Genomic DNA, 144179 nt, shown 5'->3' on the forward strand with positions numbered 1-144179 from the left:
TCTGCATCATTTGGCCATTTCTGAGTCGTTTTATTCAACATAAAATCTTTGCCGGAAGGCGACAGACTGAATGGCCCCTTTCTCTGCTGTGCATTTCAATCATTCTGGGAGCACGGAACGCACTTGTCTCTGTCAGCTCTCCGAATCCAAACCTGAAGCTCATCCCTACAAATCTGGGATCATTCCCACCAATCCAGAGCTCCACTTCCCGTTGACTCCAGAACCGATTCCTTCTGGGAAATGAGAACCTCGCGTGAAGTCTGCTGTGAGGATATGCACTTGAGGGAACAATAACCCAGTGTCGTCCATTCTCAGAGAAGCATGCTGGTGGAAATATGGAATATCTCGACGAATTCTGAAATATGATCCGTCCCAATCGCTTGCCCTATATATGTCATGCTGCTCTTACAAATCTGGGCCACATCTATCGAGATTCTTTGCGCTCGATCTAGCTGGCAACTTGTTGTTATAAGATTGCTTTTGTACTTGTGATTATCGTGTTTGGTCGTGTTCTTTGCGCTTATTGGGCTGCACCGTATCCAGATTCGGATTTATTCTGTTCCGAAGAATGGCAATAAACCACTTTGAATCTTGCAATTTTTCCGGAGCTGGAAAGAATTTAATGAGACTCCTGGATTCTGAGGCATCTTTCCCAGAAGTTGGAGCCCAGCACTCATTAATCATCAACCCTGTGTGTCATTTAACCAAAGACGGGACCTTGACTCCTGTTATCAGGATCTACCCTGCCCGATTGCTACAATTGTTTTGAGAAGACAAAGTTTGTTTGAGGCTGTGATAAACGTGGAACGTGAAAGGACGATCTCACTCCCATGCAAACCCCAGAGAGAGTCACTTGGTCCCAATTATCAGCGGCAGCGACATACTTGGATCCAAACTCCTTGGAAAAGCCTCACACTGGTTAAAACAAAGCCCACTTCCTGAAAAGAATGAATTCTGAGCTGCAGTGTATCTGGGGCACAGAGCATCGAACGCTAGAGCACAGAAACATGAAGCATGTGCCGACTATGATGCCAATTTAAACAGCACGTCTGCCTGGATGTGGTCTATATCTCTTAGTTCCCTGCCTGATCACGTGTCTTATCTAAATGTCGGCTTCCCCTCTTCCCCAGGCAGTGTGTTCCAAATTACTACTACTTCAAAAGGCACTGCCTCAAAAAGAAGGTATGTATCATTAAGGACCCCACCAACCAGGACATGCCCACTTCTCATTACAAACAGGATGAAGACGCTCCCTCAGTTCCCCTCGACCACCAGATTTCTGAAACACTGCCTCACCATTGTTGTTCCCCTTTCACACTAATCACATTTTTTAAGATATTTCTTATTCTAATTTATAGCATGTTTTAAGTATGGCACAGTACTGACACAAAACAACATGTTTCACGCCAGTCTGTACGGTATGTCAGTGGTACTAAACCTGATTCTGTGTAAAAGAAACTGCAATAAAAATTTCCCCTTCATGCCTTAAAGCTATTCCCTCTGATATTTGATATTTCCACCCTGGGAAGGAGAATCTGACCACTTACCCTATTTGTGCTCTTATAATCTCAATAAAATTTAACTTTTCACCCTCTGCTGTTCCTGAGAAAAAAGATCTAAGTTCGTCCAACCTCTCTGCCTAGCTGCTTCTCTCTAAACCAGGCAGCATCTTGATGAAACTCATCTGCACCCTCTCCAAAGCCTCCACATCCTTCTTGTAATGTGGTGGTCAGTTGGAGTCCGGGAGTTATGGAATATTGAACATAGAACTGAACAGCATGGGCGCTTTGGCTCTTGATGCTGTGCCAACCTTTCAAACGACTCCATGATTAATCTAACCCTTCCCTCCTACACAGCTCATAACCCTCCATTTTTCTTTCAGCCGGGTGATCTCCCAAGTATCTCTAATGTAGCTGCATCTACTACCACCCTGGCAATGTGCTCCAGGCACCTGCTCCTCTCAATCATCCACCTATACTTTCCTCTATCCACCTTAAAGAAGAGGTAGAGTATGGAAGTAGGCCATCCAGCTCTCCATGCTGACTATTAATTCTACACCAACCATATATTGTATTCTCCCCACATTCCTATCATCCCCTCCCATACTCTACCATTAACTCAACACTCTGCATCAGCCAGTTAAATTAGCCCTGCCATGGACAGTCCCAAGCTGACTGTGAATGGAGGAGGGTTGCGCATGGGGCTAGCAACCCCACCCTGTAAAAACCCAGAGCTACAGAAATGCCAATAGAAGTGCCAAAGATCTCACCCGGAGAAAGATATTTGAAGATGGGCTACACCTGGAGGCAACGTGAAAGACGGACAGATGATTCTGGTGAGCTTCTGCTGGCAACCTTGGGGACCAAAGGAGGTAATAGGCTTAAGTAAGGTAAATTCCCAGCAGGATGTCTTTGGAGTGTAGGAGGAAGCCAATGTGGTCACAGGTAGAACATGCATACTCTGGACAGTCAGCACCCAAGGTCAGTATTGAACCTGGGTCTTTAGTGCTGTGAGGTGGCATGTCTACTAGCTGAGCCACCATGTCTCAGATGTTGTATCCCATCGGGCAATGAAATGATACCAGATTCCCGTGATTCTCTAATTTGGCTTCTAGAGGAAGGGCAGGTTAAAAGAAAATACTGAAAATAATCAACAGGGCAGGCAGCACCAATGTAGGGAAAAATAGAAGGAACAATTCAGTGCAGTTACGTAATGGTAACAGGCCTCTTTGGTCCAATGAGCCCATACTACCTAATTACACCCATGAGGAACTAATCTACTGACCAGTGCATTTTTGGATTGTGGAAGGAAACGAGAACAGCCAGAGGAAACCTACATGATTACAGGGAGAATATACAAGCTCCTTAAAGACAGTGGTGGAAATTGAACCCGTGCTGGCACTGTAATAGTGTTGTGCAGACCACCACGCTACCATGCCACCCTATGCTTGAACACAATACCTGAGGAACTAGCTTAATTGGGAGGAACTCCGTGGATCAGGCAGCATCAATGGAGGGAAATGGGCAGTGATGCTTTGGGTGGAGACCCTTCATTTGGACGCAGAATGCTTCTCTATTTTCCTCTACACTGATTTTGCCAATCCAGCAGAATATTTCCATCTTTAGAACAGAGATGAGGAGGAATGTCTTTAGCCAGAGGGTGGGGAATCTGTGGAATTCATTGTTACAGATGGCTGTGGAGGCCAAGTCATTGGGTATATTTAAAATGGAGGTTGATAGGTTCTTGGTTGGTCAGGGTGTCAAAGGGAGAAGATGGGAGAAATGGATTATCAATCATGATGGGATATCAGAGCAGACCTGATAGACCAAATGACCTTATTCTGCTCCTATGTCTTACAGTCCTATTTTCCGCTTTTATTTCAGAATTTCTGCATCCGTAGTTAAAACGTCACCAATTAATAATTGCCTGGGAATTTTATTTTATACAAGGGCTTTCTATGAATTTTGTTTAGTGCTTTTTTTAAAGCAAAACTACTCCAGCAACCTCAGTTGTTTTTAAATCAACAAATTAGGATTGAGGTTAGGCGATGACTCTTTGAGTAGGGTTGCGAACCTGGAAATGAGTGTTAAGTCATCGCTGTACAGCCTTTTGGGAAGCGTCCTGACCTCTGTTTACACAGGTTAATTTTCATGCCTCGCACTAAAACAGTGTTATATTTAATTTGAGGGCGAGCCTACAAGACCACTGTCTCCATTATTAATACTGGCAATCTTATTTGTCTGCGGTTGCCTGTAGGGACTGTTGCATTTGGTAGCTTGGTTCAACTTTCCACATGTAAATATTACAGAATCCAGAGCAGTTAAGTGGTGCGCAATGCAAACTAAAGCTGTCATTATGCTCCATATAGTTAGCGCCAACTTGTCAGGGCAACTTGAATATTTAAAATACGTATGAAATCCCTTCAATCATCAGCGTCTAGTTAATTATAGCAACTACTTCAGAAGGAAACTAAGAGACAGCTTTCTTAGGAAGCCAACTCTTCGCCTGCATGCGAGGTTTGGAAAAGACCACTAGTTTTAATCTGACTTTGCGAGATATTGATACCGCTTCAATCAGCGCATCCTATCGCGAAAATGCAAACAGTTACTGCTCTCATCCGAGAATGTATCGTGTACCCGAGAACCATCCATCAAGCGCGCGGGCAATTAAAGGGACAGCGGGGGTTGGTGCTCAAAGGGCGTGTGGGTTGCTCGTTGATTTGCACCTCCAGCGGTGGATGCAGAACCCCTCTTTGAAACGAAGTTGAAGGCATTTGTAAGGCCGGGGGGGGGGGGGCGGGATTGGTGTTTTGCTAGTCTGCACAGTGGGCCAAATGGCCTCCTGGGTGATCTAGTGATAACCATCGAGTCTGCTCCAACATTCCACAACGGTTCATTTATTATCCCTCGCAAACCCATTCTCTTGCTTTCTGCCCTGTAACATTTGACGCCCTGGCTAACCCAGAACCTGTTTAAAACTCCGTTTTAAATCTACCCAGTGACTTGGCCTCCACAACCATCTGTTGCAATGAATGCAGCTGGCCCGATACTCTTCAGTTTAGGTTTCCATTGGGAGAGGGGGTTTAAACTCACGGCATGCTTTGTGTTTGGAAGGAAACGTGCACGTACAAAATGCTGGAGGAACTCATCAAGACAGGCAGCATCTTGGAGGGGAATGGCCGAGACCCTTCAAAAGGACTCATGTTCAAGGTCTCATGAAGGATCTCGGCCCGAAACACCGTCTGTGTATACCACTCCACAGATTCTGCCTGACGTGCTGAGTTCCTCCAACATTGTGTGAGTCTTGCCCAAGCTCTCCAGCATCGGTCATACATATATTGGGGATTTTTATTTTCGCAGCGCAGACACTTCTCTCCGACATAGTACAGCTGTGGTTAGACTTCAGAGAAATTTTATTTAAAAAAAATTATGAAAAGCAGCATTGAGGTGGGAAATTGCTGTTGATCGTAAGCGACCAAATAATAGCTACAAACAATACGTCCGTTTCTTACATTTTGTTTTATAAGTTGCAGAATGAATGATTCAAATATAATGTAAAACACGGCTGGTCGTTTGGACCCTGCCGTTGAAAATACATCCATTCCGACTCCAGTATGTTGTGGCGTAAACGATTGACCCTAAAACATAAACATCTCTTTTCACTTTGCAAAATATTTTAAAGTATCTATACACAACGCCTTTCTTGACCTCTCGATTATCAAAAGTCGCGTGTAATTGAAATGCTGTATATTTTAATAATATTCAGACAGAGTATTTGGCACATTTCTATATTATAAAACTACTGTATTAAACTATTACAAAATATGCAAATAATACGGTTTAGTAAATTTACAGCTTTTTTGTCGAATTTTAATTCGTATGCAAAAAAACTTTGTACAAACTACTACTTTCATTAGAATATGATTATTAATCATCAAGGTTCGTCATTTTTAAAAAATAATTTCTTCCAATAAAATTCAGTCCCAGATGGAGATGTCAAGGGTGTCTCTATTGATGAAGGGACGGATGTTTGTCGAGCATGCGCACTTTCCCTGTAGCTCACCTGGTTTACAAAATGGCAGGTTCAACGTCAAAACATCGTCAATGGGATGGTCAAAACGTTATATTTTTTTCGCACCTAGACTTTAAATTAAAATAATATATTCTCGTATTTTACACTATTTCAAATAACGAAATGTGATTCAGTTAAGTAATCCAAAAATCTAATTTACAATTCTGTGTATAAAAATATAATTTATGGACCCCCCAAATGTAGTGTAGCTTTGTTCAAAAGTCTAGAGAAATTAAAAAAAAACAACACAGGGCGAGAGCGGGAACAAGAGATTACAAATACATCGACAATAGGATTCGTCGCAAACGTTTGTAGAATGATTCACGGGACAAAAAACAGATAGAAAAATATATTTTGTTCTCCTTGGCTGACCACACAAAATAGTTTCTGTTCTGGTGGGGTCACCTGGGAATAAATTATCAAAGGAGTTTTAAGGCTCTCAAAGTTCCAGTTTCTTTTCCGTTAAACAAGAAGACGTTATAAACAAAGGACAGGAGAAACGGGCAATTAAAAACAATGCAAAACAAAATAAATATCCCCACGAGAAGAAAACTTCCTGGGGTCTTCTTGTCGAAACTCTGCTTTGTGTATGAGTAGTTCTGCTGTAAAAGCCTGTCTGTAATCGCTGTAAATGGTTTCAGCTAGAGTCCAACGTCATTCCCGAAGGGTGAATAGATGCGTCATCCAAAACCCATCTGCCTATCTGATACAAGGCACTGCAGTACCAGTGGACACCAGCTTCTTGGGCAGTACTGTTGACCGTTAATGGGTCGCTGGGCAGAAGCAAAGATGTGACTGCATGCCTCATCCGCACAGGGGCAAAAGCCCAGTGGGCCAAAGTGTGTTCCTCTATAACGGCATAGCACGAGGCCAGGACCTGGTTAATCACGAGGGTGCCCTGGACAGTCAGTGGAGCGTAAGCACCTGTCATCTCCTCCAGGTAAACCTTGTCGACCATGGCAGGCTGGAGCTGCTGACTGTCCCCATCAGTGATGTACACCAGCTGGCCCGACCTCACGTCGCTGGCGAACGTTGCCTTGAATTCGATCTGCCCCTCGCTCGAACTGTGCCCGACAAAAAGCAAATGCGCCGCGGTGAGGGCGAGCTTCCGGCGAGGCTCTCGAGTCTCGATCACGTAGAAAACCTTCTCGACTTCCTCGGCTCTGTCCAGGAACATGATGAAATCGCTGTAGAGAAGGTTGCCCAGCTCGTCTGCAGCCAGCACCCGGTCTCCCGGCTTCAGGTCCTTGAGTTGCTTGCTATCACCGTTCTCCAGGCTGACTTGAGCTGAGGCGGGGAAACAACCTCCTGACTTCGCAGCTACCGAGTTTTCTGTTGGAAAGAGCAACAGGACCTCATTGGTGATGGAATGAACAGACACAGTATGAATTGTAGCACAGAATACTAAACAGTATAGCATCAGAACAGACACTTCGGCAAACACAATGTCAAATTAAACTGATCCATTAAATCTGCAGGTCTGTGTCTTTCCAGGTGTTTATCCGAAAGCCTCTAAGATATTAATTTACTTCCCCCACTATCCCTGTCACCGAGCCCTCCTTGTGTAAAGAGCCCTCCCTGCACACATTTAAACTTTCCCTCAATCAATTCAAATGTAGGTCCTCTCCTACTTTGATCTACTTTTAATAGATTCAGACTGTCTACCCTACCTATGCCTCAATTTTATAAATTTCTATCAGCCTCTACCACTCCAGAGAAAACAACCTACATTTGTCCAACCTTTCCTTATGGCTCATATCTTAATCCAAAGTTCAAAAATGGTGAGCTCTGTTATGTTACCACTTTTTGTCAGTTTGCAGGCAGTGGTAAGTGGGTACCCAGTTTAAAGTAATGTTGCAGGAGAATATTAGAAGTAGCATGGGAGGCTATTCGGCCACTCGCTTTTGCTGCCCCATTCAATAAGATCATGGCCGACACCTCTTACCACTGTGCCAATTCTCTTGCACTAACTCAGTGTTGCTCGATTCCCTTGAGGTCAAGGAATATACCATCTATCCAGCTTTGGCTGTAGTGCCATTAGCCACTTGCCATCAAACCATATGGGAACTAATCAGATTCTGGAGCACATCTACAAAGATTCCTCCTTTCTAAAAGGAATAATTGCAACACATTTTCTTACTTACTAAAAAGAGAGCTACTCTTTATAAGTATTGATGTGAGTGAAGTTATCCATGCTGATACACCAGTAGGGCTCCTGAACCAACATGGATAACTTCTCTCACTAAACTGACCCTATGACCAACAGACTCCTTTTCAAGCACTCTGCAACTCTTTATTATCTATTTACTTTTTTATTATTTGCAGAATTTGTTTCATTTTGTACATTGTTTGTTAATCTTTGTTATTTATAGTTTTCCTAAATTATAGTACATTTCTTTATTTTACTGTGAATGCCTGCAGGAAAACAAACCTCAGGGTTGTACATGGTGATATATACATACTTTGATAATAAATTTACTTTGAACTTTACTTGAAACACCTGCTCTTAGAAAGAAGTAGGATTCAAAGTTTCAAAGGAACCCTTGCACATATCTGTAAATTTTGTCAGTGGCTGGACTTTACCATATGTAGTTGAGAGGATAACACTGATCTTCCACCAATGAATCTGGTACGAGGCTTTTTAGAAGTTAATTGAAGTCTACCAAGTACCTTCAGCATTGTTTCAGATGGCAGAAACAAAGTAGACTTCTTGGATGTGTAGATAAAGACAACATGAAGTTTTCATATCCAATCAAAAGTTTCAGGCATGGAGCATGGCCCATGCCAATATTATCTTGCTTTGTTCTTAACTGGATCCATTCTGCTGCATAAACCCAATGGATTCTGCAGATACTGGAAATCCAGAATAATGCACACAAAATACTGGAGGAGCTCAGCAGGCCAGGCAGCATATATAGGAAGGAATAGGCAGTTGATGCTTTGGGCAGAGACCTGTCAGAATGACTGGAAAGGAGAAAAAGCCAGAATAAGGTGGTGAGGGTGGGGAAGGAGTACAAGCTAGAAGGTGATAGCTGAAGCCAGGTGGGTATGGGAAGGGGGATGAAGTGAGAAGCTGGGAAATGATAGTTGGAAAAAAAATAAAGGACTGAAGAAAGAATCTGATAGGAGAGGAGAACATACCATGGGAGAAAGGGAAGTAAAAGGAACACCGGGGAGGTAATGGGCTGATAAGGAGAAGAGGTGAGTCGGAGGAGGGAATGGAATGAGAGGGGAAGAAAACACCAAAAGTTAGAGAAATCGATATTCACGCCAATATGGTTGAGGCTACCCAGACAGAATAGGAGTTGTTGCTCCTCCAACCTGACACTGGCCTGATCACAGCAGCAGAGGAGGCCACGGACCAACATTTCAGAATGGGAGAGGGGATTGAAATTAAAATGGTTGACCACGGGAAATTCTATAATTGCCCTTTTAGTCTTTGCATCCAGGGATAATTTTATTCGTTCGTTGGTGAAGAATGGCTTTGGCATGTTGACCCTCAATAGGGTACTGAGTATAGGAGTTTGGACGTTATGTTGCATTCGTGCAAGACATTGCTGAGACCACGTTTGGAAAAATATGTTCAGTTTTGGTCATCCTGCTATGGGAAAGATGCCATTAGGCTATGAAGTGTGCAGAGAATATTTGCAAGCATATCAGCTACAGTTGAGAGACTAAATTATGGTGAGCGGTTGGGCAGGTAGGTAATTTTCATTATACAGGAGAATGAGGAATGATCTTGTACAGGTGTATAAAATTACAGGGTCATAGAAAGGGTGAATGCATTCATTTTGTTTCCCAGGGATGGAGAACCACGAGCCAGAAGGCATAGATTTAGGGTGAGGGGGAAAGATTTACTCAGAATTGAGAGACAACTTTTTCCACCTAGAGCGTGGTCAGGATATGGAATGAGGTATCAGAAGAAATGGTTGATACAGGTACATTAAAAAACAGTTAAAAGTACCTGAACAAGTACATGGATTTAGGTTTAGAGGAATATGGGCCAATGAGTGTAGCTTAGATGGGAATCTTGGTCAGCATGGACCAGCTGAGATGAAGGTCCTGTTTCAATCCGTAAACAGTACCCTTGGAACTGTTGATATTTCTTCCACAGACCCAAAAATCAGACTCTATTTCAAAGACAATTGCCATCATGGATATTGTCCTCTCATGCACATCTGTTTTCCTTATCCATGCACCCCACTCACCCCTCCTGTCCCAAAACATTGGTTTTTGTCTCACCATCTGCATTGGCTATCTGAGAGATTCAAAGTTCAAATTACATTCATGATCAAAGTACTAATTAGATACTGACAGAAAATTCATTTTCTTGCAGTCATCTGCAGTAGAATGACAAAATACAATAGAACCAATGAAAACCTACACATAAGTGTAGACTGACAAGCAGACAATGTGCAAAAAACAAACTGTGCTAATACACAAACAATAATGATAGGTAAATAATGAAATAAGTAACACTGAGAACCAGAAGTGTAGAGTCCTCAAGTTGTGCTCAGTGATCAGTTCCGTGTTGAGGTGAGTGAAGTTATCCATGATGGTTCAGGGGCCTGATGGTCGAAGGGTAATAACTGTTTGTGAACTTGGTGGAGTGGAACCTTAGGCTCCTGTGCCACCTCCTTGGTGGCAGCAGGGAGAAGAGAGCTTGGATCGGCTGCTCAGTCCCCTAAGGCAGTTTTCATTTGTACCTGAACACGAATCACCAGTCTTTATTCTAAAATCTCTATTATATTAGCTTTAAAAACTGTGTCTGTTAGTTTTGACATTCTTGTTTCAACAATGGAAATACCAGTGAATCTATAGACTTTTCATGTGATGAAGTTCTGTCTGACATCTGGACTGCAGTGTATGAGTTATAAAGGGAGGTTGGACAGACTTATTCATTATGTTCTCTGGAGCACCAGAGGCTGAGGGGTGACCTGATAGAAGGGCATAGTATTGTATAATAGGGTATGTAATGAAATTCTTTTTATAGGGTGTAAATATCAAATAGAAGATGACATAGGTTTAATACAAGAGGGGGAAAGTTTAACGAAGATGTACATGTCGTTTTTTAAAAAAATGCGTTGTTGTAGGTGCCTGGGGCTTACTGATGACAGTTGGTGGTGCAGCAGCAATGTTTGAGAGGAATTTAGACAGGAACATGAACAGGCAGGGATGTAGGGACATAGACCATATGCAGGCAGTTGTGATTAGTTTACTCTAGCCTCATGATTGGCACAAATATATTGGACTGCAAGGCTTTTTCCCATGCTGTACTGTTTTTATGTGATGTGCTCTATCAACCCTAAACGTGCAGCTCTAATTTTAAAGTTTTGTACCCACAACTCCCATTCCTGAACTTCCCCACCAGAGGTAGTGGCTTCTTATTGGTTACCATATCAATTTAATTTATTTAGTGATACAGCGTAGAATATGCTTTTCCAGCTCTTTGAGCCATGCCATTCCAGCAACCCCACAATCCAACTAACCCTAACCTAATCACAGGATTATGTACAATGACCTACCCAGTTCTTCTTTGGACTGTGGGATGATACTGGAGCACCCAGGAAAACCCACACACTGGGTGGCATGGTAGCGTAGTGGTTAGCACAACGCTTTACAGTCCCAGCGACCCGGGTTCACTTCCCGCCACCTCCTGTAAGGAGTTTGTACATTCTCCCTGCGATCACATGGGTTTCCTCCAGATGCTTCAGTTTCCTCCCACAACCCAAAGATGCACTGTTTCTTAGGTTAATTGCTCATTTTAAATTGTCCCATGATTAGGCTAACATTAAATCAGGATTTAGTGTGATACAACTATTTCAAAAACAAAAAAAAGGAAGGTAGAAATATTGGTAACTGTAAAGTGCACCACCATATCTTTCCCGAGTAGGCTGCCCAAGAGTTGAATGCTATTCTTCACATAGGTTCTGAATTAACAGAGCAACCATTCCGTTTCCTTGTATCCCAGATTGTTTGGCATGAAAACTAACATGCCATTTGCCTTTTATTATTTACTTTAGACCTTATTAATTCCAGTACTTGGGCTTAACAGTCTCACCCATTGCATAGCTTTGTAAGGGTTGTCCTTTGTTAAGGAGTGGTATAAATGAGTTTATTTCAACTCTAAAGAGCAAGACATAAAAAGGAGCATGTGATTCTGATTATAAGATATTGGGCAAGACTGAGCAGAGTCAGGCAAAGGGCAAGATATTTTAAAGTAACTGCAGACACAGTCAAAGTACAGGGACAAATTATACACTGAATTTGATGATAGTAGCTAATTCAAGTACAACATTTTTATTTTGTCCATACTTTGTTCTGTAGACTGCTATGATTCACGGTGCAAGGTCAGCCAGGGATGCAAAGTGCAGGAGCAATTGAATTGACATCAGATGTACTATTCCATGGACATATGGAAGGTCAAAGGCCACTTAACCCAACCAGACCATAACATTAATACACAATCTGCACTTCCCTCCATCTTTTCTCATCTAAACCTATCAGAATAATCCTCTAATCCCTTGCCCCTCTCATCCAGTTCCACTAACATAAATTTCAAATATCAATTTGACCCACTCCCTGTGGTTGTAGGATTTACATCCTCAAAGATCTTCCTGCTGAATTTATTTATTCATTGAGATATGGCACAGAATAGGCCCTACTGGCTCTTCTGGACATGCCACCTAGAAATCAGCTGATTTAATACTGGCCCAATCACTGGATAATTTATAATGACCAATTAACCTACCAGCTGTCACATCTCCAGAACGTGGGAGGAAACCAGAGCACCTGGAGGAAATGTACAAACCCCTTGCAGGTAATGGTGGGAATTGAACCTGAGTTGCCTGCACTGTGAAGTGTCTCACTAACCATTACCTCTAATGGGAATTAGGCCAAAAAATAAAATGTTAGCAAAGGCTATTGACAATTTTATGTGCATTTTTGGTCTATTCATCACACATCACTAATACTACATGTCCAAATAATATAGAAAGATAAATACATAAAATATATATGTATTTGAGGGAAGATGGTTGGATTATAGACATAGGAACAGAATTAGGCCAATCAGCCCATTGGGTCTCCTCCACCATTCCATTATGGCTGATTTATTATCCTTCTCAATCCCATTCTCGTGCCTTGTCCTCATAACTATTGATGTCCTTACGAGTCAAGAACCTATAAATCACTGCTTTAAATATGCCAAATGACGTAGCCTTCTTAGCCATCTGTGGCATTCAATTCCACAAATTCCCCACCCTCTTGCTAAAGCAATTCTAATTGCAGAGACATACACTTAGTGACCACTTTATCAGGTACACTGTGCAACTTCTGTTAATGATATTTCCTGTTAATGCAAATATCTAATCAGCCAATCACATGGCAGCAACATAATGCATAAAAGCATGCAGACATGGTCGAAAGGTCCTGTTGTTGTTCAGACCAAACTTCAGAATGGGGAACAAATGTGAACTGTGTTACTTTGACCGTGGAATGATTGTTGGTGCCAGATGGGGTGGTTTGAGTATCTCAGAAACTGCTGATTTCCTCGGATTTTCATGCACAACAGTCTCTAGAGTTTTCAGGGAATGTTGAAAAGAACAGAAAACATCCAGTTGGTGATAGTTTTGTGGGGGGGGGGAAGAGAGATAAAAAAACAGCTTGTTAACGCGACTAGTCAGAAGAGTTCAAGCTGACAGGAAGGCGTCAGTAACTCAAATAACCACGTGTTACAACAGTGTTGTGCAGAAGAGCATCTCTGAATGAAAAACATGTCGCACCTTGAGGTGGATGGGCTACAGAGGCAGAAGCAAGGAGCATCCGAGATCACCAGGAAGAGATCATATGGACAGATAGATATGTTAAAAAAATATAGGATTGACAGCTATAGGATTCGGCACAGCGATAGACAAGTTAATGGGGTAGATACAGAAACAGTCAAAGAAATTCATATGATACCAGCAATGAAGAAAGTTGGTTAATAGAGCTTCCCAGTTCAAAACAATTCTTCTTAACTTGTTCCACTTCACCAACTGCAGTTTATTTCTGGACTTAACACATTTAACTTGTTTTCTGCTTTCCATTTGAAATGCAGAATTCCTCTGGCTCCAGGCAGGAAATGGATTATTTCAGCAGGGACGGAGTCGGATGGTCGCCGGGATTTATTTTGAGCGCTCACACCGCCCAGGTGCGGAGCTGCCTGTTAGCACCAGCGGGGAATGTATGCCTTGATTAAAGTGGTCAAAAATAAGGATTACAACCTTAAAGGTCAGGAGTTTCTTTAAAGTACACCTTCTCTTCCCTTAACACGATTAAAAACAAGTCGTGTCTATTTCTTGGAAATTGCTTTTTAATTGGCGAAAAAGAGCCGCAAATTACGTTTTATTGGTTTGTTAACGACTTTCTCGCCTTTGTTTAATGGAACCGAACGGGATTCAGTTTAATGAGCTGGTCACAGCAAGCAAACACTCGGGGAGTAGAGGAGTGCCGATGCCCTCTGCTTCATACCGGAAAAGCTTCACCTCTAACTTAAAGTTTGTGCGGGCGCTGGTCTAAAGTTAATTCCGCCTGGGACATGCCCGGCTACGGTGCTGCAAAAACGCCGCAGAAGCTCCAAAGACCTCATCCCTGACAGAGGAAGAAACTTCGATGAGCTGTACCTGGGGATAACTTGAAAGCATGGCCCGGGACAGAGGGCTCTGCCGAGCTGCTGTCGGTGGCGGTGATCTAAAGTCGCCTCCGAGGCCGACGAGTGCGGTACACGGCCTGAGAGGACTCGCTCCGTGTCGTCTAATTAAAAACCAATAAAGGCGCTGCATTGTCATTCTGATCCCGCTAATGGATGAGACACTCGAACTAGAGGACACTTCCACTTTCTTTTCCCAGCTCCTCTGACTGTTTGCTCAGGTGCGGGAACCTCTGTGTGTCAGTTCACACATACACTACACACCAGAATGCAAGGCTCTTGCAAACAGTATTTACACAGCAGAAACACTGTTCGTTTTGCTGGACACTCGAGAAGTGTATTTGAATTTTAAATGACCGAACCCGGCTTTAGAGGCTGACTATAGCCCGCCATCAATGGCCCCTTCTCCTCTGTTAGGCTGACAATGACTCGAGGCTTGAGACAACCCCGGCTTTGCATTCCTCTCCCCGGGATCATTCTTTCTACAAATAGAGACGTAGAAAACGAATCTTCCTCGCTGGAATTTTTTCTCCTCTGCAGACAGCATTTAATCTTCTCATATGATTCACAGGCATGAAATAGTGGCGGAACAAACGGATCGGAGACTGGACTAACAGTCCCCTCTAATAGTTCGGCAGATCTCTGTGGTACAATCACACGACCCATATGACATGGACTCAGATGAGTCTGAGTAGCCCAGTGTGTTTGGAATTTTAAATTTTAGATTTGCCCTTCTCCTATTTAGAGCTCTATAACAGGAGGGCGAGATTATATTCGACATTAGACGAGTCTTCTAAGAGTTTTTACCTACAATTCTTTATCTGGCCCGCACAGCGTGGTTCATTCTTCATTAAGACAGTGAGTGGCGTTGCGAGAACGATGATTGTGGACCTGCGCCTCGTTATTAAACAACTCGGGTCGGCGTTCTGGCGCTGCAGCTTGAAAACAGCATCCCAGTGATTGCGATGTTGGCGGTTTCCTGCGAAAATCTCACAGTTCGTTTGCGGAATCACTTCAATGACTATTCTTACGAATTCTTGGAGTTTGTCATTTCACAGCTGCGCGTAGAAGGGAGCAAATTTATGGGCATTGGGAGAGGGAGACAGTGTGTGTGTGAGAGAGGCAGAGAGAGAGAGATCGACAAATGGACTATGGAAAAATAATAATGGGTTTATTTGATTATAATACGATCCGTTATCCTAATGGAAATAAAAAACGTGTGGCAATGTTGCAGAAACGTGGTGAATGATTCAACAAAAGCTAATGACATGTCTGAACCAAATCCAGGCCACAGTGAAATACACTGGAAAAGGGGACGGGGAAAACAGGGCGGCGGGGAGGGGGGAGAGTGGGAAAATTGCTATTCAAAATATTATTACTCAGGTAAAGTCTGCGGAGCAAAATAGAAATGTACTAATTATACGTCCGGCCACGTGTAATCTCAAACACACATTTAACACGCTGAAATTTAATGTTTACCAAGAAGTCAGAAGTACTCGTTTCTGTGAAAGTATGGGTTTCGTAAGGAGAAGAGCGATTTATATCCAGGACCGCTAATTATAATTAGATCACCGAGCAGTACAAAGAGCAAGTTATCCGCACAATATTGAACAGCAAAAACATCCCATCCAAGCTTTGTTATAGAGTCCCAGGTCTATATTTAGTCAGCACCCACTGCACGCTTTTCTACTTAAGGTCTATAAAGTCTTTTCATTAGAAATATATCTGTGGTCTGGGACAGGTTAAGTGTTCGCCGCCTGCGCTGCGGTTTCTTTATGTGTCCTTGGAGACTGAGTGATGAATAAAGGCATATGTGACCGATTCTTGATTTCGTTGCAGCTGCAGACTTTGAATTTCGAGATTAAATGAGAAAACTTATCAAGCAGTCTCCACACCTCCCAGTGGCATGTGGAATACTATATCCACTCCCTGCAACGATTTATATCATGGCAAGGGGTAAATTAACGAATTATATCTTGAAATAAATGAGGCACAGTGTAGCCTAGAAGCCGAGACGTTTTGAGATATAGATAGTCCGTACTTTTGCTCTTTCTCCATACGCGGTAACGCAAGAGCCCCAATTAACCGCCCACAGACCAGTCAGCAAACATTCTTAGGCGAAACTCTAAAGGGGTTGTCCCATCAGCAACATTCGCCAACTCTAAGCTGTCATTTTTTTTTTACCCAAAGCCAATCAAAAACCCCGTTACTTCGGGATGATGCTGGTCCTTGACCAATCAGTATTGCAGGAATATATCCGCTAGTGCAGAGTGGCCCCTTCCTTCCCTAGGACCCAGGTTGCTACCCGGTGTCTTGCACAGAGGGAATAGTCTGAGTATAACAATTAGGCGGGAGGTTTATCAGTGGGTCATGTCTGTAAACGGTGACATTTCTTATGCACAGAGAGCAATTGTGCTTTCTACATTTTGCTTAAGTTACTGCAGTCTTTGAGCTTTTGGGGTGTGCTCCCGAGATTGCCCGCTGACCAGATGCTCTGGTTCAGGCCTCGATAGAATGGACGTGGTGAGGATGTTTCCTACAGTGGGGGATGGGGGAGGAGAACATTCAGGCCATTTGACCCATCGAGTCTGACTCACCATTCCATCATGACTGATTTATTATCCCTCTCATCCCATACCTTCTTTCCGTAACCTTCGTCAACCTTACCAATCAAGAACCAATATGTCCAATGTCTTGGCTTTCACAGCCATCTATGCAAATGAATTAATTCGCACTCTGGTTAAATAAATTCCTCCTAACCTCCTTTCTAAAGGGACGTCCTTGTATACGGAGGCTGTGCCGTCTGGTCTTAGACTCCTCCGCTACAGGAACGTCCACTCTATATAGGCCATTAGGTACACCGCCCGACACAACAGGGAGATGCATCCGAAAGACCGCTCCTCGGATAGGGCGACTACACTGATCGCCGGTCGCGATTAGTTCGCACTCCCTCTCAGGAGTGCGCCTTGAACTCACAGCCAAATGACGCAGAAGACGGGACTGCTCCCAACTGAGGCCCAGCTGACACCTTCGGGAAAGTGTCCCGCTTCATTGCATCTCGCATGTACACTCCCCCTCACTTACTGTGAACTGATGACCATATTATTTATGACAAGATCAGTAAAAAGCCCTGTAATTCTTCGGAGACCCACCTTACAGGAGTGGCAGGAAGCTTTGACTGGCGCCTGGGGTGTTTTCAGATTAGAAGTGTGTAATACTGATATGAAATGTGATCACGCTAATCATAGCAGATGAAAAAAAAGGACAATACATTCCCTTAAAAGTGCTGTCTCACCTGCTTTGACCGAGCAGTGAATGTGAGCTTTGGATTCGTAGTTGACCCAATCGAAACCGGCTTCGACGGCGAGCCTGGCCAGCATACCGTACTTGCTCCTGTCTCGGTCCGAGGTGGTAATGTCTACGGCTCTGCCCTCGTAGTGCAGTGACTCTTCGGAGTGATGGCCGTCTTCGTCCCAGCCCTCCGTCACCCTTAGCTTCACCCCGGGCCATTGGTTCATTACCGAGATCGCGAGGGAATTCAGTTTATCTTTACACCTCTGCCAAACAGGGAGAAAGGGAGGAAGAAACAAGAACTCAATTAAGAATCCCGCCAACGTGAATTGGCTCGCTCAGAGACAATTAGGCATTTCATTATGACGGTAGCTGGTGCCTCCCATTTATTTATAGGTTGGCCAATGATGAGCATAGACAGGGCAATATCATTGAGACAAGCTTGATGTCTAAATCCAAGCATCACAAATGAACCACTCAGCCAGGGCCCGCCTGCCTTTCCAATTCTCCCATGTATCTTAGTGGAAACAAATGGAAACGAACAAAATATAAACTGCTTTGGGGAGATATATCTCGCGTATTGTCTGTCCAGGATTATTCGGTAGCCTGCTCGTGTCTTGTGGGAGCAGACGGGAGTAAGGCCTGAAATGTTTGGAAGACTCTTTAACATTGTAAGGTGACACGGGATGATGAGGCGTTTCATTGACAGATAGCGCAGTTTAGGCTGGCCGAATCTTCCCACGGGCGGCATTCCCGGCGCATAGGGGAATGGGAAGTGGCGGGGCGTCTCAGCCACACGACTTGGTCTCTAACTGATCCGTCTTTCTGCCCCGGACAACTCTCCAGATCACAACACTGCAGCGAGCCACAAAGGCTCCTTCAGAAGGGGATGTGGGGTGGGGGTGGGGGTGGGGGGGGTGTTCGAGGCAGAGAAACTGACATTACTCCTCTTGTTGTCATTTGTACTTCCGTGGAGCGTGACAACATCGCGCGAGCTGCGACCAGTTGTTCCGCAATGAAACAGCGGCGTCCTGCAAAAGGCAGCCTCCGGCTGTTGTTATCAGCGAGTCTAGCTAAGGTATGGGGAGCCGATTTTGTCTTAACGCTCAATTAGTCAATAAATAAAGCGTACTATCGACTCTGTCAGCGGGCAGGAGAGGGAGTGATTTCCTCGTTTTCAGCTGCACTCTGGATTAAGGCATTATGCATATGAACAGGGCTAGTCAAACCCACGCTCTATGCGCGCAGATAGGGCAAAATCCGAGCACATTCCTGCACCTTCCTCGGTTATTGAGGCCTGGGTTTTGAGCAAGTTTTCTCTGCTAATTGCCCGACTGGCTGTGAAACCATTCTCACCCTGGTCTGCCGCACCAGCTCGCTAGTGCGCACACGCCGTTTCTGTACTGGCGACGGACCGCACCCCACGGACCCCACCGCCCCTCTCATTAGTAGCTCGAACAACCTCCGAGCGGGTAGGACTAACGCTTCAAGGACGAGCTGCGCTGCTCTGGGAGCCTCCTTTCGAGCGGCAGAGGCTGAGTACGGAGACGGTGAAAGTGCAGAGAGCGGCGAGCGACCCGCAGCGACAGTGCCAAAACAAACCCTATTTATTAATTCATTGGGTCGTGTGCCGTGAATGAAACCCAGATCTGACCAGCCATCAGTCAAACTCAGCGTGATACCTTCGCTCGCCCTCGGCGAGGTAACATTGCGCTTGACGAATCGCCGCTTGTGCTCACGTCCTATTCTATTTACGCTGGGCTGTGATATGAATTGACATAATATGAAAGAACGCGAAGATAGCCGTCAATGCAAGCGGCTCACCGCGCCTCTCGATCTCACCCTCGTGTGTGTAGGGAGGTAGGTGGGTAGGCATTTCAATCTGCTCCCTATTCCCCCCCCCCCCACACACACACACTAAGTTCCACACAGATCGATCGCCAATCGATTATTCCCGGGGCCCGCTGAGGTGCCTCACAAACGCAGGCAGATTGTGCATGGGTAAACTGGGTGGGCGGAGGGTTGTTGAACTTGAGATCCGGACGTTTTTTGCATTGATATCTTTCTGTAAGGAATATTTAATAAAACGCACATGGAAGGCGCGACTTTATGCTGCCCCTGCTTTCATATTTGGGGGAATTGACTGAAGGTCAGAAGTGCAAACACTGGTCGCTAATGCGGAATCCGTGTTGAGAGATTGTCTATTCCCAGAGACGCGTCCTTCCCACTCAGTGCATTGTGTACGCGGGGCGTGGAGAGCGGCTGCTGCAGCAGCCCAGCCTTTTCTGAAGTGGCCGAAGGAATCTTAAAAGAGCGGCGCAATTTTTTTTATCTTGTGGCTTTTAAAATTTTTACGTGTATTTCCTTTATGCATGACCATCTCCCCATAAGCGCCACAGCTCCTATAAATCGCTTTTACCTGTGGGGGGGGGGGGAGAGAGAGAGAGAGAGAGAGAGAGAAAGGGATAACGAGAGAGGGAGATGAAATGTGCAATTTCAGTCAGCCGCGATCAATACTAGAAGAGGAAGTGAAACTCAAATGCGAGACGCACACGTGTGTGTGTGTCTGTGTATATGTGTGTGTGTGTGTGTGCAGGGGGGTGGGGAGGTACCTGGAGGTCTCTCTCGGTGTTACCGTGTCTCGCTGTCGCGGCAACTGTCGGAGAACCGGGACTTGTCTTAACCTTGTTGTGTGCACAGTGTCACACTGAACAACCCTGCCATAGGCCTTCATGTTATTTAAGAGCGATACAGGGTGACCACATGAAGCATCGAGGAACGACACGCGCTGCTTGTAAACATTCGGTGATTTTAATTGCTTAAAGGGTAATATCATTGTTCGGGGAAAAAATGCACCATCTGCCTTTCCCTTCGGTTATGTTTCATCATACATGTTCATTAAACGCGAGATAGAGATTTTTAAATGTGCATTAAATCTTAATGACTTTTAGGCGGTCCCACCAAATGGCACTCGCGCATATGGGCACGTTGTGCCCCGCTAAGGAGCAACTTCCAATGACCTTAGTTGTGACTGTTATTTCTAGGGTTTGCAATAAAACTTTCAAGTAAGCGAACGGTTGTGATCTTCTTTATATATTTTTTTGCGGTTCTGGCACTGTAATTTGCCCTTAAAGAAATGACAATAAATTAACGCTTCGGTAAACGCTGAGATAGAAGATAGAGTTTCGATGTGAACGGCGTCAATTGAGCAGATTGCAAAGACAAGGCATGGGAGGGAAAGACGGGTCGATTTCGCCCCCGGTCCATCTCTCTCTATTTCTCCTATATTTAGACAAGTCAGCCTCATTAAGTCATCTCCGCTCAGAACTGTGAGATTTAGAAGATACTTTAACAGGAGGGAGGTGTGGTGGGGGGGGGGGGGGAGAGAGAGAGAGAGAGAGAGAGAGAGAGAGAGAGAGAGAGAGAGAGAGAGAGAGAGAGAGAGAGAGAGAGAGAGAGAGAGAGAGAGAGAGATGAAGTAAACGACCGCAGGTTAGCTGTAAACGCGCAGGACTGCAGGTTAGCAAATGGGCCGGTAGTAGGCATACACATGGGAGCCCCTTCTTCACAGTGTACACTCCGATTGATCAAAGTACAAACTCAGGGGATTACTGCACACACATTTACACAGCGAGTCGCAAGAAGCGTTGCACACACCCCTAACAAACAGAAGAAAAAGAAAGGCTCAGAAAAGGGTAGAAAAATGAAGATTCACCAGAATCCCCAAACTTTCCTCCAACAGATATTACCCACCTTCGACATGTTGGTTTGATCAGTCACCGGCAGCGACCCTAGTCCACCTAAACTGAAGGGGAATGGGGAAAATACAATTGGAGATTTGACCCGTACCTGTGTCATCAGCCTGTCCGCTCCCGTGTTCTCTTCGTCCTTAAAAATAATGTCTGGGTTGTAATTGGGAGTCAGTTCTTTAAATCTCTCCGAGTTCCTGGTAATCTTTCCCTCGTACCTGCCACTTGCCCCCAGAGTCTTTTCTGCCACGTTCGGAATGAATTGTTTGTAGGCCAGTGGGGTTAATTTTCTAGGATGCTTCCTTCTCCCATAACCCCGGCCCGGCCCACAAGCCTTCACAGACGAGACGAGAGAACAGCAGATCAGTCCCACTAACACAATTCTTGTCAGCATCATGTTCACTCGGGGGCTTCTGTGCCGTTCTCGCTATCTCGCTGGTCTTCTTTTCTTCCAATGTCCCCACAGTCAGATCCCCGACAACCGTGGCACATCAGGGGCTGGGCGCTGTGTCAGGGGTTTTGTATTTTTGGGAAAAGGGACAAATGGTGATATAAGGACACGAAGTCTGGAGACGCGCAAGAAAGACTGGCTGCACAGCAATGTAATATAGCCTCAAAAGGCACAACGGTGAGATCTGATTGGCCAGCGAGCAGCTATTGGCTTCTGATGTGTTCACTAAAACCAACAGTTTCTGAAAATTCACCTGAAGTCTGGCGTATCAGGAGCGGGAGGGAGGACTCACTCTCCTTGTTATGAAAACATCAATTACAACTTATTTTCATTGCCCAGTTTCCCCCCCCCCCCTCACCTCTCCTTCCCACCCCATCCCGGGCAGCCCTAATCAATCACCGGACTGACTGACTCTACCGTAACATATTCTGGTTCCATATACGAACCCGTGGCGCGGTTGAAATTAAACAGCCGATTTAATTTCTTAAACTATTTATTTTGACGCCTGCCATTAGGCGAGCCGATGTTCCGGCGGATTGGCAAATGCATAGCAGCACCGTTTAAACCAATATTTCTTAAACACCGCTTTGATATTTTTCGATGGACTTTCACCTCTCTCACCTTCCTCAAATACAGGAGGTCAGATCTTCCCTCAAAAGTTTGCAAAGTTAATAACTACAGGTATATGTTTCGAAGGTTTAATTTAACGATTGATTAATTTTCTTACATTTTAAATAAACAAAGTCGCTAAGTTATGTTCCAATAGGGTATTGAACTATGTACTCCTTAAGTTAACATGCACGCTTCCATTAGAACACAATAATGACACTTTGGGAATAAAATGGTGAGAGGAATTGCGGACTTTAAAAGTAATTCATTATTTATTTGAACAGCGCGCGTCTGACAAGTGTTTCTAATTAAATAATCCAAGCAGAATACGTATCAAATAAAATATAAATAATTCAGTGTGCAATCATAAGAAGTACCAATTACTCAGGCCGGAAATATTTTCTGCAAACACATTGATATGTTGGGCACCGCAGTCAAGGCAGGAGATGCCCACGTTTGCTGATAACCGGTTGTGAAATAATATCTTCTCTTAAATCACAACTGCTGCCAGGCACTTTTCAGGATGGGGATGGAAAGCGTAGAATCAGGAAATCTGATCTAGCAAAGATGGTCCGCAATATGAGTTTAATGCCAAACCTGTTGTTGAAATGATACATCAAGCAAAATGATGCCCAATATGGGGACAGGTAGGCATATAGAGGTTTCTAGGGACACAAAGCCGAGTGTCCAGCAGCTAACTTAATGAACAGAAACTCTTAGCACGGATTCAGTTGCTCACTCACACTGTTCTATGACTGTTTTAAATATTTCAGCGATCTGCGTTCCTGGTTAAGTGACAAATACTATGAATTCATCAGTAGCGATATTTTTAAAGTTTTTACATCGCTCTCAGATCGCAGCCACTTGAAGTTGCAAAGGGATTCAATGGCAAAAGAGGTGAACAAATCAATCAGTCTGATGAGGCGACCCGCTAACTCGCCTGCCTACAACCGCCGTTCACTCTGGGGTTAAGTTGTTTTCTTGAATATGTTTATGGCATTAACTCAAACAGTTCACATACCTAAGAATGAGAAAGGGGGGTGGGAGGGAGAGAGAGAGGGGTGGGGGTGGGGGTGGGGGTGGGGTGGGAGACGATGGAGGACGTGTGAGCTCCGGTTGCGCGAGATATATGTTGATACATTTTCAATATATTTAAATATCCCAATATTTTGTTTTAAATAACTTTATTTATTAGCACAAAAGCCGAAGGCAATAGTCACAGGGATGCAGTTATAAGTAATAACAGACAAGGGTTAATTACCAATTAATCTAATATTCACCCTCGAACCAATTAGCTTTGTGTTTGCGCATCTTGCCGAGTTCGTTTCTGGTTAACGCATTCTGTCTCTTCTTTTGTCTTAGTGAATTAGTGCCTCCCAGACGAAACCCAAAAGTGTGTCGATCACCGAGAAAGTTCGTTTTGGCACCTCGACAGGGCTCATTGGCACTCAATAGCTGATTGATTTTGTATCTTTTGTACCATTTTTGACCGAGCACATTTTCTTTCTGTTTTGTTTCCATACAGTGGCAGTCACTGTGTATAGAATTTTGTTTGAAGAACTTTGATGTGTTCAGTGAAAAAGACAATCACCTGTCGATGTTCCCGATTAAAACTGGGCGAGGAACCGCATTTCAGATAGCGTGGAGTTTCAGCCCCCCCTCCCCTTTCACTAAACAACACACACGCACATAAAGCCCCATTTTGCTTTCATCTTGGCAAGCCTCTTTCAAAAAAAAATCACTGGACAATATCAAAGTAACTTTCGCAGACAACACGCGGGGCGGGGTGACTCGAGAAGTTATTATAAGTTTTCACATAACTCCTACCGTGGTCTTGTTGCCCACTCCATATAGGCTGCTCGTGAAAACGATCACATAGTGGAGATGCTTGTTTTGTTTTACAACAATAATGACAACAACGGCTATTTTATATTAGCCACTACTTCTGTTGCCTAATTTAACTTTGGGGAACTTTCCCTATAAAAGGATATTTTAATAGTGAACTTCAGCATTGCCACTGGAATGAAACGTAAAGTCTCCCTTCGCCTCCATGACAAACCCAAGCAACGCTGTTAAAAATATTTGTTGTTTGTTAACACAGAGGACACCCCAATAGTCAACATATCGTTGCTAAGGGACTCTTATTGGTTTGTTTTGTCTCGAGGCACGTTCTATACAGGCAAAATAGAACTGAACACTCTCTTCCCCACGTTGAGTTTTATTAGATTACTTCGCACATGGTGTTCATCAAGTAAGATAACTTTTTCAATGTGATTGTGTTCATCCACGAACCCCCCCCCCATCGGACCCGCGAGCTGTGGGTTTTGATGACTTATTGTTAACATCCCGATGTTAACTTATTGTTAACACCCCAATTTTCCAAACAGAAACTTTTCAATTGAAACACAACGGCCATTTTACACCACTGAAAGATCGATAAGACACATGTAAAATTATAAGGGGCAACCGCGATTATTGCCATTCGAGGATGCTTACAAAATAACTTAATTTTAACCCTATGAGTGCACAGTAACAAGAGGATCCGTGCGAGGTCTCTCGCTTTTATGCAGAGATTTCAGAAGAGTTAAAACTGTAAATGCACCGCATGATTAAATCCATCCATCTACGGGCAAAAATCACCCTCCCAGAACAATTAATATCAAATAATGAAGTGTTTTTGTGACGTTCCAACGATGGAAAAGGTGATTTTTTTTGTTGTTGTCTATCTTTAGTTCTACACAACAAAACATACTACATACCGTAATGAAACAAGCCTCACAACTCAGCGAGTTCATTTAAGGTTACCCTTACAATCGACACATAGATAATATCAACTTCCGCGAAAATGAGCAGTTATAATCTGATAACCACTAACATTTCACACCGAAAATTTAGGTGGGTGAGTATCTGTAGATGAAATGTGCGTATATAATATGGAGATTGATAGAGGGACGCCAACAAAGTGATGTTGCCATGGCCGGACAACGATAGGCTGATAGAATTGGTGGAGAGACAGATAATGTTAGAATAATGTACTTTTCCGATTGAATTTTATAGTTAGAAAACTATAACCTGCAAAAATAACGACAGACCTCCTGAAACAGCCGGATAACTTCGCTCAGCTCAGCACTGGACTGATTCCACAAACCAGGGACTCACTTTCAAGGGCTCTACAACTCAAGTTCTCAAAAATATTTATTTATTTATTATTAGTTTTTTTGGGGGGGATTTGCACTGTTTTTCTTTTGCACGCTAGTTGTTTGCCAGTCTTGTCTGTAGTTTTTTTTTCATGGATTCTATTGTGAATGCCTGCAAGAAAATGAACCTCGGGGTGGTATATACGTACTTTGATGATAAATTTACTTAGAATTTTGAACTTTTGGTGTCTGGGACCACCTAACGTAGCCGAGAGTTGTTTGGAAATTGTAAAGCGCCCGCGGTTTCCATTAAAAGGTAAAATTGGAAAGGTCTGGGCATCACAAGACCATATTATTAAATAAAGTAAGATAGGGTAGTCCACTGGAGTTTGAAACCTATTGACCAAGAATCCAGGCAACCGCTTTGTACGGGCGTGTGAACAATCTCCTCCAGCACGTACTGTTTAGAGTTAAGTAAGAGTACATCCATCGTAGCTCACTAACGATCTGGCAGTCTCCTGAAGGGGGATGTCAAGAGAGACTCAAAGGCATGATGCTTAAGTGAAGGAAACCTGTGCTCTCTGGCCCAGGAAGGAGGGGCCTGGTTTGCCCAAAGTACACAGACTTGCGGCCGAGAGCTGGGACTCTGTGTTTGGGTAAAGCTTGAAGACAATGCCTGGCCCCCAAAGTCCACCTCGAAGCCAGCCCTAGCCATGGTAACCACTGTATTCATTAGTCCATGGTAGCGCTGGAGGTATGTGCATAATTGCACTAGCTCTTTCTCTCGCATTGGCAGACTATTTTCAAACAGCATAGATGTTGCTTTTTTTTGCTCTCGTGTGACATATTTACACCCAAGATTTTTATTTGTCCCACTTGTTTATGGCCGCCCAGCTCAATCCGGGTCGGGGATGCCTCCATCTTCTAAATACACATAGTTAGACCGCGACCCAAATCAATTTCAGCACCTCCTACTTTACAAACACAAAGAAACAAAAAGCGCACATCTTAAGCAATATGACGAAACATTCGCTTAAAGGAGAGCTGGTAACGAAAAATGTTGTTTTTGTTTAGTTTGACGGACATTCGTTTCACTCAGCTTTCAGACAAAATGCATACATTGTTCAACAGGTGGTAAACGAAATTACATAGTTCTTTTTATTTCGAAAAATAACTTTTTTAAAAAAAACAATGTAAGCTTTTTTTTGCCCTTAAATTAACGAAGCGGCGATTTCACACTTTAAAAATGTTTTACGGGACAAATGCGTTAGAGTTCAAAATTCTGTTAAATATCTGGACATCAAATTGAGGGAGGATAAAGCTAAAATATTGCGCGAGTTATGAAAGCATCTGTTAAATCTTGTAATTCCAGTGTTAAACTAACTTAAATCACATTTTAATGCTGTTTACGTTGTAGCTACATGTTGGTATGTATCTATTTATGCGCATTTTCTTCCATATCTATACTTCGAACTTTCTTTTCGTGTAATTCTCTGCTCTGCATAATCGTTGAATGTTGCCAACACGCCTCATCAATTTCCCAGTACATGTAAAAGTATATGGCAAATAAGGTTGATCCTTGAAAAGCGAAGAGCAAGAATTATGTGACAATACCGTTGGAAGGTTTCCTGTTTCTCGTTGGATGGGGATTTTGCTATTAGAAATCGCACTTAGTTTTAAACAGAGCCTTTGGGTATAGTATACTTAACATTCCAGTTTCCTGCTCAAGTCGCCCCATTTCTGAGAAAAATAGCGAGGGCTTTAAAAGGGAACGTGTCCTTATTTCTTAAGCTAGTATTTGGACAGCGGTCAATGAAACCGTAGCCACAAAGTTTTCCAGAACTTTAAGCTATCCATAGAATGTTAGGTTTATGAATTTAAGTTAATCTATTGAAGACGTATCTCACTGATTTGATTTCAGCGCAATAGCCTAAACCAAATCATTATTTTTTGGACTTGATGATTATGTGAAACTTTTAACAGATCATAACATAGTTCAACACAGAAGATGACTATTCTGTTTTTTTTTTATCTTCTACAGGTTTCAGCAACCTAAATGGAATTACCGACGTTGATTTTTCTGTCCTTTTACAAATACTTATCCAAGATCATTTGGCAGAATGCTTGTGATAGAACAGTCCTCTGTGGAAATGTTACATCCACATTCATTGTTTCAGAGATAAGATTAAGACTGCATCTCTTTGTCACCGAGTCATTAGCCTGTGAATCCCATCATTCACTATTTCCTCTCCCATAAGAACATAGAATTTAGATCATTACAGCACAAGTACAGGTCCTTTAGCTCACAATGTTTGTGCTGACCACAACACCAATTTAAATGAATCCTACTTGCCTGTGTATAATCCATATCCCCTCATTCCCTGCCAGTCCATGTACATGTCTACATGCCTCTTAAACACTGTGTGGTGCCTGCTTCTATCAGTTGCTGTGGGAGTGCATTGTGGGCACCTACCACTTTCTGTGTAAAAAAAACTTCGCCTTGCAAATCTTACCCCATTTCACCTTAAAACTATGCCTTCTAATGTTTGACATTTTTGCTCTAGGAAAAAAAGACTGACTGTCTATGTTATCTATGTCTCTCATAACTTTATGCTTCTATCAGGTTACCCCTCGGTCTCCAGTGAAAATTATCCAAGTTTGTCCAGCCTCTGGATGTAGCTAATGCTCCACAATCCAGGCAATATCTTGGTGAGCCTCATCTGCACCCTTTCCAAAGCCTCCACATTCCTCCTGTAGCAACAAACGTTGTGCTGGAGGAACTCAAGAGGATCAAGCAGCAGCTGTAGGGGGAATCCTGTATCAGGACCTTATGCAATGTGGCAACCAGAACTATAAGCAACATTCCAAATGTGGCTGAATCAAAGCTTTGTGCAGGTGCAACATGACTTGCTAACTCATAAGCAACGACCCAACCAATGGAAGCAAGTATGTAAACACTTTCTATACTGCCCTAACTATTTGGCCTGACACATTTTGAGAGAAATTTTAATAAATTTGAAATATCTGTTAGCTTTCCCCTTGCCCGTAACCTTTATTCCAATGAAAAATCCCTATATTTTAATGTATCTTTTATGAATGTTGTCTGACCTTGATGCCACTTTCTAAACAACAAACATATGTAGCTCTAATGTCCTTTTTTTCACTCAATACCTTTCTTCTCAATATTGTGCTACATGGCATCTAGAATGCTATTTAATTTTGAAATAACCTTCGGTACCTGAACCACTCTTTAAAAATCTAAGCAGGTCTATCCCTTAATATTTTCCCCTTCTTCTATAGAATATGATCATTAATGTACAATATTATTTGTCCTGATGAAGGGTCTTGGACTGAAGCATTGATTGTTTACTCTCCTTCATAGATGCTGCCTGACTCGTTGAGTTCCTCCAGTATTTTGTGTGCATTACTCAAAATTCTAGCATATGCTGAAATTCTTTTGTTTACAGTATTATTTTCTCCTATTTTGTTTTTGAAAAAAATTATTCCCTCACCATTCCTGTTGTATGATTTTGCTATTGTCCAAAGATATCATTGCAATTTCTTATGTTCTTCTCTAGACATTTGACATGTCCATGTTTGTTATTGGATGAATATTATTCCAGTTTCCCTGAGAACTGAATTATGCATACAGGCAGAATACAAATTAAGATCCCATCACCTGCCAAAACCTTTAATGAAAAATATCACAAACAAGTGAAAAATGATGAGAAGATAATAAGAGAGAAAAAGAAGATAAGTAGATATAAAAAAATAAAAAGCTAAGAATCTATTTCTCATCTTTTCTTCTCCAGTCCTGCTGAAGGGTCTCGGCTCAAAACGTGGAGCCGTGGTCTCTACTCCAAAGATTGCTGCCTGGCCTGCTGAGTTCCTCCAGCATTTTGATTATGAAAAATATTCTCTTATACGCTTTCTCCTTGCACTGTTTCTTTATTGAGACATTATCTGTAAAATCATGCACCCTTGTTAGTAACAAGCCTCTTTAATAAATAACTTCTGCAAGTACTTATAACCAGCATCCATTTCCTTTCTTTTAAAATATTTTCTACATTTCATTTAGCAAAGCATGACCTATCCCTCTTTTTAATATTTTGGTAATAATGCCAAAATATTATCAAAAATTTTGACCATGCCCGACACCTGGAGTTTACTTTGAAGCCTCACCGTGTGCCATTTTGGAACTTTACTTGGTAACTTTCCTATGGCAATATAGACCCTAAAAGTGCATTTATATGGTCTGTTTGAAAATTATTATTTCTGTGATACTGTTTACATAATATCTTATTGGAAAGGGAGAAATTGATATTTAATATTCTTCTTAAGTGTGTGCAAAAGGTGCAAAGGTAATTATTTACTTTTACATACTGTTTGCTGTCAAAGAGATGCAATGCAATATATAATATTTTCAATGATATTTTTGTAATTGTGGCAAGGAATAGAACGGAATGTTTTTCTGTTAGACATTTGGTATTTTTAATGTTCAGATATAGATAAAAGCTCTGTGATAACTGCTTCAAAAGTCTCAATTAGATAGGACTATCTTTTGCAACCTGAAATCTACTGCAAAGTTTTCCTGAAATTGGTTTTCAAATGAATATTTAATCAGAGAGAGATTTGGACAGTTGTATATATGAGCACTGGTACTAAGACTGCCCAGCTTGTTTCAGATGAGATCATTCCTTCCCTTTGCTTAGTTTGGTCTCAAAAAGAAGCAGCATAATATTTTAGCAAGTATGCTACAAAAATTCCTACAAATCCAAAGGGGTTAAAAACCTTACTTCAAGTGTTAAAATGGGGCAAAATCTTTCTATGACATTAAATGAATATTGTTCAATTAAGCAGGATGCCAAAAAAATCTGGTTCAGTATGGTTATTATGTTTCAGTGAGATTATTAGAGAGTTAAAATACTGATAGAAATGATCAAAATACCTTGGAAACCAGTAGTTGTTTTGCAACATGGAGGAGAAATACCTTTCATTCCACCTGGGTAACCTCCAACTTGAAGGCATGAATAATGATTTTTCCTTCCAGTAAGAAAATTCCCCTCCCCACTTCTATTATTATTATTATTATTATTATTATTATTATTATTATTCTATTCTTCTATTCACTTATTCCACTCTGACCTCTTACCTCTTCTCACCTGCCTATCACCTTCCTCTGGGTCCCCTCCTCTTTCCACTTCTGCTATGGTCCATTCTCCTCTCCTTTCAGATTCCTTCCTCTCCAGCCCTATACTTTCCCCACCCACCCAGCTTCACCTATAACCTTCTTGCTACCCTCTTTGCCCTCCCTCCACTTTTTTATTCTGGCATCTTCGCCCTTCCTTTCCAGTCCCGATGAAGGGTCACAGGTCAGCTGTTTGTTCATTTCCATGGATGCTGCCTGACCTGCTGAGTTCCTCCTGTAAGTCTGTTTGGCCACAGAAGAAGCAAAGAGCATGGCAGCATAATGATTAGTGCCCCCCATTAAAGCACTAGCATGGGTTTCCTTTGGGTGCTCCAGTTTTCTTCTGTATCCCAAAGTCAGGATTAGGGTCAGTGAGTTGTGGGTAGGCTATGTTGGCGTCAGAAGTGTGGTGACACTTGCAGGCTATGCCGCACAATCCTTGCTGATTTGATATGACGCAAGTGACGCATTTCCCTGTGTGCTTGACAAAACTAATCTCTTAAATGAAAATGCCACGTAGCACCAAGGATGGATAAAGTGATGTTACTGATTTTGACATGAAGGGATGACCAAATGAGAAATAATGAGGGAAGAGAAAATCTTTAATAACATTATCAAAGACCAGGGAGGTTCTGTCTGTGACTTTTCAAAATGGAGAAGGAGTACTTAGGATGCTTAGGAGTACTTAGGAACTTGATGTCTCCTGGTTGGGAGGCCACAGAAACCTATCAAAGTTGTTGGAAGGGGAGAGCTACCTTGCTTGTTGAGCACCTCAGCCAGAGTCTGTGGATCCCACTTTGGCCTCGAACCCACAGAAATGGAGCAGATGCATTTCGCTGTTAATCCTTGGGGTTTGTTAAGAGCCACAGCGCTCCAGAGATGAGCCCTGCAAAGCTTTAAAACGTTGTGAGTGTAGATATTCTCCCCAATTATTCCTGAATGAGTCTGCCCGTTTCCAGTAATAATATACTTATATTACAGGAAGGGGAGCTTCTTCTATCAGGGGGTGGTAGGAATGTGGAGCAAGCTGCCAGCAGAAGTGCTGGATGAGGGTTCAATCTTCACATTGAAGAGAAATTTGGATAAGTACATAGATGGGGGGGGGGAGGTTATGGAGTACTATGATCAGGTGGCTTGATGGAACTTGGCAGATTAACAGTTCAACATGGACTAGTTGGGCTGAAGGGCCTGTTTCTGTGCCATGGTGCTCTATGACTCTAGGAAGTGGGCATTGGTTGCCTCTCACTGACTGCCCTTAAGAAAGTGATGGTGAACTGCCTTCTTGAACCATTGCAGTCCTTCTGATGAGGGTTGTCCTGTAATGTCATTGGTAGGAAGCTTCAAGGTGTAGATACAATGAGGAAGAAGGGTGAATAAGTTACCCCCAAATGTCGAACACCCCAGTGGGCAAGCATTTTAATTTTAATTCCATTCCCATTCTGACATGTCAGTCCATGGTCTCCTCTTGTGCCAAGATGAAACCACCCTCAGCGTGGAGGAGTAACAGCTTATATTCTATCTGGGTAGCCTCTAAACTGATGGCATAAATATTTCTTTCTCCTTCCAGTAAAATAATTCCTCCCCTTTTTCCTCTATTCCCCACACTGACCTTTTACCTCTTCTCACTGCCTATCACTTCCCCTGGGTCCCCTCCTTCTTTCCTTTCTCCCCTGACCGCGCACCCTCCTCTCCTTCTTCTCCAGCCCTTGTCCTTTGCTACCCACCTGGATTCACCTATCATTTTCTGGCTACCTTTCTTCCCCTTACCCCTGCTTTTTACTCTGTTGTCTTCCCCCTTCCTTCCAAGTCCTGAAGGAGAGTCTTAGCCTGAAACGTCGACAGGCAGCATCATTTCCAAAGATGCTGCCTGACCTGTTGAGTTCTTCCTGCATTTTGCGTGTGTTTCTTTGGATTTCTAGTATCTGTAAACTTTCTTGTGTTTAAGGTTACCCCCATTACTGTCTGACCTTACCCCCAGTTCAACATATTGACTCTAGACGTTTGTCTCTGATACACTGGTGGGGAGTCCCTCCATGTAGTTGAACAGCAGTGTAATCCATACTTCAGCCTTCCATTCCCAACTACCCTGCTCTCATCCACTTTGCTCCAAAAGCATTGCAATGTTGTCCTAAATCTGATGAGTTTCATTGTCAAATTATGCATCATCAGTTTTGGAGATCATTTCGTTGTTTTCCCAAACCAAGCTGGACATAAAGGTACAAGAAAACTGGCAAATATATCATTTAGAGAATGCATCATTTAGTTCAAGATTCAAGATTGATTAATGTCATTTCCAGTACACAAGTTGAAGGAGAATGAAATAATTGTTACTTCAGATCCAATAAAGAACACAATAATAAAAACGCAAAAATATTATAGCTTATATACTTAGATTAATTTTATTATACATACAGTAGATGATTGCATAATTGTCCATAAAGTGATGCTATGCACAGTCATGTCTGACAAGAAATGATAAACTTGTGGTGGTGAGCTTGTGGAAGGCTGGGCTAATGGGTTGTGATGAACTACATATACCTGTCTGGACACGCCCCCCCGCTGACTGCTCCTGTGGCTCCTCCCACGGACCGTGCCTCCTCCCACGGACCCTGGTATAAAGGCGATTGGAGGCATAGCCCCGGCCTCAGTCTCCAGGATGCAGTGTGGTGGTCAATTGCTGCTTGTTCTTTCTTCCAGCCAGTAAAAGCCGATATCTCACCTCACGTCTCAGAGAGTTAATGATGGTGCATCATGGGTGGAGGTGTTAATCAGTCTTACTGCTTGGGGAAAGTAACTGATTTTGAATCTGAAAGTCCTGGCGTGGATGTTACATCATCTCCTCTCTGATGGGAGTCTATGAGCAGAGTGTGCAGTATCCTTAATGGTATTACGGGCCTTTCTCCAGTACAGTTCTGTATGTATGGCTTTGTTGGGGGGTAGGCTTGTGCTGGCGACGCACTGGGCAGTTTTGACTACCTGTCTGTTTACCACAGTGCATTTTCTGTACCATGCAGTGATGCGGCATGTTAGGATGCGCTCTATTGCACATTTGTCGAAGGACATTAGTATTGAAGTGTATAATCCAGCTTCTTCAGAAAGTAGAGGCATTTGTGAGCTTCCTTGATTGTGTAAGATGTGTTCTTGTACCATGAAAGTTTGTGCAAGATGTGAATTCACAGGAGTTTGAAACTGCTTGTAGTTTCCACTACTGTGCTACTGTTGTAAAGAGGGGTGGTAGTTATTGGCTAGAATATTTACTTTCTTTATCATGTATAGTATTATATATATTAATAGTATAATATATAGTTCTTAAAGCATTTCTATACACTTTTCTATTCTGTACGGAACTTAACTAATACAACTATGTTTTAAGTATTTCCGTAAGTATTAATTATAGGGTTGGTACAGCACAAGAGGCCATTCATCCCATTAATTTCATGCTGTCTACTTCAGAATCTGAAACAGAATCAAGTTTACTATTACTGACATATTGTAAGTCATGAAATTTGGTCATTTTGTGGTGCCAGTACAGAGCAAGACATAAAATATTCTATAAGTTGCAAATATAAACAAATAATGCAAATGAACAATAAGGTAATGTTCATGAGTGATTAGAATGATCAGAAATCTGATGGCAGATGGAAAGAGACTGTTCTTAAAACATTGAGTGTGGTCCTCAGGCTTTTGTAATCCCCTCCCCGATAGTGGTACAACAAAGGGGGCATCTCCCAGATGGTGAGGGTCTTCAATGATGCATGCTGCCTTCTTGAAGTACTGCCTCTTGAAAATCTCCTCGATTGAGGAGAGGGCTGTACCTGTGGTGCGACTGCCAGAGTTTGTGGGCCTCCACAACCTCTGGTGATCCTATGCGTTGGAGCCTCCATTCCAGGCTGTGATGCATCCTGTCAGAATGCTCTCCACTGTACACCCGTAGAAATTTGCAGGCACCATTGGTGACATAGCAAATCTCATCAAACTCCTAATGAAGTAGAACCACTGGTAGGCTTTTTTTTGTGATTGCATCAATGTGTAGGTTCCAAGATAGATCTTCTGGGAGGGTGACAAAGCTGCCCACCCTCTCCACCACAGACCCATTAATGATGACTACTTTGTGTTTTCCTGACTTCCACTTCCTGAAGTCCACAATCAATTCCTTTATCTTGCTGATACTGAATGCAAGATAGCTGTTGTGACACCACTCAACTGGCCAATCTATCTCATTGCAGTGCAATCTCTTTAGTCTCATTCCCCTTTTCCACATAAACCTGGAAGTTATTTTCCTTCAAGTTACTATCTAAATCTGTTATGTAAGTCCTAATCAGCTTAATTTTTAATAGCTCACCCAGGCAATGAATTCCAGATGATCACCACTCACTTTTTAATACAAAATTGAGAGAAGGTGCAGTGTTTTGGTTTGTGGAGGTATGAGGCCAATATTCAAAGTTCAAAGTTCAAAGTAAAATTTATTATCAGAGCACATACATGTTACCACACACAACCCTGAGATTCTTTTTCTGCAGGCATACTTATCTATAGAACAGTAACTATAAACTGTAAGCAAGCTATGCAAATGGAGATAATAAATAAATAGCAATAAATAATGAGCATGAAATAACAATATAACAGAATCCTTAAATGAGTCCCATTCGTTCATGAGCCTAGCGGTTGAGGGATAGTAACTGTTCTTGAACCTGGGGGTGCGAATTCTGAGGCACTTACACCTTCTATCTGATGGCAACAGCGAGAAAACGGCATGGCCTGGACGGTGAGGATCTTTGATTATTGATGTAGATGTGATCAATGATTTTACCCGTGATGTACTGGGCCAAATCCATTACCTTTTATAGGATTTTCCACTCAAAGGTGTTGGTGCTCCTTGCCAGTCACCACACATCTATGACAACATGCCAAATCTCTGCAGACTCCTGAGGAAGTGGAGGTGCCGTTGTGCTTTCTTCACAGTAACATGTATATGATGGGTCCAGGGCAGGTCCTTTGAAATAGTGACACCCGGGAATTTAGAGTTGCTGACCCTCTCCACCTCCGATCCTATGGTGATTACTGGCTCATGGACCTCTGGTTTCCCTCTCCTGAAGTCTACAGTCAGTTCTTTGGTCTTATTGACATTGAGTGAGAGGTTGTTGTTATTACACCACTCAGCCAAGCTTTCAGTCTCCCTCCTGTAAGCTGATTCATCACCTCCTTTGATATAGCCCACAGCTGTGGTGTCATCAGCAAACTTGTATATGGTGTTGGAGCTGTACTTAGCCACACAGTCACAGGTGTAAAGCGAGTAGAGCAGGGGACTAAGTACACATACCTGTGGTGCTCCTGTGCTGATAGAGATTGTGGAGGAGGTCCAAATTTGGATAAATTGATTGGGGTCTGCAAGTGAGGAAATTCGGGATCCAATTGCACAAGGGAGTATTGAGGCCCAGATCTTGGAGTTTACTGATTAGTTTTGAGTGAATGATGGTGTTAAATGCTGAGCTGTAATCGATAAAGAGCATCCTAATATTTGCATCTTTGCTGTCCAGATGTTCCAGAGTTGTGTGAAGAGCCAACGATTTAGCATTTGCTGTAGACCTGTTGCTTCGGTAGGGGAAATTGGAGTGGATCCAAGCCACCATTCAGACAGGAGCTGATATGCTTCAACACCAGCCTCTCAAAGCACTTCATCACTGTGGATGTAAGTGCCACTGGGCGATACTCATTTATACGGGTTACCGCACTCTTCTTGGGCACAATTGAAGCCTGTTTGAAAAAAGTGGGTACCACACACTGCAGGAGTGAGAGGTTGAAGATATCCATGAATCCACCAGTCAATTGGCCAGAACAGGCCTCCAGCACTCAGCAAGGTCCTCCATCTGGATTGAATGCCACCTTGGATTCACTGCCTTGAAAGCAGCCTGCCCGTCAAATTTAGACTGAAACCAAAGAATCATCGGGAGACATGGGGATGCGCGATGGTTCCTCCCTATTCAAGATGAGCGTAGAAGGCATTGGGTTCATCTGGAAGTGAAGCTCTGCTGTCCCTGTATCATGAAATTTAGCTTTGTTGGTGGTAATGGCATTCAATCCCTAACACAGCTGTCGAGTATCCCTCCTTGATTCCAGTCTAGTCTTGGATCGCCACTTCCCCTGAGAGATGTCTTTCTGGAGATCATACCTGCACCTCTTGTAGCATTCTTGATCTCCAGACTTGAATGCCTCTGACCAGGCTCTTAGCAGGTTCCAGGTCTCATTATTCATCCGGGGCTTCTGATTGGGGAAAATCCCAAACGATTTTGTAGGAACACACTCATCTACAGCTATTTTAACAAAGTCTGCAACCACCCTGGTTTATTCATTCAGGTCCTCATATGAGTTCTTGAGCATTGTTGCCAGAATGATAGCTGGCATCTGGCAATGCCACCACGATGGTACCCTCTTTGCTGCAGGTACCACCATTAACCGACCTACAGATGAACCATGTGAAGTTTAACATGAATGGCCCCAATCTGTTTAAGATTATACAGAAATAATTTCTTATAGAGACCGCTGGCAATCTCCAGCCTGATGTCAGCATTGTGCCAGAGTCTGGCCAATCTCTATTTTATTTACTGTACTTAGGATTAACACTTGTCGGAGTTTACAAAGGAAGGGTGAGATACTTGGCATTTCAATGCAGCACATTGCTTGTTTTTGATGATTGTATCAGTCAAATTGAAGTCTTATCTTTCTCTCATTTCCAAATATACAGAAGATTGAGATTTCCGCTGGGCAAATGTTTTCATTTGCCTGAACTCTGATAATGACTGAGTCCAGTATTTACTTGCATTAGGTGAATGCAAGAGGCCACTAGACTACAACACTCACACTGTTTATATACCATGTTGAATGACAGAAAAAAATCAAAAGGACACTGGAGGGTGAGGAAAGACACTGAACCACAAGGAGGAAAAAGGGCAGAGTCCATAAAGTAGTTATATTAAAGGAAGGAGAGGCAGAGTAACGAGTAATTTTACATTTGCACTTCAAAGGGTAACATGCTTAAATACGAACCATCCCGAACCCAGATGGATAACTTCACTTAACTCAACACCGAATTGATTCCGCAACCTCTGGATTCACTTTCAAAGACTCTGCAGCTCATGTTCTGAGCACTATTTACTTGTTATTATTATTATTTTTTGTATTTGTGGAGTTTGGCTTCTTTTGCATACTTGTCAGTGTCTGTGTATAGTTCTTCATTAATTTTATTGTATTACTCTGTCCTATTGTGAATGAATATGCACGAAAATGAATCTCAGGATAGTACTTGATGACATATGCAGTACTTACTTTGCTAATAAGTTTACTTGGAACTTTGACCTTTGAAATATCACAGTATTAACTGCAGGGTTACACCCCAAATAGTAGCTTTTCTTTCTCCTTCAGGTATTGTTCAGCTTCCTGAATGCTCAGCCTAGCAACATCTGAACCTGGATGAAACATCCAATGTTATATCATGCTTCCAGCCAGCTGAGTTCCTAGTTAGATGCTCTAGACTGTGTTTATGTTCATCGGGGAGATGAAGTGAATTATGAAATAGTGGTTAATAGGTCCATCGCTCCATATGAATCCTCTTGCTCTTATTCTTGGCAATCATCCTGAACTTTGATCCCACCTTGAGCAAGGATAAGACTATATCCAAATACTTCTTTAATCCTTAGCTCCATCTCCTTGTCTTTCCTATCCCTCCACCAGCAGCAGAAGACACACAGTGGCCACTTTATTAGGTGGTATACAGCAATGTGTCCACTAAGTGTAAATGCATCTGTGCTCAGATATACTTGGTCAACTTGGAAGAAAATAATGAAGCTGGACCTCCCCGACCACCACGGGGATTGACTCTTCTGTCTTATACATATACAAAACAGATAACATTCAGCCCACCTGGTCCACTCTAGTTTCAGCACAATTCCATTAGTCTTCTTCTTCACCTCCTTATTTTTCTGGGATGTGGGAGGTAACTTGGGCACCATAAGGAAACCCACTGGCTCACGGAGAGAAAATAGACTCCATGAGCCAGCGCTGGAGGTCAGGATCCAACCCAGGTCTCTGGAAATGTGAGGCAACAGCACTAAGCTGCTCTGCCACTCTGCTGCCCTCTGTCAATATCACTCACAATTCAATAGTCATCTCAGAGAGCAAAGATAAGCCCAGGTTTTCTTTCTCTTCCACCATGGTAGCAGTTTAACTGCTCTCTAGTAGCTATGGGTTTGCACCCTTGGCCCCAAGACATGAATTCAAATCCCAGAGATCAGCTGGGAATTTAACTTAAAGTAGCAAAATACCATTGATAATAGTAACCACTATACTTTTGATAATATCGTCGAACGTGGCAATGATAATGAGCGGCATGGTAACGTGGCAGTTCGCACAGTCACTTTACAGAGCAGCGATCACCGATCAGGTTTCAATCCTGCCGCTGTCTGTAAGGAGTCTGCACGTTCTCCTTGTGACCACGTAGGTTTCCTCCTGGAGCTCTGGTTTCCTCTCACATTCCAAAGACGTTCAGTCAGTGTTAGCGAGTTGCAGGTGTGCTACGTTGGTGCTGGAGGCATGGTGACACTTGCTGGCTCCCCCCAGGTCAGTCCTCGGACTGTGTTGGTTATTGATGTAAACAATGCACTTCACTGTGTTTTTTGACGTTTCGATGGACATGTGACAAATAACGTTAATATTTATCTCTCTTTATCTATATAACTATAAAGGTATTGGATTGTAAAACTCATCTGCTTCACTAATGCCCTTTGGGGAAGTACATCTCCCATTCTAAACCTCTTGCCTGTATATGTCTCCAGACACACTAGAATGATCAAGTCTTAATAGCAAGGAAACACTGCAAGTTTCTGAAATGTGAAAACAAGACTGTAAAGGAACAGCTGGCCAGCTGTGCCTTGGACCGGCGAAAGACACAAATTTTGGTTTGAAGATCCCTCATTAAGACTGGGAAACTGAGATTAAAGGTAGATTTAATTTACAGAGAAAAGGGATGGAGATAGAGTGAAGGTGCAGCTAGTCGAGCTGCTGCCTCACACTCCTGCAATTTGAGTTAATTCTTGACCTCCGGCTCTATCTATGTGGAGTCAGCATGTGCTTTCCGAGACCATGGCGGTTTCCTCAGGTGATCCTAAAGATGTGAGACTAGGTCAGCAAGTTGTCCCTTTGTGTAGGTGAGAGTTAGAGTGGGAGAGGCGATGAGAATAGGGGGAGAATCAGTGTAAGTACAGTACACAACTTATAGACTCACATTCAAGAACTCAATGACTCATGATCTCAGTATTACTTATTTACTTCTGAAGGATTACTTGCACGATCTCTCTTCTTTTGCACATTGGATGTTTGTTAGTCTTTGTTATATTGTATGGTGAAAGGCCTTGGTAGAGTGGATGTGGGAAGGAAGTTTCCTCTGGTGGGAGAGTCTAAAACCAGAGGTTACAGCCTCTGAATAGAGGGCTGTCCTTTTAGAACAAAGATGAGGAGGAATTTCTTTAGCGTGACAGTGGTGAATCTGTGGAAATTTGGTCAGGGCTTGAAAGGTTAAAGGGAGAAGGCAGGAGATCAGCCATGAGGAAATGGCAGAGGAGACTTGATGGGCCAAATGGCCTAGTTCTGCTCCTATATTTTATGGTCTTATGGTTATGTATAGCTTTTTATAACTCTTGTTGCATTTCTTTATTTTCCTGTGAGTGCCTTAAAAATGAACTTCAAGGTCATAAATGGTAACATTTATGTACGTGGATCATAAATTTATGTTGAATTTTAAGTCTTACATTTACTTTGAAATGGGTGCATATACTCAGTGAGGTGAAGACGCTGCTTGTGTATTGGTGTGATTCTGTGACAGTAGGGAAGAACTGTGAAAAGGCAGAGAGCTAGAAAAATTGATTGGAGCCAATTTAATGTGTGTAAAGACTACCGTAGTTCATAATGGTGATCATGTCTTGAAGAGGTGCAAATAGGAAAAAAATTAAAATAATCTGAAATTACCAGAGAAAGAAGTAGGATATCTGTCGGAAATGTACAGATCAGGTGTAGAATGGCTGATAAATCTATAATAAAAAGTAATCTGCAGCATTGGATGATTTACTGGATATTTCACTTTAAGTCTTCCATTTATGTTCTGATTATAAGATCATAAGATACAGGAGCAGAATTAGGCCATTTGGCCCATCAAGTCTGTTCTGCCATTTCATCATGTCTGATCCAATTTTCCCCTCAGCCCCAATCACTTGCCTTCTCTTGTATCCTTTCGTGCCCTGACCAATCAAGAACCTATCATCCTCTGTCTTAAATATACATGAAGACCTGGCCTCCTTAGCCCCCTGTAACAATGAATTCCACAGATTCACTACTCTCTGGCTAAAGATATTCCTCCTCATCTCCGATTTTAAAGGACTCCCTTTATTCGAGGCTGTGTACAATGGCCTTAGACACCCCAGCATAGGAAACATCCTCTCCACATCCACTCTACCAAAGCCTTTCACTATTCCACCCCTCATCCTTCTGAATTCTAGTGCATACAGGTCCAGAGCCATCAAACATTCTTCATATGACAAGCCATTCAATCGAGCAATCAAGTCAAGTCACTTTTTATTGTCATTTCGACCATAACTGTTGGTACAGTACACAGTAAAAACGAGACAACGTTTTTCAGGACCATGGTGTACATGAAACAGTACAACAACTACACTGAACTACGTAATAACAACACAGAAAAAAACTGCACTAGACTACAGACCTACCCAGGACTTCATAAAGTGCACAAAACAGTTCAGGTATTACAATAAATAATAAACAAGACAATAGGCACAGTAGAGGGCAGTAAGTTGGTGTCAGTCCAGGCTCTGGGTATTGAGGATCCTGATAGCTTGGGTGAAGAAACTGTTACATAGACTGGTTGTGACAGCCCGAATGCTTCAGTGCCTTTTCCCAGATGGCAGGAGGGAAAAGAGTTTGTATGAGGGGTGTGTGGGGTCCTTCATAATGCTGTTTGCTTTGTGGATGCAGCATGTAATGTAAATGTCCATGATGGCAGGAAGAGAGACCCCAATGATCTTCTCAGCTGACCTCACTATCCGCTGCAGGTTCTTGTGATCCAAGATGGTGCAATTTCCGAACCAGGCAGTGATGCAGCTGCTCAGGATACTCTCAATACAACCCCTGTAGAATGTGTTGAGGATGGGGGGGTGGGAGATGGACTTTCCTCAGCCTTCGCAGAAAGTAGAGACACTGCTGGGCTTTCTTTGCTATGGAGCTGGTGTTGAGGGGCCAGGTGAGATTCTCTGCCAGGTGAACACCAAGAAATTTGGTGCTCTTAATGATCTCTACCGAGGAGCCATCAATGTCCAGTGGAGAGTGGTCGCTCCGTGCCCTCCTGAAGTCAACAACCATCTCTTTTGTTTTGTTCACATTCAGAGACAGGCTGTTGGCTCTGCACCAGTCCGTTAGCTGCTGCACCTTCTCTCTGTTGGCTGACTCATTATTCTTGCTGATGAAACCCACCACGGTCGTGTCATCGGTGAACTTGATGATGTGGTTCGAGCTGTGTGTTGCAGAGCGAACGGCAGTGGACTGAGCACGCAACCCTGGGGCCTCTTTCCAGTGTCAGCAAATCCTTTTTAAGGTAAGGGTCCCAAAACTGCTTACAGTACTCCAAATGAGCCCTCATCAGTGCTTTATAAAGCCTCAACACCCGAAACGTTGACTGTACTTTTTTCCACAGATGCTGCCTGGCCTGCTGAGTTCCTCCAGCATTTTGTGTGTGTTGCTCAGATTCCTAGCATCTGCAGATTCTCTCTTGTTTGTGATTTGATTACATCATTATGTTCTGGTCTCTGCTGACATAAATCAATTTGGTGATCTGTCTGATTGACTAATGCCAGTGGCCAAGAGTACATGCCACATCATAGCATGAGGTGACTTTGTCTTCTTTCTTTACTGTCTCACCCAGTTCCCCACAGTCTTGCAATGGTGAAGTAAATTAACCTTAAAGAGCTGAAAGTAGAAAGTCATTGTGATAGTGAGACTATAACAGTAGCTACATAACCCTTAACCATTTTCTAAAATGGCAGCGGAAATTTAGAAGGGTAAATAATCATGATCTTGCCTGGCGTGTCCCAGTCCTGGGATTGAAAAGGGCAACGACTACTCCCTTGCCCTTACAGTGACTGCAACTCAGCCAGCTTAGATTTCTTTTATGATCAAGATTGTGACCATCCACATCTTGTGACCTTTGCCCACCAAGACAAGCTTTTCCACCGATAGCTTCTCTTCACTGTTATGTCTAGAGTTCCATTAAAAAATCTTTAATTGGTCATTTACTTAGGCCGCACCAACATTACCTTCATGTTCAACACTAAGCTGAGTTTCTGACTCTACATCCTGAGCACCAAGCATCATCTCTGTAGATTGCCTTGCTCCATTTCCGATTTAGACCATCCACCCCTCCATGCTTTTATCACCTTTAAGCCTCATTGTTCTAATGTTGTCTTGGTAGACCTCCTCTCACTCATGCTCGGTTCCATTAAGACTTCTGTTCATCCAAAATTTTGCATCTATACTTCAATCTCTTTAAAGCTCACCTAATTAAACTAACTTTTGGTTGCCCCTGCCAAATGTGATGGGTCTTGTAAAGTGTTTTCTAGGCTAAAGATTCTGTACCATTCCAAGTTGTAGAAATATTTTCACTCTGCCATTGGTGGCAGTACTTTTTGCTGCCTTGATCTGGAATTACTCTTAACCTCTCCGCCTCACTTCCTATCTCTCCACCTTTAAACCTATCTGTTTGACCACAATTCTTTCATCTGTTCTTTTTTTCTTGGCTCAGTGTCTAAAGTTTAAGTTTATTTGTCTTGGGACAGCATTAAAGGAAGTATTTCAACCGTAAATTTGAGCAGGTGGCCAATCTCATTGTCATACGAAGGACAGCAACTTGAAAAGAATGTGCATTTAAATATAACCTCATGATTGTAGTAATTTTCTCAGCTAAGTTAAAGCTGCACTGCAAATACGTGCACAAAGTTTAGACTTGATTGTAGAATTGCGGTCTTCACATTCTCAGTCTTGTTGAAATTTGGAAATGAGTTTGGTCAGTTTGCCACCGGGCCACAAGATGGAGTACCTCACCATTGCAGCACGATGGTGAAATGAGGCAGGGAGAAGAAGGAGGACCAACTAAGTCAGCTCACACTATGGTCTAACACCTACTCTTGGCCGCTGGCACTAGTCAATAAAATTCATTTACACCAGGTGAACATAAAGCAAGACCTCGGAGTGAAATATCCAATGGACCATCCAATGCTGCGGACTCCTTTTCTACGCTCAAGGTGAATGTCATACGTCTAACAAAAGTTTTTCATATATATGTAAAACAATGGTGACAGCTGATTGTTAATACCCAGCATATTTTGAACCATTTTTTGCGATTTTTATTAACATTCTTTATTAGAGTGTGTATTGTAGAGATGAATTTTTGGTATTTCAGATGATACATGAGGTTTCTGAGCCAGGATACATTGATTATAATATACAGTATAATAAACATCTCTATTTATGTAGAATATACTGTAAACATAACAGATTTAGAGAATGATTTTGATGACTAACTGGTAGCAGCATTTGTGATACGATATTTGTAAACTGGATCTTAAACCTTGTAAATGTTATGGAGCATGGAACATTACAGTACGGTACAGGCTGTTCAGTTTGTGAAGTTGTGCCAGTCTTTTAACCTTCTCTAAGATCAAGCTAATCCTTTCGTTGTTCATAACCCTTCATTTTTCTACCACCCATGTGCCTATCTAAGAATTCCTTAACTGCCCCTAATGCATCAGCCTCTACCACTACCTCTGGTCGGGCATTCCAGGCACTCAGCACTACTCTGTGTAAAAAAACACCCTGACATTCCCCCGCCACCCCCAAAACGTACCTTCAATCATCTTAAAATTATGTCCTTAAAACCACCTTAAAATTATATTGTGGTCTTGACATTTACAGGTACTTGGATGTACATTTCATCAAGGCATCTTAAGGGTTTCTTCATGTAGGTCTGGAAATTACAATGAAATAATGCATCTGTATAAGGCTTCCTAACTGCTGCTTTAAGGGGGCATTAAACCACTTAAAGCAAGCAGGCTGCCAAATTACAAAATAAAGATGGACATTCGGATGTTTTATTGGACTGCATTGTGCTATGATTATCTGCAATAACTCTACCCAAGATAATTCTTACGGGTTCATTTTGATTCTAACATTAAACTTGATATTCCTTTGATTAGTTGCCTTAAGCATTTTACTTTTTCCCCATCAATTAGATATTTTGAAAAGCGAGATCTGCTGCATCAAGGAATTACAATTTGAAGCTTTCAGAAGGACACCATTGCAATACGTCAGCTCTTAAATAGATTACTGTCACTTGAAAAACCATATTAAGTATGCTAAAGTATTTTATTATCTCTGCTTTTGGAATTCATGGATGCTACACTTTTGAAACTATTGTTCAAAACACTTGAATCTGAAATATGCATATTTGCTTTGATATCTTGTAAGACCGTCTCAATCCAAAACATTATCTGTTTATTCCTTTCCATCGATGCGCCTGACCTGCCGAGTTCTTCCAGCAATTCTTTGTGTGTTACTCTATGTTTGGTCTCTGCTCTTCTGGTCAATTTATAATAACAAGAGGTTGAGTTGTTTACTTTCAAGAAATACATGCAAGTTTCATTTGTTTGCTATATTCTGCTGCCAAAACACATACAAGGCACATTGCATTTTGCAAGTTTGCAACTTGGTTGTTATTTGAGTTTTTGTTTGGAGTTTTTCACTGATTCTATTGTAATTACTTGTCCTGCTGTGAATCCTAGGGGAATATATGCTGTCATAAGTTCAGTGGCACCTTTATTAGATACCTCCAGTATCTAATTATGTGGCCACAGTGTGCTTGTTCATGGTCTTCTGCTGATGTAGCCCATCAACTTCAAGTTTTGACATGTTGTACATTTGGAGATGTTCTTCTGCACACTGCTCCTGTAATTCATGGTTACTTGAGGTAGTCTTGCGTCCTGTCAACTTGAACCAGTCTGACCATTCTCCTCTGACTTCTCTCATTAACAAGGCAGTTTTTGCCTACAGAACTGCTGCTCATTGGAAGTTTTTTTTGTTCTTGCAACATTCTCTATAAAATCTTGAGACTGTTTGGTGTGAAAATCCCAGGAGGTCAGCAGTTTCTGAGATACTCAAATTACCCCATCTGGCACCAAGAATCATTCCACAGTCAAAAATCACTTAAATCACATTTCTTCCTCATTCTGTTGTTTGCTCCAAATAACAGCTGAACCTCTTGGCCATATCTGCATGCTTTTATGCATTGGGTCGCTGCCACATGTGCACACATACTTTGATAATAAATTTACTTGAAACTTTGAAGGAGAAAGGCTCTTGGGATTGAGTGCTAGGAAACAGCCTATTTGATAAACCAAGTTGAGAAACTGGCATCAATAACATGACCAGTAGGTAATATAGAATATTAATTGGCCAACAGACAGTGGTTATCTTTCTCTTGAAACAATTTTGTTTTTGCACTGTTGTATCTCCTTTGGTGATGTTACCATTAGGCCAAAAGACATAGGTGGAGAATTAGGCCATTTGGCCCAACGAGTCTGCTCCACCATTCTATCATTCATCATCATTATTCTGTGCTGTGTCATGTGACATAGGAGATCATGGCCTTTGACTGGGATTGCTCTTAAAAAGTTTTTCTACGGAAGTGGTTTGCTATTGCCTTCTTTCTGGGCAGTGTCTTTATGAGACTGGTGATCACAGCTACTATCAATACACTTCAGAGATTGTCTGTCTGGTGTTAGTGGTTGCATAACCAGGATTTGTGATATACACCAGATGCCCATATGACCAACCACCACCTCCTCCAATGTCGTCAGGTGACCCTGATCACGGGGGGGAAGGGGGCACAGTGCGGAGATCTGAGCAGGTGCTACGCTTTGCCCAAAGCTTACCTGCAGGCTGATGGAGGGAGAAGGAGCAACTTACTTTTCTTTCGGTAGAGACGTATTTCCACTCCCCACCCTCCATTCCATCATTGTTGATTATTCTCCCTCTCAACCCCCATTTTCCACCTTCTCCCCATAAGCTTTGATGCCCTTAGCAATCAAGAACCTATCAACCTCTGAGTTAAAAATACCCATCGTCTTAGCCTCCACAGCTGTTTGTGGTAATGAACCATTCAGACACCACCCTCTAGTGAAAAAAATTCCTCCTCATCTTTGCTCTAAAAGGATGTCCTTCTATATGGAAGGAAAGAGACGTTGTTACTCATGGAAGTGACCATGAACTGCTATAAAACCCCACCCTGGTTCACCTTAAGGAAGGAATCCTCCTATCCTTAGCCATTCTGTCCTACATGTGACTTCCATGCGAAAGGTACATAATTATTTCTTTTTTTGGGGGCAGTTAGGAATGAACATGCTGCGGTGGTGGATGGTCGTATGAGCAGCTGGTACATATCCCAAGTCCTGATTATGTGACCACTGACACCAGGCAAACAACCTCTGAAGAGTACTGATAATCGCTGGGGTCACCCATCTTGTAAAGACATGGCCCAGAAGAGGGCAATGGCAAACCACTTCTGTAAAAGAATTTGCCAAGAACAGTAATGACCATGGACAGATGGAAGACCATGATGACCCACGTCATACAGCATGGCACATAATGTGATGATGATTAACTGTTGGCTTTACCCATATTCCACACTGAATAGTTAAAAAGAAACTTCATGGATGTTGACCCAGTGAAAAATGTGAGTTTGTCTTCATGACAAGTAAAGAACTGGAAATGGTAAAGAGGAGTGGAAAAGACAAATGGAAGCTTTGTGATTCACATTCAGTTTTATTTATTTGTCACAAGCACCTCGAAGCAGACAGTGAACTGCATTGTTTGTATTAACCACCAACACAACCTAAGGACATTCTGGGTTCAGCCTGTAAGTGCTGCCATTCTGTTGCCAACATAACATGTCCATAATGTAGAACAGAACACCACAAACAATGATAACAACAACCACAATACCATAACACCAATGCAAGCCCCTTTCCCATCCACTTACTCACACATTCAGACAAGACATAACTTGGAAGGGAGTTGGACATGATAGTGCTCCCATGCATTTAGGCTGATTGAGGTTTCAAGTAGCATCTGCCTAACGTCCAAGAGATGTTGGCAAAGTTGGGGAGGACAATGGTTTGGAAATGAATTGATGAGAGCAGTCCTCAAACATCAGAGAGCTTTGTTGCAAAGATTTTAGAAGGGATGAAAGAAATATATTGCAAGACCATTGGAGAAGGTGCAAATATTTGAAAGTATGCAGCCAGGAATGAGAGGTATACAAATCAGTATACGAAGATCAGACTGTATCTCGTACATCTTGACTAATAAAGACCAGAGAGTGACTTAAAAGATGTTGTTAAAATTCTGAATAGATTTGAAAGTATGGAAGCAGAGGGAAAATTTCTTCTTGAGTTAATTACATAACCAGGGAGCATCAATATAAGACAGTCACCCAGAAACCTAACAAGGGTTTCAGAAAAAAACATCTTTACCCAGAAAGGAGAATGTGGAAATTGCTGACACAGGAATCTTTGAAGGCAATGGATGAGATACATTTAAATAGAGATCTGACAAGCATAGAGCAAGTAGGGTAATAGAGTTATGCTGGTATATTTAGATGAGGAAATATGGGTGGAGGTTCAAATGGAACAAATGCTCGCATGGACTAGTTGGCCTGAATGGTCTGTTTCTGTGTAGTATATCCTACTTAGAGCAGTGTAATCCTATATCATCCCCTTCTTAACTTTTCTAATCAACTAGCTTTGTATTGTTAGTAATATATTACTTTTTGTATGCTCATCTAAATGATTGATATAGGTTGTAAATAGCTGAGTCCTCAGCAATAATTGAGGAATTCCACTAGTTACACCCTGCCACTCTGAAAAATTAGCCATTTACCCTTAGTTTGTTTCCTGTTCATTAACTGTTCCAAAATCCATCTAAACATTATCCCTAATTTCATAGATCCTAATCTTGTACCAAGCTTTTGTGTAGCACTTTATCAAATACCTTTTGAATACCCAAATACAGCACCAAAGCTGTTAGTTAGCATCAACACTGCCAGAGATATCTGGGAGGAAAATGAATCCCCTTTCATAAACACTGGTGGCTGTTTTTAATATTGCTATTTTTAATGTGTCCTGCTACTATGTTTTAATAAATATTCCCTATTACTGATGTCAAGTTCATTTTGTTTAAATTTTTCTAAGCTGATCAACATCTGTTAAGTTTCAGTCCAGGTAGAATATATTCAGGAACCAAATACCTACATTGATGGCAGAAACATACCTGCAGACAAAGCAAAAGGAGAATTTGAATCAAGACTTGGGTTCAGAGACCAGTATTACTTTGTAGCTGACACACACAAAATGCCGGTGGAACACAACAGGCCAGGCAGCATCTATAGGGAGAAGCACTGTCAACGTTTCATTACCTTCATCAGGATGCTGTCTCGGCCTTGGCCCGAAACGTCGACAGTGCTTCTTCCTATAGATGCTGCCTGGCCTGTTGTGTTCCACCAGCATTTTGTGTGTGTTGTCTGAATTTCCAGCAACTGCAGATTTCTTTGTGTTTACTTTGTAGGTAGAAACATAGAAACATAGGAAATAGGTGCAGGAGTAGGCCATTCGGCCCTTTGAGCCTGCACTGCCATTCAGTATGATCATGGCTGATCATCCAACTCAGAACCCTGTACCTGCTTTCTCTCCATACCCCCTGATCCCCTTAGCCACAAGGGCCATAGCTAACTTCCTCTTAAATATAGCCAATGAACCGGCCTCAACTGTTTCCTGTGGCAGAGAATTCCACAGATTCACCACTCTCTGTGTGAAGAAGTTTTTCCTCATCTAGGTGTCATAAAGGTGTCCCACATTTTAGAAATAAAAAATGCACAATGGTAATTCGTAATACTGATGATGACTACAGTTGTCCTGAGAATGAATGAATGATTTTCTCTCTGCACTATACCTCACAGTAGATTACTACTCTAACCAGAGGGACAATAATCCAGTTTTATTGGCTAAAAATGGCAGTCAGCATTTTAAATAATATGCTTGAGATAGGATTTATTTTTTATATATTTATTTGTGTGTATTTTATAATATAGAGTGCCGTTTAATGTAATGCCAAGGCCTTATAAGGCATTGGTCAGACTGCATTTGGAATATTGTGAGCAATTTTGGGCCATTTATCTAAGAAATGAAGTGAAAGGGTTTACATATGAGGAGCGTTTGTTGGCTTTGAGCCTGTACTCGCTCGAGTTTAGAAGGATGGGGGGGGGGAATGGTATCTCATAGAAAATTGAACACAGAACGTAGAAAACCTACAGCACAATACAGGCCCTTTGGCCCACAAAGCTGTGCCGAGCATATCCTTCCTTACCTTAGAAATTATCTAGGGTTACCCATAGCCCTCTATTTTTCTATGCACCATGTTCCTATCCAAGAGTCTCTTAAAAGGCCCTATCATATCCGCCTCCACCACCGTCGCCAGCAGCCCATTCCACGCACTCACCACTCTGTGTAAAAAAAAAACTTACCCCTGACATCTCCTCTGTACCTACTTCCAAGCACCTTAAACCTGTGCCCTCCCATTCCAGCCCTGGGAAAAAGCATCTGAAAATGCCTCCACATGACCAATATTGAAAGGCCTAGATAGAATGGATGCGGAGAGGATGTTACTTTCTTATAGTGGGCAAGTCTAGGACCAAAGGGCACAGACTCCGAATTAGAAGGACATCCCTTTAGAACAGAGATAAAGAGGGATTTCTTCAGCTGGAGTGTGGAGGTCAGGTCAATGGGTAAACTTAAAGTGGAGATTGATAGGTTATTGATTTGTAAGGGTGTGAAAGATTATGGGGAGAGGTCAGGAGATTGGGGTTGAGAGGGACAATAAAACAACCATCATTGAATGGTGGAGCAGACTCAAGGGACCGAATGGCCTAATTCTGCTCCTACGTCTTATGGTGTTGTGGTCTTATTTCCACTTCGTTGGTTATGGACAATAAATGCTGAAGGCTCCATCTCCTATTTTCTTGAGATATTCAGCAAGGAAAATTAAAATCTTTAAACAAAAATCACCATGTAAAATCATTAAGCAGTTCTGACAAAGGCTCTTTGATTGAACATGTTAACTCTGTTACCCTCCCAACAAATGCTGCCTGACCTGTTGAGTTTTCATGATTTCATGATTGTTTTCTATGTGAAGGGAGCTCTTGTATTTGTATAATGGATACACATCTCAAAGGGTAGAAATATTTGAATGGATTTTCTATTTCCTCCTCTTCTACACCCACTCAAAATCAAACAAATAAAAATAATCAAATTCAACGTTGATCCAATGGTATGAAAGGATACAGAGACTGGTTTCGAGTCTGATGGGATAAATGCTGATGTGGGCATAGAGAAAACCTGTCAATGTAGCTGCCTGAGAAGATTTGGCTTTTCCATAAGGATTCTCTCAACATCTATTGATGCTCTGATAGATTGCATTTCAGTTTGGTATGGTAATTGTTCTACTCCAGATCAACAGAGCCTACAGTGAATAGTAAACACTGCCCAATCCTTCACGGGCTCATCACTTTAATCTTCACAGTACTTTGTACATTCAAGGATGGACATTCCCTTTTCCCTCTTCGAGGAGAAGATATAGGAGTGTGAAGGCCCAAGCAGCAAGACTCAAGAACATCTTCTTCCCCACTGCTATCTGACTCTTGAACTAATCACTAATTTCACATCCAGTGATGTTGCCATGTTCTTAGAATACAGAGCCTAGAACACTACAGCGCAATACAGGTCCTTTGGCCTACAATGTTGGCCCGACTTTTTAACCTACTGTAAAATCAATCTAACCCTTCTCTTCCACATAGCTGTTCAATTTTCTATCATCCATGTGCCTGTCTTAAATGCTTCTAATGCATCTGCCTTCACAACAATCCTCGGCAGAGTGTTCCATGCAACCAACACCCTCTGTGTAAGTAATTTCCTCTGACATCCCCCTATACTCTCCTCCAATTACCTTAAATTATGTCCCCTTGCACTAGCCATTTCCACCCTGGAAAAAAGTCTCCGCCTAACAACTCAATTTAGACCTCTTGTCATCTTGCACACCTCTATCAAGTCACTTCTCACCCTCCTTCGCTCCAAAGAGAACAGTCCTGTCTCGCTCGACCTATCCTCATAAATCATGATCTCTAATCCAGGTAGCATCCTGGTCAACACGAGGAAATCTGCAGATGCTGGAAATTCAAGCAACCACACAACAATGCTGGTGGAACGCAGCAGGCCAGGCAGCATCTACAGGGAGAAGCGCTGTCGACGTTTCGGGCCGAGACCCTTCGTCAGGGCTCCGAATTAGAAGGGTCCTGACGAAGGGTCTCGGCCCAAAACGTTGACAGCGCTTCTCCCTATAGATGCTGCCTGGCCTGCTTTGTTGCACCAGCATTTTGTGTGTGTTGCTTGAGCATCCTGGTTATTCTCCTCTGCATCCACTCTAAAGCTTCCACATCCATCCTATATAGAGGCGACTATAAAAGAACACAATATTCTAAGTATGCTCTAACCAGGGTTTTATAGAGCTACAACATTATGTTGTGGCTCTTGAATTTTACCCCTTGACTAATGCTACCTCTTAATTCCCAATAAATTCTACCTCTTCAGTTATTGTTATTTTAACATTTTTTTTGCACTGCCTCAGTCTGCACTACTTTACTTTGCACCCTTCCTTGCTTTGGCCACATTGGTGTATTTATTCTTGTGTTTATTATTACCCTATGTACTGTTTTGGGTGATGGGATGCAGATACGTTATTAGCAAAGGAGGTGTGAGGAGCTCCTTCCCTCTGCTAGACTGCAAGTCACCCTTGGGAAAAGTGTAGCACCTACTTAGACCCACTGTTCAGGGTCACGTGAAGCCCTGGGAGCAGGTGGTGGATGGTCGTATGAGTTATTGGTGCATATCACAAGTCCTGGTTATGCAACCATTGCGGCCAGCCAGAACAGTCTCTGAAGAGTATTGATAATGGCTGAGGCCACCTATTTTGTAAAGGCACCCCCCGGAAGAAGGCAATGGCAAACAAGAGAAAATCTGCTGAAGCTGGGAATCCAAGCAACACACACAAAATACTGGAGGAACTCAGCAGGCCAGGCAGCTCCTATGGAAAAGTGTAAACAGTCGATGTTTTGGACTGAGACCCTTCATTAGGAAGGCAATGGCAAACCGCTTCTGCAGAAAAATTTGCTGAGAACAATGATGGCCGTGGGACCTTGACCGCCTGTGTCATACAGCATGGTACATTATGATGGTGATGATGATACTGCCTACTCTGTGAACTTCGACCAAACAATTAATTCATTGTACACTGGTGTATATGACAATAACCTAATCAGAAACTAATATGAATGACACTTCATGAATCCTGTCAGGATGACTGGTTTTAACTATGTGACAGAATTGTTTCTTTGGGTTCCATGCTGACACAATGTATGATGGGTTCCACCATATTTACAGCTGTTGGATGTCAACCACAAAGCTCAGAGCTGGAGCCTCCATTCATTATATTTGCTCATTTTAGAGCTCAAACCCTTCACCGGGAGACTCAGTGGCTGGAACCTGCTCCAGGGTAGCAGCAAGATGTGTTTGATCAGATTTTTAATGTGAGGAAATTCCCCTTCCCAGTAGGTGCTGATTCACCCCAGAACACATGGATAGATATTAACACAGGTGATGTACATCTCAATGAATGGGTTGATATTAAGGATATTAAAGGCTGAGGTAGAGAGGGAATAACAGATCTTAGGGTTAGGTGTCTGATTGTACAGCTACATTAAAACAAATTCAAATCCAGAAATTTCCTGTGGTGGTGAAAGAGTTAACAAAATGAGAATTGCAGCTTTTATATCCAGTTAGCACAATACTTCATACCAAATCAATGGAAGATTACAAGTGTGCTCCACTTTGCATGAGGCATGAATAGGTAATGCATGATGAATTATTTTATTGTTTGTGTGTACAATACGTAAATTAAAGGCTCGATTTCCTCACATCCTGTCATTTATGACTTTTAAATGTGCACTTAATTTTCCTTCACTTTTAAATGTGCAGTGATAATTCTGCCAATATAAAGGTCTTCACAGTTTTTTGAACTCAGCAACACACAATGATTGTACACAATCTTTAATGCTCAGACAGCAGTAGAAAAAGTTAAAAGTGAGCTCCTTTAAAGTCTTGCTCAGATTATCTGAAAAACTTTGCTGTCTTTATTTCCATTCCCTTCTACTGCCTTTTTTAAAAAAACAAAAAATTCCCAGATTCCTTTAATTACCTAGAACATAAGAATACAAGACAGTATGTGCAGGAGTAAGTCACCTGGCTCCTCAAGTCTTACCTTCCACTTTATTTGATCATGGCTGATCTACCTCAAGCTTTATCTTCTCCGCTGTGCCAATTACCTGCTGTCCTCAGTTCCCTGATCTTTCAAAACATTAAGGGTGAATCCCTTTAATGGAAAATGCCCATGCATGTCTTTGTTTAAGATGTGGAGGCTGATGCATGGTCCTTGACAGATTGGGGGTCAGAATCTAATGGCATGGAACACAAGATGACTGGGGACCCTTCACTGCTTAGCCTTCCTGCTGTTGTGATGTGTCATCGGTTTCTGACAGCTTCAGGTTGAAGTCTTAGATGGATCGCTCTTTGTCTGGAACCTTCCCCTTGATCTTACCACCATGGTGGCCTACCAGGAGCTAAACAACAGATGGATAAACGCCAGGCAGTCTCCCTCTCAGGATTGCAGGAATTCACAAACAAGGTGATGGACCTCGGAGAAGATCAAAACTTTATAGAGCCGTAGTCATACAGCATGGAAACACATTATTGGTCCCAACATGTCCATGCCAACCATTCTCACATTTGCCGGAAGGTGGGCCACAGCCTTCGATGCCTTGGTGATGAAAGTGCTCATCAAAATGCTTCTGAACTGTTGTAACAGCACTTAACCTCCAGCCAGCAAAAATGAAAGTTCATCAGCCTGAAACATTAAGTCAAAGTCAAAGTAAAATTTATCATCAAAGTACATATCCACTTAATGGGCACCTTATTAGGTACCTCCTGTACCTAATAAAGTGGCTGCTGAGCATATGTTTGTGGTCTTCTGCTGCTATGGCCCACCCTCTTTAAGGTTCAATGTGTTGTGCCTTCAGAGTTGCTCTTTTTCACACCACTGCATGGTAACTTGAGCTATTGTCACTTCCAGCCTATTTGAACCATCTGGCCATTCTCCTCTGACGTCTCTCAAAAGCAAGCAGTTTTTGCCCAAAGGATTGCTGCTCACAGGATATTTTTGTTTTTTTTTACACGATTCACTGTAAACTTTGGAGATTGTTTGTGTGAAGATCCCAGGAGATCAGCAGCTTCTGAGATACTCAAACCACCCCATCTGGCACCAAAAATCAATCCATGGTCAAAGTCACTTAGATCACATTTCTTCCCAATTCCGATGTTTGGTTTGAACAACAACTGAATCTTTAGATTGCGTCTGCATGCTTTGATGCATTGAGTTGCTGCCACATGATTGACTCATTAGATCATTGCAGGTGTACAGGTATACTTAATAAAGTGACCATTTAGTGTATATGCTCCGTTTCCTGTCAGGTCTTTCATTCTAACTTACTGGGTCTGACACATAGTTTCCAATAGAGGAAGCTGTAACTAAATTCTTGTCTTTGTATTGAGTTGCTAACAAATGATTGGCTGATCAGATATTTATATTAATGAGAAGGTGTACAGGTGTATCTAATAAATTGGTCACTGAGTGTGTGTATATACTACCTTGAGATTAATTTTCAGGCATTTACAGGAAAATAAAAAAATACAACAGTCCTTTCAAAAATACAATATATAGCAAAGACTGACAAACAACCAACATGCAAAAGAACGCAACCGTTCTGTAATTTAAAAATATATTGAATACATGAGTGCTTAAACGTGAGCCTGTAGGTCAGAGAATGAGTTCAGAGTTGAGAGTGAGTGAAGTTTTTCTCTCTGGTTCAGGAGCCTGATGGTTCTAGGGAAGTAACTGTTTCTGAACCTGCTGGTGTGAGATCTAAGGCTTCTTTACCTCCTGCTTGATGGTAGCAGTAAGGAGGGAGAATTACTTGGATGGTGGGAGTATTTAATGATGGATACTGCTTTCTTGTGACAGCGCACCATGTTAATGTACTCAGGGGTGGGGAGGGGTGTGCCTGTGATGACTGGGCTCTATCTACCATTTTCTGTAGACATTTCCATTCCTGTTTCCACACCAGGTAACCAGTTAAGATACTCTCCACTATACATCTATAGAATGCTACAAGTGAATCATGGTTAGTACCAGTTTAGTAATTAATTAATTTATCCTCAGTTTCTTTTGAAGACAACCTATCGAACGGTTTTCTAGCATTGAAGGGTTTAGTGGGATGGACTAAGATGACAAAAGCAAATCTCACTATCGATGATTTATGAAGATGCTGACACCCCAATGTGAAGACTAACTACAGATGGGCAATTGATGCTGGCTTTGTCTGTGACACCCACATCCGTAAGTGAATAAGTTATAAAAAACCTCTCCATAAGATAAATTGAATTTTGCAAACACAGAGCCTCAGATTGTAAGTTTTAGAGAGTTTCACTCTCGACTCTGTTGAATTAGTGATCTAATAGACAGAAAACCCCAGGATGGAAACAAAGATACTAATTTTGTATACTCTTCCTAATCCTTTGCAGTACTATTGTATTTTAAATCAGTGCTATCTGCTCAAGAAAAACCTTTAAGTTCACCACTTCATGATTGAGGTCAACTTCATTTTGATCTATTTGTCTGTGCTGTATTTATTTCATCTTTCAATTTCCCTCCCATTTGTGTACCTATGCCCGACAATATCAAATTATTTGTCAGATCCATGCCACCGGAGTGTCAGGCAGAACAGGAAGCCAGCAGGGATCCAAATCATATTGCTTCTAATAGTCTGGTTCCAATCCATCTGATTCACAGTTCTAAATCCAACCCAGGAAGTGAGTGTGCTGCAACACTGGAGTAAATTAGCCTTCACTGTCTACACAGAGACCTCTGATTTGAAACAGGTGAAGTGCAGAACCAGTCCATGTTTACAGCAGAGGAGCAAACGAGGTTAAGTTGTGTGATATGATTGGTGGATGTCTGGATGAACATCTTTAGTGAGCAATCCTAACCTCAAGAGGAGTGCATCCTATCAACTTGGAGACTGAGTTTACGTTTTATGGTTTCCAGTAGAGGGCAGAGAACAGAGCAGAGAACACCAGGGTATGGCCTCAGATCTAGTCAGCCTCTCTACGTATTGCACCAGGAATCCTTCATGGACACACCTGACAAATTCAGCACCATCTAAGCATTTTGCACTATGGAGATGCCAATCAATATTAGGGGAGTTAAAGTCTCCTATGACAACAATCCTGTTATCTTTGCAACTTTCCAAAATCTGCCTCCTGATCTGTTCTCCGGCATCTCGGCTGCTACGGGGCTGCAGTGCGGTCTACAGAATATTCCTAATATTGCTCCTGATTCTGACTTCCACCTGCACTGACTAGGTAGACAGCCCTTCCATGATATCCTCCCTTTCTGATTAGCAATGTCACTCTCCCACCTTTGTTACCTCCCCTCCCCGTTCCTTTTGAAACATCTGGAACTTTGTGAGATCGTTGAGTGCGCCATGAGCCTTAAGAACATGGTGGTGCAACATTGCAGTCTTGACAAAAGAGCTCCTGCAGCTAATGGGAAATGGCAGAGATGAACGCTTCTATTTTAGTTATGTATGGCACAAGAATTGTCCTACTTGTCTTCTTTACACCTTTATAATCCAAAGTCAATAGACAACACTTGAGCTTACCGCGTTCCATCCAAATTTGAGTAATGGGTTCTCTCTGTGTGTGCTGCCAGTTCATTTTAAAGATTAAAGATTAGCTTTATTTGTCACATAGACATTAAAGAATTCAGTGAAATTTGTTGCTTTGCGTCAATGACTGAAGTTCAAAGTTCAAAGTAAATTTATTATCAAACTGCATATATGTCACCGTATCAACCCAAAGCATCCAGTTCTATAGACAAAAATGCCTCTCAAATGAAAGAGATAAGAGGAGAGTGGGCAGGCTGGTTCAAGCTGACAGTAACACAAATATCCACACAATACGACAGCGGTTTGAAGAAGAGCATCCCTGAATGCACAACTCGTTAAACCTTGAGGTGGATGGGCTACAGCTGCAGAAGACCATGAACATACACACAGTGGCCACTTTATCAGGTGGAGGAGGTACCTAATAAAATGGCCACTGAGTGCATATTGCTCATCAGACTACTGGGAAAGACTGCTGGGATTAGCCATCTGCGGCTGAATAGGAAACTGTGTGTGTTTAGTAAATGGAAAACAATCATCAATGGAAGCAAATCAGGGTTTAAAAGTGATTATCAAGGGCAGCTTCATACAAAGGGTGTGTGCATTTGGAATGAGCTCTCAGAAATAGTCAGAGGTGGGCACATTAACAATGTTTAAAAGCCATCTAGATCAGTACATGGATAGAGAATGTTCAGAGGGTTATGGACTAAATGCAGCCAGATTGAACTAGCTCGCTGGGCAACACAGTCAGCATGGATGAGTTGGACTGAAAGGCCTGTTTCTATGCTGTGTGACTCTATGACTCAATGACATGGCTATTTACTTGCAGTTATAATTCTTCCTCAGTGAAACAGTTTGACCCACTAATGACAGACCCATTTTTTCATTCAGATGGCATAACAGCGCACATGAGTTTTTTGGGATGGCATAACCAGAGTGTAAGTTGGAGAATTAAAGATAAAACCTTTTTATCTATGAACCAATGACCCAATTATCCACAAACACAGTGGCTTGTTCTGGCCACTTTAAAGTGGGTTTAGACTTACCCGCGTGTCAGATTGGGCAAGGGCAGCACAGTGGCCTAATGGTACAGTGCCAGCTGTGAGATCAGGGTTCGGTTCCCACCGCTCTGTGTAAAGAGTTTGCATGTTCTCCCTGTGACCGCGTGGGTTTCTGCTGTGAAACTTGCTGCTATGCGACAGAAGTACATTGCAATACATAATAATATAAATGGTAAATTACAGTAAGAAGTATATATATATATATATTAAAAAGGTTAAATGAAATAAGTAAGTGAAAAAAGAGAAAAAGAGGTAATGAGGTAGTGTTCATCGACCATTCAGAGATCTGATGGCAGAGGCGGAGAACTATTCCTGAATATTTGAGTCTGTGCTTTCAGGCTTCAGTACCTCCTCCCTGATGGTAGAAATGAGATGATGGCATGTCCTGGGTGATTGGGGTCCATCCACTCCCCCCTCCACCCTTATTCTAGCTTCTTCCCCCTTGGCCTGAAATGTCAGTTCTTTCTTCCTCTGCATTGATGCTGCCTGACCTGCTGAGTTCCAGCAGCAAAAGGCACCTCTCATCCCCTTCTCATCCACCCTCAAACACCTACAGTCCTCCAACCCCAGGACAGGTCAGGCCTTCGGGCCTCCAGTCTCCAGGATCAGGCTTTCGGCTATAGAGCATCAGCTTCTGGAGTTCCAGATAACCTTTGGTATCGATTTACCAAATTAATATTTATACCTTACATAAAGATACATTACCTAATTTTATAACTTTACTTCCTGCTGTCAAAACTGTTGAATGATGTTATTATGAAGGCATGCCTGGCCCAGCTTTTGAGGTTAACATTTATTTTTGGAATGGGCTGTCACAGTTTCGGACTCTGTCCAGAAGCTGGCATTGTGACTGTTCCACTGTGCCCCACCCATCAAAATGGGATAACACATAGTTGCCCATCAAGCTCCTCCATTTTTCTTTGCCCTTCTCTTTGAAATTTGTGTAAATTTCCAATTTTTGAGGTCTTCCTCATACTAAGGAGAACATCACAATGTGTACTAATACTTTGAATGAAAGCAGAAGGCACCAGAAATACTGAGTGGCCAGGAAATCTCCCTGGAGAGGAGACTTAGGTTCCAGGGCTGTGACATTTTGACCCCCATCAACCTTATGTGAGGAAGATAATTTGAGATTTGTTGGTTATGTTTAATATTCAGCAGTGACTATCATATCAGGTTTTAGCTCTGTTTTCCACTTAAGATTCAGTGGTACTGTTTTGAAGAGTAGTTTTCCTATATTTTCACCATTATTTATCATCCAGCTAATCTCACTATCCAACTAATCTCTTGTTCTGAGATCCCTACTCTTCATGATTTTTATAAATGACCTTGATGAGGGAGTGGAGGGATGGGTTAGTAAATTTGCTGATGACACAAAGATTGGGGATGTCGTGGATAGTGTGGAGGGCTGTCAGAGATTACAGTGGGACATTGATAGGATGCAAAACTGGGCTGAGAAGTGGCAGATAGAGTTCAACCCAAATAAGTGTGAGGTGGTTCATTTTGGTAGGTCAAATATGATGGCAGAATATAGTATTAATGGTAAGACTCTTGGCAGAGTGGAGGAACAGAGGGATCTTGGGGTCCAAGTCCACAGGACACTTAAAGCTGCTATGCAGGTTGACTCTGTGGTTAAGAAGGTATACAGAGCATTGGCCTTCATCAATCATGGAATTGAGTTTAAGAGTTGAGAGGTAATGTTGCAGCTATATAGGACCCTGGTCAGACCATACTTGGAGTACTGTGCTCAATTCTGGTCGCCTTACTACAGGAAGGACATGGAAACCATAGAAATGGTGTAGAGGAGATTTACAAGGATGTTACCTGGATTGGGGAGCATGCCTTATGAGAAAAGGTTGAGCGAACTCGGCCTTTTCTCCTTGGAGTGACGGAGGATGAGAGGTGATAGAGGTGTACAAAATAATGAGAGGCATTGATTGTGTAGATAGTCAGAGGCTTTTTCCCAGGGCTGAAATGGCTAGCATGAGAGGGCATAGTTTTAAGGTGTTTGAAAGTAGGTACAGAGGAGATGTCAGGGGTAAGTTTTTTACTCAGGGAGTGGTGAGTGTGTGGAATGGGGGGCTGGCGGCGGTGGTGGAGGTGGAAACGATAGGGTCTTTTAGGAGACTCCAGGATGGGTACTTGGAACTTAGAAAAATAGAGGGCTATGGGTAAGCCTAGGTAGTTCTAAGGTAAGGACATGTTCAGCACAGATATGTGTGCTGAAGGACCTGTATTGTGCTGTAGATTTTCTGTGTTTCTATGTTTCCATTATACGATCACATGTTTTTTGTGTAAAATTAGTCTGTTACTTACCTTCATTTTTTTTACCATATGGGAGGAAGCTATTTGTCCAATCTAATTTATGCAGACACACAGAGCAATTCCTATTCTTATTTCCCAGAAACATATTCTTCCCCAGATGCCCACTGGCTCCTCCCTGTTCTCCTGCCACCAATTCACTCTCGGCATCCAGCTGTCCATTAACCTACCAACCAGCAGGTTTAGCTTCTGTTCAGTTCCAGGGACCTGTGTTTGATCCTGATTTCTGGAATTAGCATGTCCTTCCTGTTTCTCTTGGCTTTCTTCTGGTGCATTGGTCGCCTCAAAAATCCTGGGATGCCACTGCAAATTAACTCCAACTTTGGTGGCTTGCAGGGGAATTGGAGAGAAGTGATGGACACAGGAGAAAGAATAAGTTACGGGGAAATAGGTAGGACTGGTACTAGACAGTTACCACACATGGCTTGATGGACCGGCTATGATCACTACCCACTACAGTAACACTATGACCACTTGCACTACAATGGGTGCTCTTGTTCTAATCGTGTCTGTTCCTGCTAAAGTTCTGTATAGCTTATATTTATGATTTTTTTCTTGTGAATGCTGCTTATCTGATTTCATGGCGATTGGAGGAAAGTAAAGAGTAAGTCAGAAGTAAGTTTTTTTAATGCAGATTGTGGTGCGGTTGTGGAATGCCCTACAAGAGGTGAAGGAGGCAGACACATTATTGTTTTTTTCAGAAACTCTTAGACAGGCACGTGGATGAATGAAAAATGGAGGGCTATGTAGGAGGGAAAGGTTAGATTAATCTTGGGGTAGGTTAAGAGGTCAGCACAATATCATGGGCAGAAGAGCCTGCACTGTGCTGTAAAATTCTACGTTGTTCTATAATCTTCAGCCCTCTATGTCTAGGTTGACCAAACAACACATATCCACACTAATCCCATTTACCACGCAGGGGTGGAAACCACCATCGGCTTGTTCAAGACCATTGAAACGGGGGCATATTTACAATCATTCTCCAGCTTTGTGATAAACATTGCTAAAATATTAAACTCCAGAGAGGATCCAGAGCAGGTTCACGAGAATGATTTTGGGAATGAAAGGGTTAACGTATGGCGCAAACACGAGGAAATCTGCAGATGCTGGAAATTCAAACAACACACCCAAAATGCTGGTGGAACACAGCAGGCCAGGCAGCATCTATAAGGAGAAGTACTATTTATGTTTTGGGCCAAGACCTTTTGTTAGGACTACTCCTGACTAGTCCTGACCAGTCCTGACGAAGGGTCTCGGCCCAAAATGCCGACAGTGCTTCTCCTTATAGATGCTGCCTGGCCTGCTGTGTTCCACCAGTATCTTGTGTGTGTTGTGTGGGTTAATGTATGGGGAGTGTTTGATGGCTCTGGGTCTGTACTCGCTGGAGTTTAGAAGAATGAAAAGGGACCTCATTGAAACCTATTGAATATTGAGAAGTCTGGATAGAGTGGCTGTGGGGAGGATGTTTCCTATAGTGGGTAAGTCAATGATCAAAGTGCACGGTGAGGGATGTCCAGTTAGAAGAGAGATGAGGAGGAATTTCTTGAACCAGAGGGTGGTGAATCTGTGGAATTTATCAGCACTGTGGAGATCAAGTCATTGATTATGTTTAAAGCAGAAGTTCATAGGTTCTTAGTGTTGATGGTCACATGGAGAAGGCAGGAGAATGGGGTTAAGAGGGACAATAAATCAGTCATGATGGAATGGTGGAGCAGACTCAATGGGCTGAATGGCCCAATTCTGCTCCTACATCTTATGGTCTTATTGTCTAAAACTTGTGACCGAGAATGGAGGCGTAAGTTTGCTCTCCTTAACAAGCCCGCGATAATCACTGCCAGTAAAACACAGCAGATGAACCATGATAACAGCATGCAGTTATTTAGCAAGTCAATGCACCAAAGTATCTCAGTGCACTTAACAAGAATATTGTTGATAGAAAAGATGGAGGGTTATGTAGGAGGGAACAGTAAGATTCATCATACCATAGGTTTAAAAGTTGGCACATCATGGGCTGTAACCTTCAATGATGTCTATGAGTTATGATAGTATTCTATTATTTTTGAAAACAAGCCATTGATAGAGATAGTGGGAGATGGTTAAATACTTATTCACAGAGGTGGCTTAACCCTACCATGGAAAGAAATACCGATACTGAGAGATGTCGCGGGGAATGTCTAGAACCTAAGTAAGCCCTTGTCCCCTGATGCCAAAGGTGGAGAAATAAAAACTCAGGATATATTTTTATACACTCAGTGGTCACTATTTTAGGTACACCTGCACACTTTCTCAGTAATATAGATATGGAATTAGGCAATCATGTGGCAGCAACTCAATGCATAAAAGCATGCAGATATGGTCAAGAGGTTCAGTTGTTGTTCAGACTAAACATCAGAATGGGGAACAAATGTGAACTAAGTGACTTTAACTGTGGAATGATCATTGGTGCCAGGTTGGTTTGAGTATCTCAGAAACTGCTGACCTCCTGGGATCTTCATGCACAGAAGTCTCCGGAGTTTACAGAGAACTATGCAAAAAACAAAACAAGCATCCAGTGAGTGGCAGTTCTATGGGTGATAACACCTTGTTAATGAGAGAGGTGAGACGAGAACAGTTCAAGCTGACAGGAAGGTGACAGTAACTCAAATACTGTAACTACGTATTACAACAGTATGCTGTTGGATGCTGTTCATCGACTATAGCTCAGCATTTAATACCATCATTCCCACAATCCTGATTGAGAAGTTGCAGAACCCGGACCTCTGTACCTCCATCTGCAATTGGATGCTCAACTTCCTATCCAGAAGACCACAGTCTGTGTGGATTGGTGATAACATGTCCTCCTTGCTGATGATCAACACTGACGCACCTCGGGGTGTGTGCTTAGCCCACTGCTCTACTCTCTAAATACACATGACCGTGTGGCTAGGCACAGCTCAAGTACCATCTATAAATTTGCTGACATTGTTGGTAGAATCTCAGGTGGTGATGAGAGGGTGTACAGGAGTGAGATATGCCAACTAGTGGAGTGGTGCTACAGCAACAACCTGGCACTTAACATCAGTAAGACGAAAGAACTGATTGTGGACTTCAGGAAGCGTAAGATGAAGGAACACATACCAATCCTCATAGAGGGATCAGAAGTGGAGAGAGTGTCAATATCTATGATATATCAATTCCTGGGTGTCAATATCTATGAGGATCTAACGTGGTCCCAACATACCAAAGTAGTTATAAAAAAGGCAAGACAGCAGCTTTACCTTATTAGGAGTTTGAAGAGATTTGGCATGACAACAAATACACTCAAAAACTTATATAGTTGTACCATGGAGAGCATTCTGACAGGCTACATCACTGTCTGGTATGGAGGGGCTACTGCACAGTACTGAAAGAAGCTGCAGAAGATTGTAAATCTAGTCAGCTCCATCTTGGGTACTAGCCTACAAAGTATCCAGGCCATCTTCAGGGAGCAGTGTCTCAGAAAGGCAGCGTCCATTATTAAGGACCTCCGGCACCCAGGACATGCCCTTTTCTCACTGTTACCATCAGGTAGGAGGTACAGAAGCCTGAAGACACACACTCAGTGATTCAGGAACAGCTTCTTCCCCTCTGCCATTCAATTCCTAAATGGACATTGAACCTTTGGACACTACCTCACATTTTTAAAAATATACAACATTTCTGTTTTTGCATGTTTTAAAAAACCTATTCAATATACGTAATTGATTTATTATTATTATTTTTATTTTATTTATTATGATTGTTTTTTTCTCTGCTAGATTATGTATTGCATTGAACTGCTGCTGCTAAGTTAACAAATTTCACATCACATGCTGGTGATAATAAACCTGATTCTCAGTTGTGTGCAGAAGAACAACTGTGAATGCACAGCACATTACACCTTGGAGCAAGAAGATCACAATGATGCACTCAGTGGCCACTCATAATTAGGTGCAGGAGAACCCTAACTGTACCACGGTAACGTAACAGCACAACACTATTACAGCTTGATGTATCTGAGTTCAGAGGTCCTGGCATCCCCTGTAAGGAGTTTGTACATCCACGCTATGGAATACATAGGTTTTTTCCAGGTGCTCTGGTTTTCTCCCATCATCAATTGACGTACTGGTTGGTAGGTGAATTGGTCGTTGTAAATTGCCCCAGGATTAGGCTGGGGTTAAATCAAGGGTTGCTGGGTGGTACAGCATGAAGGGCCTGTTCTGTGCTGCATCGCTAAATAAATAAATAATGAAGTGGCCGCTGAGTATAGGGTCTGTAGGAGAAAGTTGCGGAGAATGGGAAGGTTGAGATCAAGAGGTGGGGTTGAAAAGGAGACTGAGGATTTTACAACTGAGACGTTTTTCTAGCTGTGGCTGGTGTGGGCGGGGTTGACAGACAATCAGGACTTACTGCTACTGAGCAGCAGGCAGTAGAGCAGTGGGCAAGATGGAAGATAGGAGGATGAAAAGAGATGTTTGGATGAACAATTTCTCCAGGTAACAAAACTATGGATTAGTGCTTGATCAGCAGACAGACTGAGGCAATAGTAGAGTTGAGTGATGTCACAGAGATGGTGAACAGCCTTGGGCCTGGTGCAGGGCGTGGTCAGAAGCTGAGCACCACATGGTATTTATGTAATGGTGCGCCTCACCTACCAGGGATGGAAGTGAAGACCATGGAATCTCACTTTTGACGGCTCAGTCTTTCCAATATTTAGTTGGAATAAGAATTCTGCTCATCTTGTACGATTGCAATGCGATGTACCATATTTTAGGATGAAGTGCAGTTGTTGGTGTCATCGTCAGAGTGTGTGCAGAACCTGACATGTTTTCAGCCGGTATTGCTGAGGGGCTGCTGTTAGCTGAGACAAAATCCTGGAGGAACTCAGCAGGCCAGGCAGCACCTATGGAAAAAAGTACAGTTGCTGTTTCGGGCCGAAACCCTTCGGCAGGCCTGGAGAAAAACAGCTGAGGAAGATTTGAAAGTGGGGGGAGGGGGGAGAGAAACACAAGGTGATAAGTGAAACTTGGTGGGGGAGCGATGAAGCAAAGAGCTAGGAAGTTGATTGGTGAAAGGGACAGAAGGCCATGGAAAAAAAGGAGAAGTGGGGGGGGGGGGTGGAGGAGCACCAGAGAAACGCCTCCAGTCCTGCCAAAGGATTTTGGCCCAAAACGTTGACTGTATTTTTTTCCATACATGCTGCCTGGCCTTCTGAGTTCTTCCAGCATTTAATGCATGTTGCTCGGATTTCCAACATCTGCAGACTTCCTCTTGTTTGTGAAGTCCCTCTCTCATGTTATCTCCTTGCCTGCCCATCGCCTCCCTCTGGTGCTCTTTCTTCTTTCTTCCATGGCCTTCTGTCTCTTTCACCAATCAACTTCCTAGCTGTTTGCTTCATCGCTCTTCCTCCAAGTTTCACCTATTGCCTGGCGTTTCTCTCTCCCCTCCCCCCACCTTTCAAATCTTCCTCAGCATTTTTTTCTCCAGTCCTGCTGAAGCATTTTGGCCCAAAACGTTGACTGTACTTTTTTCTGTAGATGCTGCCTGGGCTGCTGAGTTCCTCCAGCATTTTGTGTGTGTCGCTTGGGTTTCCGGCATCTACAGACTTTCTCTTGTTTGCTGTTATCTGAGAATTCAGTCTGGGTATTGGCGCAAAGCTGGAGGTCTGTGCTTCATGTGATGGTGTGGGAGTGAAGAGAAGGCACTACAGGTAGCTCTAGCTATCACTCAAATGGTAAAAAGGTAAAGATGAAAGATCTTAAAGATTAACTTTATTTGTTTCATGTGTCTCAAAACATCAGAACATACAATGAAATTGCATCAAGGATTAACACAGTCTGAGGACTGTGCAGGGGGGCAAGTGTCACTACCCTTCCAACATAGCATGGCCACAACTCTCTAACCATAGCCTTAATTATATATCTTTGGAATATGAGAGGAAACCGGAGCACCCAGAGGACACCCACGTGGTTATGGGGAGAATATACAGCCAGTGGCCGGAATTGAACACCAACCAGTGATCACTAGCACCGTAAGGCTTTGCTATGAAATGGCTATGTTACTGTGCTGCCCAACTGGAGCCCATAAGGCAGTTCCAGTCAGCCTGAAGGCTGAGGAGAGGCACTGTGGGGATGCCCTGGCCTTCCATGCTGAAATGTGGATAAGTGAAGGAGGAGGAAGAGTTTACCAGTGCGGTTTTAATACAACACAAAACGCAATTTGTTGCCTTGCTGAGGGCCGTTAGGTGGTGCAGAACCTGACTGGGGAGATTCAAGCATGACATTGTGGAATACTACAGTGATTTGGAAATGAAAGGGAAATCGGAGAAGAATCTTGGAAGATTCAAGTTCAAAGCCGGATCAATTGATTGGATAGATGATGAGGGCCTGTTTCGAGGAGGGAGTTGTCATAGTTTTTGAAGAAAATGAACCACTAACAAACCAACTAACATGAGCCTCCAGGGAAGTTCCCTGGTCAATGTTGATTCAAGGGAGCAGGAAATGGACTGTACACACACGAAGACAAAGGAATCTTTCAGCCCCTCCCGGCTGCCTGCATTCAAATCCATTTCAACATTCTGCCCTTTGCATTCCCTGCCTTTTCAGTTCAGGGGATTGTCTTGAGTTTCAAGATTATATCTCATCGGCACAAAAATATATTCCAGTGAGGTCCATAACCATCATCGTTCCCAAATCTCTATTTCAGTTTCCACTCATTTTAAAATTGGATGACTGTTTTGCAAAAAGCTTTTATTTAGCTTGCAGATGTGGCTTTCCCTTTTAATTCTCCCCTCTGATCTAGCTGTTTATTTCTTCCTGTACGGTGCCACCAAGGGCCTGCTGAGAACATCAACTTTTCTTCCAACATCAGGTAACTTGTTCTTTCTGTACAGTCGACGTTTCAGGCTGAGACCCTTCATGAGGAGTCCGATTCAGAAAGTGGGGGGAGGGGAGGAAGAATCACAAGGTGAACTTTGCTGTTCGAGAGGCCGTGTACTGGCAGGGAGAGACTTACACATTCAACTTCCCTTTCCGCAAGACTGCTAGCCAGAGGTGGAAGCTGAAAATGACAACAACAAGCACTACCCACTACACTACCACACTGGACGCATCACAACTATTTGATTTCAATACATTATAAATACAGAAAAAAACTTAGTTACTATAATTATATATATGTATATTAAATATTTACGTTAAGATACCCCTCCATTTTTCTATTATCTATGTGCCTGCAATTTTTAAAAAATGCCCTTAATGCTTCTGCTTCTATCAGCACCCTTGGCAGGGTGTAAAGAACTTATCTCTGACATCACCCCTATTTTTTCCTTAAATCACTTTAAAATTAGCCATTTCTATCCTGGGAAAAAGGTCACTGGCTATCCCCTTGATCTATGCCTCTTATTATCTTGTACACCTCTGTCAAGTCACCTCTCAACCTCTTTTATTCCAGTGAGAGAAGCCCTGAATGGCTCAACCTATCCTGAGCCAGCTTTCTGGTCCATGAGACATACTTTCAGCATCCTGGTAAATCACTCCTGTCCCCTCTCTAAAGCTTCCACATCCTTCTTATGATGAAGCGACCAGAAATGAACAGGATTTTCCAAGCGTCAGTGAACCAGGGTTCATAGAGCTTTAGAGATGGTGGCTAGATTCATAGAATTGGAGACTAGTAACAGCACAGAAGGAGGGCTTTAGGTTCGTCATCCCCCTGACTGGCTCTCAAGCAAAACAATTCGCCAGTTTCATTCTTCACTCTTTTTCCACAGTGAGAAATAAACTACTGGAGGAATCAATGCGTCAAACAGATCTGTGAAGGTGAAATCAATGTATCAGGCCGAAACTCTGCATCAGAGCTGAGGGCAAAGGGGACAGATCATCAGAGTATTCCAGCATCTGCAGTCTCCTGCCACTGCACATTCTCCCTATAGTGTGCAGACTCTGAAGAAGTTCTTCTCTCTGTGACATGGATTGTGTGACTCTACCTCTCACAGTCCTCCTACTGTTCCGCCCCCCCCCCCCGTCTGATTGTACCTGTCACCTTTCAGCCTCTGGCCCCACCCTCAAGCTGCTAGGTACTGGCAATCTTTCCTCTTCTCTCTCAGCTTGGTGTAGGGTCTTGACCTGAACCGTTGACAATCCCTTTCCACCGAAGATGCCGCCTGACCCCTGGCATTCCTCTGGTGTTTTATTTTTTGTTCCAGATTACAGCACTTTGGTCTCTTACTTCAATCCTTCTTTCCACAGCCTTCCAGTTTTTTCCTCACCATACATTAATCCAGCTACCTCTTGAAAGCATCACTGGTTGGCTCCATCCTATCTACAGGCAGCACATTCCCGATTCCAAGCACACATAACATAATAAAAATTTCCTTCCAACACTACTACTATTACTCATTTTATTTTGTACCATGCAGTGGAGAGTTCATTGACTGGCTGCATCAGAGCCTGGCATGAAAACTTTGAATGGAAGATCCTACAAAAGGTAGTGGACATGGCTCAGTCCATCATGGGTAAGGTCCTCCCCACCATTGAGCACATCTACACCAAACATTGTTGCAGGAAATGTTCTCATTTCCACCCAGGACATGCTCTCACCTGAAGGTGGTACAGGAGCCTCAGGAACCACACCACCATGCTCAGGAACAGTTATTGCCCCTCAAACATCAGGCTTTTGAACCAAAGGGGATAACTTCACTCAATTTCACTTGCTCCATCAGTAAACTGTTCCCACTACCTATGGACTCATTTTACAGGACTCTTCATCCCAAGTTCTTGATATTTATTATTATTATTATTATTTCTTTCTTTTCATATTTTCATTGGATTGCACTACCTGTATGTATAATCTATATTTTCATTTATATTTATCATTATTATTGTTATGAGCAGAGAGACAACATCTGCCGGAAGTAAATTGCTTGTATGTGTACAGGTACTTGGCGATTAAAGTCTGATTCTGATTCTGATTCTGATATTTGTACAGTTTGTTGTCTTTTGCACGTTGGTTGAACACTCAAGTTGGTATGGTCTTTCATTGATTCCATTATGGTTATTATTCTATTATGGATTTGTAGTGAATGCCCACAAGAAAATGAATCTGGGGGTTGTATATGGGTGACATATATGTACTTTTGTAATAAATTTACTTTGAACTTTGAAAATTTACTTTTGAAAATTTCCTTTACTGAAGGGAAAAGCCACTAACCAGATACTATCTCCAGTCCTACCATTTTATATACTATTACATCTCTTGTGAGTCAAAGAAAAAGAAAGCAGTCCTTGCTTTTCCCTCATCTCAGGAACCATGCTCATAAATCTTATCTGGACCATTTCTAATGCCTTCCAATCCTTTTCGATACATTGATGTTAAAAAGGGTATTTGATGGAGGAGTCTGCAGGCCAATAAAGTAGTGAGGCTGGTGAGGTGGCAAGGTGATCACACAACTAGCCAACATGTGTATGATGGGCCAGCCGGCCTCCTCTTGTCTGACACAATTGTGTGTTTCTGTGAGCAGTAGTTGAAGTAACACAAAGGAAAATGTTGTCATAAAGTTTCATTACAATTGTAGGACTGAAACGTGAACTCAAGATTAGCAAGCACTGCACTGCAAACCAGGAGAGACAGAACATAGAACACAGAATCGGAAAAAGCCCTTCAGCCCACAATGTCTGTGCTGATTGTGATGCTAAACCAAACTAAACTAAACTGAACTAAACCTATCTGCCTGCACACAAATTCATTTTTTCCCATTCCTGAGCCTATTGAAAAGCCTCTTAAATACATTGTCATAAGTGCTTCCACCTCCAACACAAGTGGTGTAGAAATTTCTGTATAAAAACCCTGATCCTCACATTTCCTTTAAGATTTCCCCCTCTCACTAATTGCATGTCCTGTAGTATTTAACAGATCTGCACTGGGAAAAACATTCTGGCCATCTATCTATGTCTTTCATAATTTTATAAACTGCTATTTGGTCTTCTTTCAGCCTCTTGCTCCAGGAAAAACAGTCCAAGTTTGTCCAGCCTCTCCCTGCCGCAAATACTCTCTAATTCAGGCAGAATCCGGGTGAACTCCTCCTGCACCTTCTCCAAAGCCTCCGCATCTTCATTCCTGTAACTGGGGCAACCATGATCTTTATAATTTAGTGGCTATGTTGAATCAACTGTTGGACTGGACTTCATTTCGCCAAGCTCAATAAATGACCCAGATAAGAGATGTGAATAGCAAAGATCCTGCTCATTTCTATGAGAATATGTGGCTACATTCAGATTAATAAGGGCATCTGTCTGAGTTTTGGAACCAATCCTTAAAGTGGCTATGTGGTGGCAATTGTTATTAATGAATCTCTTAAACACAATGCGCTGCTTAGTTTAGGAAAATTCATAACCTTTCTTATGATTGTGGTGTGTCAAATAAATGGAATGTGCAAGCAAATGGAAAGTGTGACATTAAGCTTATCAAAGGTTTGTATTGAAGTTAAGGGAGAAAAGAAAAATTACTTCACTCACACCCTGGGCTTTCACAGCATAACTGGCAGTGTTATGATCCAAAACAATTGGCTAGCCCTTCTTGGTATACCACAAAATGAAGATTATGTCCCTCTAATGTACTTATTCCATCTATGTAGGTGATAAAATCCATATTTGACTGATATTTATAGTATCTGCATTATTTACCACATAGTTTACAGGAAGGAAAGAGTTTGATAAAGTAATTAAAACATGAGTTGATTTTAATGTTGTCTGCACGAGAATAAGTATACACAGGAGCAAGCAAAAATGTACTTGCAACAGCGTTACAGGCACATAGCATCACATAAGCAGCATTCACAAGAAAAGTATAAACTGAACTTACATTATGCACATTTTTTATGAGAAAAAAAATTTTAGAACAAAAAATGTCAGTTTCAGAGCAAAGTGGTTACAGCATTGTTAAACTCTTTCAGTGATTACAGATTTGTCAATTGGTTCAGGAATCAAACGACTGAAGGGAATGATCTATCTTTCACCTGGCTTCAGTCTTCAGGCTTCTGTATTCCTTCCCGATGGTGGATGCAAAATGTCATGGCCCAGATGGTGGGGACGGTTGATGCTGAATGTTGCCTTCTTGATGCAGCACCTCCTGTAGATACACCAGTGGTGGGAAGGGATGTTCATGTGATGTACTGGACAGAGTCTCCTACTCTTTGCAGCCATACCAGACCATGATGCAATCTGTCAGAATACTTTCAACAGTAGATCTGTAGAAAGGAGAGTGTTTAGTGACAAGCTAAACCTTCTGAATCTCCTAAGAAAGTAAAGACGTTAGCATGATTTCCTTATGATTTATTTATATCTGGATTACGAAAAATATAATAGGTGCGTGATACCTCGTACATATTTATATGCAACATTCTTGTCCTCTCTTAAATATCCATTCATTTAAAAAATTCTAGTTAAATTTACATTACTGTGTAGGTGAACGCCTGCACCCAAATTCAAAGTATAAATAAGCATCTTGTGAAAGTAATACATGTGGGCAATTGTGCAAAATGAATAGTGTTGCATTGGCAACCCCATATAGCCAAATGGATTATGTATTAATTCTGTCTTCTTCCACTTTCTTTTCCAGTGTGATTTAAGTTTCAGCCCAAAATATCAACTGTTTATTTCTCTCCATAGATGCTGCCTGACTTGTTGAGTTCCTCCAACATTTGTGTGTGTGTGTTTGTGTGTGTGTGTGTATGTAATTATGCAATTATGCATTATGTGTTGTTTATACAGATATTCAATCTAATGGAGCTATTGGCTGTGTAGGCTGGATCTATCTTTGTATGATCACATTAAAATAAAAAGTGGTTGGTTCTTCTTGAGTTTGTATTCTGTCTCACTGGAAACAGGGAATCAAAAATTTTCCAGCTCAAAATTTCTTGTCGCATAAGGTATCATGGAAGTTCAATGTCTTCATTAAGCTTTTTAAACCGTTGTGTATCTGCTTCTGATTTATGATTAATACAGATGTGAGTTGTCATGTTTTCTCCATTAATGTATGACTGACCGATTTGTAGAAAGAGTCTAGAACTCATTAATAGCACACAGGCTATATCCTGCAGTTACTTCCTCGCTTATTGGTTCCTCTCTGGTATCAGGTTGTGATTCAACTTTTCTTTGCAACTAGCCACAGGTTCTTTGCTTACTCATGCTGTAAGGAAGTAGGAATTAGTGGGCTTTATTCTCTTCACGATGTGTGCTTTTGGTCTTTGGCTCTCTTGTGGGGTTAAACCAACTAATATCTTCTGCGTTTTAAGCCTTAGCTCAGTCATTCAGTGGTGGGTCTAGCCCCACACCAGCAACTTGAACACATCATCCAGGCTGACTATCAGAATACACTAACACCAAAGTCCAAAGTGCAAAGCAGTAACAATAGAATCAGTGAAAAACTACACTCAAAACAAAGACTGTCAAACAACCAATGCGCAGAAACAACAAAAAAAAACTGAGAATTTGAGTTGTAGAGTCTGTGAAAGCGAGTCCATATGTTGTGGAATCAGTTCAAAGTTAAGGTGAGTGAAGTTATCTGCACTGGTTCAGAAGCCTGATGACTGAAGGGCAATAACTGTTCCTGAATTTGGTGGAGTGCGACGAGGGGTTCTCTTTCCTGATGCTAGCTGTGAAAAGAGAGCATGGCCTGGATGGCAGGGGCCCTTGATGTTATTTTGTAGCTTTGTAGATGTAGCTCCTTATAGATGTGTCAATGTTTGGAAGGGTTTTGCCTCTAATGGGCTGGGCTGTTTCCACCAGGGTGCTGTAAAAAGCTGCATGAAGAGCAGGGGAGTTATTTTGGTTTCTGAGTTAATATTGACTTCTCAATACAACATTAAACATAGATTCTCTTATAATTATTGTTTGTCAAATTGGATTCTACATTCCCTAGGCATCTCAGGTCAATGGAAGGAAGTATGAACTGGTATCAGTGCCTTCTTTCAACCAACACCTCTGGTACTGAGTCAGGAGTTACACTGATGCTGCCCAGTCAGTGCCAGACTTCTGAGCTTTGTCATGGGAAAGGATTCTGAGGTGGAAGAGGAAAAGATTCGAGGACCTGTTCCAGTTTCTGGGAAGAAATGCAACATCATTCCTGATTCTCGGGAATCTCTGGGCCATGATGACCTGAGTGGACGTGAAACATTTGGGATGAAGTTGAGAACATGCCTGAGAAGCACACAAAGGCCCTGAGTGAGTGACGAAAGGAGCAGACCTCCTCACGAGATACCCACCTGCCTACCACATCATTCACCACCTGCCCTCCCATCTGTGAAGGGCAATATGATACCCATACTGGCCTGTCACCAACCTCATAACCCTCAAATCTTAAGTGGAAGTCAGTTATTCTTGATCCCAAGGTGATGATTTAACAAGAAGAGTTGATGTCTTAGAACATAGAACAGCACAGCACAGTACAGGCCCTTAAGCCCATGATGTGTGCTGGCCTTTTAAAGTACTCCAAGACCAATCTAGCCATTCCCTCTCACACGGCCTTCCATTTGATTTTTACCTCAGCAAAATTTTGTTGGCTGCAAAACATTTGGGAATTTCCTAAACTAATGTAAGCTGCAATATAAATGTTATACACCAGAGAAACAAGTCCTTTGGACCAATTGGTTCATGCAGACAAAGGTAGCCCTATTTCCTTATATCCCTCTAAATTTTTCCTGTCTGTATATCTGCTCAAGTACTTACAAACATGTTAGACCACCTGGATAACAGCAATTCCTATGTCAGACTACTAGTTATTGATTATAGCTCAACATTCAACACCATCAAACCATACATTTCACTTTTTTATGTCTTTTATGTTTGTTTTTCATCTTGAATGCGATTCTGGAAACTGTAGGAGCCTGTGATTTGCAGTTTGGAGATCGTTAGGGTGATCCAGCGCTCTGCAGTCTCCGAGAGGATCCCGGGAGGCAGAGGCGGTGAACACAGCTGTGGGACAGGGCGCGAGCTGATGCTCACTCCATTTCACTGATTAAAACCTCTATTATTCACTAATTGAAGAAACAGCGAGGCAAATGCGCAAGGTGAGTGCCAGCTGTCTGCCTTTTGATCACTGGGGATTGCTCTGTAACTTGAGAGGGGAGATTCTGCCGCTATGCCCGGAGAATGTTAGCCAGGTTTTCTGCGTTTTGGACATGGACTTGGGACTATAGACTTTTTTTCCCAGTCTTATCATTTTTAATATTCTATGTTTTTCACCCGATCTTTCTCATTTTTTTGTGTGGGGAGGAGGGATTTGGGGATTGATGTTTGTGCTGCTGCTCTTTTCTTTCTTGGCTTCATGGCTATCTGGAGAAGAAGAATTTCAGAGTTGTATACTTTGGTAATAAATGAACCTTTGAACACTAACCTTTGACTTCAAAACCTGGATCTTTGTACCTCCCTCTCCTTTGCTTCATCACTGGGAGCCCTCTGTCCATGTAACACCTCCTCCTTGCTGATGATAACATGGGTGCACCTTAAGGATGTGTGCTTAGCCCACTGCTCTACTCTCTCTCTGCACCCATAACTGTGAGGTTAGGTGCAGTTCAAGCTTCATCTATAAATTCACCAATTATACAGCTGTTGTTGTCAGAATCTCAGTTGGTCTCGGGGAGGTGTACAGGAGCGAGATAGGTCAATTATTTGAGTGGCACCGTAGCAACACCATTGTACTCATTATCAGTAAGACCAAGGAAATGGTTGGGGACTTCAGGAAGGGGGAAGCAAGACGGACACATATCAGTCCTCATTGAAGGATCGGTCAGTGGAAAGGGTGAGCAGCTTGAAGTTCCCGGACGTCAACATCTGAAATAGTCTTCCCTGGGCCCATCGCAATGATGAAATCCAGATGATGGCATGTCCACAGCTGTATTTCATAAGGAGTTTGAGGGGATTTGTTATGTTTCTAAAGACTCTGGCAAATTTCTACAGATGTACCATGGGGGGCATTCTGAATGGTTGAATTACTGCCTGGTATGGGCACTCCAATGCACAGAATCGGAAAAAAACCTGCAGCGGCTTGAAGACAGAGCCAGTTTCATCGTGCAGACTAACCTCCTCACCACTGAGGGCACTGTCAAAAGGCAGTACCTCGAGATGGAAGAATCTGTCATTTAGAAACCTCAACTTCCAGGCACGTACTTTTTTCATTATTACCACTAGCGAGGAGGTAAAAGAGCCTGAAGACACCCAGTCAATGTTACAGGAACAGCTTCAGACCTCTGAATCATCCATGAACACCCATACACTACCTCACTATTTTGCTCCTTTCTGCACTTTTTTATTATTTAAATATTTCTTATTGTAACTTAAAGTAATTTTTTATGCATTGCACTGTACTGTTGTCCTAAAACAACAAATTTCATGACAGGTGTCAGTGATAATAAACCTGATTCTGATACTGAATCTGATTGTTAATGTACCTCTCTCAACCACTTCCTCTGGCAATTCATTCCATTTACTGACCACTCTGTGGGTGAAAAAAAAATCCTCAGATTCCTATTAAACCTCTCCCCACTCACCTTAATCCAATGTCCACTGCTGCTTGATACCCCAACCCTTGGAAATTTCTTCCCATTTTCTTTCTATATGTGATGCAAATAGGATCATTATTTCCCTTAACTTCTGTTAATCTAACCAGAGTCGAGCTGGAGTCGAGTCCTGGGGTTCTGGATTTTCATCCAGGGTCCTCATTTGTCGTCATTCGTGAGGCCCGGGGTTAATATCTGGCAAGGTGGCGCTAGGGACCGACATGACGTTCTTCAGATAGTTCACAAAACTACCTCTTCTCCTTTTTAAAAATATATTTCTATTAATCTCTGTGTGAATGGAGTCTGTAATTTACATTTTGATTATGTTTTTGGGGTGACTGAATGATCCGGCATTTTTGCTGTCTCTGAGGGAACTCAGCGTGGTTGAGAGCGAGGTTGGAAATGGAGTGTGTGAACCCATGATCGGCACTGATTCTTGACCAACTGTCTGATTAGAATGACAAGCAAGATTGAAATCAGAAAGATCGAGAGCTGAAGGCGAGCGGGTGTTCGGCACCATCTGCCTGCTTATTCCTCTCCCTCTCGGTCGCTGCTGCTGGAGGGAAGTGCAGGAGTCCTGGTTCTTGGGCAAGGTTTGATCGGTGCTGTTCCACTAGGGAAGTTGAAGCCCGATGTCTGCAAAACCGCAAGTCCTCTGAAGGCCGGAGACACTCTGTCCTGAGGTTGGAGGAAGGAACAAGCCTTGTTTTGCTGTTGTTGCTTTTTTGCTTGTAGAGTACTGTCTCATCACGTTCTGTGTTGTTCTGCCAAACATTGTGGGCATGTTATGCTGGCTGCAGAACTGTGGCACCATTTGGGGGCTGCCCCCAATACATCTTTAGGTTCACTAACTGTTAACTTCAATATGTTTCAACATATGTATATGTGATAAATGAAATGAATCTGAACCTGACGTCTATTGTACTGGCATTAAAAATAACAGGGAGATTCTGCCAGGAAGTATCTCTAGGTCTTTTTGCAATATTGGGCTAAAGCTGAGAGGAGATCACATTAATGTCAAGATACCTTGGTGAAGTTACAACTGCCTTGTCAGGGACAATATTAAAAGTAAATGGGGTTTGAATTCAACTTGAATTCAACTGCAAAAGCACTTTTATGGCAGATGTTGCTAAGGTAGTATTGGCAGGTTGAGGCTTTGAAATGCTGGTAGTGACTTTCTTAATTGTCTCTGTCTGTGCCAATAGATGATAAAATATACCGGCAGGCCCAACAGCCACAGTGCATTGGTATTGCGCCTTTTTTTATTAAGTTTGTTCATTCAGCACTAGTGTGTAGATTGCTTGAAGTTAAACTAGGGAGCAGGAGGAAAGAAATAACTCAAGACGCCTTTAACATTAAAATAACCAACTTTTTAGTGAAAAAAAGCGTAGGGGGTAAACAAGAGGTCAAAAGGAACTATTTAATGAGAAACATAGTAGTGGGCAGGATAAACGTGTAGTAACAAGTGTTTATGACTGCACTTCCAGCAGCAACCTCATAACATCCCTCTGGTCTCAGGAGGGTTATAAAAACGTAGCATCATTGAACAAACACAGGATATCAGAGTTTCAGCATTCTTCCTTACATTCGTGGCCCCCCTCAAAACATATATAAAACACAAGCACAAAAATCTGGGGGAAGAAAATGAATTTCACTTATTCAGCATGTGAAAGTGATGGAACCTTGCTCACCAGGTCTATGCAAGCAACAAAGAGACTGGCCTTAATTCTTTAACTGTTTAGGCTCAGTAGCACTCTCAAGCATTTGACCTTGATGTCTACATTGTCACCATATATGGGAGAAAATCCAAGTGGTATTCTGTGTGTTTTATTCAGCAGAGAGCATATGTAACTCTGTGAAATCTTTCCGATAGATTTACTCAGTTGTATATCTATGGCGCTCTGTTCAAATTACCGCTTGATGTGGCACTGCCCATGGTCAGTCTGGAATTCGAGGCAAAGCTCTCAGCTTCTGCACAAAGTTCAGCATAGTGCAGCCCTAAACTTTTAGTGGAACAGTTGTCTAAGTGGGTTCAAGCACGTGAACATAACTTCTGAAAAGTACCAGGAACAACTTACTATAATTTGACTTTAGGTTAGCAGTGATTCCAAAAAGATGGAATACTTTGACATGAATTGGATGCCATCTCAGCAGTGACAAAACTTTTGTGTGGAATAAATAAATGATACTAATGTCATAATAACGTGGACTGGTAATAATGCGAAGGGATGCACTGAGAGCTAAACATTCAATTTTGCCTAATTTTGTCAATTTAAGGGAAAGTGAAGCTCTTTGGAGCGTTTCAGTCAGTGGCCAAGTTTAAGTCAGCCACAAATCCTTGACATTACATTCTTTTATTTGCTCATTATTGTAGGTGCATCACCTGAAATATAATTTCACTGTCCTCTCTTCATCTCTCCATCCACTTACCTTAGAAATGTGACTCTGTGACATTTACAGGTTACCAACTTTCAACCATTTATTACACCTGACCGTCAGAGAAAATTCATTTTCCTACCTCATTTTGATAAGTCTGCCTTATCTCTCTGGTGTTAACTACACTGTTCTTTACAAAGATTCATCATTCTGCCTTTAACATAGTAAAATGTCTCAAGTCAATTCACAGGAGCATTATTAAACTAAAAGTTGCATCTTTCTATATTGAGAACAGGTCCAAAAGGTGCCTCTTGAAGGTAGAGTGAAAGGTGGAAGATTTTGGGAATACACTTCCTGGAAGATAAAGGAATGGTGGCTAAATGAAACAAGAGAAATCAGTGGTTCACAAAAGGTTAGAAATGAAAGAGTATACGACTTTAGAGGACTGTAGGACTCTTGGTAATAACATATACATGTGGTCATGTTTTTCTTTACCTATATAACATGCTCCATTGCATTGTTCTTAAAATATAGAAAAGTGTCAACTTTTATAATTCATAGAACATTCAAATCCAGAAATTATGTTTCAGATTCAATTCAAATCATTTTTTGGTAGATTGTAGTAAGCCCTACACATTTAAAATCACAAGGAAATCTGCAGATGCTGGAAATTCAAACAACACACACAAAATGCTGGTGGAACACAGCAGGTCAGGCAGCATCTATAAGGAGAAACACTGTCGACGTTTCAGGCCGAGACCCTTCGTCAGGACTTAAAATCAGGATTTAAAATCACAAGCCTTTTACTTACTGTGGTTATAAAATATTTAGTGATTTTCCCCCTGAGATATCCTTAAAAACATTTATCTCCTTTTCTGTCTCCTCTGTTGCTGAGACACTCAGCTGCAATTTTGCAACATACTCGTACCCGACTTCAACCTGATCTTCAGTGAGAGATATTAAAGATAACTTCCCACTGACTTTATTGACACTTAATTAAGAACGCTGGAAAACCTATTGACATTTCAAATATCAATTTTATTTTATTACCATTTATTTACAAGAAATAAGTGATGGAACATCACAATTAACTCATTGCTAAGAACAGATTAGTGATCAAAGTTGGTTTCTAAAATTTGAATTGCTCACTGATAATGCAAAGATAATCCTTCGATGCTAATAATATTAACAATTGTTTTTTGGGGGAACAGTGACAAATGAAAGAAAAATGTAATGCATTCTTTCTATTGATTGTTTCAAATGATTAAATTTGCTGCTGTTTGCATTAGGAAACTGCAATGAGTTCAACTCCAACTGACCCAAGACAGAATGTGGTATCTCATTCTGTGTACTGCTCTGACCAGGTGCTGGAAAGCATCAAACTATCAGGCCAGCACATGTGCTGTGATCTTCATTGAGCAGGAGGTGATCATCGGTTGAGTCTGATTCTAATTTCAATCACAGTGCTCAGATTGAAACCAGCCTGCCAAAGGTGGGAATGTTGACTCGGAAGTCACAATGAGTCCAGGCAATGGGGCACTGGCAATTTTAATAGGATACAGCTGCAAATTCAAAATTAATGCAAATTTTGCAGTTTTTGGTCCAGTCAAGGCTCATAAAAATTGCTAGAAAGCACATTAAAGATAAAACCGACTGGTGGAACGTAATCTCTGCTTTTTTAATTCCAATATGATTGTACATTGTCTTTGTGATAGATTGTAGTAAGTCCCACACTTTTAAAATCACTGATTGTATTCATAAAGTTCAGTGAAAAGCTTTGTCCCTGAGCTATTCATAAAAACATCTACCTCCTTTTCTGTCTCATCTGTTGCTGAGACCGTCAGTTGCAATTTTGCAACATACCGGTACCTGGCTATTCCAATGGCCACCCTGATCTTCCATTTTATATAATTCATAATCTTAAGCTCATCCAAAAACTTTGAATTGAGCTGTGCAGTCTTTCCTTAGTGTTCATCTGAGGGTCAGTCAGCGTCTATCCTGAGGGCCTTGAGGCCTCATCTGAAAGAAATCCCTTCCCACATAATCCTGTGAGTTTTCAGGCCAACCTGCCTTGACTTGAGATGGAAATCAATCCCAAAAAGTACAAAAAGTTTCCCATTGTTTACTCTAGTAATATCCCCACCGTCACGAACCTCTTCCAAAGGCAGTCTCTCAAGAAGGTTGCATCCACCATTAGGAACCCTCAACATCTGGACCTTGCCCCTTCTGAGGTTCAGGAGCCTAAAGATCAACACTCAGCGATTTAGGAACTGCCTCTTACCCTCACCATCACAGTCCATGAACATTACCTCACTATTTCTCTTCCACACTAGTTTTATTTATTCCCGTTGAAATTTATAGTATTTTTTATGCCTTGCACTGTACTGCTGCCATAAACAAAAAAAACCCACAAAGTATGTCAGTATTAATAAACCTGATTCTGGAAAAAAAACCCTTCATAATTTTATATACCTCAATCAAGTCCCGTCTTAATTAATTAATTAATGTCGGCCTGCTACTTAGGCCCTAAAAATGTCTGGTACTTGGAAGCATGACCCATCAGGCACGTCAGTTGATGTGTCACTGGCAATGAGATGGGTAACGTCAGGCCACTCAGCTTCAGAGTCACCTCTGATGCAAAGTGTAGTGAGCAGCCAGGGAAGCATCCGTTGTACTGATCTTTACTTTGAACAAATACTGGCCTTACTATTGCTATCCACGTCCGTAATTTATCTGTGAACGCAGATGTAAAAAGTATGGTGTCACTTTTGTGGGCATGCCATGCCGGTGCCGGGAGCAAGTCCAGTCATCCCATGAGCCTCAACTCCACTAAATCTACATGAACTACTCCTCTCCACAGTCTCTGTCCCTCCTTCATCCCCCCACACACACTGTCACTGTATGCCTCCACTCTGCACCTCATACCTACACTGACACAGTCACCAACCTACTCTGTTTTCATATGTCCTGCTGTTGCCTAGACTTTTGCCAAGAGTCACTTTGTCATTTACCATTTCTTGTCAGAGTCACCATATGTACAGCTAATCCTGCACCTAGTGTCACTTTATATACATTCAATCAGTCTATATAATCAGTCAATCAGTGCATATAAGCTAATCTTATGTTTCTACGGCCACACTCAAAAAGTCACTTGTACATTGTGCTTTATAGGACTGTTTTTAAATTTATATTTATTGCGCTTTCTAAACTTTTTTAAATGTTCTTTATGCTTGCTGTTTTTTCTGCAGCACTGGATCTGGAGTAAAAGACATTTCGTTCTCTTTTACTCATGTACTGAGGTGTGAGAATAAACAATCGGGAATCTTGATGGGAGACACATGGGGCCTGCCCCCTCCAGCACGTTCTCGACTGTGATAGTCGTCGATGCAAACGATGCATTTCACTGTATGTTTCAATGCTTTGATGGACATGTGACAAATAAAGCTAATCTCTAATCTGTTCGCCTGAGGGAATTGTCACAGGTATGTTGGCAGATACAAATACTAGCTCTGCTCAGTGTTAAATGTCAAATGTTTCTGGCATGTACTTGTAAGGCATTTATAGACACCCAGCATTCTCCCATTAAGCAACACTACCAACATTAGATTAACATCATTCACCTTATTTGTAAATTGCACGGTCTTATTGTATGCATATTGTATGTAATAAGCAGCTGATGGAGGAGTGCGGGGAAAGGGTTTCAGATTTCTGGATCATTCTGATTCAATACTTTGCTTCAGTATTCGCCAGGGAAAAAGACCTTGGCAATCGTGGGCATGGCTTACAGAGGACTGAAATGCTTGAGAGTATGGGCATTAAGAAAAAGGATATACTGGAGCTTTTGAAAGGTATTAAGTTAGATAAGTCACCAAGACCAGAAAAGATATACCCCACTCTACTGTGGAAAGTGAGGGAGGAGATTGTTCAGCCTCTGGTGATGATCTTTGCATCATCAATAGGGATGGGAGAAATACTGGGGGATTGAAGTGTTGCAAATGTTGTTCCTTGTTCAAGAAAGGGAGTAGAGATAACACAGGAAATTATAGACCAGTGAGTCTTACTTCAGTGGTGGGCATGTTGTTGGAGAAGATCCTGAGAGGCAGAATTTATGAACATTTAGAGAGACATAATCTGATTAGGGAGAGTCAGCATGGCTTTGTCAAGGACAGGTTGTGCCTTATGAGCCTGATTGAATCCTTTGAGGATGTAACAAGACATATTGATGAAAGTAGAGCATTGGATGTAGAGTATATAGATTTCAGTAAAGAATTTGATAAGGTTCCCCATATGGGACTCATTCAGAAAGTAATGAGGCATGGGATCCAAGGAGACCTTGCTTTGTGGATCCAGAATTGGTTTGCCCACAGAAGGCAAAGGATGGTTGTGGATGTTTTGTATTCTGCATGGATGTTGATGACCTGTTGTGTTTCACAGAGATCTGTTCTGGGATCTTTCATCTTTGTGATTTTTATAAATCATGGAATTGAATTTAGGAGCCACGAGGTAATGTTGCAGCTATATAGGACCCTGGTCAGACCCCACTTGGAGTACTGTGCTCAGTTCTGGTCGCCTCACTACAGGAAGGATGTGGAAGCCATGGAAAGGGTGCAGAGGAGATTTACAAGGATGTTGCCTGGATTGGGGAGTATGCCTTATGAGAAAAGGTTGAGTGAACTCGGTCTTCTCTCCTTCGAGTGACGGAGGATGAGGGGTGACCTGATAGAGGTGTACAAGATAATGAGAGGCATTGATCGTGTGGATAGTCAGAGGCTTTTTCTCAGGGCTGAAATAGCTGTCACGAGAGGGCATAGTTTTAAGGTGCTTGGGTGTAGGTACAAAGGAGATGTCAGGGGTAAGTTTTTTTTATGGAAAGAGTGGTGAGTGCGTGGAATAGGCTGCCAGCAATGGTGATGGAGGAGGATATGATAGGGTTTTTTAAGAGACTTTTGGATAGGTACATGGAGCTTAGAAAAATAGAGGGCTAAGGGTAATCCTAGTAATTTCTAAGATAGGGACATGTTTGGCACAACTTTGTGGGCCAAAGGGCCTGTATTGTGCTGTAGGTTTTCTATGTTTCTATGACCTGGATGAAGTAAAAAGGTGCTGATGACACAAAAGTTGGGGGTATTGTGGGTAGTCTGGAGGGTTGTCAGAGGTTGCAACGTGACATCGATAGGATGCAAAACTGGGCTGAGAAGTGACAAATGGAGTTTAACCCAGATAAGTGTGAAGTGATTCATTTTGGTAGGTCAAATTTGAAGACAGAATATAATATTAATGGTAAGACTCTTGGCAGTGTGGTGGATCAATGAGAGGTTTGGGATCACTGTCCATAGGATACTCGAAGCTGCTGCACAGGTTGACAGTGTTGTTAAGAAGTCGTATGGTGTGTCGGCATTCATCTACCATGGGATTGAGTTCAAGAGCTGTGAGGTAATGTCAGCTATATAAGACCTTAGTCAGACCCCACGGGGTACTGTGTTCATTTTTAGTCACCTCACTACAGGAAGGATGTGGATACTATAGAGGGAGTGCAGAGGAAACTTACAAGGATGTTGCCTGGATTGGAGAGCATGCCTTATGAGAATAGATTGAGTGAACTTGCCCTTTTCTCCTTGGAGAGATGGAGGATGAGAGGTGACCTGATAGAGGTGTATAAGATGATGAGGTGTATTGATCGTGTGGATAGCCAGAGGCTTATCCGCAGGATTGGAATGGCTAACATGAGGGGGAGTAGTTTTAAGGTGCTTGGATATAGGTACTGAGGGGATGTCAGGGTTAAGTTTTCCACATAGAGAGTGGTGGGTGCGTGGAATGCACTGCCAGTGAAAGCAATCGAGGCGGATGCAATGAAGTCTTTTAAGTGACTCTTAGATAGGTAGATAGAGCTTAGAATAATAGAGGACTATGCTATAGTTAAATTCTAGGCAGCTTCGAGAGTAGGTTACATGGTCAGCACAATATTGTTGGCCCAAGCAGCTGTAATGTGTTGTAGATTTCTATGTATCTATGCTCCTATTCTGATCTCTTGAGAGGAAGGTATGACCAGTACAAAAAGAATGGGTTACACCCAAACCCAAGTGGGGCCAATATCCTTGCAGCCAGGTTTGCTAGAAGCCTTGAGGAGGGTTTAAAATACAAAGTAATTTGGCAGGAGTTGAAGAAACAGTCATAAGGCTGAGGATGGGTCAGTTGGTATATAAGTTGGCATTGTGTAGTGAGGCTGTCAGAAAGGAAAGGATAGGGCAAAATTGCAGTCAGTGGGATAAGCTGAAGTGTAACGTGGGCAAATTGGAAAAGTCTGATGAATGCAGGACTGAAGGCGTTATATCTGAATGCATGAAATATATGGAATAAGGTAGATGATTTCGTAACACAGTGAGAGATTGGCAGGTATGACGTTGTGGGCATCACTGAAACATGGCTGAAATAGGATCATAGTAGGCCGTTTAACTTCTTAGGATATATCTTGTATTGAAAGGACAAGCAAGTAGGCAAAGGGGCTGAGGTGGCTCTGCTGGTGAAAATAAATTCAACTCCTTAGAAAGAGATGACATAGGAACAGAAGATGTTGGATTCTTCTGGGTAGAGTTCTGAAACTGCAAGTGTAAAAGACCTTGACAGACTTATATACAGGCCCATGAACAGTAACCAGGATGTAGGATGTAAATTACAATGGGAGATAGAAAAGGCATGCAATAAGGGCAACATTATACTAATTATGAGGGATTTCAATAGCACGTAGATTGGAAAAATCAGTTTGGTGGTGGATTCCAAGGGACAGAATTTGTAGAATGCCTTTGAGTTGGCTCTTTTTGGTTGACCCCAGAAGGGAAAAGGCAATTCTGAATTGGGTGTTGTGTAATGAACCAGATTTGATTGGAGAGCTTAAGGTTATGGAATCCTCAGGAGACAGTAATCATAATATGATGGAATTCATCCTGCAGTTTGAGAGGGAGTAGATAAAGTCAGATGTATTACAGTTGAATAAAGGGAGTTACAGAGGCATGAGAGAGAAGCTGGCCAAAGTTGATTGGAAGGGGACACTAGCAGGGATGATGGCAAAATAGTAATGGTTGGAGTTTCTGGGGGGCAACTGGAATGTGTAGGATAGATACATGCCAAAGATGAAGAGGTATTCCAAATGGAGGATGAGGCAACCAAGTCTGACAAGGCTTATCAAAGACAGCATAAAAGCAAAAAAGAAGGCATATATTATAGCAAAAATTAGTGGGAATTTAGAGGATTGGGAAGCTTTTAAAAACAACAGAAGGTAACAAAAAGTATAAGAAGAGAAAAGATGAAATCAGAAGTTAAGCTAGTCAATTATACAAAAGACAATACCAACGTTTTTTACAAATATATCAACAGTAAAAGAGAAGTGAGAGTGGATATCAGAATGCTGGCAATGACACTGGGTATATAGTAACAGGGGAAGAAAGAAATGGCAGAGGAATTTAATAAGTATTTTGCATCATTCTTTACTGTGGATGGCTGTAGCAGTATTCCAGAAATTCAGGATTTCAGGTGGCAGAAGTGAGTGTAGTTGCTGTAGAAGGTGCTTGAAAAGCCAAAAGGTCTGAAGGTAGATATCATCTGGACAAGATGGACTAATCCCCAGGGTTTTGAAAGAAGTAGCGTTAGAAATCGTTGAGGCATTAGCAATGATTTCTCAGGAATCACTAGAATCTGGAATGGTTCCAGAGGACTTGAAAATTGCAAATGTCACTCCACTCTTTAAGAAGGGAGGGAGGTAAAAGAAAGGAAATTATAGGCCAGCTTGTCTGGATTCTGTGCTTGGGAAGATGTTGGAGTCTGTTATTAAAACATAGAAATATAGAACGTAGAAAGCCTACATCACAATACAGGGCCATTGACCCACAAAGCCGAACATGTCCCTACCTTAGAAACTACTAGGCTTACCCATAGCCCTCTATTTTTCTAAGCTATATGTACCTATCCAAAAGTCTCTTAAAGGACCCTATCGTATCTGCCTCCATCACCATTGCCTGTAGACTATCCCAAGCACTCACCACTCTCTTCGTAAAAACTTACCCCTGACATCTCCTCTGTACCTACTCCCCAGCACCTTAAACCAGTGTCCTCTTGTGGCAACCATTTCAGTCCTGGGAAAAAGCCTCTAACTATCCACATGATCAATTCCTCTCATCATCTTTTCACCTCTATCAGGCCACCTCTCATCCTCTGTTGCTCCAAGGGGAAAAGGCCAAGTTCACTCAACCTATTCTCATAAGGCACACTCTGCAGTCCAGGCAACATCCTTGTAAATCTCCTCTGCACCCTTTCTATGCCTTCCACATCCTTCCTGTAGTGAGGCACCTAAAACCAAGTGGGGTCTGACTAGGGTCTCTATAGCTGCAACATTACCTCTCGGCTCCTAAATTCAATTCCACGATTGATGATGGCCAATACACTGTACGCCTTCTTAACCACAGAATCAACCTGCGCAGCTGCTTTGAGTGTCCTATGGACTCGGACCCCAAGATCCCTCTGATTCTCCACACTGCCAAGAGTCTTACCAGTAATACTATATTCTGCCATCATTTTTGACCTACCAAAATGAACCACTTCACACTTAAACACGAGGAAATCTGCAGATGCTGGAAATTCAAGCAACGCACACAAAATGATAATGGAATGCAGCAGGCTAGGCAGCATCTATAGGAAGAAGTACAGTTGACATTTTGGGCCGAGACCCTTCGTTAGGGTCCTGATGAAGGGTCTTGGCCTGAAATGGATCCACAAAGCAATGTCCCCTTGGATCCCATGCCTCCTTACTTTCTCAATAAGCCTTACATGGGGTACCTTATCAAATGCCTTGCTGAAATCCATATACACTACATCTATTGCTCTTCCTTCATCAATGTGTTTAGTCACATCCTCAAATTAAGGATGAGGTTTCAGTGTATCAGGAGGCACACGATAATGAAGGCCAAAGTCAGCATGGTTTCCTTAAGGGGAAATCTTGTCTGACAAATCTTTTGGAGTTCTTTGAGGAAATAACAGGTAGGATAGACAAAACAGAGTCAATGGATGTTGTTTACATGGATTTTTAGAAAACCTTTGACAGGGTAATGCTCATGACACTGATTAACAAGATAAGAGCCTGTGGAATTATATAGCAAGGATAAAAGAGTGGCTGACTGGCAGGAGGCAAAGAGTGGGAATAAAGGGGTTTTTCTGGTTGGCTGCCAATGACAGGTGGTTTTCCTCAGGAACTGCTTTACTTCTCCAGCAGTCCCAACACTGGTTGGAACTGCTTCTTTTCATGTTATCTGTCAATGATTAGGATGACAGATTTGATGACTTTGTGACCAAGTTTACAGAAGATACTAAAATAGGTGGAAGGGTAAGTAGTTTTGAGGAAGCAGGGATTCTGCAGAATGACTTAGACAGATTGGGGTAATGTTCTTTAGCTCATTAGACAACCCCAGTTAGTATTTGGGAAAATGAAGCATTGGGAAATCACCTGTAAAATAACCTTCCTTTTTTGAGATTATTTCTGATATCTGCTCACCTATCAGTTAATATGTCTCCTGAGGTCTTTAATGCACCTCAACAAAGAGATGGCAATCTCTTTGTTTCTAATCTCCACCCTTTGAGAATCTAATCTCTCCTTTGAGAATATACTTCCTAATGAAATTATGCAATCCTTGACCAACAGTGCAATCTCTCCCCACTGACCACCCCTTTGCTCTCCCAGCTACCTTGCTTAGAATTTCTATACCCTGGGATATTACATTTCTGCCCATCCTTCAATTATTTTTACAAATTTGGCAAAATAGTGCATTGGCTTAGTATTACCAAGCTACAGTGAAAAAGTTTGTTTTGCATGTCATCCACACTAACCATTTCATCACATCAGTCCTTTGAGGAAGTACAAGGAAAACGATAACAGAATGTGGAATGAAGTGTTATAGTTACAAATCAAGCAGGCAATAAAGTCGCAAGGATGGCAACGATATTCTCTGTTAAATAAAGTTTGCATTCATCTACTGCTTTAAAATTGAGGGAATTTATCTTTGAATATTCATTTACTCTCTTCTTATGACCACTGGACTTTCCAACTTGTTGTTTTCTTAATGTTTGTAGCCCTTCATCTGAACGTGAACTCCAAGCCCTCTTTCCCTTCCAACTCTGTTTAAACTTCTCTCGGCAGTGCTAGCAAACCTCCCAGTAAGATTGCTGGTTCCAATTTAGTTAAGGTACAACCTCCATGAGCCAGTACTCATCAGGGGAATAGAGATGAAGAGAATCATCACCTTTAAATTCCTTGGTCTTATCATTTCAGAGAATCTGTCCTGGGCCCAGCACGTAAGTGCAATTACAAAGCAGGCATGGCAGGACCCCTATATCTCAGAAGTTTGCAAAGATTTGGCATGACATCTAAAACTTCGACAAACTTCTATAGACATATAGTGGAGAGTATATTGATTGGTTGCATTATAGACTGGTATGTAAACACCAATGCCCTTGAATGAAAAATCCTGTGAAGTATAGTGGATTTGGCCCAGTCCATCACAGGTAAAGCCCTCCCCACCATTGAGCACATCTACATGGAGCAATGTCATAGGAAAATAGTATCCATTATCAAGGACCCTCACCACCCAGGCCATGCCCTCTTCTCACTGGGGCCATCAGGAAGAAGGTACAGGAGCCTCAGGATCCACACCAGCAGGTTCAGGAACAGTTAACTTTACTCAACTTCATCTGGTCCACCACTGAACTTTTCCTGACCTATAGAATAATTTTTGAGGACTTTCCATCTTATGTTATCGATATCTATACTTGAACTTTGCTCTCTCTCCCTTGGACATTGGTTGTCTGTCCATCCTGCTGGGTGTAGTCTGTTCACTGATTCTAATGTACTTTATGGATTTACTGTGTATGTCCACAAAGAAACAAATCTCAGGGTTGTAAATGTTCTCCGAACTTTGATGCTCAGCTGACTATATTGCCCATCACGTTTTCCAAATTTCAGATATAAAGACATAAAGATATAAGGATAAGCACAACGAAACATCGAGACATATAGTGGAATGTGTCATTCGTGTCAATGGCCAACGCTGTCTGAGGTTAGTGCTGAGGGCATCGTGCTTCCAGTGCAAACATAACATGCCCACAACTTACTAACTCTTATGAACCTGCATGTCTTTGGATGGTGGGATGAAACCCATGCACCCAGAGGAAACCCTTGCAGTCATAGGGAGAACATACGAGCTCCTTACAGACAGTGGTGGGAACTGAGCTCTGATTGTTGGCACTGTAAAGCATTGTGCTAACTGCTACACTACTGTGCTGCTGTGACTAGATCCACAGCTCCAGCTGCTCTAGGCAGACTGCCAGGTTGATAGACTTCTTGCAGGTGTAGAAATCAGGTGTGGGAAAAGTCCCTGATAGAAGGGGGAGCATACCACTGTTTTAGCTTTCTTAACTGTTATGACTAATCCTTTTGACTAAGAACTGCCTCAGTTTTATTACTGACAGATATTACTCACTGGAATTGATTATAAAGCAAAGCTTTTAATCCTTGATCTTTATGCCAAGTTTGGCCTTGATACTGGCTCAGACCTGATTTTGCTTTTGAGTTTAGTTATCTTTTTTTGATATTGGTATCCATTTTGAAGACAGAAACAATACCAAGGTAAACTCAAAGCTATTTAATTAAGGCAGGTGTCGATACGTCTTCCCAGCAATGACTCGATTGGGAAAAACTTCATACAAGTAATGACACACAAAATGCTGGACAAACTCAGCAGGTCAGGCAGCATTTATGAAAAAGAATAAAGAGTTGACAATTCGAGCTGAGGCCCTTCACCAGGACTGGGTTCTTTCAGTATTTTGTGTGTGTTTTTCTGTATTTATGACATTTGCAGAATCTCTTGTGTGCATGCAAACAATGGCAATCTCTGATCCAATCGAGGGTTCGCACTGAGCCAGATGTGCCAGTCATGGTAGCAATAATCTCAAGTCAGCCGAGCCTAGGAAGGGAATAATCCACCTGGGTTTTTTCTCCCAATCATCATTCACAAAACAATGATTACAAACTACATTAAAGACTATAAGGACGAGAATGGCCCATGGCCCATGATTTGTTCACTGGGATTACAAACACCTAGGCCACAGCTTATATGATGCTATGTGCCTGTGATACTGTGCAAGTAAGTTTTTCCATTGCTTCAATGTGCACATGTTTTAGTGTGTATAACAATAAATCAACTTTGACATGAATATGACTCTGGAATTCCTTCTCCTTGTTTAACGGTGTTGGTAAAGTTTACTTTTGTCCCATTACATGAGGACTTCTTAGATACTGCAGATGCTGGAATTGGGGCATATTGTGAGACGATCTGCAGAGAGAGATAGGCAGTTGATATTTTGCTTTAAGACCCTTCATCTGGACTCCATTTGAATCACTTAACCTGAAGCACTGCCTCTGTTTCCCTCTAAAGATGCTGCAAGACCTGCTGAATTCCTCCAACATCTCATATGTTTCACCTTTGTACTTCTTATTTAGTGTTGAAATATCAACACTAGTTAATTCTCACTAAATGTTGATACTTAGTGTTGAAAAGTTTGAAAAGTAGACCTCCCTAAAGAGTGGAGTTATCCAAAACTGTTACTCTTCAAGCTTGCCCCCCCGATATGTGGCAGGTTAAGTGGAGTGCTAAAGGTAAATAACAGGCTGTAGAAGAAGCTCCACGTTGGTACGATGGTGCTATGGTCAAGGATATCCCAGAGTGGCTGGGTTACCCCAATATCTTCACTGGAGGGCTGGAAGCGAAAATTGAAGAAACTGTTTTTAAAAAAAAAGTCACGGGGAAAAGAATTGCAGGAATTAGAAATGAGTTTTGTTTCCTCATCTGAAAACTCACTTAAAAAGGCAAAGACCTAGAACTGACAAATATAATTCTAGCAAAAGGAACCGCACAAGTTCCAGCAGCTTATTCAGAGAGCCAGAATATCGACCAGACGCAGATTTCATTGATTTCATGTCACTTGTGTGATTTAATCATACTCTTCCCTTTTTTCTTTGCTCTGTTTGCACAGTTCCTCTATTGTCTGGCATGGTGCTCCAGCTGAGGCTTTCGACATAACCAAACCTCTCCACGTCCACTTTGTTCTTGATAGGTGGGTAAATAGCAGGCTACAGGTACTGTGAGACATTCTGCCTTTATATGTACTTTACCAGGGTTTAGTTACGTATCTACGTGACTATTTCTTTGTGCCAGAGCCCTGAAGAATTCAAAACACTCCTTCTAGATTATTCATCCCTGAGTGTCAAATATTTAGTTGTCTGTAACAATGAACAAAAAAGAGACATTTTTAAAATTTCAGGATGCTGTACTATTGGGAAATATTAGAAAAAAAATCATATTTTGATTAAAGTACCCATTTCCATCCATCTACCATGGCTTCTGTACAATGCAAAAGAAGATAAAGCGTAAATGGCGAGTAGGAGCAATTTCTACCATGACTTTGAAGTTTGTGGGCTCTTACTGTGCATAAATTCATTGTCTCATTTGTCAGGTGACTGAAGTAATTCATTAGCCATGAAGTGTTTTAGAACGTCTGAAGGATGTACAAAGGTCTATAAAGATCAAATTCTTCTCTTAATAAGAACACCTAATTTTGAAGTTTATTTTCACTCCAATTTTAGTCACTTGTGGTTTCATGTCCAGTCACACTATACCTTTCCTGTGGTTGAAGACTTGAGGGCGAGCGAGGATGTGTGACGGCACAGTGTAAGAAATACTGAGTAATGAGGAATAAAGTCTTTTTATTTCGCGTACCTTGAAGTGCATTGTGGGAGTTTACAGACCGATGTAGATGCTACGCGAACAGTTCAGGATAGTGTAGTGAGTGCAAAGACTGATCAGTGGATGGACGAGATCAGATAGGATAGCACCGGGATCACTGATTGCCAGTGGGAGGAAGACAGCATGGAAAGCTCTCAATGGAATACAACAGAATAAGTGAAAAACTACACACAAACAATGACTGACAACCAATGTGCAAAAGCAGGCAAACCCTGCAAATATATAAAAAAAGTAAATAAACAAGTAACAAAATAAAACTGAGAACATGAGTTGTAGAGTCCTTGAAAGTGAGTTGTGGAATCAGTTCAGTGTTGAGGTGAGTTGAAGTTATTCACACTGGTTCGGGGTCCTGATGGCTGAGGAGTGATAACCACTCCTGAACCTGGTGATGTGGATCTTAAAGCTCCTTCACCTCCTTCCCAATGGCAGAAGTGAAAAGAGAACATGGCCTGCATGCTGGGGGTCCTTGATGATGGTCAATGCTTTCTTGTGGCAGTGCTCCTTATAGAGGTGTCCAGTGGTGGGGATGGCTAGCCTGCAGTGGACTAGGCTGTGTCCATCACAATTCCACCCAGTGGGCCTAAGTATTCTCTCAATATTTCAGCAACAGCTGAGACCTTTCTCTCTTCTGGAGAGAATCTCCTATATTCTCACGATGTAGGAGGCCACACACAGCTCTTCAAGACCATGCTGTCTCTCGGAGCATTCCCCTTAGTCCCAACCTCACAACTATTTCCTGATGACTATTCTCTGTCATGCACCCATCAATGTCTACACTACAGTCATGTTACAGAGTCTATTAAGCCATCCTGCATGTTTTTGAGATATGGAAGGAAATTGGAGCACACAGGGATCACCCTCATTGTGACAGGGAGAACCAGAGGTTCAGATTGGATCCAGGTATGAACCCCAGACAACAGTACACAGAGGGATATGTATACAACAGACACCAGTACACAGGGGAGAGTGTTGGTTGGTGTGTGCATAGTACACACCAAACTCCAGTACGCAGAGGATGGTGTTGATCTGTGTATGTACAGTGTACACTAGACCCCAGTACACAGGGGATTGTGTCGGTTTGTGAGTGTACAGTTAACACCAGACACCAGTACACAGGGGCTGTGTTGGTCTGTGTGTGTACTGTACACACGGGAGAATGTTGGTTGGTGTGTGTACAGTACACAGGGGATTGTGCCGGTCAGTGTATGTACAATATGCACCAGACACCGGTACACAGGGGACTGTCTTAGTCTATGTATGTACACACCAGAGAGAAAGAGAGGGAGAGAGAGTGAGTGAGAGAGAGGGATAGATTGAGAAGGAGAGATGAAGAGAGTGAGAGGGAGAGAGAGATATAGAAAGAGGGGAAGGATGTTGGGGAGAGGGGGATACAGAGAGTCCATATTGAACCTAAGTAATGGTAGAAATTGTTATGACTTGGCACCTATGTCACTATCTTTGTTTGTATTGAACAAAAGACATGATAGATGGATGGATGGAAAAGCATATTTTAATCAAACTCTAGTTTTGCCTTGTTATCCCATTGCAATCACATAGGATCCTGAAAGTAATTTTTTAACTGTTGCAGATAACTAGAACTGGAAGTTGATGGAACAGTGTGGCAGAAGGACAACCCGCTGCAGTGCGTCCTGCCACAATCTTCTGCAGGAGGTTGAGAGTGATCTTTTGCCAATACTCAGTGCTAACACTGGGTCGTGTATCCTGTTGTGACTCCTAAATAATTCCACAATTCCTTTGGAGACCTTACTGCTTCATTCTGATCTCCAAGTACCCAAGGTACTGATGGCAATGGGACACCTCTCACTACGCCTTCAGTAATAATGGATTCTTTACTCAGTGTCTGACAGGCGTCCCTTCTTTCTCCACACCAAACAATGAGAATGAGAATTAGTAGAAAGTGTACTGAAGCAGAATTTCCATTCCCTAGGGGTGGTGGATGCCAGTTCATTGGATGTACGTGAGACAGAGATAGTTATACGAGGGGCGAATGATAAGTTTGTGGCCCAAGATAGAAGGAGTCAGTTTTAGAAAACCTAGCACATTTATTTTTCAGCATAGTCCCCTCTTACATTTTCACACTTAGTCCAGCAGTCATGGAGCATATGGATCTTGGACCTCCAGAAAGTGTCCACAGCTGGGTGATTGATATGTTCATGGCCTAAGCTAGAAGGAGATGAGTTATACAGCTGTTGTTACAAGCACATGCAGGTCAACTCTTTGAGTGATTACGCAGAAAGTTTGACGTTAATAACTCATCTCCTTTTACCTTAGGCCATGAACTTATCATTCACCTGTGGACACTTTCTGGAGGTCCAAGATCCATATGCTCCACGACCACTAGACTAAGTGTGTAAATGTAGGAGGGGACTATGTTGAAAAATAAATGTGTTAGGTTTTCTAAAATTGACTCCTTCTACCTTAGGTCATGAACTTATCAATCATCCCTCATATTCTTGAGGAATTGAGAGTTACAGGGAACTGGCAGAGAAGAGAAGTTGTGACCAGTGTGGATCAGCAAGAAGCTTATTGAATGGCAGGGCAGACCTGTGGGGCCTGTTTGCTAACTTCTGCTCCTATTTTCCCATGTTCTTGCTGTAATTTGAACTTGGACAAGACAATTCTAGGCAATCCCTTTATATAATACACATATAAGGTGATTTGTGTAGTCCCACTGCTCCCTTTTCATCGCATGAGTCCCGTATTCTGTGAAAACAACCTTTCCTTATCAAGCAATACAGAAACAGGCCCTTTGCCCCATCAATTCCACCTTGAGCGCAAGGCATCCATTCATTGAATCCTACACTAATCACAGATTATTTTCTCCCTAAACTCCAAGGTAGATTCTACCACTCATGCACAATATGGGGCTAATTATCCAATCAACACACATGTATTTGGGATGTGGAAAGAAATTAGAACACCTGGAGAAAATCCGCATAGTCACAGGGAGAACGTGCAAACTCCAAAACTCTGTATCTCCTTTACCATAGCATTGGAAAGGGATAGGAACAGACAAGTTAGAAAAGCATTTAATTGGAGTAAGGGGAAATATGAGACTATCAGGCAGGAACTTGGAAGCATAAACTGGGAACAGATGTTCTCAGGGAAATGTATGGCAAAAATGTGGCAAGTGTTCAGGGGATATTTGTGTGGAGCTCTGCACAGGTACATTCCAATGAGGCAGGGAAAGGATGGTAGGGTACAGGAACTGTAGTGTACAAAGGCTGTTGTAAATCTAGTCAAGAAGAAAAGAAAAGCTTACAAAAGATTAAAAAAAAGGTAATGATAGAGATCTTGAAGATTATAAGGCTAACAGGAAGGAGTTTAAGAATGAGATTAGGGCTATGAGAAGGCCTTGGTGGACAGGATTATGAAAAACGCCAAGTCATTCTACAAGTACATAAAGAGCAAGAGGATAAGATGTGAGAGAATAGGACCAATCAAGTGTGACAGTGGAAAAGTGTGTACAGATCCAAAGGAGATAGCAGAGGTACTTAATGAATACTTCGCTGCAGTATTCACTATGTAAGAGAATCTTGGCGATTGTAGGGATAACTTACAATGGACTGAAAAGCTTGAGCATATAGATATTAAGGAAGAGGATGTGCTGGAGTTTTTGGAGTTTATGAAGTTGGATAAATCACTAGGACTGGACGAGATGTATCCCAGGCTACTGTGCGATTGCTGAGCCTCTGGCAATGATCTTTGCATCATAAATGGCAATGGGAGGGGTTCTAGAGGATTGAAGGTTTGTGGAAGTTGTTCTCTTATTCAAGAAAGGGAGTAGAGATAGCCCAGGAAATTATAGACCAGTGAGTCTTACTTCAGTGGTTGGTAAGTTGATGGAAAAGAGCCCAAGAGGCAGGATTTATGAACATTTGGAGAGACATAATATGATTAGGAGTAGTCAGCATGTCTTTGTCAAAGGCAGGTCGTGCCTTACGAGTCTGAGTGAATTTATTGAGGATGTGGCTAAACATATTGATGAAGGTAGAGCAGTAAATGTAGTGTACAGGTATATGGACTTCAGCAAGGCTTATTGAGAAAGTAAGGAGGCATGGGATCCAAGGGGACATTGCATCATGGAATCAGAACTGGCTTGCCCACAGAAGGCAAAGAGTGGTTGTAGATGGGTCATATTCCGCATGGAGGTTGGTGACCAGTGGTGTGCCTCAGGGATCTGTTCTGGGATTCTTACTCTTTGTGACTTTTATAAATGACCTGGATGAGGAAGTGGTGGGATGGGTTAGTAAATTTGCTGATGACACAAAGATTGGCAGTGTTGTGGATAGTGTGGAAAGATATCAGAGGTTACAGTGGGACATTGATAGGATACAAAACTGGGCTGAGAAGTTGCAGATGGAGTTCAACCCAGATAAGTGTGAGATGGTTCATTTTGGTAGGTCAAATATGATGACAGAATATAGTATTAATGGTAACACTCTTGGCAGTGTGGAGGATCAGAAGAATCTTGGAGTCTGAGTCCATAGGACACTCAAAGCTGCTATGCAGGTTGACTCTGGTTAAGAAGGCATATAGAGGATTGGGCTTCATCTATAAGTTTAGGAGTCGAGAGGTAATGTTGCAGCTATGTAGGACAATGGTCAAACTCCACTTGTGCTCAGTTCTGGTTGCCTCACTACGGGAAGGATGTGGAGAGCATACCTTATGAGAATAGGTTGAGTGCACTTGGCCTTTTCTCCTTGATGTGACGGAGGATGAGAGGTGACCTAATAGAGGTGTATAAGATGATGAGAGGCATTGATCGTGTTGATAGAGGCTTTTCCCCAGGGCTGAAATGGCTACCATGAGAGGGCACAGTTTTACAGTTTAGAAGTAGGTGCAGAGGAGACGTCAGGGGTAAGTTTTTATGCAGGGAGTGGTTAGTGTGTGGAATGGGCTGCCAGCAATGTTGGTGAAGGCAGATACGATAGGGTCTTTTAAGTGACTCCTGGACAGGTACATGGAGCTCAGAAAATTAGGGGGCTATGTGTATCCCTAGATAACTTCTACAGTAAGGACATGTTTGGCACAACTTTGTAGTCTGAAGGGCCTGTATTGTGCTGTAGCCTTTCTATGTTTCTATCTATCTATGTTATTATGATGCTTTCGGAGGTCAGGATTAAATCTGAGTCACTAGAACCATGTAGCAGTAGCTTTACTAACTATGTCACTGAAAATGAGTTCTATTTAATATTTACCCTTTTTTCTTAACTGGCCCAGAGCTGTGGCCAATTACTTTTGCTCTCTGAGTTGTTCTGGCAGTCTTTTGCTGGTAAAATCACAAAGTCAGCTGAACCACTTTGCCTTTGTTCTTCTGAATTTTGGCCCTTTGTTACAGAATGTTACTTATAACCCAGAGTTAGAAGTGAATTAAGGCTCTAGATCATGTACAAAAGAAATGCACCTCTCACTCATGAAAATCCAAAGCTACATTAACTTAATAACATTTAATAAGGTGTTTACAAATGTTTTCAAAGGAAAGTCATAAATTAAAGATCACCCAGGGTGTCTTCTCTTCCTGCCATTAAGCAGCCATTTGTCTTTGAAAAGTTGGCCATATTTACCAGTTGGTATATCTAGTATGCTACTACCTGTAATTAGGTTAAAGGTAAATTAAATTACTATACACAACCACTGGAATTATTATGGCAATGATATCTAATCTCCATTTCCTCACTATCCTTACATAATTACCTTTTTGATAAAGAAATTCACCTGGTGAAAGGAAAGAGTTAAAAGATTTAAAATTATTAAATTACTCCCGGTTTACTTTGTTCCATTTTGTGTTTTTTTTTGCTGAATTGTGAAGGAACTCTCTCAATAATGAGTGTAAGCAGAGTCAGTGGGGTTCCAGTTGTGACAACTCCATTCCCTGAAGTTGTGCAAAACTTTGGTTTGGCTGTATTTGGAGGACTGTGCGCAGCACTGGTCATCACAATGCAGGTAGGATGAGGAGGGGGCAGGACAGGTTCACTGAAAGATTGCCTGGATTAGCTATAGGCGGAGGTGAGATAAGTTGGTCTGATTTCTCTGGAGCATTGGAGGCTGAGGGGCAATGCACGGTAGCGTAGTGGTTAGTGCATCACTTTACGGTACCGGCAACCGGAGATCACTTCCCACTGGCTGCTCGTAAGGAGGTTTGTACGTTCTCCCCGTGACTGTATGGGTTACACCAGATGCTCCAGTTTCCCCCCACAGTCCAATACATACCGGTCAGTAGATTAATTGGTCGTTGTATATATTATGCTGGGCAGCGCGGCCTTGAAGAGCCTACTCCAAGCTGTATCTCATAAAATAAAATAAATAAATAGGTTTATAAAATAAAGAGAGGCATAGATATGGTAGACAATTCCAATGGTCCAATAGTAGAGGGCTTAAGATGAGAGGAGGAAAGTTTAAAGGAGATTTATGAGGCAAATTGCTTTTACACAGGGAGTGGCAGGTGCTTGGAACACACTGCCGGGGGCGGTGGTGGACGCGGATAGGACAGGGAATGGAGTGATATCGACCCTGTGGGGTTAGTTTGGATTGGGTTGTGGTTGGCACAGACTCCGTTGCTTGCAGCATACTATTCCGTATTTCTCCTAAAGTGGCTGGTCCACTCTGCCTCCCGTGCCCACTTGCTTGAGAATCCCTGCTTCTCCATGCCGAGGAGCAAACGAGCTGGCCCTCTTCGCTTGCTGGAGATATTGTGAGACAGAGGCATGTAAAACCTATGGAAGTAGATACAAATATTTCTTAAAACTTTCTCAGAAACATGCAGATTTATCATTACCACCCTAAAACACTAACATAATTAACAAGATCAACTCAATCAATTCATTCAGAAAGTAACACGTAGCTCTGTTCACAGTTGTTGGCAAGCTACTAAGGTGAATTGCAGTTTGCAGGCCTACCTCCATGGTGGGAAGCTGAGGAACCGGAGGGAAAGTGCGCCCAGCCCTTTTCCTCAACTCTGAGCCCAATGGTGGGGCAGGAAGTCCAACATGCTGGCACGTGACCTCCAGTTCATCTCTGATGTGTGTGCGTGATCACGCACAACAAATTCAGAATGAAAAGAGCCACAAAACCACTCAGATTAACTGGGCCCTCTCTTTATTTCTGGCCATATTCTGTGAGCTTCTATTTATTGATCCCAATTTCTTTACGAAGAAAACGTAGCAGACAGGTAGAAGGGGAGAAAGGGCTGATGGCAAATGACTTTACCCTTCTTGTGTGCTTTGAGCTTTTGTGATTTGAAGTCGTGGGCTAATTTATTCCCTCTGCCTGACTGTGCAAGGCTTCATCACTGCGCTTGCTCCTGAAACAGCTCAAGAAGGGGGCTGCTGGCTCAGTAAATGGACATATTTTCCCTCTGACCTTTGTTAAAGCTGACTCGGCTGCGGTGAGTGGGAGGGGTGGGTGCGTGTAGGTGGGGGGAAGGGGCGAGTGAATTAAGCAGTTGACCCCATTCAGCTCTGAAGACCCAACCCAAGGCCACAGTCAGTGCAGAGTAAACACCAGCTGACAGTTGCTATACACACAGTACACAGCTCAGAAAGCCATGGCTGTAGTCTAAAACTGATATCGACAGGCTGCTTTTTTTTGTGTGCTGTAAAAGACTGAAGGTCTTGAGAAGGCGTTAGCAATGTTAAATGTTGACTTTTGACCTTAATAGCTTGCCAATTAAAAAGAAGGAGATGATTAAACGCTTAGCCGGCTTGATAATTTTTTTGCTGGTCTACTTAGAAGGTGACATTCAACATCCACCATCACATCAGATCATGGGAGAAAATGTTAAGCAACAACAAAAAGTAAGAAAAACGTGTTATTGCAAGATCTCTGTGGATTGTAGTGAAAGAAGTACTTTTATTAATTCTCTGATGTGGGAAGTTGACACAGAATATATCAAATGTGAGTGGGCCACTTAAAGCTGCTTTTTGAAATCACATGTTATGATGAGATTGCGCATTAAGCAGCGAATGGCGCAAGGCTTCCTAGCTGGTGCCAGCCTCTCCCGCCTGTTGGCAGAAATGTTCTCTGACATGACCTGATGTTGCCGTCTGTCTGTGTTTCTCCCATTGCTGTATCAGAGGCGTTTTTGTCACCTTTTCTAGACTAGGAGACAGCAGCCGGGATACCTTCACTCTAGCCCCCACCCTCCGAGTCGCCCAGACCCAAGACCTTCCATCAAAGACTGGCATTGGGCCAGGCTGACTGGGTTACCTTCAATCACCCTGGTCACATTCACTTGCCTCTGCTGTAGTCGCTTCCTGAGAAATGGCACTAGAGTGAAGAAAAGAACACTCACATGCAACATTGCACAGAGCCAGCCAGCGACTGGAGTGGCATCCAATATACAAAAATGCCTACACCGACTCATTCCTGCAAGGGAAAGCTTCCAGTGGCATTCCCGCACCTCCATCACCCCTCCAACACCATAGTAATATTCCCTCCAGCCAGCTGCACATATAAACGTCAAAGAGGCACAGGAGCTGAAGACACACACTCGACATTTTCGGAACAGTCTCTTCCCCTCCACCATCAGAGTTCCAAACAGTCCATGAACCCAAAGTTCAAAGTTCAGGGTAAATTTATACCCCGAGATTCACATTTTTGCAGGCATTCACAGCAGAACAAAGAAATACAACAGCATCAATGACAAATTACACACTACCAATCTGCAAAAGCAGACAATATATGCAAATACAAAAACAAACATATTTTAATAATAAATAAATAGTAAATAAATAATATTGAGAACATGAGTTTCAGAGTCCTTGAAAGAGAGTCCGGAGGTTGTGGAATCAGTTTGGTGTTGAGGTGAGTGAAGAGCATGAACTCAATATTTTTGCTCTCTTTTATATATTTATGTATAGATATATATAACTGATATAGATAAATTATGTATATTATATATAATTATAATTGATTGTACATTTTATGCACTGCTGCTGCAAAACAACAAATTTCATGACATTCTGCATGTCAGCGTTAATAAACCCAATTCTGATTCTACCCTGCAACGGTAAATAGAACGTTATTCAAAGGTTAATCTGCAAGGATTTTCCATTATCCCCTCACGCAACCCACCCCCGCACCCCCCCCCCCCCACCATCACCACCCCAACTCAGTTTTCTGCACCAACTGCCTTATTTCAGGTCTACATGGAACACTGTTGTCAGAAAGTAGCATCTATCATCAGAGACCTCCACCGCTCAGGTCCTGCTCCATTCTCGCTACTGCCATCAGGTAGAAGTACAAGAGCTTCAGGACTCACACTATCAGATTCAAGAACAGCTACTACCCCTCAGCTATCAGGCTCTTGAATAAAAGGGGATAACTACACTTAGTCGGCCCATCATTGAAATGTTCCCTTAACCAATGATTTTACTTTAAGGACTCTTTATCTCATTATCTCATGTTCTTGTTATTTGTTGCTATTTATTCATATTTGCATTTGTCCAGTTTGTTGTCTTCTGCACTCTGGTTGATCTTGCACTTATTTTGTTAAAAGTTATTTTTCTAGAGTTGATGTGTATGCCCACAAAAATACATATCTCAGAGTTGTACTTTGAACTTTGAACTTTAACCTGTTGGGGATCTAGTTTAGCCTGTTTCCATGCTGTTTGACCCTATGACTCTACTCAGTGGATCAAGCAGCATCTGTGGAACAGAATTTGTGCCCTTCAGGACAGCCACACCCCATTATGTGGTGGAAAAGGCTCAAAGACTTTGCCACTCACTACTAAACAGTTTGAATTCCAGTTAGAGTTGGAACACCTCTAAGAGAACCATAAACTTGTAGGGTATGGGGACTTGTGTGCCTCAATGACCTGGAGAGCTGTTTTAGCTGGAGTCAGGGCCTTGTGCTTTGTCTCTTGATGGGATCACCCATGCCAAACAAGAGTGGTCCACCAGCCCTCCAGGTTTGGGGGTTCAGCTCAGGGCTAACAACCCCGACTGGTCAAAAAATAGTTTTTACAGGTACAGCAACGAAGAATCCTTCTATATCTGTGTGCAGTGGTTTGACAGAGATGGAGGACCTTCATTGCTGCCCTAGGCGCCATTGGCTAAGTTGGTGTTACACCTTGACCAAGAGTGACCTTCAGGCTAGTGGATGGTAGAAGTACCATACACCTGCTTTGGTAGAGACGTATGTCGATTCCCCCAGCCACTGAAAAGTTTAGCAGCAATAAAAAAGATAGTTTTGAGAAATTATTGGGACTAAAAGTTGATAAATCTCAGGAACTGTTGACTTTATGTTTGAAGGAGTGGCTATAAAGATACTGGCTGTCATTTTTCAAAATTCCATAGATTGGTTTCTACAGGCTGGCCTTGCTATTTAAGAAAAGGCAGAGAGAGAAAACAAGGCCTTACAAGCTAGTTAGTCTGACATCAATCCAAAGGAAATTCTTCAGATTTATTAATAAGGAAGTGGTCACAGGGCACTTAGAAAATGGTGACTGGACCCTTCAGATCCACATTGATTTATGAATGGGAAATCATATTTGACACATCTGTTTTCAGGCTATAAGCTGATAAGCAGTGACCATGTTGTATCGAACATGGAAAAGTACAGCACTAGAATGAGCCCTTTGGATTGCAGAGTCCATGCAAACACAATGCTAAGCTAAACTAGAGACACAAGGGACTGTATATACCAGAATCTGGAACAACACACAAAAGGATTTTGCTGGTCTGGTTGAGCACGTGGAGGGGGGAACTCAGTAGGTCAGGCTGCATCTATGAGAGGGAATGAACAGTTGATAATGCAAGTTGAGACTCTTCAGCTGGACTGAATGGAAAAGGGAAGATAGCCAACATAAATGGTGGAGAGAAGGGAGGTAGCAAGATGTACGTGGATCCAGGTGAGTGGGAAGGTGATAGGCACATGGGGGAGGGGGAAGTGTGGGAATGTAGTTAGAAGCTGAAAAGGTGTAGGTGTAAGTGACAGTGGACTGATGATGATGGAATCTGATAGGAGAGGAAGGGGGGCAATGGGATAAAGGGAGGGTGGTGGGGAGGGGAATCAGTGGGAGAAGTGTATGGGTGTTGGATAAATGAGAGTGTACAGGAAGGGAAGAGATGGGGTGATGGGGCTGGTAGATCAGGAAGAGAAAGGAAAGAACAAACAGGGAAATGGGACAGAGGGGGAGTGTTCAGAGTCATAGATTCATAGAATCATACACCTCGGAAACTGATGTTCTTCATTGAACAATTGTTTTTGTTTCGTGGCTGTCTGTGGGAAGACGAATCAGGGTTGTATTCTGTATATATACTTTGATAATAAATGTAATTGAGTCTTTAAACTGGTCCATTACATTTGCTCCAAATTAACCCAAATTTCTTCTGTATGTAACACTGGATTGCTGGGAGAAAAGATCCAGTCCACTAATTAGTCTTCAGGAAAGGAAGTCTGTTGCTCTTTATCCAGTCTGGCCTGTGTGTGACTCCAGAACTTATGTAGATGCTTGACTCATAATGCTCTCCATTTGACAAAGGCAGTTGAGGATGTGGGAATAAATTGCATCTTTACCAGTGACCTAATAAGTTAAATAAATCCTATTGGTGGAATGACTCAGTGCAGCAATATCCTTTTTCCATGGTCATACAACTCTCGAGGGGGAAGGTCATTGCAGACCATTCCTCAGGGGCAAACACTTTACTCAGATGGCGCTGGGTCCATGGAACAAGCTGCCAGAGGGGGTGGTAGAGGCAGGCACAATTGTAAGGAGTTTTGGACATGCAGGCAAATAGCATTAGCTTTTTGGTCGACATGGGCCTGTTTCTGTGCTGTCTGACCCCATGAATCCATGGGAAGCCATGCCAGGTACATAGGGTGGCCAAGCAAGGAAGTGGCATCTATATGCCAGAACATCTTTAGCTGCAGAGCTCTCTGGGTCTGTAATCTCCGGTGTTAGCTGCAAGTTCTGGCAACAAGACCCAACAGGTGAGCATGCATTGCTGCAGCCCCTGTGTTGTGAAGAGCTGAAGCTTTCGGCCGCAGGAGGCGCAAGGTGTATAGGATAGAGCTAGCTCGGAAACTGATTAGGAGAAGGAGCCCACTGTAGCCAAATCTCCGGGTATGACCCTGATTGCTATATAAGATGCCCCCATTATTGCAGGTTCATCTGTGTGCCATCTGTCCATAAATAAATGGAAAAGCCATCATCCCCACACACTGCTCCTACCACATCCAGCTTGACAAACCACTTAGCAATCTGTTGAACACCCCTTTTACAGCCTCGCAAAGCTTGGGGACAACTGATGTGTTCCTTGCAAGTGAGAAGAACACTTGCCAGAGGGTTAGAGGAGAAAGAAGATTAAATAGATAGTACCTATTCTGTTTAAAATATAAATGTCTACCAGACCAATGTTGCAAGACAGCTGTCTGTACTTCTTGATGACTTTCTGCAGGCCCGGAGTGCAATTTCAATGGCTCAGCAGAAAAGAAGGCAGCTTGATCACATCTCAGACCTTCCTCAGATCTGGCTTTGGGGGAAAACACTGGAGAATTAATGACTTGTTATGATTTAGAGTCACAGAGTCATATAGCATGGAAACAGGCCCCTTGGCCCACATCATCCATGCTGACCAACATGTCCATCCAAACTAGTTCCACTTACTGGTATATGATCCGTATCTCTCTAAATCTGTCCTGCCCTTATACCTTTCCAAGAGCCATTTAAATATTGTTATTGTACTTGTCTCACTCACTTCTTCTGGCAGTTTATTCCATATACCATCTTCAACATGAAGAGTTTGGCCCTAAAATCCCTTTAAAATCTTTCCCGTCTCAGTTTAAAAGCATGTGCCCTCTAGTTTTTGATATCCTCCCCCGTGGAAAGAAGACTGACTGCATTCATCCAATCTATGCCCCTTATGGTTTTTACACCTCTAAAAGACTACTCTTTAGTCCACTACACCCAAGGAATAAATTCTTAGTTCTACCTAAGGCTCTTGAAAATGGCAACACTCTCACAAATCTTATAACAGACTGCTAACGAAAGAACAGTAAATGTTGCCTTTTAAGAAGAAATACATACAGAAAAAGTCCATGCTATTGGAAAGGGCAGGAGAGAGGAATTAACCAAAAGCTCTTTCAGAGAGAGCTGTTCTGTGTACAATAGGGCTAAATGGCCTTGTGTATGGTGTATCATCCCAGGGTTGGGAGACTATACTCCAGTGGGGAAAAGGGTATTTATCAGGAAGAAGGTACGGGAGCCTCAGGACCCTCACCACCAGGGTCAGGAACAATTATCACCCCTGACCTTAACTCAACTTCACTTGCTCCATCACTGAACTGTACCCACAGCCTATGGACTCACTTTCAAGGGCTCTTCATCTCATGTTCTCGATATTATTTATTTATCATTTTTTTCCTTTGTACTTGCACAATTTGTTGTCTTTTGCACATTGGTCATTTGTTTCATTGATTCTATTATGCTTCTTGGATTTAGTGAGTATGGCTGCAAGAGAATGAATCTCAGGGTTGTATGTGGGGACATATGTACTTTGATAATAAATTTACTTTGACTTATTTTGAACTTCATCAATCAGGGCACTGAGTACAGGAATTGGGGCATTACATTGTAGTTGTACAAGAACATATATTACAGCACAATACAGCCACTTTGACCCACCATGTTGTGCCAGCCTTTTAACCTACTCCAAGATCAATTTAACCCTTCACTTCTATATAGGTGTCCATTTTTCTATCATCCATCTGCCTAAGAGTTTCTTAAATGCCTCTAAAGTATCTGCCATCCATAGGCCATCGGTGAGGCTGCATGGAGTACCTATCAAAGAAAACACGAGGTTAAACTGGCAAGAGTCAGAGAAGATTTATCAAGGATGTTGCCAGGACTAGAGGGCCTGAGTTATAGGCAGCAGTTGACCAGGCTAGGTGCTTGGAATGTAGGTGAATGAGTGGTGACCTTACAGACGTGTTGAAAATTACAAGAGGCATTTGAGAAGGTGGATCATAGCAGATATTTTCCTGCAAGTCCAAAACTAGGGGAAATGGATTTAGGTGAGAGGGGAAAGATTGAAAAAGGACCTAAGGGGCGACTTTTTCACCCGGAAGGAATGAGGTGTCTGAGGAAGTTGTTGAGGCAGGCACAATAGTATTATTTAATAATTACTTATATAGGTACATGGAAGGGTGGGGCTTGGAGGGATATGGGCCAAAGTTAGGAAACTGAATCTAGCTGGGTTGGCACAGTGATTAGGATGGACTCGTTGGGTCGAAGTACCTATATCAGCACTCTGTTGCTCCACGACTCTATGACTCTATCTCTAAGGAATGTGTAAACTCCAATAATAAAATGATCAATAGACTTGGCATCAGCACAGAGAAATGACTCATAGCAAATTAAACATATTAAAGATCTGTGCTCTAAGCAGTACCTAGTTCACCATAATACATTTTTAAGTCATTCAAAGTATTTGTGTATTAGGAGTGACACAGGGGATTTCAAATCGATCAACGATAGATTAAAGAAGAATGCAAAGGGAAGTAAAAGCTTGCTGAGGTGTACTTTGCTGATTCTCCGTGCCTCGCCTATCCGACGTAAATTAATTATGATGCTTTCCCCCAATAGCCTGGCACCAAGGATCAATTCTACCAACTGTATACCACTTCCAACAGGTGGTGGACTTAACCTAATATGAAGAACAAAATAAACTAAATGTTTAATTAAACGTGGGAGTTCTGCTTATGTTAAGTTTTAATTCGTCAATTAAACTTGATATTCTCTTGAGCAGAACTCATCTAATTCTGTTCACAATTAAGTCAATGAATGGGATTTGTATTTATTTGAATTTACTGGCTATTTATGTCATGATTCATCGGCAATAACTCATTGACTTCACTGAAGACAATGAAGTAATCTATAAAAAAGTCTTAGTTGTCTCAGCTGCATGTCTGAAAGTTAAGAGCAACCTGGCACACCTTTCCCGAGGTAACAGAAATAGACAGGGAACGGTCACAATAAATCTCACATTTTCAGTTTCAGTGTTGTTTTGTTTACTCTCAGCACTGTTCATTCATTCCCTTCTATTTACACCTCCTTCAGACAGTTTTGCTTCATTTAGTAAGTTTTTACCACCTTTTTTTCTGTCAGCACTGCCACCACTTGCGTTGTTCAAACACTCTGGTCTCCACCCAATCACGTACACTTACTGGCCATTTTATTAGGTGCCTCCTGTACCTAACAAAGTGGCCACTGTCCATGGTCTTCTACTGCTGTAACCCACCCACTTCAATGCTCGATGTGTTGTGTGTTCAGAGGTGCTCTTCTCCACACCACTGTTGTAATGCGTGGTTATTTGAGTTACTGTCGCCGTCCTGTCAGCGTGAACCCGTCTAGCCATTCTCCTCTGACCTCTCTTGTTAACAGGGTGCTTTCACCCGCAGAACTGCTCACTGGAAATTTTGCATTATTCTCTGTAAACTCTACAGACAGTTGTATGTGAAAGTCCCGGGAGATCAGTAATTTCAGAGATAGTCAAACCAGTGTGTTTGGGACCAGTAATTGTTCCACTGTCAAATTACACTTACATTTCTTCCCCATTCTGATCAACAACTGAATCTTATGCATTGAGTTGCTGCCACATAATTGGCTGATTAGATATTTGCATTAATGAGTGTGCGTACAGGTGTAAAGTGGCCACTGAGTGTCTTTCTTTGCTTTTTCCATCTTTCCTCCTTCTCTTCATTTTCTTACTTTTCCTAGTTCTGATCAAAAGTCAGTAACTGCTTCTCTTTCCATAAGTGCTGCCTGATTGAATCGGTATTTCCGTCATTTTTGCTTTTAATTTAGATCTCTGCCAGCCACAGTTCACTTGCTTCGTAAGCCACAAGAAGTTTCCCAGACAATAATGGCACTACATTCCTATATCCAGTCAAGGTGATTGCTCCTAGATGTGAAGACAACGGCATTGTAACCAGCAAAGAGCAAATCACAGGTATTGAACGGCAACACTTCTGACCAGAGATAAAGTGACAGGAAATGACTCAACCCACATGCGACAAAACAGGATGTAGCAAATTGAGATACTTTTCTTCCGACTGTATAAGTACAATAAATAAAGTTGATATTTCAGGCAATTTTCAGTGACTTACAGACCTATCAGTGGATGCCCATTGCTCCCTCTCAACCAAGGTATAATGCTTTATAGGGCATTGATCAAACCACACTTGGAGTACTGTGAGCAGTTTTTAGCCCCTTATCTAAGAAAGGATGTGATACCTATTAAAGAGGGCCACAAGAATGATCCCAGGAATGAAAGAGTTAAAGTATGAGGAGTATTTGATGGCTCTGGGCCTGTACTTGCTGGAGTTTAGAAGAATGGGGGAAATCTGATTGAAACCCATCAAATATTGAAAGGCCTAGATAAAGTGGACATGTAAAGGCTGATTCCTATAGTGGGGGAAGCTGGGACCAGAGGACACAGCCTCAGAATAGGGGGATGTCCATTTAGAACAGAATTGAGGAGGAATTTGTTTAGCCAGAGTGTGGGGAATCTGTGGAATGCATTGTCACTGGTGGCTGTGGAGGTCAAGTCATTGGGTATATTTAAAGCAGAGTTTGATAGGTTTTGGATTAGAAAGGGTGTCAAAGGTTATGGGGAAAAAGCAGGAGGAATGGAGTTGAGAGGGATAATAAATCAGCCAGGATGGAATGGTGGAGGAGGCTCAATAAGCCCAAAGGCCTAATTCTGCTCCTATGTCTTATGGTCGTGTAACCTGCAGGTTCGGCCAGCATGCGTTTGTCTAGGTGAAGACAGCCTCTGGCCCAGCCAAACATGAGAAATCTTGTTTGTGTGGATGCTGAGTGATGTTTTCCCCTGTTACAAGTCAGTACCACGAAATAACAAACAGTACGCCAGATGCAATTAAGTTATTTAGTTTTAAAATTCTTAAATTGACTAGAGGGTTAGTAAAGAAAACAAAAAGAAAAGGGCCTATTTTAATGAAACAGTCTAATGCACACGTTGGAGTTCCCGACTTTCCCGACAGTTCATTCTCCATCAATTTCCCCGGGCATCATCGACTCCCGACCCCATTCTACGTCCACTCAGTCCTGCAGTCTACGACCTCTCCATTCTGGCGTCTGTCTCCATCTTCTGCTGAACAAAAGCCCGCGAATACCTTCTCTCGTACACACAAGAAAGAAACAACATGCCTCTCATTGGATGGTGTGCCTTCCAAAGCCCCTGTTACCTCTAGTAATAACCCAAACACTGCTGCTACAGAGAAACCATTACATTAGCAGTGAAACATTGCAGAACGTTACAGTCATAATTGGCAGAGAATGACTCAAACCAAAAGAGACAAATACAGGATGCAGAGAATTGAGATTTTTTCTGCTCTCTACAAGTACAAAATAAGGAAGTTGATATTTCAGTCAATAGTCAGTGATTTCCGGTCCTATCCATGACCATCGATGGATGGGAAGATAGTGGAACGCGAGGTGCAATCTTTATCCTTAGAATGATTTGTAAGTGCATCATAGAGGTTCAGAAAGACCTATACCTAAGATTCATCAATTATACCAAAGCTTTTGATAAGGTGAGACATGAAGAGCTTAAAAATCCTTCACCACTTGGATTTTGATGGGAAAGGTATCAGAATCATCAGAAACACAAAGTACACTGCAGATGCTGTGGTCAAAGCAACACGTACAACACGCTGGAGGAACTCAGCAGGCCGGGCAGCATCCGCGGAAACAAGCAGTTAACGTTTTGGGTCGAGACCTTTTGTCAGGACTGAAGAGGGAGGGGTCAGGGGCCCTATAAAGAAAGTGGGGGAGTGTGGGAAGAAGAAGGCTGGTAGGTGCCAGGTGAAAAACCAATCAGAGGAAAGATCAAGGGGTGAGGGGGGGATGCAGGGAGGGGATAGGCAGGAGAGGTGAAAAAGGAATGTAAGGGGAAATCACTATGGGTAGTAGAAGAAGGTGAGGCAGCTGTAGGAGGAGGCAGAGTGAAACTGGGATGGGGGAAGGGAGAGGGAGGGAATTACCGGAAGTTGGAGAATTCGATGTTCATGCCAAGGGGCTGGAGACTACCTGGATGGTATATGAGGTGTTGCTGCTCCAACCTGAGTTTGGCCTCATCATGGCAGTAGAGGAGGCCATGTATGGACATATCCAAATGGGAATGTGAAACAGAGTTGAAGTGGGTGGCAACTGGGAGATCCTGTTTGTTGTTGCGGACGGAGCGGAGGTGCTCGACGAAGCAGTCCCCCAATCTGCGTCGGGTCTCACCGATGTAGAGGAGGCCACAGCAGGAGCACCAGATGCAATAGATTACCCCAACAGACTCACAAGTGAAGTGTTGCCTCACCTGGAAGGACTGGTTGGGGTCCCAAATGGTGGTAAGAGAGGAGGTGTTCGGACAGGTGTAGCACTTACGCCTGCAGGGATCAGTACCAGGTGAGAGATCTGTGGGGAGGGACGTGTGGACCAGGCAGTCGGGGACGGAACGATCCCTGCAGAAAGCGGAGAGGGGTAGAGAGGGAAAGATGTGCTTAGTGGTAGGGTCCTGTAGAATCATCAGAAATTTGTATAGAGAACAAAATGCAGGAATGGGAGTTGAGAATGAGATAAGTGATTTTGTCCAGTTTGAGAAGAGAGTCACACAGGGTTGTGTTCTCTCGCCTGACCTGTTCAACCTTTATAGTGAGAAGATTCTAAGAGAAATTAGCAGTACTCCAGGAATGATAATTGGTGGATACAATATGAACCACCTATGGTACACAGTTGACACAGTGCCGATAGCTACTTCTAAAGAGAAACTATAAGAAATGCTAGATCAAGTCATTGAAGAAAGTGCAACAAGCGGATTGGCCATCAACTGCAAGAAGACCACATGTATGGTTGTCACAAGGAAGAAAGAAAACCAGAATCGCAAACTGAAAGCGGGCAATGAAACAATTAAACAAACATGGAAGTTCAATTACTAAGGGAGCACAATAGCATCTGACAGCAGGGCTGACGTTGAAATTAGAAGAAGGTCTGGGATTGCTAAATGCACGTCCGAGCATTTGAGCAAGATATTAAAGAATAACATAATTTCAATGGGTACGAAACTCAGAGTGGTGCATTCCACACTAACTTATGTTGGGCAATATCAAAGCAAAGTGAAGGAAGACTTGAAGCTGTAGAAATGTGCTTTTTGAGAAGAATGATGAAATTGTTGTGGAAGGACAGATTAACAAATGAGGAAGTTTTGAGAAAAGCTGGAATAAGAAGAGAGCTGATACTATCAATTAAGAAATGGCAGCTGGTATTTCTGGGACATGTCCTGAGGAAAGAGAAGCTTGGACACCTCGCAGTGGTGGGAAAAGTTGATGGAAGAAGAAATCACGGCCGACAGCACATGCCATCAAGGAACGGACATGCAGAAGTTCTGAAGACCTTATTATAACTTTTCAGATTAAAGACAGAAGGAAGACCATGATCACCCATATCATACAACATGGCACATAATGATGATGTTGACAGTCCTATCAATGGATGTCCATTTATCTCCATTGCCCCTCCCAACCAATAAAATACCTAAAGGACTTTAGTTTTTTGTACCAAATAGCTATGAGTCAGACTATACTCTCTTTCATCTGTAGTTGTGAACTTCCCATGATTAAGGACATTTACAGAGACAGGTGTGAACGTAAAGATTTTTACTCCTCATGTATGTGAAGGATGTAAGAAATTAAATAAGTTCAATTCAATTCAATTCAATTCATCGATGCTGCCTGGCCGCTGAGTTCCTCCAGAATTTTATATATGTTACTTGAATTTCCAGCACCTCCAGATTTTCTTTTGTTTGTGTTTGGAGTATTGTGTACAGTTTTGGTCACCATGCAGAGAAAAGACTTAATTAATCTGTGAAGGGTGCATACAGAAGATTAGGAGAATGTTGCCAGGAATCGAAGGCCTGGATTATAAGGAAAGATTGGGCAGGTTAGGACTCTATTCCTTGGAGTGTCAGAAATTGAGAGGCAACCTTACTGAAAGACTATAAAATCTTATGGGCATAGATAGGGTGAACACATTTTTCCAGGGAAAATAAGGAAAAACCTTAAGGTAACCTGTGAAGCAACTTCTTTATGCAGAGGATTCTCTGCAAAATGGAACGATCTATCAGAGTAACTCGTTAAGGTAGTTCAAGGTATATTGATTACCTAAGTATGTATGCAGTATACAACTCTGAGATTCATCTTCTCCAGATAGCCACAAACAAAGAAAACTATGTAAGCCGTTCAAAGAAAAAGACAAAAAAAAAATGAATTGCGCAAGTGGCAACAAGAACAGCAACCCCCTCTGTGTAAAAAGAAACAAATTGTGCAAACGTCCACAAGAAAATCAACCCCTCCATGTGCAAAAAAAAAACAAATCGAGCAGACAGCAACAAGAACATCAAGCCCCACCATGCACCAAAAAAAACAAACAAATCGCAGAATTGGCCACCAGGGAAAATAGGCAAAAGCACAGAATATATAAAACACTGAACTGAAAGAGTCCACTTGAATCCATAACTTGCAGGCCGAGAACTTCGGTACCATCCTCCGAAAGCACCGAGGGAGCGAGAGACCATCCAAATGCATGCTCCCCCGAGCAGAAGAACATCACTCACAGCCACCTTCCTCCAGCAGTGACGAGCCGGAGGCTAGTAGGCGGTGCTGAACATACGCTCACCTTCTGCACTTGCCTTGACGGTTCAGTCTTCTTCGATGCTTTAATTGGCAAGAAATGGGTGTCGACCATGGGCTCGCACCCTGTCTTTATGCTCTAGGCACTCGCCTCCTGGAATCTTTGCAGAGACAGCAAGGCTCCAGGTTGCTCAATTGATCTACAAACCGCAGGTCACAGGCTCCAACAGCACCAGAAACATACTTAAAATAAAAAGATGATGTTAAAGAAGTGAAATAGGCAGTTCAGTGGATTATCCGGAAGATGCATACAAGGTATTATTGTTCACTGGTGCCATCTTGACCAATGTAGCCACAATAACAACATTTAAAAGACCTTTGTATAAGTACATGGATAGGAAAGGTTTAGCGGGATATTGGGCGGAAAAGGAATAGCTTAGGGGTGTGGTGAACTACATATACCTGTCTGGACATGCCCTCTGCTGACTGCTCCTGTGGCTCCTCCCACAGACCCCTGGATAAAGGTGATTGGAGGCACTGCTCCTCCCTCAGTTTCCAGGATGTTGTGTGATGGTCTCTTGCTGCTAATCGTGGTCTCTTGCAGCTAATAAAAGCCTATCGTTTGCCTCCTGTCTCCGAGAGTTATTGATGGTGCATCAGGGGGGCAGCTTGGTTGCTCTGTATGGGTTGGGCTGAAGGGCCTTTTATTTTTGCTCTGTATTACTTTGTGATTCCATGACTCAACTTTTGAATCAATTCTCTAAACCTTTGGACTTTGGTGATGTTACTGTCCCTGTCCCTTAAGTTAGATGTTTGAAACATCTCATGCAACACAGGAAGACTCACAGTCAGGTGCATTGCCAGAGCAGTTAAGATGACCCTGGCTGCTGTCAGTAAAAGAAGCCAGACCGCACTCTGCCTTTGACCGTCATCTCTTCTAACCTCCCCACCTTGTTACTTGATTTATCGCCTGTCTTGTTACTTTTTTTTTTAGCAATTATGGCCAAATGTGTTGAAACAGTGCATACAAATAAAAATGCTGAAGGACAGTTAAGCAAACAGAATTTGCCAAGAACGTACTTTGAATTAAACCATAAAAAGGCTTAAGCATCTCAGCTGTGTGACTGAAAGTTAGGAATATCAGCATATGGAGATGAAGCGATCTCTGAACATACAGAAGCTTCACATGCAGTTGCTTTCATGTCTCTGCTTCTGTAATATCTGCTTCAAGTACTAATCAAGTACTAATTAGGTAACGTCTGGCACTATAGCCAGCCTCGTGGCCTTATAGCCATTATGGAGGCATGGTTGTACAATGGGAGGACTAGCAGGCTGGAGATTCACTCTTCACCCCTCTTTCATCGGATAGAAGATACAAAAGCTTGAAAACATGTACCATCAGACTCAAGGACAGCTTCTATCCCACTGTTATAAGATATTATAAATAGCTGTTATAACTGTTATAAATAGCTCCCTAGTACGATAAGATGAACTCTTGACTTCACTGCCTACTTTGTTAAGATTTTGTACTTTATTGTCTACCCACAACTCTTTACAACTCATGTTCTCGGTATGTTTTTTTCTTTATTTGCAAAGTTTATCTTCTTTTGCACATTGGTTGTTCATCAGCCTTTGTTTACGCATAGATTTTCAGACATTTTATTGTATTTCTTTTTTATCTTCGAATGTCTGTAAGAAAGCTGAATCTCAAGGTAGTATATGGTAACATATACAGTTCATTCTTTGATAATAAATTTTACTCCAACTGCCTTGACTTGGATCATCAGAGAGATGGTTGGTATGTTTAAGGAGCAGTTTCTTTCCCTCCACCATCAGATTTCTAAATAGTCCTTGAATTCATGAATACTCCCTCACTATTCCTCTTTCACACTATTGTTTACTTATTTTTGTAACTTCTAGTAATTTTGATAGCATTATTCCACAGTAGTCAGCAGAAAGCAGAGGAGCAATTTTGCAGGGAATCTGCAGATAGAGAGAGGAATAATAGGGTTTTAGTAGTTAATGATTTTAACTTTCCTAGTACTTCCTGGGACTGAGCTCATCTAAAATTAGATGGGACAGAATTAAGTGTGTCAAGGAAGGTTTTCTGAAACAACATGCAGATGGCCCTACCAGAGAAGCAGATATCCTGACTCCTCTTCGGAAATGAAGCTGGGAAAGTGGTTAAGGGTATGAGTGGAGGCTGGGTAGCACCTTGGGAACAGTGACCACAATCCTATTAGTTTCAAGATAATTTTTGAAAGTGATAGGTCTGGTACTTAAATTAAGGTAGAGGCAAGGGAAGTTTTGATAGTGTTAGAGAGGAGCTTGAAAAAGTTCATTGGGAAAGGCTCTTGGCAGGCAAACGTCTGTCTGATAAGTGGAAGTTTTTAAGTCTAGTAGGAAGAGATCAGGGCCAACATGTTCCTTTTCAATGGCATTGCAGACTGGGTTATGGAACTCTGCTTGGTGAGAACTCTGAGGTTCTGGACAGGAAAAATAAAACATGTCAACTGTAGGAAGGTGGAATCAAACAAATCCCTTGGAGAGTATAATGGACATAGTAATACACTGAAGAGGAAATTAGAAGAACAAAAAGGAGATTTGAGATGTTCCTAGCAGACAAAGAAAGGAGAATCATAAAATATTCTATGCAGTAAGTATATTAAGAGTAGAAGGGTGACTAGGGAATGAGGAGATCTTCCAATGGATCAGTGTGGAGACGCGGGAGATGGGTGAGATCTTTTCAACTGTACTTACCATGGAGAAGGATGTGGAAGCTCATGAGTTCAGGGAAGGGAACACTGATATCCTGAAACATATCAACATTGCAAACAAAAAAGTATTGTGATCTTTAAATGGATAAAAATGGTAAAATCCTGGTGCCTCCCCAGGTGTATCCTCGGAGGAGATTTCTGAGGCCTGGCAGAGAGTTTTATATCATCCTTAGCCAGCAGTGAAGCACAAGGAGACTAGAGGTTGGTTAATGTTGTGCTTTTATTTTGGAAGGTTGCAAGAAAAGTCAGGGAACTACAGAGTGGTGAGCCTTGCATCAGCAGTGGAGAAGGTTACTGTAGGAGGTCAGAGGGGCAGGAGCTATCTTACTTTGGAAAGATCTTGTCTCAGAAATTTGAGTGATTTTTTGAGGAGGAGACCAAGAGTATTGATGAGAGTGGGGTAGTGGGGTTTGTTGGCATGGATTTTAGTGAGGCCTTTGACAAGTTCCCTCATGGTAAACTGGTCCAGAAGATTAGCAATCATGGGATCCAAATGACAAATTGAGACTGCAAACTGGTTTCGTGGTAGGGAGTAGAAGGTAGTAATGGAGCGTTTCTGGTACTATTATCTGGCTTCCTGCTGGTGCCAAACTGTATTGATCTCTGTTGTTCCTTGATGAGATTGCATGAGATTTGCATGAGATTTCAAATGAATCAAAAGTTGGTGATCAGTGGACAGTGAAGATAGTTGTCTGTAGTTACACGCGCACTTATGATTTTTCCAAAAAACCCTTTCTCCTCCTTCCCTTGTATACCTCTTGATCTCCAACCTCCTTCAGTCTCCCTATCTCTGTCCCCTAATTTCAAATGCCTCCTTTGGTCTCTCCTCCCCCCCTTTGGTCCTTTTACTTTACACATAGAACAGGAATAGGGCTGTTGACCCATAATGTCTGTGTTGATCATAATGCCAATTTAAATTGGACATCTTCCTGCATGTGGTCTATATCCATCTGTCCCCTGTATGTTCATGTGCCTGTCTAACTCCCTCCTAAATATTACTAATGACTGCTTTCACAACTTCCCCGGCAGTGTGTTTCATGCACCTCTGTGTAAAAAAATTGACCTCATAAATTCCCTTTAAACCTCCCCCTCTCAGCTTAAAGCTCTGCCTCTATTATTTGACATTTCTATCCTGGGGAAAATATCCTATCTGTCCTCTCTGTGCATTCTTATAATTTTCTGCACTTTGATCAGGTAACCTTTCATCCTCCAACACTCCAGATAAAGCAGACCAAGTTTATCCCAGTAAACCTTTCCTGCACCCTCTCCAATGTGACCACATCTTTTCTGTAAGCTGACAAACTGAAATGAATACAATATTCCAAATGTGGCCTTATCTAAGTTTTATAAAGTTGCAACATAACTTCCCAACTTTTATAAACAGCATTCCAACAGATGAAAGCAAGTACTCTCTATGCTTTCTTTAACACTTTACACACCTGTGCTGCCACTCCCCAAGATCATTTTGTCCATCAATACTCCTAAGGGTCCGACCATTTACTGCCTATGTTCCTCTTATCTTTGACCTTCCAAAGTACAAAACTGCACATTTCCATTTTAAACTCTATCTGACACTTCTCTGCCCACATTTCCAACAGGTCTATATCCTGCCAAACACTTCGACCTTCCTCACTATCCACAACTCCACAAATTTTCATTCCAATGTTCTCTCCTCAATCCAGTTTCCAGTCATTGTCTACTCAAGAGTGGGAGAGCCTGCTATTACCTTGTCTTCTTCAGGACAGTGCTCTTACCAGTGATCATCCTCCCCTTCTGGCACCAAACTGCAGTAACTGTGTGCCGGTGGGTTGAGGGGATGAGTAAAACAGTGGATGGTGGACTGCTTTGTCCTGAGTGGCGTTGAGCTTCTCTTGCACTCATTTGAGTTGCACATTTTGGCAGTTAGCATGTCCTGCCGTGCTCTGTGTTTGTGCCTTATAGATGGTGGGAGGCTATTGAGGAATTAAAACATCCACACCCGGCATTCTCTCTTCTCCCTTCTCTCAATGGGCAAAAGACATAAAAAGCCCTAAAGCACATACCACTAGTTTCAAGGACAGCTTCTAACCCACTGTTACCAGATTCTTGAACGGACCTCTTGTACAATAAGATAAACTCTTGAACTCACAATCTACCTCATTATGTCCCTGCACTATTGTCTACAACTTCTTTGTAGCTTTTACACTTTATTCTGCATTGTTACTGTTTTGCCTTAGTCGACCTCAATGCATTCTGTAATGATTTGATCTGTATGAATGGTATGCAAGACAAGCTTTTCACTGTATCTTGGTACATGTGACACTGATGAACCAATTCCAATTCAATATTCCTGGATACAGATGTTTCCAGTGTGATAGACCTTTTCACTATGGCTTGGTACAGGTGACAACAATAAACTATTACTAATACCAATGGCAATGAGGCACTTGCCATAGGATGCTCTGCCTATGATCCACTCTTGTTGTGAAGGTATTTATGTGGCTGGTCTAGTTAAGGTGATTGTCAATGGTAATATTGAGAGTGATGAACCCTACATTTGCAATGCCATTGATTGTCAAGGGCAGGTGGTTAGAACCTCTCTTGTTGGAGATGGTCCTTGCCTGTCAGTTATATGGTATGCATTATTGATCATTGATTAATATAATACAGATGCAGGCTCTTCAGACCATCATAGCAAGCACTTATCTATACTAATCCCAGTAGCACTTGATCTGTAATTTATCATTCCATTTCTGACTGTCGTCTGTCTCTTGCTAGTCGTTGGCGAGGACAGTTTCACTTGCCAAGGAGCTGCCAGTGGAATGAAACATTGTGCAGTCATCGGTGAACATTCCACTTCTGAACTTGTGGTGGAAGTAAGTTTGTTATTGGAGCAGATGAAGATGGTCGGGCCTCAGCTTTATAATGGTGATGTCCTATGACTGGGCTGATTGCCTTGTAACAATCCTAACCATCTTCTCTTGCGGGATGTCCTGGAGCATTGTTCCTTTGATGCCTGTTGATTTCAGTCTTGCCTTGTTGCCAAACTTGGTCAAATACTGCTTCGATATCCTCATTATCTTTGCTCTCTTTCTGCACTGCTTATTTATTTTTTGTATGCATTTCTCTTTGCAATTTCTCATATATTTTATGTATCGCACTGTACTGCTGCCTCAAAGCAACAAATTTGCACCTGTTACTGAATTCTGGTTACTTTTTTTGTTGTATTTCGGGGTTAGATTGGGGTGATTGATGTGGGTTGAGGCATTTCAGCAAAGAATGGTCCTGCAGCTTGCATTGGTGAGCACTATGGTGCTAAACAGAACTAAACTGAATACTACTGGTCTAATGTTTGATGCTCCATGTGTTGCTCCCTTGCATTCTGGACTTAGCGCATTTTGTTCTTTTTCTTGTGCATTGGATGTTTGATGTTTCTTTGAACGGTGTTTCTTAGTTTCGTGGCTGCCTGTGAGAGGACGAATCCCGGTTGTATTCCGTAACCATACTTAGATAATAAATGTACTTTGAATCTTTGATAATAAACTTGCTTCTGATTACAGGTGAATAACTGCCATTTGATAGCAAATGAATGACACTTTTGTAAAAGTTTGTTTCTGAGTTCTGCCAAGTTTGCCAGGATCCTGCCAGGAATTATTCTCTCGGAGATTCGGTTTATAAATTTGGTCTTCTGATCTCTGCGAATCCTCCAGATAATATTGCAAAAGGCAGAGCTGACTGTGGATGATGTTATTGCCTCTGTTTACAAGTGCTGGGGAACTCCAGGTACTTGATTAATATTGATCCATGTAATGCAAAGACAAAAATTTAGTTTCAGCTTCCTCTATTGGAAAGTATGTATCAGACTCAGTAAGTCAGAAGGAAGGATCTAGCAGGAAATGGAGCACATAAACTCAAAGACCACATTATTAGATACACCTGTACACCTGCTCATTAATGCAAATATCACATCAGCCAATCATGTGGCAACAATGCATAAAAGCATGCAGACATGAGGTTTTTTTTTTGGAAGAAGTTACCAGGAAAGTGGATGAAGGGAAGGCAATGGATGTTGTATACATGGACTTCAGTAAGGCCTTTGATAAGGTCCTGCATGGCAGGTTAATTAGGAAGATTCAGTTGCAAGGTTTACATGGAGAGGTGAGTAAATTGGATTAAACATTGGCTCAATGGAAGAAGCCAGAGAGTGGTAGTGGAGGATTGCTTCTCTGAGTGGAAGCCTGTGACTAGTGGTGAGCCACAGGGATCAGTGCTGGGTCCATTGTTATTTGTCATCTATATCAATGATCTGGATGATGTGGCAAATTGGATCAGCAAATTTGCTGATGTTACAAAGATTGGAGGTGTAGTGGACAGTGAGGAAGTTTTTCAAAGCTTGTGGAGGGATTTGGACCAGTTGGAGAAATGGGCAGAAAAATGGTAGATGGAGTTTAATGCGGACAAGTGTGAGGTATTGCACTTTGGAAGGTCAAACCAAGGTAGAACATACAAGGTAAAACATACAAGGTAAATAGTAGGACATTGAGGAGTGCAGTAGAACGGAGGGATCTGGGAGTACAGATACATAATTCCCTAAAAGTGGCATCACATGTAGATAGGGTTGTAAAGAGAGCTTTTGGTACATTGGCCTTTATAAATCAAAGTATTGAGTATAAGAGTTGGAATGTAATGGTGAGGTTGTATAAAACATTGGTGAGACTGAATTTGGAGTATTGTGTGCAGTTTTGGTCACCGAATTACAAGAAGGATATTAATAAGGTTGAAAGTGTGCAGAGAAGATTTACAAGGATGTTGCTGGGACTTGAGAAACTGAGTTACAGAAAAAGGTTGAATAGGTTTGGACTTCACTCCCTGAAGTGTAGGAGAATGAGGGGTGATTTGATAGAGGTGTATAAAATTATGATGAGTATAGATAGAGTGAATGCAAGCAGGCTTTTTCCACTGAGGCCAGGGGAGAAAAAAAGAGGTCATGGGTTAAGGGTGAAGGGGAAAAGTTTAAAGGGAACATTGGGGGGGGGGGACTACTTCACAGAGTGGTGGGGGTGTGAAATGAGCTGCCAGATGAAGTGGTGAATGCATGCTCACGTCTGACATTTAAGAAAAACTTGGACAGTTATATGGATGAGAGGGGTTTGAAGGGATATGGCCCAGGTGCAAGTCAGTGGGACTAGGCAAAAAAAATGGTTCAGCATAGCCAAGAAGGGCCAAAAGGCCTGTTTCTGTGCTCTAATGTTCTATGGTTCTATGGTCAAGTGGTTCAGTTGTTCAGACCAAATATTAGAATGGGGAAGAAATGTGATCTGAGTGATTTTGACTATGGAGTATTTGTTAGTATTACATGGGGTTGTTTGAGTATCTCAGAAACTGCTGATTTCCTGGGCTTTTCATGCACAACAACCTAGAGTTTATAGGGAATGGTGTGAAAAACAAACAAAAAAAATCTAGTGAGCAGCAGTTCTGTGGGTGAAAAGTCCTTGCTAATGAGAAGGTCAGAGGAGAATGGCCAGAATGGTTCAAGCTGACAGGAAGGTGACGTTAACCCAAATAACCACACATTGCAAAAGTGGTTTGCAGAAGAGCATCTGTGATCTGTGAATACACAACACACTGAACCTAGAAGAGGATGGGCTACAACAGCAGAAGACTATGAGCATACACTTAGTGGCCACTTGATTATGAACAGGAGATACCTAATAACTGGGCCACTGCATGTAGTCTGCGACAGAGAGAGCATAATTGAGCAGCAGCTAAATTATTGGCTTAAAACCATGATTATCACATTTTCGAGAATGATGATTCAAATGAAGTTGGAAGTGTGGGCTCTGAGAAGAGTGCAAGGACACTTTGAAGGATGGAGACAGCCTAGCTAAATGGCAGTTAAAATAAAGGAAGAAAAAGGGAAGTCACCGAATTTGTTTGGGGAAAAAAATATAGAAGTATGAAGTATTTTTCAAATGGCTAATTAAATGTACCAAACTTCAGAGGGACCTGGTACTTAAGTTCAAAGTAAATTTATTATCGAAGTATGTATATGTCACCATATACAACCCTAAGATTCATTTGGTTAATTACATTTATTTAGAGGTACTGCGCAGAACAGGTCCTTGTGGCCCAACAAGCCGCACCACCCAGCAACCTAGCTATTTAATGCTAGCTTAATCACAGGGTAGTTTACAATCACCAATTAACCAAATAATAGACAATAGACAATAGGTGAAGAAGTAGACCATTCGGCCCCTCAAGTCTGCACCGCCATTCTGAGATCATGGCTGATCATTCACTATCAATACCCAGTCCCTGCCTTGTCCCCATATCCCTTGATTCCCCTATCCATCAGATATCTATCCAGCTCCTTCTTGAAAGCATCCAGAGAATTGGCCTCCACCGTCTTCCGAGGCAGTGCATTCCACACCTCCACAACTCTCTGGGAGAAGAAGCTCTTCCTCAACTCTGTTTTAAATAACTGACCTCTTATTCTCAATCCATGCCCTCTGGTACTGGACTCTCCCAACATCTGGAACATATTTCCCGCCTCAATCCTATCAAATCCTTTAATTATCTTAAACGTTTCAATCAGATCCCCTCTCAATCTCCTCAATTCCAGCGTGTACAAGTCCAATCTCTCCAATCTCTCTGCGTAAGACAGCCCTGCCATCCCAGGAATCAACCTAGTGAATCTATGCTGCACTTCCTCAATTGCCAGAATGTCATTCCTTAAACCTGGAGACCAAAACTGTACACAATATTCCAGGTGTGGTCTCACCAGGGCCCTGTACAAATGCAAAAGAACATCCTTGCTCTTGTATTCAATTCCCCTTGTAACAAAGGCCAACATTCCGTTTGCCCTCTTCACTGCCTGTTGCACTTGCTCATTCACCTTCATTGACTGGTGAACTAGGACTCCTAGGTCTCTTTGCATTTCTCCCTTACCTAACTCGACACCGTTCAGACAATACTCTGCCCTCTTGTTCCAGCTTCCAAAGTGGATAACTTCACATTTATTCACATTGAATGACATCTGCCAAGTATCTGCCCACTCACTCAGCCTATCCAAGTCTCCCTGTATTCTCCTAACGTCCTCTTCGCATGTCACACTGCCACCCAGTTTAGTATCGCCAGCAAACTTGCTGATATAGTTTTCAATGCCCTCATCTAAATCATTGACATAAATCGTAAAGAGCTGTGGTCCCAATACAGAGCCCTGTGGTACCCCACTAGTCACCTCCAGCCAGTCTGAGAAACACCCATTCACTGCTACCCTTTGCTTTCTATCTGCCAACCAGTTTTCTATCCATGTTGAAACCCTGCCCCCAATGCCATGAGCTCTGATTTTACTCACCAATCTCCTATGTGGCACCTTATCGAATGCCTCCTGAAAATCTAGGTACACAACATCTACTGGCTTACCCTCGTCTAACATCCTTGTTACACCCTCAAAAAACTCCAACAGATTAGTCAAGCATGATTTGCCCTTGGTAAATCCATGCTGGCTCAGCCTAATCCTATTTCTGCCATCTAGATGTGCCACTATTTCATCCTTAATAATGGACTCAAGCATCTTCCCCACGACTGACGTTAGGCTAACAGGACGATAGTTCTCCGTTTTCTCCTTCCCTCTCTTCTTGAAAAGTGGGACAACATTAGCCACTCTCCAATCTTCAGGAACTGATCCTGAATCTAAGGAACATTGGAAAATGATTACCAATGCATCCGCAATTTCCTGAGCCTCCTCTTTTAGAACCCTCGGATGCAGACCATCTGGACCCGGGGATTTATTAGCCTTCAGTCCTACCAGTCTACTCATCACAGTTTCTTTCCTAATGTCAATCTGTCTCAATTCCTCTGATATCTCATGACCCTGGCCCATCCATACATCTGGGAGATTGCTTGTGTCCTCCCTGGTGAAGACAGATCTAAAGTATGCATTAAATTCTGTTGCTATTTCCCTGTTTCCCATAACAATTTCTCCCAATTCATTCTTCAAGGGGCCAACATTGTTCTTAACTATCTTCTTTCTCTTCACATAGCTAAAAAAGCTTTTGCTATCCCCTTTTATATTCGTGGCTCAACTGAGCTCATACCTGATTTTTTTCTCTCCGTATTGCTTTTTTAGTTAAGATCTGCTGTTCCTTAAAACTTTTCCAATCATCTGTATTCCCACTCATCTTAGCCCTGTCATACTTCTTTTTCTTTAATGCTATACAATCTCTGACTTCCTTTGTCAACCACTGTGGCCCCTTCCCCCTCTTTGAATCCTTCCTTCTCATTGGAATGAACTGCTTTTGCAGCTTCAAGCTCATCTGTCTTATTTCTGACACCGCGCATTCAAGTGTAGAATTCTTAGCCCATTCCTCCTCTCTTTGCTTAAAACACTGTCTACTGTACCTAACCCAGCTCCTTGAACTTCCATCGGGCTAATTGCACCCTGAATTTTGATGACTTTCTCAAGATCACCCAAACCTTCTACACATTTAACCCCATGCTCCTTCTGACCAACCCTCTGGATCTGGATCCCTGCCCCCTGCACATCTAGTTTAAACCCCCCCGAGCAGCACCGGCAAACACTCCTGCAAGAATGTTAGTACCCCTCCGGTTCAGATGTAGACCATCCCTTCGAAACAGATCCCAATGTCCCTGGAACAAAGACCAATTATCCAAAAACCTGAACCCTTCCTTCCTGCACCATGCTCTCAGCCTCGTATTAATGTGCATAATCATTCTATTCTTCGCCTCACTCACACGTGGCACAGGTAGCAATCCCGAGATTGTCACCCTGGAGGTCCTGCCTTTCAGCTTCACTCCTAACTCCCTGAACTCTCTAAGCAGGACCCCCTCACTCACCTTACCTACATCGTTGGTCCCTACATGGACCACTACATGAGGGTTCGTGCCCTCATTCTCAAGAATAGCCTGCACCCGATCTGAGATGTCCTGGACCCTGGCACCAGGGAGGCAACATACCATCTGAGACTCCCGATCTGCCCCCCTAACTATAGAATCCCCTAAAACTATCGCTCTCTTCTCTTCCCTCCTCCCCTTTCTGGTTGAGGGTTCAACCTCTGTGCCAGAGGCAGGACCACTACAACTCATTCCTGGTCGGTCATCCCCATCAACAGTATCCAGTACGGTATACTTATTGTTAATGGGAATGGCTGCAGGGGTGCTCTGTTCTCTCTGCCTGCTCCCCCTGCCTCTCTGGACCGTCACCCATCTGCCTACTTCTTGGTTTTTTGGTGTGACTACTTCCTGATAACTCCTATCTATCTCTGCCTCTGCCTCCCAGTATGTCTTTGGATTGTGAGAGGAAACCTACGCTGACGTGAGGGTAACATGCAAACTTCTTACAGACTACACCGGATTTGAACTCTGAACTTCCAGAATGCCCTGAATTATATTATGCTACCATGGTGCATTCTTGTGGGCATTCACAGTAGAACAAAGAAATACAATAGAATCAATGAAAAACTCCTCATTTGCGAAGAATGACTAAAAACCAGTATACAAAAGACAAACTGTGCAAATACAAAATAATTATAATGAAAAATTAAATAATATTGGGAAAATGAGTGGTAGAATCCTTGAGAGTGAGTTCACATATTGTTGAGGCAGTTCATGTTGAGGTACAGTAAGTGAAGTTAAAAATGATGGTCAGGAGCCTCATGCATCTTTAAAATTAAGATGCAAGAGATGGCACCTATTAGACAAGTTTTTTTTATTAAAAAAAATACTCTGACTGAAATTGGGTGCAAGAGTATAAACACTTTGCTCCCACTATTTGGGGATGAGATCCTTTTGGAGATTTTTGGAGGAAGTACAGTATAATAGAGGGTGTGTATATAAGTTTCACTAGATTAATTCCAGGGATGCCAATGAGGAGAGTTTAAGCATGATTGAGCAGATATTTTCCTGAGTTTAGAAGAGCGAGAGGTTTCATCATCAAAATGTTCTCAGATTTGAGAGGGTGGAAGCAAGGACCATGAAGAGACTTTGACCTGAAAGCTTGACAAGTTTCTCTTTCCACTGATGCTCCTTGATTCAGATCAGGTTCAGATCCAAAAGAAGCAGCATCTGTGGAAAGTGAAACCAATCAATGTGTCAGGTTAAAGACTCCTCACGGTCCTTACATCCACCCTGTCCAACCAAGAGCATGTTATAGAGCTTCAGAATCAGAAACAGATTAAATCTCATGCTGTGCAATTTGTTGTTTTGCAGTAGCAATACATAAACATCTATAGATTACAATAAAATACATATAAAATTAAGTAAAATAAGTAGTGCAAAATGAGAAGAATAGTAGTGAGTTAGTGTTCGTTGTCTGTTCAGAAATCTGATGGTGGAGGGAAGAAGCTGTTCCTAAAATGCCACGTATTTGTCTTCAGGATCGCGATGTAACCTCTAACTCAGATTCATTTATTTATCACATGTCTATCAAGACACAGAGAGAAGTGTGCTATTGGTGTTAACGACCAGCACACCCAAGGATGTAGTGCCCAAATGTGTCACGACTCATTCCAAGGCCAACGTAGCATGCTCACAATTTTCAACAGAAAAACAGCAATAAAGTAATAACAGCAAAATCTGCCCCTTTCCTCCCTCCCATCTACCCATTCATTCTCACACACACACAGACAGTAATCCAATTCCATTGGACTCGTGGACTTGCAGATATCGGGCTACTGACTTCCCCAGTGGACTTAAAGGCCCGCAAATGCAGAGATTTGGTCAATGGGCCTCAACTTCTGGACTTCTGATCAACCACCGGTCTTCGATCTTCGATAACAGCCCAGTACTCAGTGACGACAGAACCCTAAACTTCAGGCCTTGAACTCTGTAATCATTGACAACATCGAACACCAGGCCTCAAACTCATCAGCTCACATAACTGGGTGTCACTGGGCCTCATGCCTATTCCCTGCATGGGCCGCCAATCCCATTGATCCTGCAGGGGACTGATTAATCTGGGTAGAGGCCTTGCTGGTCTTTGCCACACCGATAGCTGGCCCATCATCCATCGTTGGCCTTCGAATGCAGAATGGAGCCTAGACCTTGCCTATACTTTAACTCCCTCCATCCCTTTCCCTAAACCTTAACTTGACCCCTAGCTCATCTGTCTTTCCCAAAAATATCCTTACAAAACTGAAAAACAACCACATCTGACCCATGACCTTGATGGAGACCACAGCTCAGGTTCATCTTGTTCTCTCAGCATTTTCTGTTCTTTTGTTGCCTCTAATTCAGGCATCTGCATTTTCATTCTCCTCTGCCATCAGATGTTCATTGATTGAGATACACCATAGAATAGGCCTTTCTAGCCCTTCGAGCTACGCCGCCCATCAATCCTCCGATTTAATCCTAGTATAATCACAAGACAATTTACAATGACCCACCAACTTACCAACCAGTATGTCTTTGGACTATGGGAGAAAACCGGAGCATTCAAAGGAAACCCACAGTCTGGGGAGAATGTACAAACTCCTTACAGGCAGTGGTGGGAATTGAACCCAGGTCACTTGTACTGCAAAGCATTGTGCTAAACACTACACCTCTGCTAAAGTTTGTGAATCCAAGAAGATTATCTCGTTATTTGTCTTTTGCATCACTGATTTATTTTGTAATCTAGAGTAATTTGAAGTTCTTACAATTATACTGATTCCACAAAGCAACAATTTTCATGACATAAGTCAGTCAAAATAAAGCTGATTCCGATTAGATGCAAGGATGATATTTCCCTTGGTTGTAGTGTATAGAATTAATTGTCACTGTCTCAAAATAAAAGCTTGTCAATTTAGGACTGAGATGGGAAAATAAATTCTTCATCTGGGGACTAGTGAACCTTTGGAATTTTCTACCCTGGAGTCTGTCACTGGGCATATTCAGGATAGAAATAGTTAATTATTGGGCATAAAAGAAATTAAGAGATTAAGCAAGTTAATGCAAAAAAAGTGACACTGAGATTAAAGTTTGATGCTGATTGGAAGTAGAGTGTCATTTTGGGGGTTAGGCTGCAGGAAACGGCTTCAATCTCAGTTCCAGTCACACCCAGTCACCTGCCTCTCATTTCAAAGTCATCACCTGCAGCCTATTTAAACCCAGCTCTTATCCACAATCCTTCTTCATTCTTATGAACCAGACAGCCTCAACCAGGTGCTCTGAGCCTTCAGTTACTGTGTTGTGCTATTTTGTGTATTAAAGTTATTGATCACTGCTGGATCATCTCCACTGCTTTGGTTTTGGGTCAAGCTTCCTCTACATTTTCTGATAGGATGAGTGAAGCAATGATTGACCCAGCAGAATACTCATCTAAAGGAAGTTGTCATGAGTACTTGATCCAGAAGTAGCAGGAAACCCAGCAGAATACTCATCTAAAGGAAGTTGTCATGAGTACTTGATCCAGAAGTAGCAGGAAACCATCGACCACCTGCTTACCAACTCTCTGTCTCAGTGCAGCAACTCCATCCTTCATCTGAGCTTTGCTCCTGTCTCCGAGTTTGCGGACCTCCAACCTGATGCTGGAACTTTGTGTCCCAGTGCATCTTGCATTTCGGGCTCCAGCTGTCTGTGTATTCTATGGACCAGACCAAGATCACCTTCCTCATCTCTCTCTTGACTGGGCCAACTCTGACCTGGGTTACCACTAACTGGAATAATAAAACCCCCATTTGCAACAAATGAGGATTTCTGGGAAATGGAAGGGAGGCAGCAGATTTGATATGTCTCCTGCATCGAGCTCTCACTCTGTGCTGGATTATACTGTGGAATTCTGGACCTTTGTGGTGCAGTGCAGCTGGAGTGCTGGTCTATTCTCATTGTGGCCTCCTGGAGTGCTTGAAAGATGAACTCTCTAACTGGGAGATGCACACCGAACTTGAAGCCCTCATCACTCTGACCTGAATTGACACACATCTTGTGGAATGATCCTCCGGATCATCAACCATAACCCTAGTTTCCCAGACCTCCTTCAGGCTGCAAGACCCTCATCATCAATGCTTTGAAAACCCAGCCAGTTAGGGGATATTGAGGGAGAAAAATACTTGTGGGCTTACTGTGGAGCTGCTGATCACTCGCACATCAAATGCCCACCGCATCCAGGAAGCAACGCCACCAGGTATAGACAATGAGCCTTCTATCTGGTAAGCTTCCTCTGGCCTTTCATTCTAGCACCCCTGCCTGACTCATTCTTTCTGTCCTGATCCACACCCCTTTGCCTCTATGTGTATGGGAAGCTGTAATGGATTCCAGCGCATCAGGCAACTTTTTGGACCAGACTCCGTGTGTTCAACTTGGACTCTCTACTCAGCCTAACTTTCTCCCTTTCTGCATCATGGCCATTGATGGATGTCCTTGGGTTCTGGGATGGTCAGAACGTGCACACAGCCTGTGTACGTGAGCATCAGAGAGCAGCACGAGTCCGTCCAATTCCTGCTTATCAATTTTCCCAACACTCCTCTCATCTTGGGTTACACCTTTGCTTCTGAGTTGGGGACCCACCTGCCTGCAGCCTCGGTTGACTTCACCCCATGAACCCATGGAAATGGAGGAAAACCTCGACCTCACTAAACTCCCACAAGATTACCATTGCTCTCAGTAGAAAGGCCAGCACCCTACCACTTCATAGACCACACAACTGCGCAATCTATCTCCCAGGCACCAGCCCTCCTTGAGTTTGTCTGTTCTCCCTCTTCCCTCCTGGGACCCAAGCCATGAATGACTATATCATGAAGCACTACGGCACTGCTTCATTCGACCATCCCAGTCCCCAGCCGGTGCAGGATTTCTCTTAGCCAAGGAGAATGATGGGGATGTTTGTCCCTGCATTGCCCTCTGTAGACTCAAGAAAATTGCCATAAGAACAGCTAACCTCTCCCCTTGAATGATAGAGCATTCAAAGCACTGCATGAGACCTAGCTCTTCACCACACTGGACCTATGGAGTGCGTACAACCTGTTTTCTGGGATTTGCTTGGTGGAAGACAAGCTCGACTGTATGTTTACTGCTATCTTGCATGTCCCTTGTGCTGTGTATGAATGTCAGTACTGTATTTTGCACCTTGACCCCGAAAGAATGCTGGTTCATTTGTCTGCATTCATGGGTATTCATGTTTAGTTGAATAATAATTAAACTCGAACTTTAAAGGGAGTATGGGGCACCCCTTTGAGGCACTAACAGGCAGGTTGACAAGTCATGGTAAAGATTGACAAATGCAGATCAGTGGGTATGTGGAACCCATTTATCATAAGATTATTCTCCTGACATTGTGGACTGATCAAAGAATCAGCACTCTGATAGGTTATGGAGTTGGGGGATTACAAATTCTGTGCAAGTGAGCTCAGCTGTTAACGGTGGTGGACTGCAAAGCATCAGTGTCTGAGAAAATCATTTTTGTTCAGTGTGGGTGTGAACAAACTCTATTATTGGGACCAACTTAGTTCTGTTATAATCCCATTTTTTTCCAGTATTGCTGGCTTGTCATTACTTGTATTGGCTGTCACTTAAGGTTATGCTTCAAGTTGGGTGATAATCAATGTTCAAAGTAAATTTATTATCAGAGTACATGCATGTCACCACATACAAGACTGAGATTGTTTTCTCCATGGTCATACTTGGCATGAAGTAACAATATAACAGAATCCTTAAGTGAGTGTAGCTGCCCCCTTTTGCTCAAGAACCTGATGGTTGAGAGTAGTAACAGTTCTTGAACCCGGTGGTGCAAGTCTTGAGGCACTTGTACCTTCTACCTGATGGAAGCAGTGAGAAAAGAGCATGACCTTGGTGGTGAGGATCTTTGATGGATGCTGTTTTTCTATGGCAATGCTTCATACAGATGTGCTCAAAGGTTGGGAGGGTTTTGCCTGTGATGTTCTGGGCTGAATCAATTACCTTTTGTAGGATCTTCTGCTCAAAGGCATACCAGGCCATAATGCAGCCAGCCAGCACGCTTTTATAGAAGTCTGCCAAACCTCTGCAGATTCCCAGGGAAGAAGTGCTGTCATGCTTTCTTCACAATATTTACATGATGGGTCCAGGACAGGTCCACTGAAAGAGTGGCACTCAGGAATTTAAAGTTACTAACCCTATCCACCTCTGATCCTCCGATGAGTGCTTGCTCATGGACTGCTCCTGCTGGAGACAATTTTTAACAGTCAGTAAAAGCCCTATGACAGAAACACTCTTGATTTTAAAGTGCACAGTGCTTTAAGGTGACTAGTGTTTGCCAGTCAGAATAAGGGGAGATATGCTTTGAGGGAGATATTGATGGAAGCAGGTCAAACTAAATTGTTTGTCCCATACCTTTGCTTTGGTTTCACTCTGCATGTCTGATCACCATTTACCACATTAAAGTATGAGGAGTGTTTGATGGCTCTAGGCCTGTACTCACTGGAGTTGAGAAGAATGAGGGGTTTCTCATTGAAACATAACGAATATTGAAAAGCCTAGATAGTGGATGTGGAGTGAATGTTTCTAATAGTGGAGGATTCTAGGACCAAAGGGCACAGCCTCAGAATAGAGGGATGTCCCTATAGAACAGACCCAAAAAAGAATTTCTTTAGCCTGAATTTAGTGAACTTGTGGAGTTCATTACATGGATGGCTGTGGAGGCCAAGTTATTGCGTATATTTAAAGTGGAGGTTAATAGCTTCTTCATCAGTGAGGGTGTCATGGGGAAAGGCTGGAGAACGGGGTTGAGAGAAAAAATAAATCGGGTGGAGCAGATGCAGTGGGCTGATTGGCCTATTTCTGCTCCCCATGTTTTTTGGTACAATTTGGGATCATATTTATGCACTATAAAATGTGAAGTATTAGTCAAACCTTCTACGTATTTTTAGAGCAGGATAAAATGGTGGCAATTTGCAGCTTCTACACACGTGCAATTTGTATGCTCATGGATTTCTCCAATAATTGTAGGATTGTCATTTAACATTCATCTGTTTCATTTTTTACTGAGCTTTACTTGAAGCCGTAAAACAGAAATCTTTATTATTAATGTAGAAAATGGGGTGGTTGTATCTTGAATGCCAGAAGGGCGTTTTGCTAAAATTGAAAGGGGAACTCACTTGTACATCTGTGCCAATTATCTACCAATTCTTACTGTGCTTGAAATGGCCATTGAGTTCCATGGCTATTTTAAGAAATAGGAGCCTCCACGTCTAATATATTTAATAAAACCTCACGTTGATTCTTTGTACATTTTTGTTTTGTTACAATGTTACTCCTAAATGTATTAGAAGGTAGGAACAGGAGTAGGCTCGGTGGGCCATTGAGTCTGTTCTGTCATTCAATAAGTACGTAGCTACCCTGGTCTTGATCTCCACTTTTCTGCCCATTTTCTAGTACTCTTGTAGAGCAAAGAAGTGTCCATGTCAGCTGTGAATACATCAGCAAAGTACAAACAAGTTCCAAAGGGTAACAATTCTGAGTAAAAGGGGACCCTGATCTTCCCAATGTCAGTCACTTTAATTCTCCATCCTGCTTCCACTCTGATGTGTGGATTGATGGCTTCCTACACTGCTATTGTGAGGCCAGTGCAAACTTGCTCAACGGTACCTCATGTTGTGGCTTTCTTGAATTCCATAACTTCAGGTAACTTGATTTCTCTGTTCCATATCAGTTCCCCATCTACGATATTGTTTCTGCTTACTTTTTATTCCCTATTTTTTTTATTTCCTCCAGGAGTAGAGGACATGTCTGGCCTGATCTCCCAGTCATATCTCCCAACTCTGCATTTCACAGCTGACTTTTAAAATATTTTTTGTGTATTTAATTGCTCCTATAACTCTGTGACCAGATAATCATGTTCTAGCTTATCCCATGGTCAACCTGGTTTTCTCCAAGAAGAGACATCTCCTTCTGACATCGCCCTGCAGGCTAACGAGTATCTTCTGTCTCTTGAGTATTGACACAGGACTTTGATTGTATAATGATAACTGTTTCTCTTCCCACAGATGCTGCCTGACCTGTTGAATATTTCCAGCTTTTTTTTTGTTTAGTATTTAATTTCATATTTCCAACATTTTCAGTTTGTTCATTCTATTTTTAGAGGTTCATCCTGGTCTTGTGAAATCCATGACCTCTTATCTTTTAAGCTATGCCACTAAGTCTAGTGGCAGGAAATGTTACCCAAGAAGGGAAATATTTTTCAGCACCCAACTTAATCAACCCCCTAAGCATCTTTATTTTCAATAAGATCAAAGTTGCCATATACAGTCCTGAGATTCATTTTAATGGTGTACTCAATAAATCCATAAGAGAATAATAACCATAGTAGAATCAATTAACGCTCCCGCCAACTTGGGTGTTCATCCAGTGTGTAAAAGGCAACAAAGTGTGCATATACATAAAGAAATAATAATAGGCAACTGAGAAATAAATATTGAGAACATGAGACGCAGAGCCCAGGAAAGTGAGTCCATAGATTGTGGGAATATTTTAATGATGGGGCAAGTGAATATGGTTCAAGAGCTTGATGGCTGAAGGGTAATAACTGTTCCCAAATCTGATGGTGTGAGTCCTGAGGCTTCTGTGCCTTCTTCCTGATGGCAGCAGCAAGGAGAGAGCATGACCTGGGTGGTGGTGGGGGGGGGGGTGGTGTTGGGGGTGTCTCTAATGCAGTCTGCTTTCCTGCAACAACACTTTGTGATAAGATAGTTGAATTGAAGAGTCCAAAATAAAGAAATGGTAGTCCACGTCTCTTTCCACACTCTACACCCCTCTGGTACCTGATTCATGCTGCCTCACCAACACTGTTACCCAGAGTGTGACGTGTAATGTACCAACCTCCTACAAAACCACCTGAAGTTATTGCCTACTTCAGGTACCCGAGATCCCTACATGTGTTGGATCTCAAATTCATAAAAACTTAATCTCTGCTTTAATATTTTTTAAAATATGAATTTTGAGTTGCTGGAGGTAACTCAGCAGAGCGATTAAGTTATTGGAGATACAACCCATCAGTAATGGCATTTCTCTTTGGAGAAAAATTGCACTGGGCTTACAATGAACACTTCTATATTCACATTGCTCTAAGGTTAAATTGCTATTATACTGTTGAACGTTCTTGGTAACTCACTGCAAACTGATATTTATATTTCTCAATTAACATTGGGATACTTGTCATTCTTTAGCAGGTATTTCCCTAGAAGTTTAAACATGAAATTGTATTTACCTAACAGTAGATTGGAAGATGCAGTTATCTTTCAAGTCCAGAGGATTTGCAGAAGAACTTCACTGGTCTGAAATGAAATGAAATAATGGAAGAAGAACATTCATATGACATCTTTCACAATGTTAAAAAGGTCAAATAGATAATACCTGACCTGCTGAACTCTTTCAGTATTTTGTGTGTTGCAAATGGGTTTGCATCAGCTATGTACTTCCCAGCTCTCTATCCCATACAGATGTCTCCTGCACACAGTAGAATAATGACCTTATGATCTGATTCTTCAGCCTTGTTGATCGTAGAGCAGTGTATCGTGCAGAACGCCCTGTTCTTTTCTGACTTGACGTCAAAGGAGCTTTTCATTCACCAGACGGAGGTGGCCAGTCTGATGCCTGATGCAGAAGACAACACATCTGAATGTGCAACAGTTTCTCACTTATGCTTTGGCCTAGTTTTCTGTTCATGAGTCTCATGAGAGAGAAACCATAATCATCTGATTCAGAAGCAAGAGTGCAATCTCTTGCCAGAGTTGGCACAGATTCATGGAAAGAAAGAAGAGGATTAATATGGTATCTTAGGAACCTTGCTGTTTACATTTCAATGATTATACATCAAAATTGATCAAGTATATTTGAAGATTTTATCTGGTCCTCTGGGAAATTCTATGATAAATATACCCATGTTTACCTGAAATACCAGTTATGCCTGTAGGTGGCACTGCAACAGGGGATTTTGATGGTCACCTTCACAATATGACAATGATGAGACTATAAGGCCTTGCTTCAAGCAGAAACCTGAAGATGCTTTGCCAATGAAGACATCTTGTTAGGTTGAATAGGTATCTTTCTTTTCAGAGAAGGAGCAGGTGTGCACATGTGATATTGGAACAAGCTCTCTGTTCAAAAAGACAATATGATTAAAATCTCAAATACGAGACTACAAATCTTGAGCAAACACAAAAAGTGCTGGAGGAGCTCGGCAAGTCCGGCAGCATTTATGGAGGGGAATAAACAGTCAACATTCTTGAGAGTTTCCATCATTTTCTACTTTTTCTCCTATACACAGTTAAGATAATATATTTTTCTTTTCTTGCATACAATTACTCTTAAAATAAAGGTGAACATACCAATTAATTTCATAAGCGTGCCGCACCTTCATATTACCTTTCAGAACCTGAGTACAAGGACAGCCAGTTGCTAGAGAACATCAATAATGTCTAATCTCTCACCATTTAGCAAATATTTAGCAGTTCTTCTCACCATTTAGAAAATACAGTCAGTATTTCTGTTTCTTTATCAAAATGGATGATTTCACCTTTTTTCCATGAGTTGCTGCACTGGCCAGAATATTGTTCACTTCATGATCTTCTGAGTTCCTCCAGCACTTTGTTTTTGGTCTTAAAGCTTCCTCATCACCACTTACATTCCCACTTAGTCTCATGTCATAAGTAAGTTTGAAAATGTTACACTTTGTCCTCTCAGCCAGGTTGAAAAGTTCAAAAGTTTAAAGTAGATTTATTATCAAAGTACATATATGTCACCATATACAACCCTGAGATTCATTTTCTTGCAGGACACTCAATAAATCCATAAAAACATAATTACAATAATAGAATCAATGAAAGTCTACATTGACTTGGACATTCAACCAGTGTGCAAAAGTCAACAAACTGTGAAAATATAAATAAGAAAGAAATAATAATGATGAATAAATAAGCAATAAACATCAAATAATTGAGATGAAGAGTCCTTGAAAGTAATGGGGGAAGTGAAGTTGAGTAATATTATTATCTTTGGCTCCAGAGCCTGACGGTTGAGGAGTAATAACTGTACCTGATGGTGTGAGTCCTGAGGCTCCTGTACCATTTTACTGATGGCAGTAGCAAAGAGAGAACATGACCTGGGTTGTGGGAGTTCATGATGAAATTTGCTACTTTCCTGTGAAAGTGCTCCGTGTCGGTGTGCTGAATAATGGGGAGGGCTTTACCATGATGGACTGGACTGTGTGCACTTTTTTTTGTTGGGTTTTCTATTCAAGTGCATTGCAGTTTTCAAACTAGGTCATGATGCAACCAGTCAATATACTCTCCATTGCACATCTACAGAAGTTTGTCAAAGTTTTTGAAGTCATGCCAAATCTTTGCAAACTCCTAATAGCTGAAAGGAGATTATAGTTGGGAGCTTAATGTCCAAGGAGACAGATTGTATTGAAAGGACAGGCAGGAAAGCAGAGGGGATGGCATTGCTCTGGTGGTAAAAACTGAAATCAATTAATTAGAAAGAGGTGATATAGGTGTTCAATCATTGTGGATAAAGTGGAGGAACTGCAAGGGTAAAAAGACTCTGATGGAAGTTGTATACAGACTCCCAAACGGTAGTAAGGATGTGGCCTAAAATTACAATGGGAGAGAGAAAATTCATACCAAAAGAGCAATGTTACAATAATCATGGGGGACTTCAATATGCAGGTAGATTGGCAAAATCATGTTGGTGCTGGATTCCAGGAGAGGATATTTCTAGGCTGCCAACAAGATGGCTTTTTAGAGCAGTTCATGGTTGAGCCCACTATGGAATCAGTTATTCTAGATTTGGGTGCTCTGCAAACAACCAGAATTGATTAGAGAGCTTAAGTTAAAAGAACCCTAAATGGTAAGTGAGCATGATATCATCAAATTCACCCTGAAATTTGAGGAGGAGAAGTTAAGTTCAGATGTGTTGGTGTTACAGTAGAGCAAAGGAGATTATAGAGGCATGAGGGAGGATTGTCCAGCATTGATTGTAAAGGAACACTGGTAGGGATGACAGCAGAGCAGCAATGCCTGGAATTTCTGGAAGCAGTTTGGAAGGCATAGGGTATATACATCCCAAAGAGGAAGAAGAATTCTAGAGGCAAAATGACACAACTGTGAGTAACAAGAGAAGTTAAAGCCAACATAAAAGCCAAAGGGAGGGCATATAATAGAGCAAACATACTGAGAAAATTTTAAAAACCAACAGAATGCAACTAAAAAAAGTCATTAAGAAGTTAATGATGGAATATGAAAGTAGACTAGCTAATAATATTAAAGCGGATACCAAAAGTTTCTTCAGGTACATAAAGTGTAAAAGAGAGTTGGTAGTAGATATCGGGCCGCTGGAAAATGATGCTAGGGAGGTAGTAATGGGGACAAGAAAATACTGGCCGAACTGAGTAAGTATTTTGCATCAGTCTTCACAGTGGAAGACACAGTAGTATGGTGAAAATTCCAGGTGTCAGGGGTCATGAAGTGTGTGAAGTTAATATTACTAGAGAGAAGGTTCTTGTAATACTGGAAGATCAGAAGGTAAATAAGTCACCTGGACCAAACGGTGTACATCCCAGGGTTCTGAAAGAGGTGGCTGAAGGGATTGTGGAGGTATTAATGATGATCTTTCAAGAATCGCTAGATTTTGGAATGGTTCCAGAAGACTGGAAAATTGCAAATGTTATTCCACTCTTCAAGAAGGGAGAGAAGCAGAAGAAAGGAAACTACAGGTCAGTTAGTCTGACCTCAGTGGTTGGGAAGATGTTGAAGTTGATTATTAAGAATGAGGTCTCAGGGTACTTGGAGGCACATGATAAAATAGACCACAGTCAGCATGATTTCCTCAAAGGAAAACCTTGTCTGACAAGTCTAATGGAATTCTTTGAGGAAATAACAAGCAGGATAGTCAAGGGAGAATGTGTACTTGGATTTTCAGAAGGCCTTTGACAAGTTGTCACACATGAGGCTGCTTAACAAGCTACAAGTCCATGGTGTTACAGGTATAAATAGCATGGATAAATTTGTGACTGATTGGCAGGAGGCAAAAGTGGGAATAAAGGGAGCCTTCTCTGGCTGGCTGCTGGTGACTACTGGTGTTCCACAGGGTTCTGTGTTGGGACTGATTCTTTTTATGTTATATGTCAATGGTTTGGATGATGGATGATGGAATTGATGGCTTTATAGCAAAGCTTGCAGATGATATAAAGATAGGTGGAGGGGCAGGCAGTTTTGAGGAAGTAGAGAGTCTACAGAGAACTAAGATAGATTAGGAGAATGGGCAAAGAAACGGCAGATGGAATACAGCGTGGGAAGTGTATGATCATGCACTTTGATAGAAGAAATGAAAGGGTTGACTATTTTTTCTAAATACAAAAAAAAACTGAGGTGCAAATGAACTTGAGAGTTCTTGTGCAGGATTCCCTAAAAGTTAATTTGCAGGTTGAGTCTCTTATGAGGAAGGCAAATGTGCTCTTGGCATTCATTTCAAGAGGACTAGAATATATAAAAGTAAGGATGTAATGTTGAGACTTTGTAAAGCACTGGCGAGGTCTCACCTAGAATAATGCAGATATCCCACCTCTCCCGGAAGATCTGGGAGTCTCCCGCATATTGATAGCGGCTCCCTGATGCGCACAAATTATATACAGTATCCTGGAAATTGATTTTTTTGAGAGCGAACAAGCAAGGGGGAGAAAGAGAGAGAGAGCGAGTGACAGACGTAGCGAGAGAGTGACAGAGAGAGCATCCTGATTGGTCTCTCTTTGTGCTGAGTAGACCTATCAGTTTTCTCTGTGGGCGGGCTTTACAGTCGACCTCTCTCTCTCTTTCGTTGTCCATCAGTTCAGTTTAGTGTCCTGCAGCGCTGTGGCAGAGTGTTCAAAAAAATGAAAATATAAAATGTACTTCACCCCAGACTACACTAAAGTGTACCCTGCCTAACAGGGGTCAAAAATAATGATAGTGTTGCTCGCTGCACTGTTTGCAACAGTGACTTTTCTATTGCTCATGGTGGGTTAAATGACTGTAAATACATGTTGAGGTGAGTTTAACAGGTATCATTTGTTCATTAGCATAGCTAACGTTATTTAAACTAGCTGGCTAGCTGCTAAAGAGCTACTCTATTGATGTCCTACGTGATGAGGCCAAACTCCCTGTAGACTTGCTTAAAGTTGTAATAGAATAAAAAATGACTCCATGATAATATAATATATAATTGTGAATCTTGTTAATCTGATGTATTTCAAAGTTAACAAATTCATTGACACAGACTGCTATGAGGTTGAGACTTCTGGCAAAATGGTCAAATCTGCCAAGCAAGCCACATCACAGTACAAGGAAAGTTTGCAAAAGAAATAGAAAAGCTATTTGCATTAACATTTAGTTATTAGCATTGAGACTGCCAACAAAATACTCAACAAGGAATATATATGTATGTGTGTGTAAATAGTTTCAATATGTGATCAAATAAATTGTTGTGTTCTTTCATAATCAAATGTCCTATATACATACACCCTTGGAGGTCGACCGTGGGTGGGGGGGGGGGGGAGGGGTGGGGTTGATGGTGCTACCTTCCTGAAATGAGTTTTTGCAGGGTGGGATGTCTGGTAATGTGAGCAGTCTTGGGCCCCTCATCCTAGAAGGGATGTGCCGAAACTGGAGAGGGTTCAAAGGATGCTCACGAAAATGATTCCAGGGTTGTATGACTTGTCATATGAAGAGCGTATGATGGCTCTGGGCCTGTATTCACTTGAAATCTGAAGAATGAGGGGTGATCTCATTGAAATCTGTCGAATGGTGAAAGGTGAGTGGATGTGGAGATGATGTTTCCTATGGTGGGAGAGTCTAAGACCAGAAGGCACAGTCTCAGATTAGAGGGGCGCCCTTTAGAATGAGAAGTGAGGAACTTTCTTTGCCAGAATGGTGAATATTGCACTTACATGCTGGGTCCAGGACAGGTCCTCTGAAATAGTAATTCTGAGGAAGTTAAAGTGCTGATGCTCTCCACTCCTGATCTCTCAATGAGGACTAACTCATGGTCCTCTTGTTTCCTCACCCTGAAGTCAATAATTAGATCCTTGGTCTAAAAAAAAAGAAACAGAACACAACTAAAGAAAGGTCATTAAAAAGGTAATGATGGAATATGAAAGTAAACTAGCTAAGAATATTAAAAAAGATACCAAAAGCTTCTTCAGGTACATAAAGCATAAAAGAGAGTTGATAGTAGATATCGGGCCACTGGAAAATGATGCTAGGGAGGTAGTAATGGGGACAAGGAAATAGTGGCTGAACTGAATAAGTATTTTGCATCAGTCTTCACAGTAGAAGACACAGTAGTATGGTGAAAGTGTCGGAGGTCATGAAGTGTGTAAAGTTAATATTACTAGAGAAAAGTTTCTTGGGATACTGAAAGATCACAAGCTAGATAATTCACCTGGACCAGAGTGGTGGCACAACATCAAGAGGTTGTCGTTGTGGCACAACTCAGCCATATTTTCAATCACCCTCCTACATGCTGATCTGTTGCCACCTTTGATTCGGCCTGCGACAGTGGTGTCCTCAGCAAACGAATAAGATTTGAAGCTGTGTAAAGGGAATAAAGCTGGGGGCTAAGCACACACTTGTGCTATGGAGATTGTGGAGGAGAGGTTGGTTCTACTCCAAACTGCCTGGGGATAGCAAGCGTGGAAATTGAGGATCGAATTGCACAAGGAGGTATTGAGGTCAAGGTCTTGAAGCTTATTGATTAGTTTTGAGGGGATGACAGTGTTGAATGTTGAATTGTAGTCAATAAAGAGCATCTTAATGTATGCATCTTTGCTGTTCAGATGTTCCAGGCTTGAGTGAAGAGCCAATCAAATAGTATCTGCTACAGACCTGTTCCTTTGGTAGGCAAATTGGAGCAGATCCAAATTGTTCCTTAGGCATGAATTCATATGTTCACCAGCCTCTCAAAGTACTTAATCATTGTAGATCTAAGTGCTACTGGACAATAGTTATTGAGGCAGGTTACCACGTTCTTCTTTGGTACTGGTATAAGTGAAGCCTGCTTGAAGCAGGTGGGAACCTCAAACTGCTGAAGCAAGAGGTTCAGTATATCAATGGGCCAGCATAGGTCTTTAGTAATTGTCCAGGTACTCTGCCTGGGCCAGATGCTTCGTGTGGGTTCACCCACCTGAAGGCTGCTCGCACATTGGCCTCAGGTTAATCGAAGACCATGGGAGTTTGAGATAGTCCTCCATGTTTTCATGGTCAAATCGAGCATAGAAGACTTTGAGCTCATCTGGAGGTGAAGCCTTGTTTTTGATATGGGTGCAAACAGGAAAAAGAAAATAGGTGCAAACAACACTCCTCATTGTTTTCCACCAATCACATGCTGCCAACCTGAGAAAGACTTATTCACTCCTACTCTTTGTCTCCTATTTTATTTATTTAGAGATACTGCATGATAGCAGGCCCACCCGGCCCAACAATCTTGTCCCGCCCAATTACACCCACGTGAACAATCTCTCACCAACCCATACATCTTTGGAACGTGGGAGGAAAGTGGAGCACCTGGGGGGAATCCACAAGGTCACGTGAAGAACGTAGAAGCTCCTTCCAGTCAGTGGCAGAATCGAACCCAGGTTACTAGTGCTGTAAGAATGGTATGCTATCCGCCTTGCTACCGTACCCTCCTTCTATCTTTCAAACATCTCTCCATCTACGTTATTATACTACCAGGTTGTCTAAACATGCTCACCAACCCTGTGTGGGACCTTATTGAAAGGCAATGAAGTATGTCACATCCCCTTATTTGATGCATCCTCAAAGAACTCTCATAGATTGGTCAAACTATGTGCTTTTCACAACTGTTTATCACTATGACCAATCATATTATTATTTCCTAAGTGTTGTGATCAAACATGATTTATTATGGTTTGTATTTCCTGTAAGACACCTCTGCTAGAACTTTCCCTTCTATGTACCACATAAACTCCTATCATATACAGTTGTTGTTCAGACTAAACATTAAAATGGGGAAGAAATGTGATCTAAGTTATTGCTGGTGCCAGATGGCATGGTCTGAGTATCTCAGAAACAGCTGATTTGCTGGGATACTCATGCACAAATATCTCTAGAGTTTACAGAGAACGGAGTGAGAAACCAAAAACACCCAGTAAGTAGCAGTTCTGTGGGCAAAAATGGCTTGTTAATGAGAGAGGTCAGAGGAGACTGGCTCAAGGTTACAATAACTTAGATAGCCACGTGTTACAACAGTGGTGTGTAGAAAAGCATCTCTGAATGCACCTATTGAACCTTGAAGTGGATGGGCTACAGCAGCAGAAAACCACGAACATACACTCAGTGGCCACTTAATTAGGTGCAGGAAGTAGCCACTGAATGTATTTTTTGTTACCCTCCCATTCTGTATTCCCTGTCCTTCAGCGGTTTGAAGGGGGCATGACTGCGCAAGTGCATGGAGGTCTGCCAGTGGGAACAGTTTAAAAAGCAGACAGCTTTACAGAGTGGGTGTCAGAGGAGTGGGCGATGGAGTAGTGGGAGACAGAGTAGGAAGGCTTTGGCTCAATGGGACTTCGGCAAGATGTACCCCAGGCTACTGTGGGAGGTGAGGGAGGAGATTGCTGAGCCTCTGGCAATGACCTTTGCATCATCAATGAGATCGGGAGAGGTTCCGGAGGATTGTAGGGTTGCAGATGTTGTTCCCTTTTTCAAAAAAGGGAGTAGGGATAGCTCAGGAAATTATAGACCAGTGAGTCTTACTTCAGTGGTTGGTAAGTTGATAGAAAAAATCTTGAGAGGCAGAATTTAAGAACATTTGGAGGGGCATAATATGAATAGGAATAGTCAGTATGGCTTTGTCAAAGGCAGGTCATGCCGTAAAGCCTGATTTAATTTTTTGAGGATGTGACTAAACACATTGATGAAGGTAGAGCCGTAGATGTAGTGTATAAGGATTTTAAGAAGGCAGTTGATAAGGTACCCCATGCAAGGCTTATTGAGAAAGTAAGGAGGCATGGGTTCCAAGGGGAAAATGCTTTGTGGATCCAGAACTGGCTTGCCCACAGAAGGCAAAGAGTGGTTGTAGCTGGGTCATATTTTGCATGGAGGTCAGTCACCAGTGGAGTGCCTCAGGGATCTGTTCTGGGAACTGTACAATTTGTGATTTTTATAAATGACCTGGATGAGGAAGTGGAGGGATGTGTTAGTGAATTTGCCAATAATACAGTGGTTGGGGTTGTTGTGGATAGTGCGGAGGGCTGTCAGAGGTTACAGTGGGACATAGATAGGATGGAAAACTAAGCTGAGAAGTGGCAGATGGAGTTCAACCCAGGTAAGTGTGAGGTGGTTCATTTTGGTAGGTCAAATATGATGGCAGAATATAGCATTAATGGTAAGACTCTTGGCAGTGTGGAGGATCAGAGGGATCTTGGGGTCGAGTCCATAGGATACTCAAAGCTGCTATGCAGGTTGACTCTATAGTTAAGCAGGCATACGATGTATTGGCCTTCATCAGTCGTGGGATTGAGTTTAAGAGCAGAGAGGTAATGTTGCAGTTATATAGGACCCTGGTCATACCCCACTTGGAGTACTGTGCTCAATTCTGGTCCCCTCGCTACAAGAAGGATGTGGAAACCATAGAAAGGGTGCAGAGGTGATTTACAAGGATGTTGCCTGGATTGGGGAGCATGCCTTACGAGAATAGGTTGAGTGAGCTCGGCCTTTTCTCCTTGGGGAGATGGAGGATGAGAGGTGACTTAATAGAGGTGTACAAGATAATGAGAGCTATTGATCATGTGCATAGTCAGAGGCTTTTCCCCAGGGCTGAAATGGCTAGCAAGAGAGGGCATAGTTTTAAGGTGCTTGGAAGTAGGTACAGAGGAAATGTCAGATGTCAAGCTTTTTGTGCAGAGTGGTGAGTGCATGGA

At 42.2% G+C, this 144179-nt stretch overlaps 1 protein-coding gene and 3 long non-coding RNA genes across 6 annotated transcripts; 3 read left to right on the forward strand and 1 right to left on the reverse strand.

Annotated features, from left to right (window-relative positions):
• Positions 1-4894: 4894 nt before the first annotated feature.
• On the reverse strand, positions 4895-21870 carry shha (sonic hedgehog signaling molecule a). The gene is made up of 3 exons (XM_059971861.1): positions 21401-21870; positions 17556-17817; positions 4895-6903 (listed from the first exon to the last, which is right to left on the reverse strand). The coding sequence occupies exons 1-3, from the start codon at positions 21695-21697 to the stop codon at positions 6209-6211; spliced, it is 1254 nt and encodes a 417-aa protein (XP_059827844.1). The 5' UTR covers positions 21698-21870; the 3' UTR covers positions 4895-6208.
• A 106-nt stretch (positions 21871-21976) lies between these two features.
• LOC132395365 (uncharacterized) lies at positions 21977-29523 on the forward strand. The gene is made up of 4 exons (XR_009512586.1): positions 21977-22432; positions 23134-23257; positions 23723-28443; positions 29310-29523. It is a non-coding gene; the product is annotated as an uncharacterized LOC132395365 (long non-coding RNA).
• A 12611-nt stretch (positions 29524-42134) lies between these two features.
• On the forward strand, positions 42135-69975 carry LOC132395366 (uncharacterized). Of its 2 annotated transcripts, none has more exons than XR_009512587.1 (3): positions 42135-42338; positions 42438-44040; positions 68880-69975. It is a non-coding gene; the product is annotated as an uncharacterized LOC132395366 (long non-coding RNA). The 2 variants fall into 2 exon arrangements; XR_009512588.1 differs by lacking the exon at positions 68880-69975 and adding an exon at positions 56228-56388.
• Positions 69976-71980: 2005 nt separating this feature from the next.
• Positions 71981-108984, forward strand: LOC132395364 (uncharacterized). Of its 2 annotated transcripts, XR_009512585.1 has the most exons (8): positions 71981-74328; positions 74987-75173; positions 79333-79449; positions 82286-82519; positions 90040-90133; positions 92109-92189; positions 94467-94675; positions 108709-108984. It is a non-coding gene; the product is annotated as an uncharacterized LOC132395364 (long non-coding RNA). The 2 variants fall into 2 exon arrangements; XR_009512584.1 differs by lacking the exon at positions 108709-108984 and having other exon boundaries at positions 94467-94906.
• The last annotated feature ends 35195 nt before the right edge of the window (positions 108985-144179 follow it).

The sequence above is a fragment of the Hypanus sabinus genome, chromosome 6 (genome assembly GCF_030144855.1).
Source record: "Hypanus sabinus isolate sHypSab1 chromosome 6, sHypSab1.hap1, whole genome shotgun sequence".
In the NCBI taxonomy this organism is placed as follows: Eukaryota; Metazoa; Chordata; class Chondrichthyes; order Myliobatiformes; family Dasyatidae; genus Hypanus; species Hypanus sabinus.

Coding starts and splice junctions, on each gene's coding strand:
- shha (XM_059971861.1), bottom strand. CDS start 21,697: ATGATGCTGACAAGAATTGTGTTAGTGGGACTGATCTGCTGTTCTCTC. Junction 17,818..21,400: donor CGGACAGGCTGATGACACAG/GTACGGGTCAAA, acceptor CCTGTTTGGCAG/AGGTGTAAAGATAAACTGAA. Junction 6,904..17,555: donor TCACTGCTCGGTCAAAGCAG/GTGAGACAGCAC, acceptor TCTTTCCAACAG/AAAACTCGGTAGCTGCGAAG.